Genomic DNA, 125128 nt, shown 5'->3' with positions numbered 1-125128 from the left:
GACTCTGCCCATGGGGGGGATTGGAATGATGTGATCTTTAAGGTCCCTTCCAACTCAAACCATTGTAGGATTCTGTGCTGGGTCAAGTTCAGCAAAAAGCACCAAGATGCTCAGGTTGCTGGGGCACAAGGAGTACAAGGACAGGCTGAGAAAGCTGGTGGTTCATCTGGAGAAGAGATGGCTCAGGGAGTGTCTAATTGCTCCCTGTAACTACCTAATAAATGATTATAGACAAAATGGAGCCAGACTCCTCTTGGGGGTGCACTGTGAAAGGCAAGGGGCAGTGAACCCCAGCAAGGTGGATCCCAGTTGGATATAAGGAGAAAAACTTCATGGTAAAGAAGATCTAGTGCTAGAATAAGTGCTCAGAGATGTTGTAAGCTCTCCATTCTTGGGATATACTCAAAACCTATCTGGATAAGGCCCTGAGTACCCCCACCTCACTTCAAAGCTGACCCTATTTTGAGCAGGAGTATGGACCAGACATGAAAGCTGCCTTCCAGTTTATTTTATGGGGAGTTTATAGCGAACACTTCTAGTGGATTTTGCACTTGGAAAACTACTCCTTTTATCTGTATTTTGGATATCTTTCATGTCACAGTAAATTTCACCAGAAAGGCATCCAAAGAATGGGAGTTTTGCCAAAGAAAATGAGTGCTGAGGCTAATTTGTGTCATGACAGTCTGGCTATGAATTTCTAATTGCATCGCTCTAAGCCCTGACTGGTTCCATACCTACGGCTCTCTGTAGCCGAACATTAATCACCAGCTTCCAGGGATGAGAACCTTCCTGAGCTTTCATCCCCAGCTTGTGGGGGATGCAAGCTGTGCCCTGCAGTGGGCAGCCACAGTGCCTGGCTGTGTGTTTGCAGCCTGCCTGCCTGCACTGAGCAGCCCCCACGGAGCTCTGGAGATCGGTGAGCGCTCTTCAGAGCAAGTCAGGAGCCAAACGTGCAGCTCGAGAGTCTCCCACATCAGCTGCATGTGGAGAACTGTGCAGAGAACTTCCCAGCTGTCCTGAGTGTTTGTCATCAGGAATTGTGCTGCTGACACAAATGACACCAAGATTTCACAGTTCCCTTCCCTTCAACATGTGCATTCAAATCCCAGACGCAATGTTTGACGCAAAAACAGGTTAAATAAGCAGGTTTGCACAAAACCACTGCCTTTTTTTTTTTTTTTTTTTGGTGCTTTTCTCTTTGAAATGTGAATGGGACTTTGCTTGCAAACTGAATTTAATTTTTTAGTCCTGATGATAAACCAGAAATAACTGCCTTGATGTGAGTTTGTTTCTGGAGGAACATGCTCTCCACTTTGCTCAGCCATTTCAGAGCACCTATTCTTCCAGTTCTCTGGCTGATGTGCTCAACAAAGCATACACAGAGAAGTGCTCCAAATTGTTTAAGAAGCTTTCATTCTAATCTGTTTGTATGGCAAACAAATATGTCAGAGGAATTAAACTAGTGGGTAACTGCATGTTACAAGATTTTTTAGCATTGCTCTATTAATGTGACTGATTGAGTACAAGATGTGTTGCTTGCCATTTCCTGGAATAAAAAAATGAGCTGTTGAGTCTTAATGTGCTATTCCAATTATGGTTATAAAATACTGAATCAAGTCTTTCTTTAAGGAAAAAAAAAAAAAGAAAAAAAAGAGAACCATTTGGAATTAAACAGTTCAACAGAATTAATAATGATTCCAGATGGGCCTGTATTTGGCACTAAGAAGTGTGTGAAAGGAAACATTTTCAACCAGAAGCTTGAATGATTTATAAGAGTTCTTGAGAGATTTTTCACTAGTAAAGATGCCCTTTCAGCCTCTGCACATTTGGAGCTAACAAAGGAAGTGACACTCAGTGAGTGAAAACCTTGGCATTGGTGAAAAACACACATATGTTCACAAGCAGAAGTGCCTGAAATAGCACAATTAGCAAAGCCAGGTTCTTGACACACTCTCAGCTCCTTGTTTCCCTATGAGTAAAAGAGGAAGAGTAGCAGTTCCTCACCTTGAAAAGGTACTGAAAATAGGAAATCTTTTGTGATTACTGTGGGGTAAATAGATACCATGATATTGATACCTGTAGCAATATGGGGAGGATAAAAGCGACTTCTGCAAGTTAAACCTTTTCTTAGGTTTGGGACAGACAAGACACTGGGCCAAAAAGAGAGAGGTCTGTGTTTGACAACAATTATTTTAGTATCCAGTGTTGGGCAGACTTGGGACTACTGGAAGCAGCACAAGGCAGAGTTACAAGATCTTATCCAAAAATGAACACTGTTTAATGAACTGACTAATTGTCTCCCTCTCCCATAGCATTCCTGTAATAACCACAAAGTATTTAGCTGCCATTTAACTCTCTTAAATGCAAGTCAATAGTTGGAATTAGCAAAAAAATCTTAGCATTGAGTGGTCAATCAGCCTCTTTACTGGTCACTATGATTCATGGATTATATTAAACAGAGAAACAAGGAAGCAGATTACTCACACTTCATGTATTACATTAAATCAATTATTAATAGACAGCTGAGTATCTGACTGCCTTTTCTCTGTTGTGAACTCGTGGGAATGATGAGCAGCAAAGTAGAAGTTAATAGACTGCCCCAAACCACTTTTTTACCAATTACAGTGTTAGCCTGGTGTCAGTTAATGGAAATTACTGAACTTTGCATCCTGCCTCTTCTGTGATTTACAGCCCAGTCCTTGATCAAGATTTTAGGGAGGATGTCTTTTGCAGGGGGACTGGAAATGACAACATATGGCTTCTATCTCATATTACATCCATTTGTAACCTGCAGATTTAACTTCTTTTCTTCCTATACAGGAGATATCCCCTCCTCCCTCTGCCTTGTTGCAGCCAGATCCCAGTGCCACAGAACCTGTCCTTGCCAAATTCCTCCCTTTTATTCCAATATCCCTTTCCTTTAGTTCACCACTTTAACACTTTCTGTCTGCTAGTGCCAGTCTTCCTTTGCACATTAGACTGCCCAATTATTCATCATTTCTGGGCCCAGGTTCAGCAAGTCTGTTTGAAGATGATAGTTGCTCTGCACTCACAACTTCCTTTTATATTGGTGGTCCTGAGGCTTGTATCAGGCTCCCAAAAAATTATCATTTTTAATGAATAAATGACATTTTTCTTTAACTGGTTTGAAAGGTTAAAAAAATAATATTCCACACACAAGTGATTGGATTCCATCTCTTCCTAGAGCCATCATGTGCTGACAGTCCCATGGCTTTATTCTGTGAGTATCATGATCATCATTAAAATTTAAAGGCAGATGCATTGTGATCAGAAATTTCATTCACTAATTCCAGTTGTTGAAAATAACCAAGAATTAGCCGTCAATGTTTCATTTTTAATTACATCTTAGTGGTTAAGCAGTGTATCTCTACCTTCTATTAATTCTGCACTTAAGAAATATTGAAACTGGTCCTTTCACTTCCTGAATTTCCCAGGCCTTCAGTTCTTTCCCCTTTACAGCTTATGGCCTTGGGGAAAAAAAAACAAAAACCAAAATAAACCCAAACCTTGCAGGCTGCCTGTTGGATGTAGAGAGTTTCCATGTTCTCCATGTACTCTGTAGGTTGTGCTCCCTGCTCTCTTCTGCTTCAGGTGCTGTGAGCACAGGCACAGCTTCTCCTTCATCCTCACCATGAATTTATCCCTTTTAAAGGGGTTCACAAGGTTGCTGAGGTTCTTCTTGTTCTTGCTTGTTTTGTGCTTTTGCTAAAAAGGTTGGTAGAGAATCTGATCATGTTTTTTTCTTCTCTCTGCCTTATTCATCAGCCTCTGTGGAGTGAAATGGATTGTGTTGTCCACAGCTCTGTAACTTTTCCATTCATCCAGTATGTTCAGATGAATCTGACTTTCTAGTGTTTAAACCAAAACTCATCCAAGCAGATGGAAAAATTTCTAATTCCCTCAGTTTCTGGACCTCATAAACTTGGCTTGTCTCTGCAAGTCCTTGCACCTTTTGTAGAATTATTTATAACTTTGCAAAGTCATTAGAAAGTTTTCTAAATGTTGCCCAAATGAAATATCAGGGCTTCACACCCCCTCTGTGGAGCTGTAGATGAGCTAGAAAACTCAGAATTTTTTTTTTTCTGCTGAATAAAATAATACTAAAGATTTGGAGATAATGTTGGGCTTAGGCAGGCAGAGCAAAGCACCAGCAACTGCCTGGGAAATATATAGAGAAAAGCCAAACCTCATAAACATTTCCTTTCAGGGAAAGGAAAATATGTTTTGAAACAATGTAAATAAAGACATTACAAAACCATGTTTTTCTTTTAGGACAGCACCATCCAGAAAGGATGGTTTTTTTCCATTTAGGAAATAAATCTGTGAAAAACTATCAAAATCGATCAGAAGCAAAGCAATCTGGACAAGAATAGGAACAATCAAATTAAAATTAACCTTTTTTTTTTGTTTGTTTTAGAATTATAGGAGCTGTCGGTGGGGTTTTGTTTTGTTGGTTTTTTGGTTTGGGTTTTTGCTTTAAAGATCTCATTTTCTGCCAAAAGATCAACTTCAACAGAATTTTCATCCTATGATTTTGTACACGTTTCCACAAAATAGCAGATGCTAATGCTAATATTTATTCACAAAAACAACTTCAGATATAATAAAACAACTTGAATAAACCACTAGGAAAAATACACCCTTGCTCCTTGCTAAGAGCCTTTTTGCCTTTTTCCTGCCCCAGCCCATGATAAAGGTACAAGTTGGGACTTGAATCCTGCAAGACCCTGTGGCAGGCTGGGTTATTCACTTACTGAATGCTGTGTTGCAGCAGTGTGACACAAGCTTCAGGTCTGCACCTGCATGGCATTACTTCATTTTTGGGATATGTCCTCCTTTCCTTAACAGCCCCTTTTAAAGCATGAGAGGCTTTCATCCACTCCCTGCTGATTGGGAAAGGAGAGGGCGGTTCCCAGCCCATTCCTTGGTCTCCAACATATCCTTGCTGCCCCAGTGGGAGGATCCCAGGGAGGAGAAATTAAAATGAGGGAAAAGGCTGTACTTCTAATGTAGATCCTGGGTCATTAAATAGCTACCCGGGCTTGCAGGCACACAACACCTGTGGGAAAGGAAAAGCTACAAACCCGAAGAGATTTTTTTGTAGGTAGGATTTTTCTTCTTAAAACACAATTTTGCAGCAGAACCACCCGTGTTTCTGCTGTGCCAGAAAAAGACATTTGAATGAACTGGCAGATTCTAAAGCCCTCTAGAAAGGGAAGCTCACTTCTGCTTTCCTAGTTGCCTAGGTGATTAACATGAGACAAACACAGTTCTTCCTATGGTTAGTCTTAAATCCATAAGACAAAGAGCTTTTTGGCTTGGTGTTGCAAGATGTGAAGGTGTTTCAACAGCAGGATTTCACAAGAGCTGTGCCCTCCTCCTGTCCCTTTGCTTGGATGGCATTTCTGCTGTGAAGGTCACCTTCCAGCCACCATCTGAGCACCCTCCAAGCTGTCTTGGGGCCAGGAGGGGACACTGTCCCTGGGAGCACCCAAGTTCAGGGGTATGTAAAGCTCCTGGTAGTTAAAAATACCGAGCCACCCGCAATTCTCTTTGGTGCCATTGACGCCCTGGCCAAGGCTGCTGGCCGTGAGCAAGAGCAGATTGCTGGGCTGGAAATCAGAACCCCAGGCTTCTGTCTCTCTGGGCTCTGATTTCAGCTGATTTCTAATCCTGCTGCTGCTATTCTTCCCCTGCCATGTCTGTTTGGAGAGCAGGTCCTTTGTGGCAGGGGTGGCTCTCCCTGGGTGTTTGCTCAGTGTTTGCACAATCGGCCCCGCTCCCCATGGATGGCTCCCAAACACAGAGCCTCTGGAGCAGGCTGCTGGGGCACAAATCATCCTGAAAAGCCAGTTCACAAAACGTGTGATGGCTCAGAAAAACTGCGGGTTTCCTTCTCCCCTCCAAGGATTTCAGGCTGCTCCTAAAGCAGCATCACCAGGAGACATGGAAATGCTGCTGCCCTTCTGTGACAGATCAGGAAAGAGAACCCCAAAAATGTGAAATGAGCTTCTCCACCTTATATAGCAAACAGGCTTTTGCTGCCCCTTTCTCCTCCCCCAGTTCAGTATCACAAAGAGACAAAACCTTTTTCAAGACAAAAAATTCCCTGCATGTCTTCAAGATTTTGCCTCCTGCTTCCTCTCCCTCTTCCTGGGCTGGCAGAAGCTGCCACATCTGCAGATCTGTGCTTCCTTTAACGTCTTCACTTTCTTCCATGATTGTCTGCTGACCTCTGGAAACTCTCCAGGGATTACTGGAGCAAATTTTAGCAAGGGAAAAATGGTCTCTTCTTTACAGAGGCAGCCACTGCACGTGTATGTTATGCCTAATCCATGTTGAGGTTATAAACACCTGCATCCACCTTAGCCCTATTTACCCACAAATTAGGATTTTTTTTGGTGAGACTTGAACATCCACACATTGATAGTAATTTAAATATTGATTTTTTTTTTAATTGGGAAGCAAAAGAACATTATCACCCTTCATTTAACCTCTCAGCTCCACCGTGGAAGAGACAAAATGGCACAGGATCTATTCTAAAGATGGGCAAATAGAGGTGAGGGATTACAGTACAATTTGTCTGGCTCCTAGAGAAGTCACAAATGAGGATGGAGGCATTAAGCTGGTGATGCTTGGGCTAAAGTAGCCCATCACCTGCTCGCTATCCAGGAGAGGAAACCATTCTCCTTCAGGCCAAAAACTTTCTATTACACTGCAGAGCAAAATGGAGAGCTGCCTTTTCCATCCTGTGTGTTGTGTATGAATTTGAAGCTGCTTCAAAAAAGGAGGGTTTAAAAAAAAGAAGAAAAAAAAAAAGAAAGAAGAAAGGAGAAGAAGTTATTTCAGACATGTTTCCTGGGTTGTTGTCTGTGTTTGATGTTTTCAGCTGACGCCAAGTGGAACGAAGCAAATACAGCCCTGGCTGCGGCGCTCTGTTTCCCTGGCTGGCAGGGACACCTAGTGGGTAGGACAACGTGTGCTGCTGAAGGCAGGGGAAAACACGCGGTCTTGACTTCCCACCAAGGGCAGTATTTCATTTTCTGAGTCATGGCAGGGCCTAATTGATGCTCATGTTACCCTTTGGAATTAGCGTGGAGTCGGGAGGAGTTTACAGCCAAACCTCCTTCAAGGAACAGAGTGTAATGTGAGAAGGTGATGTGAGCAGCGTTACCCAAACTGCTGCTAACAGGAATTCCAGCCTGGAATTTGTGCAATTGCCTCTTTTGAAGACTGCCACAGTCACAATAACACCTACACGGGCTCTGGGTGGGAGCTGACTCGGGGCTGGCGTGATTCATCTCTGTCTGCACTTACGCCTTTCATGGGCTGCTGCATTGGGGCCACTTTTATTCTCTTGCAGACACCTACAAAATGACATTTACTGCTGCTCTCAGTGGGACAGCTTCAGCAGGGAAAGCCAGCAGGAAGCTGAAAAAGAAGAGGAAGGCAGTGTGACCATCTGCCTCCCCCAAACCAGCAGGGCTGTTCGCAGGCAGCGCCCAAATCCCTCCTGCCTCCTGCAGTACAGGTCAGGCTTTGCTGGCCCTGTCCCTCAAGCTGTTTACCAGATTGGATCCTTGATTGCATTCCCTTAACACGTGTTTTTTATGGGAAGAGGTTGGTGAGTAATTTCTTTGTTTCCATTGTGGGGCTGTTTTTCCTGGCATCTTCCCAAGCACCTGTCTGAGAGGGGCTGGCATGCGGATGCTACGTTCCAGATCAGTGGCATCCCTAAAATCCTCCAGCCTGTGCCAGGAACAGAGACATTACATGTGAGGGATTTCTTGCAGGGAAAAATCCAAACCCCTTTATAAACCTTTATGAACCTTTATAAACATGGTATTTTTTTGTTTATTTGGTTTAGATACTTTTCCTCTGCAGAGGCTGGGAACGAACAAGCAGCCTCCTGCCATGCCACCACTCTGGGGACATAGGCCCCAAAAAGATTCTTACACTTAGAAATATGAGATGAACTGCAGCTTTTTATTCAGAAACAGATCATCTAAATAGCAAGAAGCAGTTATTCTCTGGACATTTTGAAATCATCTCCTTCTGATCTAATTATGTGCTAGCACTAAAACTGACACAGTTATGGTTATTAAGCACTTTTCCTTTTTTCCTCCTTTTACCAGGAATCCTATCTTAGGATTAATAGGCACTTGCATCATTTCAGTCCTATGTGCTGTACTAAGTAGCATCTACATCACCAGCAAATATTTTTATTGTGCTGACACTGCACACAAAGTGAAATGTGAAGGTACCGAGCTTTATTTTTTTTCCCCTCTGGACTCTCAACATAATTTGAATAGCTTATGCCTCATAAGTTCCTTCATTAAAGAAGGAAACCTAATTCTCATTTAATGAAATTAATAACTTTGAAGGAAGGGGTAAAAAATACTTCTGTCCAACATAGCTGCACAGTTTTGTAGCAGGTCCTGAATATTTGTATTCTAAGTACTGATGATGGGGAGAAACAGTAGGCAATATATTTAATAAGACTTTTGGCACTAATAACCTGAATTCATACATACAAGCAAGCAAAATGCAGTTTATATGAAATCATGATTATCAGTGTGTATACAAATAGATGAAAAAACTCTCAAAGCATTATTGCCAATGACTCAATGTCAAACTGGAAGGAAATTTCAAGAGAGCGTTCCAAGCAGATGTGCAGAGATCTTCAGAACTGATTTTAGTCAATATTTTTATTAGTGATTTTCAGGATAAATATAGAGTACACTTATAAAATTTGCTCAGTCTGGCAAGCAGGATCAGAATGCCAAATGCTAAATTGAAGAGATGGCCTCAGATCAACAAGATGAAGTTCACTAATGACAAGTATGAAGTGCTACACTGCAGAGGGAGATATCAAATGCATAAATATGAATTGGGAAATAATCAGCTCAGCGTCAATATGAGAAAATTATACTCTGTGTATAGTGGTTCATAAATTAAATATGACTCAACAATGTGATTATGCTGCAAAAATTGCTAATACCACCTGGAGTTCTGTTAATGGAAGTGTTGTATGTGGAAGAGGAGAGATTGTGCAGGCATCCTGCAGCTCCTTAATGACAATCTGGTCACCCAAGTCACCCATGCTGCCTGTCACCTCCCAGACCTTCCCTGTGCTCCCTCTCCATGCCCTGGCCTCAGCCACAGCTGCTCTCTGCTGCCTTCCCCTGTGAAGGATCCTTGACCTCTTCTTCTCTTTGGAAACCTGCCCGTGCTCCTGCTGCCTCACGTTGCTGCTCCTTATGAAAATAAGTTACAGGTGATGCCAGGGGTGGTCTCCATGTGAATCCTGTAGGCACATCCTCTATGGATCCCACATGGGGAATGTGTGCTGCTCAGAGGATGCTTGCAGGGACTCTGGCAAGGAGGGCATGTGCTGCTCCTGCAGAGGGGCTTGTGAAAAATGTGTATTTTATGATTGGCTTTTTGCAAATATTAAAATGAATATTATATGTGTTGTGTTAGAAAGTAATGCTGTATTAATTCTCTTAAGTAGTGTGCTAAATACAGTTTTAGGTTATAACAAAATGTTAAAATAGAAACCATACTGTGTACAATACTTTTTTTAAGATAGCAGCCACAGGACACCTAAATCTTTCAGAGAAAAAGAATTTATTGCTCTCTATCAGAAAAAATGAACTTCTTCCTGCCTCGCTCAGGCTTGAAGGCACCGTCAGGATTCAGAGGAAGAAGCTGACACTGACCAGACAGAATCCTGTGTTTGAATGGAATTTATGCATCATGTTTGAGGTGTATGAATATGCAACAGGCTGTTGCTTTTAAGGGTTAATCCTCTGTTAACGTGGGTCCTTTTTCGGGCTTATTTTGCCCAGAAAGAGGTACCCGGACGTCTGTAACTCCTTGTTTCTGTTGTCTCATATTGTCCTAAGCCAAATTATCCAAATTATTATTACTCTAATTATATTGCTATTTTTATAACCATTTTATTACTATTAAAATTTTAAAAATTTAAGAACAAGTGATTGGCGTTTTTCACGGGCTGCCTCCTGGCAGCTCTGCTCTGGCACACGGGAGCATCACCCAGAGCAGGGCACGGCTGTCGCTTCCAGGTCCAGCTCCTCCAACGGGAAACAAAACACTCGAAGGAAACAAAGGAGACTGTCCCTTGAGAGTTACCACGGTCCAAGGCAAGACAGGAACATGGAGGGAATTGACTGCATTTCATTGCATCGTTTTTTCATCCTAGCGAAATTTTTTAGAGGTGCTTGGCTGTGGGAGTTTTTTTAAACTGCTCAGGATTTAATGCTGCCCGGAGCCATCCCCATGGCACCGCGGGATGACCCCAGGGCTGTGACACTGCCACAGCCAGCAGCGACAGCGCTCCGAGCTCCTTCCACCGCTCCTGCAGGCACACCGCAGGATGATGGCGGCAGGCTCAGAGGGCGCTGGAAATCCTGTCCGGGTCAGAAATCATAAACAGATCGCCCTAAAACCTGCAGGGGGGCGCGGCTGCTCCCAGGAGCCCCAGGCTGCCGCTAGATGGCAAACGTTAATTTCCAAATCCTGGAGATGCCGGGATCCTGCCTGGGGGCGTGCGCTGCCAGGGATGGGATGGGATGGGATAGGATGGGATGGGGATGGGGATGGGGATGGGGATGGGGATGGGATGGGGATGGGGATGGGATGGGGATGGGGATTGGATGGGGATGGGATTGGATGGGGATGGGATTGGGATGGGGATGGGGATGGGGATGGGGATGGGGATGGGGATGGGGATGGGATGGGATGGGATGGGGATGGGGATGGGGATGGGGATGGGGATGGGGATTGGATGGGGATGGGGATTGGATGGGGATGGGATTGGATGGGGATGGGATTGGGATGGGGATGGGATTGGGATGGGGATGGGGATTGGATTGGGAATGGGGATGGGGATTGGATGGGGATGGGGATAGGGATGGGGATGGGGATAGGGATGGGATGGGATGGGATGGGATGGGATGGGGATGGGGATTGGATGGGGATGGGGATGGGATTAGGAATGGGGATGGGGATTGGATGGGGAGGGGGATGGGGATGGGGTTAGGGATGGGATGGGGATGGGGATTGGGATTGGGGATGGGGATTGGGATTGGGGATGGGGATGGGGATTGGATGGGGATGGGGATGGGGATGGGATTGGGATTGGATGGGGATGGGGATGGGGATGGGGATGGGGATGGGATGGAATGGAGATGGAAGCCAGGTCCCAGCCCTGCACACACCCAGGTGTCCCCTGGCTTTCTGACTGCCCCACTCCTTCTGGGCACCCATCCCAAAGCTGTGCCCGGGAGTTTGTGCACAGTAAAGAGCTGGGAGATGCTTTGCCAGGTGTCTCTCCCCCCGAAGCAGGGAGCCAGGGCTGTCCTGCACTGCTGTGTGGAGACTCCTGGTGATGCTCTGAGCAAGGCCAGGGGGGTCAGAGGTCCAGGAGATGGCTCAGTCAGGCTCGGGGCTCTGCAGGACAGGTCCCACCAGCAGCTGGACACTCTCCAAAGAGCCACTGCCCCTTCTCCTCCAGCTCCAGCTCTTCTCCCTCTCTTGGCCCCGGGCTGGCACTGGGTGTTCTGGAGAACAGGGGTGTTTTTCAAGGCTCGGGACATTGTATAGGATGGGAAAAAGCCTTTTGTGCACTTCCCTCCCTGATGGTTATCTCAGTAAGCATGACAAGGTAAGCTAAGAAAGCAGCTCTGCTGAACCTGGTCTTCTCCAGATGGCTATCAATCCCTGAGGAAATGGGCACAGACTGAAAATCAGAGTGGTGCCAGCATTGCAGCAACCTCACTCTTGCCATATTGTGAGATGTACACATAAAGTCTTAGATATATTTTAGGAAAGCCTAAAAATTGTCTAAATTAACCTTAATTTTCCTGTGAACTTAATGAAAATATTCATCTTCCCCATCAGTCACGGGAGTGGCCTTATTTTAATCAGTTAATTTATCTCAGTGTGAAGATACTGGGAAGCTCCAACCCAAGTGTGAGATATGTGCTCCCCTGTACAGAAATAAACTGATTGTGTTTCTCATAGCACAGGTTTTAGACCAAGAGCTGACCTTATGAACAACAGTGCTTCTAACATGGAATGTTAGATCCTTCCAGGGGATAAATCACATTTCCTCCACAAATACAGTTCACTATTCCATGTCACACTACCAGGAAAAGCATTTCTTCACCACAGCAGATAGTGCTTTTGTGGCAAAGCACAGTGGTTAACACAGCAAATTCTGTGATCCTGAGGGGTGTGTAGGGCTCCACATGGTTTTCCTTGCATCTGCCAGTGGTGGCAGTCCTTTTACTTCTTTTAAGATCTTACCTACAAAGTCATTCAATAGCCACCAGTTGTTCTCTGTACACTACAACTCTTGCAGAATTTTGCAATGTGTTATGAAAAATAGGGCTCACTTTTACTGACACTTTTAAATTGCATGCCATGTGAGCTGTATTCTTCATCATCTGTATTTTAATTCTTTTTCAGTTGCCTGGCCCTACATCCAGTGTTATTAGCTGAAAGCAAAATCAGAGCGAGCCATTCCAAGCCAGCTGACGAGGAGCTGTCTCCTCCCCATGGTATTCACTGTCTCCATTTTGAAGCCCAAACTTCCCAAAGTGGGTAAGGATCTCCCCTGACTCCACAGAGTGGGGTAATCACCTGATTTCAAAAGTAATGTCCTGAAAAACCACAGGTTTTTACCAACAAAAGCAAAATCTTCTGTCTAGAATTCAGATATTGCAACTAAGTGAGGAGCTCAAAATACCCCTGGGCTGGATAAAGGATTTCTGCCTGGAGCCTCTTGGTGAATCCTTTCCCCTGAGGCATGGGCTGGTGTTCAGAAGGCAGCCCCTGCCTCCTATTTGCTTTCTCTGGGTTTGGGATATATGGTTCCTTATCTTTTTCTGCCTGCCCAAACTCATGTTTTCTAGATCACAAATTACGAGGTCAAACTGAGCCCAGGCACCTCCTTCTCCTTTTCCTTCTCCCTCCTCCCATCTTGGGAACCATAAGCTTCTTCCTGAGTTTTTTCTTTCCTCTGCTGACATCTTGTCAGGACTGGGCAGAGAGACGTGAGGCCAATGATACTTATTAATGTGGAAATTGAGTTGTAGCTAACACAGAGCTCAGACAAATAATAAAGCATTTTTCAGAGTCTGGTTTCTCTGATGGATTCTTGCCTCAGTACCTTTCAGTAACAAGAATCACAGGTGAAAAGATCAATTTAGGGTCAAATAACAAATTAGTAATATATTGTTAGTTATTGTTTCCTCCAGGTGCAGGCTGAAAACTGTAAAGAAAGTTTTGTTATTAAAATGTGTGTTCACTTTAAGAGAGAAGAGCTAGGTTAGGGAAGGCTGAGGTTGTATATCCTTCGTTTTCTGAGTGGAGATAACACAGGTAGTTACAAAAGGGCAGGGGTTTGGTTTGGTTTTCTTTATGAAGGTCTCATTCCATGCTCTTGCCTGTAGTCAGGATGGACAGAAGGAGTCACCACCCACCTGCAGTAGCCCAGGACCTGGAGTAAACTGGGACACAATGCCCACACACTGTAACACCAGGGGAAAAAATTGTATTGGGATGCTGTTAACAGTCCTCTGGCATCAAAAAAGCATTCCCTGATCTCACCAACATGAGGGACATACCCAGTGACTCTGAGCAGTCAGAAATGCCAAAGGGGGAGAAACATTTCAGACTGTCCTCTAACACTTGAGGAAGGAAAGCAGATCACAAGCCAGTTTTCAAAACAACCTTCCATTTCAAAGTGAGCTGTGCTCACCTCCTGTGAGAGGAGAAGGCAGCTGAAATGCAATCTGGCCATGGGGAAGTGCAGCCTTGAAGGGAGCAGCTTGAACAGTGGAAAAGTGCCCAGGAAGGACTGGACCATGTAGGGGGATAGAATAGAAGAAAATAAAGATAGTGTAGAAAGTAATCTCAGCCCTAAGGAGTTGCAGCTGGGCCAATTATCAAAGACTAGGAGCAGGCCTGACTTTACCAGGCCACAGCTGTAACCAGTGAGACGAAGATGCTATAAAAGAGTGGCTGGGTGAGAAGGGCACTGGAGTCATTTGGCTGCTTTGTGAGGAGGAAAGAGTCAGAGCTCTGAGGAGCTGCCCATGAGAAACACCAGTAAGGTCTGGAACTTTTGGGACAAGGAGACAGCAGCATGGAGCACCTGCAATGAGATGGCAACAGGACCACGTTGTGCATTCAGCTGGATGTCTGACAGCCTGCTCATTACTGCTGTCACTTGTGAGGGACAGGCAGCCTCACAGGGGCTCTGGAGGAGTTTCCAGTAATCCCAGAGCTTCTGTGCTGGGTGCTGGTTACAGACTGCTCCCCACTGGATAAGCATGTGGGAGGCAGAATCTCCCCCAAAGGCACCAAGAGGTGTTAGCCAAGGGCTCAGTTAGTTGGTAGTGCTCAATTGAATGCTTGCATTCGTAGCTTCACAGAATTTTTTGAGCTCAAAATTATGTTGTTTACTCTTTTTTTCTTTAGTTTCTAAAAAATAACTGTTTTCTTGTGTGCAATGGTGCAGCCTGGTTTCCTGTTGTCCTACATATTATGCAAAGAAGTACCTAGGGTAATATAAACCCAGACATATTTTAAAAAAAATTAGTGAATACTGGATGGAGACAAGGGGAATAATTCCTTGAATTTTGCAAGTTTTTATTGTCCTTACTCAGAATAAAGCAATGTTTAAGCCTGCAAAATTGTTGTGAAAGGGATTTAATTTTTCCTTGTGTTTTTCCTGACACATCTTAGACATGTTTTGATTTTCATTAGCTATTTGATAGCAGATTCCTAAGGTAGTGGAGAAAAATCAAGAAAACAAAAGAGTAATATTGGTAATTGCTTTTCAAAGGGCTCTGTTATTGTTCCACCTGTTCCCTTTATGCAGCAGGGTAAATAAAATGAGTGAATGAAGAACTGGCTTTATTTAAAAGCATTAATTGCTGATGCAAAAGGTGGATAGAATTTAGTCTTAGTTGGAAAGGCAATGAAAATCCTTTACTGTTAATTTTTAACTTTCTATTTCCTCATCATGGGTCTGTAAAAATGCAACATCCTAATTTTTTTTTCATGTCCTAAGTACAATGGATGGTATTGAAGAAAATACAAAGGCTTTCTCTTTTTTCAGTAATATTGTCTAATTCTCCCTCTACCCCCAGGTAATAATTAAATATAGAGCATGCAACAGGGAAGGTCTGTTCATAGTCTCAGACTGGTATGAACTGGGAGCTAATCCATGGTTGTGTGACAATGTGAGAAAATGGTTGGGAGATCAGAGTAAAGGTTCCTGTTTCTAGGAAGATTCATTGAAAAGCATGTAGCTCTTTTCCTGGAGAGATGCTCTGGAGCCTTTCACATGCTTATTTTAATCATTTATGAAAAATACACTGAATAGGAAAAAAAAAAAGTTGAAAAAAAAAAAGATGTTTCTAATTCTAGTAATTCCAAGCGGTGTCTCAAGGTTGAGCACAAAACAAATCATACATAAATAGTAGAAAACAGTCTGCATCTTGTTGCCATGACAATGCCCTACTTATAGCACATTAAGCTGATTCATGTCTTTTCTCACCTCACTGTTAATAAATTATGGTGGCTGATGAGAATTAAGCCAGCTGGAAGAGCCAGTGAATGTAAGCAGCAAATTAATTTGCCACTTAAACGTGGTGTCCTTCAGGGGAATCGCCCTCTACATAGCAAATAGTATCTTACTGTATATGTAAAGCAGTAGGAATAAGTTGAAACAGCTGATCTTTGTTTTCTTTGTGATGTTGATGTATCACAGCTTATTGCTGTACCAGCAAGAGCTGGTGCAGCCCCTCTCCTGCTGTAGGCAGCAGCACCAACTGCATGTGGTGGCAGACAGGCTCCTGCACTCCATCAGCGAAGATTACAGGAATAAATCTTTAAACCTTGATTCCCCAGGTCTGAGTCATGTTTTCTCATGGAAAGTGTGGGACATTTGGCCAGCAGCTGCTGCAGGATGTCACCTGCAGTGCAGCACCTTTATGCTAAGCTGGTGCCCGGTGCCTGCACGTGCGGGGTTACAGTGGGGACAGTCATTTCCCAGCTGATGTGCCAGTGGGGTTTATATGCAGGTCACAGTGCAAGAATGCAGCTGAGAGCAGGCATTCATCAGCTGTGAGCAGAATTTAGGCTTCTTGATTAATGTATGTTCACACTGGAAAAGATTTTCCTTTTTTTCTTTAGGGAAAGGTTCAACAATGGCTATGGTAGAAGGGAATAAACTCTGTATAGCTCATAATGGCAGCCTTTAAATGAAATGAGCCACACTTCATTCAAACCTTTGTCTCTGCACTCACTTCAAGTCAATAAACTCTAACAGCTGGAGCTGGAGCTCCTGTATTGGAGGACTTTCCAAGTCACAAGTATAAATCCCCTTGAAAAATAGCAAATGCTTGCTCTTGGGGCCTGAAATCTGTGAAACCCTAACTGAATTCCAATAAATATTCTGCTAATAAATATTCTGTGATCTTCAAGCATTTGCTCAAGTGCAGGAGCACTTCCCTATATTTTTTCTTCACTTTCTTCTTGAATGGTTTCACTTCTCTCTCAGCTGTAAATCAAATGCAAATTTTCTTTGGCATTGTGCTTCAGTTCGAGTTAACCAAAGAAACCTGATCAGAATCACCTGAGGAAGCCAAATTAAACAGTTGTTCTGTATAGCTTGGCTAAGCTTAGTCCTCTTCCTTTTGATTCCTAATTTCATCTGCTCCTTTCAGTGAAAAATCACTGGAGGCTGGCACCTGCTCTGTTATCAAAAATGCCACTATGATGTATTCCACTTTTGCTGCTCCTTCTGGTTCTTCAGCCTCCCTTAGCAAGGCTCAGCCAAGAGGATGCCAAGCACTCCTACCCCTGCTCCTCCCCCACTGCATTAATTCTGACTGGGAGATAGCAAAGACCCCAAGCTCAGATCTTCTCAGCAAAATGATGTTTGGGACCACCTTGTTTCTTTCCCCTGCAGTGCTCAGAAGCAGAATCTCCCCTGCCCCATTTACACAATTACAGAATCTCACAGAATCACAGAATAATGAGGTTGGAAGAGACCTCTAAGATCATCGAGTCCAACCTATGCCCTAGCACCTCAATCAGTCTATAGCACCAAGTGCCATGTCCAGTCTTTTTTTAAACACATCCAGAGATGGTGATTCTACCACCTCCCTGGGAAGTGCATTCCAGTACTTTATTGTAGGGGGATAGAATAGAAGAAAATAAAGATAGTGTAGAAAGTAATCTCAGCCCTAAGGAGTTGCAGCTGGGCCAATTATCAAAGATTAGGAGCAGGCCTGACTTTACCAGGCCACAGCTGTAAGCAAGGAGAAGAAGATGCTATAAAAGAGTGGGGTGGCTGGGTGAGAAGGGCACTAGAGTCAGTTGGCTGCTTTGTGAAGAAGAAAGAGTCAGAGCTCTGAGGAGCTGCCCATGAGAAAACTCCAGTAAGGTCTGGAACTTTTGGAACAAGGAGACAGCAGTATGGAACCCCTGCAAGAAGATGACAACACTTTATTCCTCTTTTGGTGAAAAACTTTTTCCTGATATCCAACTTATATCTTCCCTGATGTAGTTTGAGACTGTGTCCTCTTGTTCTGCCAGTGCTGCCCGGTGGAAGAGACCAACCCCACCTGACTACAACCTCCTGTCCTTGGGTGATGTTGTGATGCTTGTATCCCCATCCGTGTGTTCTGCTTATGCTGGATATCATGTTCTGTGCCTTCAAGACCGGCTCTGAAGAGTGAAAGTTTTGTTTTGGTTTTGCTATCAGCCTGCTCCCCCACGGCTGGTGGGACACACAGACAGGGCAGTGCTGCTTTTGCTTTTTGCTTTGCTCTTGCTCCTGCTTCTGCTTTGCACCTGCTTTGCTCTTGCTTTTTTTGCTTCTGCTCATTAGTTAGTTTGGCTAAGCAGTCCAAATTTTTCCCTGGACTGTTTTTCCTTTCCCTTTTTTGGAACCACTCGAACCTGCTCTGGACTGGGACCTGGGAAACACCGGGAGTTTGCACTTTGTGGCCTGCAGCAGCTGCCCCAGCACCGGAGGGACTGATAACAGAGCAACCACCCCCAAGAGAGACTTTCTGAATTTGTCATCTTTTTTGGAGTGGTGAAAGAGTGGTGTCATCTGGTATTGTTCATTTTGTGTGCTGGGGGGGTGCTGTGCCTGTTAAATAAACAGGTTCTTTCCACTTCTCTCCAAGGAATTTTTCCCAAACAGGTTTAGGGGAGGGGCCATGTGGATTTGCTTTCTGGAGGGGCCCCCTTTGGAGGTTTTCTCCCAAATTTGCCCTAAACCAGGATACCTCCCTTCAGGAATTTGTAGAGAGGAATAAGGTCACCTCTGAATCTCCTCTTCTCCAGGCTAAGCAACCCCAATTCCTTCAAATGTTCCTTATGGCACTTGTGTTCCAAGCCCTCTTCTGGACACGCTCAAGCATCTCATTAAAGGGGGACTATTTGTTTTCCACACATTTCCTCATATTCTCCCAGAGAGGCTTTTGGAGAAGATCCTCTGCCTTGTGCTGGGGACCAGAAGAGGCGATTCTGCTCTGAAGAAGCTGAGTTCTCACTGCAATCTGCAAGCCACGCTGAGTTTTGGGCAGCAGCACTGCCAGCCCCTGTGGCGCAGCACAGCTGGAGAGCTGAGCCTGCAGCTGCAGAGCACATCTGGAGAGCCGAGCCTGCAGCTGGATGGATCCTGCCAGCAGCAGCATCGGCCCCACGGTGTCCCGACACTCCTGCCCATCCTTTCACAGCCGAAGTGATTCCATGGGTTTTGCACTTCAAAAGCGGGTCTGTGCACCTCATCCAGTGGCTTTGGAGCCATAAGAACGGGCACATGTTGGGAGCTGGTGCTTGATATTGCATGCAGCCCTAAACTCTCATTCCTCCCATTCCTGTAGTGCTCATCAGCTCCATAGCAGTGTTAAGGTTTCTTTCTTTTCATGTCCACACCAGCAGATTTGGATCTTGGTGAAGAAGATGGACTGTTCAAATGTTGCCACATTTCTCTTCACAGAGAAAAGCAAGGCAAAATCATTCCCAAGAATATTTCTGGGTTTCACCTTCTCTGAACCTCAGAGAAAAAAACCCACAATTCTTATCATTTGTTGTGCCTGTGTTTGTGCAAAAGGAGAATGCAGTATGGAGATTGTCTACCCAAAGTGATGGTGTTTTGTTTCCTTGCCTATCAGGGCCACGTGTGCGCGTGTGTGTGTGTTGGGACTGTTGGGTGGCAGTCATGACATTCTGGGCAGTTGTGTGCAGAGTTGAGTGCTTGGCAGATTCAGTTTAGATGCAATGTAATATACTATAGAATAACATGGTATATTATTATTATTATGGTATATAAGAGGGAGTCCTCCTCATCATTTTCTCCCCTTCATCATGGTTCCCTGCAAATACTATATTCTAAAATACCTTTTTTTTTTCTTTATAAGACAAGATATGAGCGCAGCTGAGAGATTTTCCTGAATGGATTCAGAAGTATCAGCAGCTTTCAATCCACAAAACTAAAATTCCTAGACTTCTTGCAATTTCAAGGAACAACACAAAATTTTATTTTACATGAGATTAATTTATTACCAATTAATTTAGATCCCTACTCTGAATTATGGAAAAATTCGCACATGTTAGCTAAATTGAAAAAAATTAGCTAATATGGAAAAATTAGCACATATTTTGGAAAAATTAGCTGCAGGAATTGTGCATTGAAACCTGCTTAAGACTTTCTGAAAATTGCAGGAACTGATGTGAAGCTGACTTCCAGCCTCTCATACAAGGAGCCTTTGGGAAACAATGAGTTAATCTGTACCCTACTTTGACTCTTCCCTCTCCTGTTTTGCCTGATGACCAAAGTATTAATGATCCAAATTGGCATCACACATGCAACCAATCCCCAAATCTCATGGAAGAGAAACGAGCACCACCTCCTCCCCTGAACAGCCATCACCCACCCTGCCCTGCCAGGGCATCAGCTGCTGCATAGTGGCTGGAAACCTCTCCCCTCCAGAGCAGCTGAGCACATTTACACCAGCTGAGCACGTTTACACCAGCTGACTGACCCTCTCTTGTAACTTGCCGTGTGTGTGGAGGCCTCTGGATTTCAGGGGCTGGAGCCACAGAAAGGTGACAAGGCTTTCCCATGTTTCCTTCTGATCGTTTTCCCTACTGGAAAAAGGGAGAGAGGAGATTTGGTTGCTTCTAAAGCAGATACTGGGCAGCCATGGAGAAAGAGGATGTGCTTTTAGAGGATGTCCATGCAGCTTCTGCTGGAGCCTTGCCATGGCTGGGTGCAAAAAGCAATGGCAGAGAGGGCTTTGTAATGAGAACAGTTGTGTTTCCTTCTGCATGTACTGAAAATCCCAAAATCTCAAATCAGCCCATGCATATGAAGGATCACAGCCTCCAAAATCTGCCATTACCTTCCTGCCCTCACCGAGAATGTTGTTGATTTGAATTAAGATATGTCCCATTTAATGCATCTTGGATGCCTGGGAAGTTTTTCCTATTTTCTCTGCTTGTACCTCTGAAAGAGGGAGGCATGGGGTGGAGAGCCTTTATAGATCAGCTTGCCATCTTCTCCATCTGTTCCAGTAAATAGTAGATAGAAACCATGAAAGGCAAAGCAAAAAATCAATGCATTCCTTTGCATGACACTTAGCACAAGGATGGCTGACTTACAGAGCTTACTTTAGCTCATTCTAAAAATCACTTTATAGATGAAAGATTTTTTTTTCTCTTCTCCCTGGGTTATTCTAGTTCATGTTCATCATAATGATTCTCTCCTTCAGTTTCCATTGTGTGGCACATGATGTGATTCTTGGGGCTGCCCCTGTGCAGGGCCAGGAGTTGGACTGTGATTCTGTGATTTTATGTATTGCTATTTTAAATTAAAGTGAAACAATTTTGTACTGTAAGACCACAGAAACAGATTCACAGCTGATATATTTTGCCTTTTCCTCATTTCCTCCAGCACAGCTATGTACAGTGATAGCCTGCAGTCTGACTTCTTCTGTGTGCTTTTCTTAAAGCATATTACATTAAAAAAAAATCCATCAAGTGTAAGTCTAAACACTGCAGCAAATTATTCACTAGGGAGTTTGGAGATAGGTAGCCTTCAACAACCTATGCTATTAATACAACTTAGAACCACCTTTGAGTAGTTGTGCTGTCAATAAAATGCAGAAGGAAAATCAGTCTCCAGTCAACTTTTCATATGCAGAAACACCTGAACTCAAAATTATGAAACTGTGACTTTATATATATAAATGCCAGTGGTTTTATCTGAAAGTGCCAATATTACATGCTAATATCAGGCTATAAATGACACTCTTACTTGCTAGCTTTGAAAGTATTAATGCTCCTGATGACTTTTTGTTTTCTGAGATACAGAACTGAGGGGGTTCAGTAGTAATTTTTCAGACATGAGCACTCTGGTTGAAGTTGATTAGTTCAGCACTTGGAATAAATGGTCTTAACATTGCCCTAATTTTGTGTGCACCTTGTGTCAGAGGCAGATGTTGCTGATCAGCAGCGGATAATGCAGGCACCATATCAGCGTGGCTGATCTTGCTTCCCCAGAAAATAAGTGGACATTTTTTATTTCAGTGGTTAGAAGCAGCCCAAATCTCCTGCCTTCCCACATTTCAATATCTTGTTCTGTGTGGTGGGGGGAGAAGGGGGGGAGAACCTCTTACCAGTGTGGCTCTTATGCTGTCTTAGAGTGTCTGAGCCTTTGGTTTCTCTTATTTACAGCCACATCTTGTGTATGTGGCAATTACAGCCATGACTTACTCTGCAGAAAGCATGCTGGGGAGGTGTGTAATTTCTGACACTGTAAATATGGGGAGAACTATTGCCAGATGATGATCAGCTCCTCGAGGGTTATGAGCCACCAGAGGGTTTAACAATTTTGGATCCATGTCACTTTGCAATGCTTTTGCCTGGGGACTGTATGAAAGCTTTATTTAATCTTTAAAGATATTTTACTTTGAAGTTAGTTACATTAAGATAGTGAATGTTAAAAGCTGTGCACAGTGAGCTGTGGCTTCACTTATTCCCTTTTTTTTTTTTTTTTTTTTGAGGGGGGTGGTGTCTTTCCCCTGCAGAACAGGGGAGCCTCAACATGAGGCAGAACCCAGGGAGAAATGCATAGCCAGAATAACTGTAACTAACACCAAGCTTAGCATTTTGCCTCTGCTGAACAACCCCTTTCTGTCTCAGGCTTCCTAAGCCAGACCTTGCCTGTTTCTGAGCCAGCAGCAGGGTTTGGACCCCTTGGACCCAAAGGATGGAGTGAAGAGGGGTGGCACAGGGGGTGACAGCAGCAGGTGACAGCCCCATGTCCCAGCAGCTTCCTGCCTCTGTTGATTTCTGCTCCTCTGGCCAGCTCCCAAATGGGTCAGCCCCAGCCCTGGGGTGGATTTCAGTAGCACTGTTACCTAGAAACTGGGTCTGTCTCTTCCTTCCACTGCTCACTGGCTGGAGGCTCAAGGGTGAAAGTTTTGCATGTGTTAGAAAACCTCAAAAAAAAAAAAAAAAAAGAAAGAGAGAGAGAGAGGAAGGGATCCAGCTTGGTTAGCATTTCTAGACCACTAATAGTGCTGTCAACTGCTCTGCAACCTGCAAGGGGCCCCAAAATCTCCACTGAGCAAACGTGGGCTGTGCAAGACACTGATAGCTGGTTTTTGAGTCAGCACTTCCCAGTGTGTCCTGCTTGTCCTCTCTTCCAATGAAACACATACTGAAATAGGAGCCCTAAATGTCTCCTTTCCTGATCTGAAGCAGTGGCAGAATACTGTCATTGACTTGCTTCTGTGACAAAATCTGCACGGTGGCTGACAGCCACGACACCAAATGCTATTTGCCTTTTTGTTGTTGTCAGCAGTGTTAACTCTTAACGAGCAGAAAAGAGACAAAAGTGTGTGTTCTCTTCCAGGGCACACATCCCTCTGCCTCACTGCTGTGGGGTGAGCTGTGGTACCTACTGCTATGAGCAATGCTGCCTGTGCTTCAGCTGCTTTTCAGCAGCAAAACCTTTAACAGGATGTTTTCTTTCAGAATTAAGGTGTTTGCTGCACTTCTTTCATCTTGAAGGTAGATGAGGAGCAGTAGTGCCTGTGGCTACTCTAAACAGTGCCATTTATAGGTCAGGTCTGGGGTGGCTTTGGTCACAGGCTGTCCTTTGGCAGCAATCTGGTTTTGTAAAGTGGGATAGGGTCACACAAATATTTTCAAATGATTGTTTACTAAATCTTGTGATCCAAGGTGTGTGTGTGTAAGAACTTTATTTCCAATAACCACATCAGTTTATCTGTGCTTTCTGAACAGCTTGGTATGCTTGGCACAGTTTAACATGGCTTAAGTCTGTCTACAGCTGGCCTGTTGTTCAATTCTTCCTTACACTAGAAAATATAAGGAAATTCTTTTCCTCTCTGTGACAGTGCATGTCTGTAATTATCCAGAAATCATCTGAGAAATCTGAACCCAGAGAAACACAGTTTGATATCTGTGTGCTTGAAACAACAGAGCTTCTGCAGAGACACTTAGCATTTATGGAAAATCCATTATGGTCAATACATATCCTTCTAATTATTTGATCAGGAGCCTGTGCAAAGTGAAAGTTCCCCATCTGGTTCAGTCAGAGATGCTTTTTCTATTTTAAATTTTTTTAACCTAGCTGCTATTTAATTTTCTGTTGATTTTCTCTCCCCACTGTTTCCCTCTGCTGCTCTGTTCCATGTCAGCTTGCTTCCCATCTTTTATTCCTCTCACAGTTACAAGAGGCTCTGTCCAGCAAGTCTTACACTGGGCTCTGCCATGTGCTGACACCAATGTCTGCTCCAGGAGCTCTTCCTTTCCTGACCCCTTCCTGTGCTCATGCCCTCAGCTGGCCTGTCTTAAAATTGTATATTGTTTTCCTGGGTTCATTTTTCCTTTTTTTTTTTTTCTTTTTCTTTCTTTTTTTTTTGGTTGACTCAGTCATGATGGAGTAATGAACCTTTGACTCAGTTAAAGGATGCAGCTCCAGAAGATACTTCTTGATTTCTTAATTTTTGCAAGTTTTAAATTATTTTTTTCCCCATGCTTTGGATTTTATGCCTGACAACAGAACTGAAACAAATGAAGTGTTATAAATTTTGCTAAGCCCTCACAGCATTTTGAGAGTAGCTCAGGAATCATGAGACTGTTTTTAAGAGATTAGAGCTCTTTTTATTTTGTCTGGGTTTTTAAGAAGTCCTTTGGCTATATTTGGGTCACATTTTCAAGCTTTGTTCTGCAACCATGAAGGCAAAAACTTTATATTTTATAATAAACCTGGAATTTAAGGGGGCATCGCTTCAAACAACCAAATACTGCAAGACACATAATTTGAGAGATGCCAGTTCTTCTGATCTTCTCCCAAAATGTGTTTTTACAGTGACCCCTTCACTACATTGGAGGTTTCTGGGTTTTTGTTTATTCAAGCCACTGTTTTTTATTTGTTTTCATCTATTGCTTTTGAACACAGCACATATGTGCAACCTGGGACAACTGTAAATTTCATAATGGATTGAGAATAAATACTTCCATACTTAGCAAGAGCTGTTTCTTGCACTGACACTTCACCTCCCGTCCCTGGGGCCATAGGCTCATTCCCAAATCCTCTCTGTGCAGCTGATCCAAGTAGTACCTAATCCTCTTGATGCAGTTTGGTTCACTCTGAATCAGCAGAGCATTCTGTGTGCTCTTAACCTCCACACTGCAGCCACACCTGTAGGGGGGCTGCTAATCTCATTTTGATCCGCAGTGGTGGCAACAAACAGGTCACTTAGGGAGTTAATGTCAGCTGCTCCTCTAATTACTGCAGGAAAGTGATCCCACCATCCCGGATGGAAACGTCTGACTCCAGCCTACAAGGCACTTTCAGTGCACTAATTCTGTTAGTGCTCCATTACTGCTTCACTGGAGCTGTATAGTCCATCTCCCAAAGTGAGGTAGTAAATCCCCAACCAATTCCAGAGCTGGGAAAATGTACAGACTAAAACATCACTGACATGATTGGGCATTGTTTTCTGTTGGGCTTGCTCTGTTTCTTGAGGTTTATCTGGACAGATCTTCCCTGCTAACTCTTAGCTTTAGTGGTTTTCATCCTCAACTTCACCTTGAAGGGAGTGGGATGCCAAAAAATACCCTGTGGATGTGGATCTGATCTCTCTGCTCCTTAGATACTGAAACATAAAATAAGAATATAAAGCTACACAATTGCAATGCCTTAAAGATTATCAGGGTCTCAGAAAACCTGACAGTGCCACGTTTATATATATCTTTAAACCAGGTGTATATATATAAACACAGAAGTCAAGAATGCCTTGAAACATCTGGGTAGGTATCCCTGGGCTTGAGATCTTGCTTCTCCTGGCATGAAAAGCACCACAGCAGCCCCAGTCCATGAGAAATAACCTGGGCTCTGTACAATAGCAAATGTTATAGGAATAACAGAGACAGGATTCCATGCTGCCCTTCACCCAAAGTCCCCACTAGCTATGTACAAAGGGGCTTATCTTCCTAAGTTTGGAAGGCTTTAATTTTTATGGTTTTTTTAAGGAAGTGGGGATCCTCAAACTGGCATCTTTAGAGATTCCTTGGATTTCTTCCAATCATCCTCACTGTCATTTCTTCTGAAGCCCACTGGTACGTCTCCTTTGAGATGCACAAATTGCTTTGGAATTTGTTGTCAGGCAAAGTGCTTTTGAAGAGCAGAAGAAAATGTGTTGTGCTGGGAGCTGCTGGCTGGCCTGGTTTTGAAAGGAGCTCTAAATGAGGTGTGCTCACTGTGACAGATCAATAAATATGCCCAGATGCCTGAGCTGCCTCTAGGCATTCCCTGTTCACTTCTCAGCTGAACTGCAAAGACTCTTGAAAACTTTCCTGGAAGTTGTAAATGGAAGGCAAAGTGAGAGCTGCTGAGCTCCTTTTAGCTCCTGGGATAGCAGGGGCTGGGTGATGGTGGCTCCTGCAGGCCCTGCTTGTCTGATACTCCCTGCATGCCCCGTGACTGGGATCTCTGTTAGCCAAAATTCCCTTGCACTGTGTCTTATGGAGTTCATGCCTCAAAAGTAACTCCAAGCTGCTTTTATATTTCTGTTCCTCTTGTTTTAAATGTATGAGCTGCATAAAAGTGTTATAAATTGTGATATCCTTACTTAACTGCATTGCACATCCTGCAGTGAACAGAACCTAATGCTCAGAGCTCACTAATTCTGGCTATAGAAAGAAATATTTCTTCAGCCCTTCAAGTTAAAAAAAAAACCAAAAAACCTTTATGGTTCGAAATAGAAGTCTAATATAAAAAATTGCTGTCTGAGAGGAACTTTTTTGTCAATGCTTAGGGACCAGTGAAGTGAATGGTTATAGATGAGGTTGGAATGTAGCCTTAATGACAGGATGTGCTGACACTGTGCATTATCCTGTGCATTATGCTGTGAAGTGGCTTTATTTGTACAGCCACAGTGGAAGCCCCTCATGTGAGAAGGTGAGGGAGTGTCAGAGTAAATCCTGTGATTTGGTTGAAGGTGTGACTGCATCTGGTTGGGCAGTGCCTGATTATCTATAACACAAGGTGTTCACTGTCTCCTGGGACTCGGACTGCGATTAACACCCCCTTGGAAAACTGCATCTCTGTTTCCATAGGGAAGGACCACCCTGACACAGGGAGGCACCAGCCCAGCAGATGACACACACCTTCAAGGAGCCAGGGCTGACATGGTGAGTGTGGCACGAAGCTGTGCCCCCTCCTGCTGGACACGGGCTCGTGCCCTCGTTCCCTAGCGCTTCCCAGGGCTCCTTGGCTCTGCTCTGCTGGCCGGGCTGCTGGCTCTGCCTTGGGCAGATGGCTGATTTCCACAAGGAGGGGCTGATATCCACAGGGAGGGGCTGATTTCCACAAGGAGGAGCTGATTTCCATAAGGAGGGGCTGGCTGTTGTGGCCCCTGTGTGACCACCCTGGCACCAGGCACAGCTCAGCTGTAGCGGAGCACATGAGAGCCACATTCGTCTTCCCACTGACGCCGGGTCTGACCTTTCCTGAGGAAAACTGGTGGTGTCACTTGGAGCAGATGGTGAACAGGAGCTTGGTGAAACATCTGTGGTGTCATTTTTAAAGAGTCCTGTCAGGCTGTTTGAGGGCTGGGGCTGTGGAACCAGGAGATGGCTGCTTCTCCTCATTCCAGAGGTGAGCTGCCACTGAGGGCAGCATGCAGCTGATATGGGATGGAAAATGTGACTGTGCCTCCATGCAAGAAATTGCCAGCATTCCTTTGTGATGTCCTGAGCTAGGTGAAATATAGACTCTCATCTTCCACAGTGTTGGACCTGGCCAAATTATCCAGCAAAAAATGTTCAAAGCCCAGTGGTCATGAGGGATCTGTTGGACACACTCAGGCAAGAGGCTGCACGTGTGGATTGCTCGCTGGCCATGGCACAGCTGCAGATGGAATTCTGACAAACCCACCCTTGTCAGCACTGCAGCCATTCTCAGGAGCCTTTAAAATCCATTGTGTAGCATTTAACTGGATATTTAGCAAATTCAGCCTGACTGAAGAATCCGTGTTGGCTGTTCTGTTTCATCTCCCAGAGGTAGGAGGTGAAGATGTCTAAAGAGAAAATGGGCACCACTCTGTGATGGGCTGGGGAATTTGGGAATCCCAGCTGATGGGGTTTTCACAGCCATTGCTGTGAAAACTGCTGTGTAAACCACTGTGTCACCCATACCTGTCCAAGGACATTTCTGTGCACATCTGAGGTGGGTCCTGGCTGTATCAAGGCTCACAAAAGTAATGGTGGCAAGGGCTGACCCAGGCAGGTAATGGGACCTTTCTCTGCTCCAGAGGGAAGGGGATGGGAGAGATCATGGACACAGATTGCCCAGAGCAGCTGATGTTGCCCTGTCTCTGGAAGTGGTCAAGGCCAGGTTGGATGGAGCTCTGAGCAACCTGGGCTAGTGAAAGGAGTTCCTGCCCATCACAGGGGGGTTGAAACGAGATATTCTTTAAGGCTCCTTCCAATACAAACCATTCTGTGAAACTTTGAGCAGCAGGAGTGACTGAGGGGAGTGTTTGGAGGGGTTATGGGAAAAGGCTAAAAGCAATGGGAAGTTTTCATCAGTGCAGAGTGTCTCACGTTGCTGAGATAACTGGGCCAGGTGAGAGAAAACAATCTCTGTGCTCAACATCCCTAGACCCTGTGAATTACCAGAGCCAACATGGCCTTAGATTTAGGGTGTTTGTGCTTCTGTTGGTGCTTTCTGAGCCTGCACTGATTTCCCAGCTGTGTGATCTGCTTTGTGTGCTGTTTGCACCTGACATACAGCTCCTGATGTGTCAAGCCTCTTTCAGGCAGCTCAGATGCTTTGGGTTATCACTTCTACCAATAATCTTACATCCTCCAATATTTCCTGGTAACCTGACAGATTCCTGGAAATCTTGGCTTCCAAAACAAGAGTGCCTCTTCATTTTGTGTGTGCTGAACCTGGCATGCTGAGGGTACAGGAGATGGGCAGTGCCCCATAGATGTAGGAGGTTTCTGTGCACATCCAGGGCCTGCTGCTTTTTTGTGTGCAGATTTTAAGAGCTGTGCCATAGGTGGCTGCCTGGAAGAGACCCCGTTTCAACTTCAGAGAATACTTTGGAACTGAACTATCTCTGTCTGAGGGAAGTGGTGACAGACAGACAGGCTTGTCACCAGCAAGTGTCCTGACAGGGACAGTGTTGGCAAGGGCAGGTATTCCTCCCAGCAAACCATGTGAACCATGTGAGAGGCTGAGGAGGAGCCAACAAAAAGGATGAGGTAGTTGCTATTCCTGTTAGCTGGTTTATTTCTCAGTGCAACCACCCCATGTTTACCTATGATATCTACACAGCACCTCTGTGTGTTTCATTGTGGCATCCAAAAAATGATACAGGGATGTGCCCATTTTTCCCTTCCCCTGGGCATAAAGGGAAATCCAAGCTGGCAAACAGGTCCCTAAGAGGTATTCCTTCCCTTCAAAGGCTCCTTGGGATTGGCCCAGGTCAAATAAACACGTAGCTGTACAAATGTGAATGAAAAGAAGGAAACGTGGTGACAGCAATTCAAACCCTGGATTGTCTCTGGGGGAGTAGGATAAATGTAGGGGGGATAGAATAGAAGAAAATAAAGATGATAGTATAGAAAGTAATCTCAGCCCTAAGGAGTTGCAGCTGGGCCAATTATCATCAAAGATTAGGAGCAGGCCTGACTTTACCAGGCCACAGGTGTAAGCAAGGAGAAGAAGATGCTATAAAAGAGTGGGGTGGCTGGGTGAGAAGGGCACTGGAGTCAGTGGCTGCTTTGTGAGGAGGAAAGAGTCAGAGCTCTGAGGAGCTGCCCATGAGAAAACTCCAGGAAGGTCTGGAACTTTTGCGATAAGGAGACAGCAGCATGGAGCACCTGCAATGAGATGACAACAGATAAAGGATGACTGCCTGGTTTGGGTGCAGTAGCAGCTGTCTGCAGCAGTGGGAACAGGATTGTAATGGAGTTAGTGTATTGAGTGAATCACACACCCCCAGAGCCCTGGGTGGATCCCCCCATGGATAGCGTGAGCATCCAGGACAGTTTATTCTCTTTGCAATCTCTGAGCACTGCTCTCATAGCAAAAGCTCCTTTCTCACACATTGGTGATGCTTCTGCTGCCTTCCTCAGTGGGGACTGGTTTGGGTACCCCAAGAGACAGCCACATGTGCCAAGGACTTTGCCTGTGCCCGAGTTCACACACCCCCAAGCCTGCACCCAAACTGCCGTGTTCCCTTTGCAGGGTCTGTCTGCCCCACGTGTGCTTCTCTCTTCTTTGTCTGGTGCCTCTTGGCTCCTCCACACTAAGGGGGTGTCTGCCCCTGAGAACACTGAGCCCTAAAAACCTGCTGGAACGGTTGAAATAAGCACTGGGACACCATGCTCAGCAGAGTCCCTGCTTTTGCCTGTTTGGTTCTTCATCCCCGGCTCTGCTGTGTGCCTTCAGGACAGAGCTGTTTGTGTCTCCAGCACTAACTGTGGCTGTTAAACACCATCCTCACGCTACTCAAATGACAAATTCTTGTCCTTAAGGTGAGTTGGCTGTAGCAGGGTCTGCCAGAGCACAAACCCACCAGCCACAGGCACTGCTGGGAGTGCTGCTGCTGCTGCTCCAGGTGCCGCAGGTACTGGACTGGAAGCGATCACTTTTGTTATCAAATACAAGGCATCCAGGCTGACTGTTAGGTTTCATCTGATCACAAGGCAGGCTTTTATTAATCCCTTATCAATGTAGTGCTTTTGATTGAAATCTGTCTCTCTCTTTCAGTCTCCTCCCCCCTTTTCCTTGCAGGACATAAAAGACAATGGAAGGGATAGGGCCAAACTGCTCTTCTGCAGACAAGAAGCCAATTGTCTAAAAACAACACTTCATTCAAGACCATGGGAGACTGAGGACAGTGGCAGGAGCATGAATATACAAAAGTGCCTACTGTTAAGGCCACAGCTTTAAGTGTTTAAATTCAAATCACATTTCCATTTGAGGTTTGAATTTATGGCAAGAACGTACACACAAGGGTTTCAGTGTTCTAAATAAATCTCATCTGACTTCTCAGGGTATTCCTCATGGCAACACATCAGAGCTGAGTGCAAGGGAGACTCGCTTTCCTTGCTCTATGAAGGAAAAACATTGAAGTAGGTTATTTTGGTTTGGGTTAGGTTTGTGTGCTCTGTGTTAGTAAATAACACAGCCTGTCATATCTAGGCTCTGGTTTTCTGATTGTGAGGTTAGTCCTTTGCTTGGACGCTGTTGTTCTTGGACCTTTGCCTTGAGCTGGAGGGCTTATATGTGTGGAGGAAGAGGAGGAACCGAGCTAAAAATAAAGTGGAACAAAACTCTGCTTATTGCCATGGAGTAGATAATGTTTTCCTAGATGTCTCAGCAGCCCTGTCCTTGCAGGCAGTGGGGACTGGCACAGCCTGCTTTCATCACATGCGAGCCGTGATTATCTGTGTCCCATATCGCCCTCCTCATATTCTGCTCTGTGCTCTATCTAATATTTTGCTCATGCTGGTCACAGCAACAGCAAGAGAAACAGGCTCCACTTTCCATTACACATCGAGCAAGGAGCATTTGCATTGCAGATGTAAGAAGCAGGTCACATTGCTTGGCTCCTTGGCTCCTCTGTGTCCCTCAGCATGACCCTGTGGTGTCTGCTCCTGCCACAGCCCCGAAATGATGGCAGATGCTGAGAGCTGCAGGGACTGCAGCACAAAAATACCTGTGTGCTCACAGGACCAAAAGCACTCTCTGTCTCTCTCTGTGGAGAAGCACTGAAGACAGGGAATGAGGGACTTCTGCACAGCACTCTCTGGGACAGGACTTGGCACACACAGGAGCTGAGCAGATGTTGGATTGCTTATGGGAGCAATGAGAATATTCCCAATTACATCAGGTCAGCTGCAAACCAGATGTGAGACTACTGCCCTTAGTCAGGATTTAGAAGAAAGCTTCTGTTGGACTGGACATTCACTCCTTGCCTGTTTTCATGGTTTGAATGCATGACCCTAAACCCTCACCTGTGAAACCCTGTTGGTGCTGGGTGTTTGGCTAAAAGCACAGGATTGACTCAGTGCACAAACAGCCCTGTTCAGTATAGATGCCAGAGAGGCAGATAAAATATTCAGATGTTCAAATATTTTCCATGAAAATCTCCCAGCTGAGGTTATCTTTGACCAGTATATCAACATCCACCATCACACAGATAAACAGTGACCAAGGAAAGATCACAGAGGTCACATCCTCTGCCTGCCCAGCCACGCTCCTCTTGCACTGATAAAACATTCCTGCAGCCTTACAAGTTCAAAGAAATGAGAAAAGGGCTTCTATCAGCAATGTGGTTTTAGTCAGGTTGTTGTGAATGGTTTATGCACAGTATCACAAGGTGCTCAGTTTCTGAAATATTGGTACAAGCAGAATATAATTTAGAGTTTGGGTTTAGTGTCTCTGTACTGAGGCAAGGTGTATTTTTAGGTGTTTTAGAAACCAAACCATAATAATATTTCTCTGTGTGAGTAGAGCACAGAGCACTGGTGATGCCTCTGGTGTCCTTTCCCAACATGTATTGCCTGTGCTCCCTGGGCCAGTGGCTATCTCCCAAGGATCAAACCAGGGTATCCTCACAGAAAATTCCCAGGTCTGGCATTCAAGTTTGATTATATTATTAGCACACCCTATTTCTTCTTTTAGGGCAGCTAATTGAGAAGCTGCAGCAGAGCTGTCTTTTCTGAATCCCCAAAACCACGGAGGTCCCTTTTCCTTCGCAGCAGTAATTGAGAACATGTAGTCAGATTGCCTCTGGGAGAGGTGAGTTATTAAAAATCAGGCACTTGAGTACTAATTTTGTGAGCTGGAATGATGGTAAAGGGCAGACAGGCAAATCCCTTGTGCAGAAACCTCAGGCAGGCCATGACCTCTTCCCAAATGCAGCTGTGTGGTGCTTCTTCAAGTGTTTTACTCTAAAGTCCTCTTCATGCCTAGGAAAGGGGTTTGTGCACCCAAAGGGGTGAATAATTTTCTTCCTGTGTGGTCACTTGCTTTATTAAAAGATGTAATCTCTTCTTACAAACTTTGTGTCATTTAGTGGGGAACAGTAATTTGATGTCATGTGGGTCGTGAAGGGCAGGAATTGTCCATCTGCATCCCAGTCCTGTGTCTGTGCCTTACCTCTCTAGGAAATGGGGGGTGAAAAGAGACCCTGAAGCACCCTCTACCATCACGTTTTTCCATAATTAAGGCATTCTCTTTTTTCTCTTCCTAGTACATTTGGTGCCTCACAGATTTCTAGCTCAGTAAATCACTTCCCTCCCCTTGGCTGCTGTGCATTTCGTCCGTGCTGGTTGCAGTAGGAGCAGGGTGGCCAGGTGGAGTTCCTATGTCAGCTCCATCCCTGCAGCCACTGGAAATTCAGGTTGTGTAGACAGTGTCATCATGGAATTATGGAATGTTCTGAGCTGGAAGTGACCTACAAGGACCATTGACTCCAACTCTGGCCCTGCCCAGAACAAACCCCAAGAGTCACACCATGTGCCTGTGAGCATTTTCCAAATGCTTCTTCAACTCTGTCAGGCTTGGGGCTGTGACCACTGCCCTGGGGAGCCTGTTCCAGTGCCCAGCCACCCTCTGGGTGAAGAAACTTTTCCTGATATCCAAACTAAAGCTCCCCTGGCACGGCTTCAGGCCATTCCTGCTCACCAGAGAGAAGAGATCAGTGCCTGCTCCACCTCTTCCCCTCATGAGGAAGTTGTGTTGTTTGCACATGACCTGGGACAACTCTCCCAAGACTCCTCTGGATGCAGGACAAGGATGAGGCTTGTGCCCCAGCCTTGCTCCCCACTGCAGTGAGGTTGAAGTGACTCACTCTTCCAACCCACCACTACAACAGAGCTGGGTTTTGGTTAGCCCTCACCTTGTCATTTGAGGGTTTTGGAATTAAAAAAAAAAGAAAGAAAACAGCAGCAAGGGAGCCTGGCAGTGCCATCTGTGCTGAACACTTGCCACCCCTCACCAGCTGGGATCTGCACTAGAATCTGCAGCCAGCATCTGCTGGGGAAGCTGGTGAGCTCCAGCTTCAGTATAAGGGGAGCAAATTGCTATTGGAAGGAAAAAATCCTATACCAAAGCAACCTCAAAACCAAAACAAGAAGCAGGGTGTCACCTGGAAGCACATCCTGAGCCTGAGTGGGCTGGACATGAACCATCCAAGGTGAATGGGTGGAAGCTGGAAACGCTGCCTTTTTTGTGCCAGCTGAAGGTCTCACCTTGACTCCTGAAAATTCAAATACTCAGCTCAAAGTCTCCAAGATGTGACTCTTAAAAAATAAAGACAGCAGGGTTTGTTCCTTCCATGAGGTAGCTCAGTGTCTTCATGGCACCTCTGGAGGTACAGCATGGGTGAAGTTGGCTATTTTGTTTGAAGTCTTCACCTTGCCATTAAGATTGTTCTAAATCTCAGGGCTAAATTATGTTGTGATACTCTTATTCTGATTTGGTCTCCTCCAATGGCTGTTAAGAAAAGAAAAGAAAAGAAAAGGAAAGAAAAGGAAAGAAAAGAAAAGAAAAGAAAAGAAAAGAAAAGAAAAGAAAAGAAAAGAAAAGAAAAGAAAAGAAAAGAAAAGAAAAGAAAAGGAAAGAAAAAAGAAAAGAAAAGAAAAGAAAAGAAAAGAAAAGAAAAGAAAAGAAAAGAAAAGAAAAGAAAAGAAAAGAAATGTGTTATAATTCTCCTTGCTCACCATTCTGACGTGAAATCAAATCCAGCTCTTTCCTCTGGTTTATTACTGAGCACCACTACAGGAGGTGGTTAAGGGTTTTTTAACTGGCTGCTACACAAGTATCACTTTAATTGCACAAAATGTGTGCTGGATATTGAGAATACTTTCAACCAGTTGTTTGCCTTGTTTGTGTGGCACCACTAATGTAATACCATCTTTACAAATTATGACTTCCCCTGTGTTATGGAAACAGAGTGGAGAGCTTTTTCAAAATTTAACAACCACACATTCTCATGTCCCATAATTTGCAATATTCAAACCAATTATCACATCAGTAAAAACATGAAAAACAGTTTCACTGTTACAGTCATTATTGAGAATACATGGCTGTAGTTGTTGAAAATGTGCTATCTACATCTACATACATCTTAGTGAGTGCCAAAAGACTTAAAAGAATCTTGTATCTTTCAAGCAACTACAGTGCTACAAATAACCACAGTGGTGACAAACAAGTGCACTTTCTTGTGTGGTCATGGCTCAAATTGTGCTTTCAAGATGAATGTCTAATACTATCAGACTGATACAGATTTTAAATCTCTGCTGTCAGAAGTGTGAATAAGGTTTGCTTTAGCAGCTGGGAAAACATATTTAAAGCTGGGAATAAATTAATATGAATAAGAGGATGTGTGGGGAGCTGTTTAATACTGCTGGGAGCAGAAAGACCAGCTTTTTTCAGTTAATACAAACAGAATATTTGCATCCACATCTTAAGATGTGCACCCAGGAGTGACTGAAGGCTGCTGTATAGATGTTTTTGTTGGTAGGATTTTGTCAGCAAAGACTGCAGTAGAGACAGCACTTGTAATGATAAAACTTACCTTCTTCCTAGAGAGACAAATATCCCCCAATCAATGTGATTAATACAGTAAAAGACTCTGCTGCTGATGTTGGTTCTGCCTGTGCTGGTGGCTTATTTTGCCACTGTTGCTTCCTCAGTGGGAGAGCATTTTTCTTTTCTTTGTGGTTCCACATTTGGTTTCAAAGTGACCATGGATGGAAGCCCTCACCTGAGCAGCGTGGAGGTGGCTGTGTGGAGTGCATGTATGGTCACATAACTTGGAGGAAAATATCCCTTCCCCGAGTCTGCAATATTATTTCAAATACAATAAAGCATTAAGCCTTGATTCAATTATAAAAGTTAATGAAACACTGCTACAGAGGTGTTTCAGGAGCCCTGCTGGCTTCCCTTGCTCTTCATAAAGTTGCTGAACAACCTTCTGCTGTGTTTTGGTTTAATTCTCATGGGAAAAGTTTACCCTTTTGTTTCTCTGTAGCTCACTAGATGCTGACAGCCAGCACAACATTGTGCAAGACATGGGAAAAGGGAAAGGAGGGCAGGGAAAACTCAGAAGAAACACAACAGAGGATGTACCCACCAAGGTAACCAGAAAGCAGCTCTAAGTAGCAAAACTGTGGGACTTGCACCAGCCTGATGTTCTGTGGATAAGTAAAATGAAGCTGATTTACACTGATGACTTCATTGGATTTCTGCAGAGCCCAACTGTAAAGTCCCCATTTGCCATTGAGTTCAGCATCCTGGATTTGCACATGTGGCATTCCCTGAAGAGAGAGACTCTCAGGGATGAGGCACAGCAAGGTCAGCCCTGTGAGCTGCCACTCTGTTTCCCTCACTCCCAGTGCTGCTGCTGAGGCTGTGGTGACTCAGGGAGCTGAAAGCAGACCCAACACACATCAATAGTGGCCATGTTATGCCTGGTTTGTCCCACACAAGTGACTCAGCATCAAAACAGTCACTTAGTGACATTCTGGGGCTCTTTTTCAGACCCCTCCATCCATGGAAGGAGTGAGCAAAGGAAGCTGGGAGACAGATGTGCAGCTGATGCAAACACAAATCCTCCTAATGAGCTCAGTGGAGCTGAACCAGTTCCATCAGCAGAAGAAATTTCCCTCTTTTCCCAGGTCTATAATGGTGGCCTGCAGCCTGGCTCACCCATGCCCAGCCTGAGCACTGTCACTTGCTCCCAGGAACGTTCCCTGTATTTTCAGGAAGGGACAGTGAAGGCCCAAGGGAGGAGATGAGGGCACAGAGCTGGAGCACCAGACAGTGTTTTTGGTTCACCACCTTGGCAGCTGCTGGGTTTCTTCTTGGGAGGCTCAGTTTGGCAGAGTGTGAGGCACTGAGCTGGTGTCCTTCTGCATGGCAAGGATGTATCAGTCAGCTGTAATCCTTTACAGCTCATCCACCCTCTCCTTAACAGACACTTTGACAGGGGGTAATAAATAAATAAATGTACATTTTTACATAATCAGCAACAACAAAGCTCTAGGGACTTCCTGAGAATCTGAAAATCTGGTTGCAAAAACAAGCAAAAAGATTTCTCCAGCAGTTAAAACTCAGGGCTCTGCTTTGAACTTTCGCCACGTTTTTTAAACAAAGTCATCAGCAGTGATTGCATCCAGTTTGAGATCATTGCCATAATTAATTTTAATTAAAGTGTACAGAACTTAAACCTTGTGAAGGTTTCTTTTGTGTCCTTGTGTTGCACCAATGTTCACGTATGATGGGACATCACTCACATGCAGTTTTGCAGTTCAATGTTGACTCACACAGCACCTGCCAGCTTAGCCATGCTTTGAAAATTCAAAATATGCTCCTGAAAGCAGGTTGTAGTGAATGCCAATACGATGATTACATAAACAGAGGAATCTACTGTCATGTGTAAATGCAATTTTGTAAATACCACATCGCACGTGTCCTTGCACATGCCCAGAGGTTTTTATGGCATTCAGGGGATTGATTTTGCTGTGCCCTCATCAATCTATTCCATGTGATGATCTCAGTTTGAGGTGATGATGCACCGTGGACAGGGATTTGATCCACGCTTCCCAAATCTCTGTAACTCTGGCTGTTTGACTGACAAATTAATCTCCTGCTCCCCCAAACTGGAGCCAGCCCCAGCTGCTGTGTCGTTCACTTTTGGGAAGCTGTGAAAAACAATGAGTGCAGCTACAACTGACTTGAGGGTGAGAAACATTTGGTATGGATATAAAAGTGTTCCTGGCACAGGACGAGAGGCCATCTTAATACCTAATTGGCTTTATTCTCACTATACTTTCCCTTGGCAACTGCCTGCAAGGTTCAAGCAAGTGATATTATTCCCTTCAGACATCATATAAAGAGATTCTGACACAGAAATCAGAAAACCAGCAAGTATATAAAGGTGTGATACAATTCATTTGCTTTTGAGAAAATAATTTGGATTTAGTAGAAAATTAAAGTATTTCTTTCCTATATTTGAAACAAATGTATGGAAAAAGTAAGTTATTTACCATACAAATCTCCATATAAGCAGGTCCCTGTGTATAGGAAAGGCTGGAAAAAAGTACTTGAAAAATGTTGGTTGAAAAATGCTTGTCTTCCTGAAATTTACTGCCACCTTGAATTAGTATTCCTCATGTTAAGTGCTTGTCAAGCACATGGCCAGTAAATAACGCGGGTGGTGTAAACAGAGCTGTGTGATCAGGAAGTTTAAAAAGGTTTGCTAATGCCTTTTGGGGGGTCTTCCTGTTTCCCAGATGAAGAGTTTTCCTGCCCAGAACACTCTCAGATATCTGTATGAGCCTGTGTTGGCTCAGCCAACAGTTCACCTCTGTTCTGCAGATTTGAGCCACAGGATTTGTTTCCAGTTCCGCTTCCCCATTGCCTCCCGTTCTCAAAGGGGAGCGGGCACGATCAGGAGTGCCCAGTGTCACTATTGTCATTGCTAAACCAAATGAGAATAAAGCTGGACAAGCTCTTGAATGGCCTCCTGGAAGCCAGTGTTTAACTCCTGGTGTTGGGATGAAAAACACAGGTTTTTCCCTGCCCTGGGAAGCGTCCAACACTAGTCTGCATCAGAATTGCTGAACAGACTGGACTTTGAGATCGAGCCAGGAGATTAATTCCTACTTTCCTGTCACAGCCTCCTTCCTCTTGAAGGTGGAAAACAAGCCAAAAACCCCTAGAGCAGCGTGTCTGGCCTTTGCTGCTGGCTGCCAGGGCCCTAAGTGCACCCGTTGCCTGGCTCCTGGGATCCCCAGGCACCCCATTCCCACCCCTGGCTGCTCCTCACGTGCCTGCTGGATGCCCCCATCTGGTCATGGACCCAGTGTTAGGTCACCAAGCTGCTCCTTGACATGGCCACCACCCTTCACCTCTTGAGCAATCCGTCCATCTACCCTAGCTCCCCTTTGTTAAAGGGCAAAAATTTGTCCTGGACCAAAATACTTTACTGTCAATATGCTTGGGGAGCTGGGCTTTACGAAGAGAGATGTTGGAATTTCCTACAGGGAATTGGGAGACCTCTCCTTGACTGCTACCAAATTACAGGGAGGCAAACAAGTAAACCAGGGACAAAAGTAGGTGGTGCTCCATGGAAGCAGCGGTGGAGCTTAGGAGCTCAGGAAGTCTTTTCCAGAGGGTGGTGTTTGGATGGTGTTTCATGAGTTCAAAGGGAAGATGGCAAAGTGCCAGGAGGAGAGGCCCTTTGATTACTGAATGACAAAGTGCAGCAGGCTCTGGGAGCCCCTGAGCTGAACATAAGGAGAGGTTGGGAGAATATTAGGGACAGAAGGATCATGTTACACTTGTGCTGCTCCTGCCCTCCCCTCGCTGTCCACCTCTGGCCATGGCTGGGCACAGAATGATGGGCCTGAAGGGTCCTTGCCTGGAGTGGCCACCTTGTCACCTCATCAGTGCCTTTCAGGAACAAAACACAGCCTCTGAATGATGGTTCACAGAGATCACCTCTCCCTGAAGTCCTGCCTCTGCATAATTAATGACTCAGTCTTCAGAACAGGAGGGTTTGGGGCAACACTGCTGCCTTCTTGTGTGGATCCTTGGCATGTAGTGCTTTTTTTGGTGACCAATTTGAATGGATTACCTTACCTTATGGTATCTCAAACCTGTGGGCATAGGAACAGTGAATAACACCAAATATAAGTTTTAACATTATTTGACTGACTTTTTTTCCTCAAACATTAAGTAAATTCATCATCTTAATTTAACAGATGTGATCTTTCAAAGTTAACAGAGCACAATTGCTTATTGCTGGCAGATTTATTTATAGATCTGTGACCAATGTTCTACATGAAAGCCTAGCCCAACATTAATTTTAATTGTACTTGTGCAATGTTTCTCTAGGTTAGAAGCTATAGACTATAAACTTGGTTTGCCTAACTTACCTTTCATGAGTTCCTACAATAATCAAATGAACTCTCAAGTAAGGAGTAGCAGTTTCTATGCTTCACTCTGATCCATTGAAGCTCCAAAATCCAAGCTGCAGTAAAGAGGAAAAACAACAGCATGGTTCCATACCACCTCAGACATGCCAGTGGAATAATTAATTTGGTCTTCTTGATGATCTTCTTCTATGTTTCCAAGTCAAAACTGATTTGAGTAAGACATCAATTCAGAGAGAATTAAATTCAGTTTTTGCTCATTGTGATAATTAAAAAAAACTTTGTTTTTCTCTTAGTCCCCTGAGTTTGTCTGATGTTTTTCTCTCAGACAAAGGGGTCAGTGCCAGAACGGATGTCAAACAACGTAACATGAAACGTTAACGGTGATTTGCATTTTATTTTGTTTCTCATCAGGTTCCCATCTCCCCACTGACTCTCTCAGGATGAGTGTGTGCTTTCCACGTGGGTTGGAGGCTTTCCTCCCCCCTCAGGTTTTGGCCAAGGCCTTGTCTGGAGGCCTTGGGCTCTCTCAAGAAAGACAAACAATGTAATCTTGTTAACACAAGGTCCTTTGTGTGGATTAAACAGAAATAGATGGATCCTCAGCTATGGCAGAGGCTATCCCCACGCAGATGCCAGAATGTATGAGTCCACTGGACAGCTGTAATCAGGTCCAGGCAGTAATCCCTGCCAGCTGTTGCACAGATGTGCAGGTCAGAAGCGTTTCTATTTTGGGAAGGCTAACAGGCACCATCTAAGTCCTCCTCTCTTTGCCCACAGCACAGCCCTTCCAGTGGAATGTAGTACCAAGGCCTGTTGGTTTCTAAATAACTCTCCAAATCATTTGAATGTAAAGATTTCTGGTGATAAAGTGTAATGGTCTATGGAAGTGAATAGCTGGTGCACACCTCGGAGCCTGATTTTGATCTAACCCTGTCCAAATCAGATTGCTGTAAATCAGGAGTGCCTTTCAGAAGAGAGATACAACAGAGAAATGAGGCAGGAAACAATGCTCTGAAGAGGCAGAGCTTGCAGGTTTGCCAGCAGGATTGCCAGGAAGTGCAGGTGCTCTGCAGAGTGGGGTCACAGTGGCAGCTGCTTCTCTGCAGATGAGTTACAATGGGTTTCATAGCAACTGCTCCAGTCCCAGGGGAGAAAGCCCTCCAAAAGGCTCTCCAAGTAACCATCCTGGGACCACAAGCATAGGCTGACTGGGAGAAAAGGTGCTGGAGCCTGACCTCTGGTCTCTTCTGCCTCCTTGGAAGGGGCAGGGAAAGCCCCTCGTGTTGCATTGGCAGAGGCAGTGCCTATTAAATATGGGAAATAGGTGTGCAGAAGGTGCCTTTGACTTTGTGCACCCAACTGGAGAGGTTCTCACAGACTCCAGAAAGGAAAGAAATTGCTCTGAGGCAGATTCTGTCATCCTAAACCAAGCAAAATGCCCAGGAAAATACCAGGAAATTTACTCAAATGAGGATTGCTGTGCTTGAGCCTAGCCATTTTTCACTACCTTTCTTCACCTTGTTGTGACCTCAGATATTCTAACTTGAACATAATCTATTCTTTTGCTGAACTTCCATGCACACCTAAAACAAAGTGAATTTATATTGAATGTTTATTATAATCTTACAGTTCAATTATACATATACATTTAAATTATGTGTATACAAAATACACATATATTCACACAGATAAAGGAAATACATATATATATATATACACACATATAGACAATAATCTCAGCTTCAAAAGACAAAGAAAATGTAGAGGTAGAATACCACCAGTAACTCATAGTGTTTCTGAAAGCCTTTTATGAGGGTAACCCTGAATAAGTTAAACAGTCCAGTTCAGGAACACCAGCTTGGATATTTTCAGGGGCATATGGAGAAAATTCCTTGCAATGATTACAGAGCTGTAAACTGCTGCTGAGTGGTAACCAATGCTACATGCAAATGTGGAAATTGCTTGTTAAGTGTAATGTTCAATGATAAGTGTTTTGATTACAGTCGTTTTAGGGAAATCTGATATATGGCAGCAGCGAGATTGAAGGAATATTAATTCCACCTTGGATCATCTCAAGGCTTGGGACTGGCAGAAGACAGAGATAACTTTTCTCTCCTGGACAGCGTTAAGTTATAGATGGTTGTGAATTATTTGGGTTTTTACAGGTGAAAGAAAGAGCAGGACATTATAGCCTGTCAGAGTGCAGAACCACCCCACTGGCATCCCCAGGTACAGAACATACACTGCCAGCTCTTCAAAACTCAGCAGGCAGCTTCATTGGCCAAAACCATAATCTTGCACTGGAAAAAGAAAAGGAAATCCTGGTCATAAGCCCACAACTTTTTCCCAAGGATGTAGGAGCAATATTTCTCATGAAGCTATTTTTTTTTCTGAAGACATTGGAGATAAGATGTGGAGAAATGCCTTCTGGTGAGGGGCTCCATAGCTCAGAGACTGAGCTCACTGGGATGTGGTGTTGGGTCTTCCTCCCCAGCACCAACTCCATGCAAAGTGGCCTCTTAAAACTGGTTCTGCTTACAGGTTATGCCCTGGAGGACCCCATATGTATCTTCCCACCCTGTTCCCTCTCTCACCTTGGATTTGGGAGCCCCTCATCAGGCATATCTAAGTTATCAGATGCATTTGCATCTGAGCTCTGATTTTTTTATTTGTCTCTGATCTCTGATTCAATCCTCTTATTTTTTCCCCTGATGGATTAATATGAGGGCAAAACACATCATTTTTGAAAAATACAAATGAAAAGTAAGTAACAGAATGTGGGGAATGTACACTGCTAATTCCTGACATTTTAATGAACTCTGTGGTCTCATTCTGGCACCGAGGATGTCTGGTCAAAGCAGACCCCTTAGGGCAATGACAGGCTCATAAATTAATCTCAGACAGTATTTTTGTGGATTTTCCCCATTGCATATTCAGCACAGACTTGTGCTTGGTGAATAAAACAAAGAGTTTAAGGACTATCTTTAACTGGACACCAAAATTTTGTTTGTCCCAAAAGAGAGCCAACAACAATAATCTGGGGAAGGAGAAGGAGGATGACTGTCCTTTGGTTCCTGACTAAAACCAGCCTCAGATGGGGATCAGGACATTTTCTATACATACATGTGCAGACACATGATTTTGCACAGAATTGCTTTTTGTCCTTCCAGCATTCAGCCTATCCTCTATTTTATCTGATTTTTATCAGTTTGTAAATTCCCATTCACAAACGGACACATCCCTGAGGAGCTTCCATCATCCGCTTGCAGCTGGATGCCATGGTGATATGAGTCTGAGAGGTGCTATGCTGCACATTCCTGGGCTGAGAGGGACCTGCCAGCCCTCCTTGGGCTGTGGCAGCTGCCAAAGCCACCCAGCTGAAGGGCTGGAGATGCCACTTGAGCATCTCAAGGGCCATTCCCCAGCAGGATGTGTCAGCTTGTGTAGAGGTCTACACCCCCAGTCATTATTGACACAACTACCTCAGATACCTGGCACATCCATGATCCACAGGCTCAACACTGGCAAGCCAGCTGTCGGCACTTTGATAGTGAAGTGGATTAAAACCTTGATAATCTGTGAGTGATGGGTATTGTGAAGGTGCCTAAAAGGACTGGCTTGCAGAGAAAAGGCTTCCCACACTCAGCCAGAACCATTAGTGGCATATGGTTTGCTGGCTGCAGTAAGCACAGGAATATGTCAACCAAACAAAATGCTGCATGATCATTATGCTGCCCTTAATCAACTGGAAGGCACCTTCCTGAATGCCAGAGAGAAATGCACCAGCTGCTGTTGAATAGGCTTCCTTGCCTCCAAATATGAACATAACCAACAGGACATCTGAGTCCAGATTGTTTTCCAACACCTCATCCATCTCCAGCTCTGACTCATGAGATTACACCCAGTATCAGTGCACTGAACAGGACAAATCTTATTCCATAGCCAGTAGTTCCAACACAGTTGATCCTTCTGCCCAGCATATCCTGCCCAGGCAATGAGAATGAAATAGTATTTTTTGTCTCCAGAATAAAGAAGCTATTTCAATCACCCTTCTCTCCTGTGCCTTTTGTACTCTGAGTGATGGAAATGTCACAGGTCAATATCTTTATCTACTTGGTATGCCTTCATTCCATTTCTCCAAGTCAGCCCCTCAGAAACAAGCAGCAGGAGCCATATCAGCCCCCAGCATGTGGGGATAAGGGATTCAGTGTTCATCCCCTGAAAAAGAATGTTTAACAAAAGTGTAGTTCTGACTGTCAGAGACTGTGCAGCAGCCAGGCTCAAGGTCCTTGACCATTATCTTTCTAACATTTCCAGACAGGGAGCCTGTCTGAAACCATTGACTGGAACAGGCTGTGACTTTTCACTTCATGATGGAATATCATCCATGTGAGAGTGAATTTCTTAGCTTGCTTGAAAAATTCATTGGGAATTGGTTTGTATCAAACCAGCCATTGCTATTTGCCTCATACAAGGACCATATTTCCCAAGTTTCTCTTTTATGTAGAAATGATCAAGCAACTTCAGGAATGGGGGGAGATTCAGACAAAGGGTAAATTCTCTCCTGAACCAGGCTGCAAACCCACAATTTTCAATGTACCTGGAATCTGAAACCATGTTGGCCATAGACAGGAAGGACCAGAACTCCACACTGCTCTTCTTAGGAGCTCATATCATATCCTGAAGTCACTGGAACTGGTAGCTTGTGCTGCCTGAATCAACACTTTGATACCAGTGATGGCATAACTCTATAGCAATCTCTTGACATAAAAGCTTTGGTTGTGGATTAAGCCCAGCTGGACATTAAGCCACTCTTACACAGCTGCTCTCTCAACCCCCTTCTCTCCCCCCTCCTCACTCCACTGGAATGGGAAGGAGAATCAAAGTAACCCTCATAGGTTAGAGAGATAGAGAACAGTTTAATAGAGAGATAGGAACAGTTTAATAATGGAAAATAAAGTAAAAATTCAGTAATTATGGTGAATAATAATGATAATTAAAAGGGAAAAAACAAGTGATGTGCTCAACACAATTGCTCCCTACCTGCTGACAGATGCCAGACCCTCCCCTTCCTGAACCCAGACCGTCCCCTCTTCCAGGTAACTCCCCCCAGTTTATAGATGGGAATAATGTTCCCTGGTGTGGAATATCCCTTTGGTCAGTTCAGGTCACCTGTCCCAGCTATGCTCCCTCTCAGGTTTTTTGGGTACCTCCTCGCTGGCAGAATGTGAGACAAGGAAAAAGTCCTTGCCTTAGGATGAAGACGACTTAGCAAAACCCAAAACATCAGTGTGCCTATCAACACCATTCTTATTCCAAATCCAAAACACAGCACTGCAACAGCTACTGAGAAGAAATTAACTCTCTCCTGGCTGAAACCATTGCACAAAGTACCCAGGAAGACACAAGGAGTTGGTAGGCTGATCATTGCCTTGCTTTAAACCAAGGTGCTCCTTGGTTTATAAGTGCCATGTGCAAAGGGGACATTCAGAGTGCATGTCCCAGACCTGTCCTCCCAGCCCTGGAAAGTGTGTGCATTCCTCTTGCTGAACATGAGGATGGCATCACCTGTAACATGAGCCCAAAACCATCCAACAGCACAGTTGCTGTCCTAATTCAGCCAAAACACATCCTGATGGCAGGATGAAAGCAAATCTCTCTGGGGATTATTTCAGAGATGCTGAACCCCAGCCCATCACTGTAGAATGATGAGGTGCTGCTCCCCTCCCTGCCCCCTCCCTGTATGAACTCATCTGTATTAGAGGAGATTATAATAACCAGCTGCCTCAGTTGGTGTTTTGAAGCTAAGCGCTTGTAAATGCTTGAAGATATTTGTATTAAAGATAGGCTGAGCAAAAGCTGGTATGAGAAGTAAAGCTTATAATGTGCAGAAAGATTGGGGGGTAGCTTTCAGGTTTTTCTTTGGGCTTTAAATCGTACCTTTTCTTTTGAATAATAATGTAAAACTATAAAACTTTGTTACTGAGAGGCACCATAATGAATATTTTGCATTGAAATCAAAATCGTTTCTTTTAAAAGTACTCAAGCTCTCTTCAAGGTACCGAGTCCTTAGTCAGATATTTAACATCAAATCAGAATTTGAACTACTGCCATTTGTCTCAAAATTTAAAGCATCAGGATAATAATGAACCACAAGTAAATTCATTTCAAGTACTGCCGAATACAAGTTGAAAGCCAATTGTTAAACAAGCAACTACTCTCCTAATCACAACAAAAAGAGAGTGCCATAACACAAGGTGAAAATAAGCAGAAAGCAAACAGAACACACCATTGATTGAGTCCTTCATTATCTAGGATAGCTTTTAATGGAGGAACCTGCCTGTGTGTCACTGCTCTTATCTCTCCAAAGGCAGTATGCACACACTGTAAAAATCAGTCTCTTCATTTTCTGCTTGAAAAGATCATTGTGAAAAAAAGGTGTCAGGGACTGTAGGTCATGCTGATTTATTGGCAATTAAACCTGCAGGATTTCTGCACTCTTTTCAAAACAAAGTATCTCTGGGTAATTCAGCCTGGCACATTACATAGTGGGCTGGATACTAAAAGGCATGAATCTTTTTGTTTGTGCACAACAAAAACAATTGACTTGGTCTTATTTAGGAAATTGCTACTTTTTTTCTGTCAGGTATTTGTATTACCCACAAGGAGAGGGAGGTAAGTTACCTCTCAGCAATGCATGATTCTTTCCAATAATAAAGATGCTGATTTTATTCCCCATCTTTTGTTGAGGATAGCAAGTCTACAGACAAACTTCTCCTGCTTAAGAGTAAATAGATGACAGTGCTAAATATATGATGTCTTGCTAAGGTAAACCACATTTGCTTTGCTCCATGATTGATTTGTCCATTCTTCAATAAGTTCTTCTGCAAAAGCTTTCAAATGAGACTGCATCCTGCCTGGTCTCCTTGTGTGTATTTTCCAGCTGTATTATTTAGAAGATAAAAACAACAACAAAAAAATCACCCTCAAGTTACACAGCTAAACTGGAAAAAAAATTACTATTCTGTTTTTGCAAAACCATTTCATGCAAGTTTAGGCTTACATCATTTGCTGAGCTAGCATAAGCTATACCACACAAACAGGTGCAATTAGAATTGATATTCCCAAAGTGTTTCCCAGAGTTGAAATATTCTCAGATTCTTTCTGATAAAGGTAACTTCTTAGCTCTGCAAACATTTTTGGAGATTTGATATTGAAAAGTCCTAGTATTTTGATGGTAATTCAATATGTTTAATTCAGTTCTTGGACATATGACATACTGCAACCAACACTGCACATTTTTCCCATCAGTGGTTGTATGGCTAAGAAATCATCTAAATATTAGTTTTTACAGGTAACATTCCTCCTACAGCTTCCTTTATAGTTTACCTGCTTGTCTGAGGTCTGGATTTACACTGGTGAGATGCGCATAGAAAGGTGGGTCTCGGCAGATGTTAACAGACCCTCAGTCCTAGCAGGAGCTGCTAAGAGGAAAAGGAAAAAGCTGAGGGCATATTCAGTCCCTAAAATGAGTGGCTTTGGACCTGTCTGTATATAGCTACAACAAGAACAAGAACTTCAGCACTGACTCCCACTCAGGACATCGAGTTGAGAGAGAGCAAACGTGGCAGGCAGCAGGGTGGTGGAAGAAGAAATGCTGTGAACCACAAACTGCACAATGTCCCTTGTGGCTTTGCCTAGGGCCAGGGAAGAGATCAAATGCTAAACTAGGCTGGTGGTAGGAGACAGCAAAGCAGGAGCCAGATAGAAACCGCAAGCAGAAAGTTACAGTGTGGGAGCTGAATAGGCAGACACACCAACCTGGAGTCATAGGAAGTCCCTTTGAAGTTATTTCTTCAAACAGGGCTGTCAATGCAAATCAGGGATGCCACTTGCAACAAGAATTCCTAGAAGAAGCAGGTGTCCAACCAGTGCTGGGCCAGCATTTCTCTCACAGCATCCCTGGGCAGAAAGAAAAGTTAGCCAGAGCTGTGAACAGCAGCCTGGTGTGCTCCCGTGGAAGAGACAATGCTGCTCCCAGATGGATTAACCTGTTAACTCTTGTGCCAGCTTTTTACAGGGTAATACACCAGGTGCAGGTCACCAGGATCAAAGGGCTTGTGGTTTCATGAGGAGAAGTGCTGAGACACTATGAAGCCTGGTTGACTGCTCACACGTGGCAAAAATCCCAGCACAGTATCTGGGGCTCGCTGGCTCTCGGAGCACACACCCATGGCATTGCACCTCCAGCACTGCCCTTCTGCTTTGCAGCAGTTCCCTTCCTGCCCTTCTCTGCTCTCCACACTCTTGGAGCAGCCTGGGAGCACTGAACATGCACTGAGCTTTAGATGACAGCTCGGGAGAGGAGGTGCCTTTGTGGTGCTGGGTGGCATAAGTCAGCTAATGTATCCCTTGGAGGATCCCTGCTGCACCCTCTCCTCTCAGGAGAAGGAAATTGCAGCTGCCAGGAGGCAGGGGTAATCTTCCCAGTGGGCTTGTCCTCCACATGACAGGTTTGGATGGCTGTGCTCCATCAAGGCTCAGAGAGCCTTCTCCCAGGATGCCCCTTCTCCATCCATATCTTGCATTGAAATGAGAGGAAATCTGAGAATATTGACCCTGACATGGGAGAGGTGTAAGGCCTGACTTGCTGCCCACAGCAGAAAACAACCCAAACAAGAAAAACACTTCATGTTTTTCTAAGCTTTTTCCAGCATTCAACCACCTGTGGTGATGGCAAATCACCCAGAACCATGGCTGTGCCCTGAAGGGGAGAGGACAGCCAGAGGCTGGTAGAAGCCAGGCAGGAGGCAGGAAGGAGGGCTGCAGTGATGACAGCTGCCTTGGCAAAGCAGGCACGGCTGTCCTTCAGTGGGCAGGACATTCAAGGACAGCCTGGAGCTGGGCCAGGAGGCACCAGCAGCCTCTGAGTCTGTCTTGGCTCAAAGCAGGAGGTGACAAGGGCAGGGTGGAGGGCATCTCCTGCCACCTCCTCAGCACCTGCCTCAGCCTCTGCAGCCCATCTTCCCCACACCTCCTCCTTCAGGGGGCTGCAGGAGGTGATGCAGGACATGCTGGAGAACTGTGCAGGGACCCACACGGAGCACCATGACTAATGTCTGTCCCACCTATTTTAAAGGTCTGTGCTGGAAAATAGCACCATGTCCTCGTCATTATTTATTGGATGAGTTTTGCTTTTGCTTTGTGTGGCTGCTGTTCCCCTGTAGGTTTCTCTCCGTAGCTCTGAGTAGAAAACTAAGATGGCACAAGAGGGAGACCAAGGCGGTGTGTGGGCTCAGACTGCCAGAAGCCATCCTGGGACAGGGGACACTGCAGGAAAAAATTAATTAATGCCTTCAGGCTGAAATGTGGGAGCAAGCAGCTTTCAGCTTCATGGAGGTGATATAATGCATGGCAGGATGACACTGTGGCCTTGGCTCTCTGTCAGATGCCCTCCATCCCCTGCTCCCTCCTGTTCTCACTAATCACATGCAGATTTCAGCAGGGAAAATGGTTCATGGTGAGGAAGCAGGGATCAAATGTGGTGTAGACACTGAGCAGAGACAAATACAGTTCCCTTGATCATCTGCCTGCTGCCTGGGCACTAACTGAGGCATCCTGATGCTGACTGAGGTTGCCAGTCAGGAAATCAGTATAGGCAGGGACAAACATCAGGAGAGGTGTGAGTGTAGCCCTGATGACCCAAAAATTCTCTGCACCCCACTAGGCCAGGCCAGCTACAGTTCCTCTAGCCCGGCACAGACAGGCTGTTGCAGCACTGCAACTGTCCATGCATATAGCAGGGAGGCTTAGCTCTGCCTGCTGAGCCTTAGGGGGATGAGCAGGACATGAGGCAGAGAGTTTAAGCCTCTCTAAGAGGCTGGACTTTCTTTTGTCCCCTGTCTGAGATGCACTGCTGCAGCCACCAGTGAGTCCACAGGCTGCCAAAGAGTGAAGGTGACTGTGGTTGGAGCTGGAGATGAGGGGGAGATGCAGAGGGTGCTCCAGAAAACCTCAAATCTTGGTTATTGTCTTCGTTGAGGAAAAATTGGTAGATTTGGAAAAACGTAGTACGGCTTAAAGCCAAAAAGACCTAGCATGGATATGTTGAGGAATAGAGAGGACTGAGGAAAATAAAGGTGACAATGTTTTTCAGGAGGTATAGAAACACTTTATTTGAAGTGTTGTGCTCCAAGCTGGTTTAAATAAAATGCCAGTTCAAAGGCCAAGTTTTATTTTTGTTTCTTTGAGGGGGCGTCGACTTCAGGGCACTTATAGCTTTTATCTTTTCTTTTTTGGTTTTGTGGTGTTTTTTCCCGCTAAAGGGGGAGAGAGTGTGCATTCCTACTGAACTCAGATTGCATTTTTAAGGGGTAAGTGGAAAGAACCTGTGAGCAGACCCACTTTCAATGCCAGGGTGTAAATGCAATCAAATGTTGAGAACAGACACCACCTTTGCTGGCCCAAACTCGACCTTCCACCTAATAAATTGAAGCTGGAGGGATCCTGGAGTCAAACGTCTCTCTTTCAGGTTGCCGCCCAGCAGGGCAAAAGTCAGAGCAACACACCCTGATCCCAACGGGCAAACAGTGCTGGGCCCTGCTCCTGCCTCTGCCAAGGCAGCTGAGGTGTGCAGGGCACTCAAGGCACGCTGATGTGCACCTTCAGAGGGACAGGAATTCAGGCAAAAGAGCCTCTTACGGGCAAAGCGTTGCTGGTACCAGCAGTGCTAGGTCTATTTTTAATGATTTGGGAATGGAAGATGCTTTCAGCAATACATAATTAATACAAGTGCACTTCTGTTGTCTGCCGAGAGGGTAGGAAGGCCCTGGTTAACTTCTGAGTCTGTGAAAGGAAAAAGAAAAGGATAAAAGAATCATAATGCAATCAATCAGTGGAAATTAGGTAGGAGCTAAATGAAAGTTGCTGAGAATAATTTATTCTGATCAGAACTCTGTGGCTGGGCTCTGTTTCTGAAGCTGGCCATGCTTCATGGTGCAGTGCAAGGAACCTCCCTGTCACTGGATTCAATACTCTGCCCTTGGGAGAGTATTCCCCCGGCTATAACCCTGAGCCTGATATATCCTTACTCTTAAAAAATCCAAGGGATTGTTGTCTGAAACTGTTTCAAATAAAAAAAAGAAACAACCCAACCAGTAGTTCCTCCTAAGGTGGAGTGGAGGAATTTCCTTGAGACGCATTCCCATCCTTCCTTAGAAATAAAATTACCACAAGTCATCACGAGGCAAGCTTCAGCTGTATTCTTCAGAAGGTGAAGAAACCTTGGGAAAGTGATTAAACATTTTTTTTTTTTCAGTGTAAGATCAGCTCCGAAAGAAGACAAGGAACTTCCTCTTTATGATGTTGTAAAACTGCAAGTGCGTGCAGGGCTGTCCAAGCCCGGGGAGCGAACAGCAGAGCTCTTGCCCTGGAAAGCCGAAAGCACAAGCGGACGGCAATGCGCTGCAAGGCAGGGCAAACACGGCGGCGGCGGCCGGCGGCTTCGTTTTCGTCAAGAAGATTTAAAAAAAAAAAAAAAAAGTATATATATGTATAAATAAAGAAGGGAAGTGAAACTAAAAGGAAGGTTTCTGCACTTCTATTTTAAAATTTTTAAAATTTAGAAAGGGTGGTATTTCTGGGCGGGGGGGGGGGGGGGGAAGGGGAACTTTTTGAGGCGGGGCGCGGAGCCCCTCAGCCGCTCCCAGCCCTCACGGCCCCGGCCCCGGCGGCGGTGCCAGAAGCGGTGCCGGCGGCGGGGGAGGGCGGGAGCGAGGGAAGGCGGCCGGGAAGGAGGAGGCGGTGGCGGCGGCGGCGGGGGGGCCGTGCTTGCTCGCGGTTGCCATGGGGAGCGGGAGGGCGGCGCCGCCGCCGCTGCGCAGGGAGCAGCTGCTCCCTGACACATCCCCCCGCTGCCATATTGTGTCCGCCGCCGGCCGCGCGGCTTCATGACCGCGGTGAGTGCCGCCCGCGCCCGCCGCCCCCGCGGCCCCACGCCTGCCCGCCCTGCCCCCGCGCCTCCCTCGGGTTTAGCTCTCGGCTTTCCCCTGGGTTTGGGGGGTGAGTTTTTTTTGTTCCCGACGCTCCGCGAGGGTTTCGTGGGGGAAGGGGGAAAGCGCGGGGAGTGTGGCGGCGGGTCCCGCTGGTGCCGGGGAAGCGGCGGGGGCGGGGGGGGCGGTGTGGCCGGTGTCCTCTCATTCCCCGCGTGGGGACAACGCGCGGAGGCGGCGCTTCCCCTCTCCAGCCGCTCCCGGTGCCGGTGCGTGGGAACGGGGGGGTCCCCGTGCACCCGCAGCTCCTCCTCCTCCCGGCGCGGCCCCGCGGAGGTTCCGCCCGCCCTCCCGCGGGGTGTACGCGGGTGACCCCCCCCCCCTCCTTCAGCGCTCCCGGAGTGGGGCCAGCCCGCGCTCCTTGCGCGCTTCCAGCTGCGGGGATGGAAAACGCGGCCGGCACCTGGGAGCGCGGCCCCGCCGTGCCCCTCGCCGCCGGGTCACCCCCGTCAGACCCAGGCGCTTCCTTCGGTGAAATAAAGACGCGTTCGGCCTCGTTCCGCCGCGCCCCGTTGTCCCCGGAGCGGCGGGAAGCCCCCAGGGATGTGCGGAGCGTCCGTGGCTTGCGGAGCTGAGGGCAGTGTGGGAGAGGAGCTCCGGGGTTCCCGCGTTTTGGGGTAAAATCCAGGAAACTGCTGGCGGAGTGCTCGGGGTCAGGCTGGGATCTGCACGTGGCCCTTCGGAGTTTTCCCATCTTTTTCGGGGTTTTTTGGTGAAGTTGGGCGATGAGTTGGTGGCGGCAGCAGCGGAGCAGCATCCCACTGCCTTCCTGCCTTGCTCCTGCTTGGACACACCGGCGGGCTTGCTGCTCAGGTTCTGTGGGAGCGGAAACTGCCTTTTGTTGGTGAGGGTTTGGATTATGACAGGGCCCAAACAAAGAGTAAAAGGAACAAAGAAATAAAATAAACCTTGAAGAGGAACTGATAAACTCATGTTCCTGCCGAGGTGCCTGCCTGTGGATGGATGCTGTGTTCTAAATGTGGAGTTAAACGTGCTGAATTATGGTAGACTTAAATGCTGAGAAAGCATTTTGATTAGCTTTGTGCCTAATCTATGAAATCAAGATAACTTTATATATAATTCACCACGTTTATATGCACACAGGCACTCTCCAGTTCTTGTTATTGGCGGGCTTACATTCAGATAAATTTAGTAATAGGTGGGTTGTAATATATTGACATATGAATCATTTAACTTCAGTTGTGTTTCTTGGATTGGGGTCTTTTTACCCCTCCTTAAAGTCTGGTGTGGTGCTACATCTATGCAAGAAAAATTCAGCTGCAGTTATCTTACGTCAGGAAACTTGAAGTAGTTTGAAGGTTGCTTGTTTTTTTTTTTTTTCCTTTCCTTGGCAGGTGCCTACTCACATTTCCCAAGCTCTGCAGAAGGCAGTCGGAGCTCTGTAGTAGCAATTAGTGCAGCCCAGGGCTCGACCTGATGAACTTAGCCGGGTGCCAGGGTGTGTTATCTCTGAGCTCAGCCACACTGCTGCAGCAGATCAGCTTCTGCTGGGGGCTCACTCGTGTCCAGCTGTGCCACTTAACTTTTGTAGAAATAGAGAGGAGGTGGTGATTCTCACTTTGTGTGTTTGAGTTGCCTGAAATACGTATAGGGCTTTTCTGTGCTTTCAGTATTTTTTGTTTGTTATCAGATGTGCCCATGAACTGAGCAGTGCTGCTGTGCACAGTGTCTACACTTGCAGACTGTGGTGGAGATGCTCTGTTGGCTGCACTGCAGGTCCTGAAGGGAGCTGGAAGCACTGGCCCTGTATCAATCCAGGCATGTGGATTACTGGAATAAAACTTGGTTGATGTCTTTGTTGGGAGTGTCTGGACCAGAGGATGAAATTGTGACCTGCTTTGGGGGTACTGCTGCTGGGGCTGTGCTGAAGGACCTCCTCAGGGATTTTTCAGCCCAGAAGTAAGGTATTTTTTGTCTAAAGGGGGCACTAGTTAAGGAGTGTGCTGCCTCAACAGCTCCAGCCCCCACAGAATTTCTGCTCGAGGAGCCTTTCAGTCTCCTCTAGAGAGCTTGGGATTGAGGGCACCAGCATTGCCAGCAACTCTCTGTGTCAGGACATGCCAGTCCAGTAAGTAATGGAGCAGCTAGAGGGGTGTGTAATGGTCCTGCTGAAGGAGAAGTACTGCCTGGCAAGTGAGTGGAGTGCCTTGGAAACAAGACAGAGGCTTAGGGACATATCAGGCTGATTTTTGCCATCTCTATTAACCACAGGCTGTGTTCCACTCAGTGCAATAGATTTGAAAACCTGACACGTTGAGCAAAAGCAAACCTTCCTGGTGAATGAGATAGTTTGGCATCTGAAGATGCTCTACATGGGTATGGTTCAAACTGGTGAGAAAGCCATGTGGTTCTCATGCAGAGCTGTTGGTTCCCATAACAGCAGCAGAATTTTTCATGTTGGTTTCTCTGGGGCTGTAATTCCCCCTTCCTGCTCTGTCAATTCCACCTTGCCTACTCATTGCTGGGGTTAAAAGGAGCTGGTATTTACGAGAGGAAGTACCCCAGGCTCTCAGAAGACTTTTTCCATGTGCAGGTTTGTGATACCTTATCAGAAAGAGCTGCACAGAGGGATTACAGCCAGCGAGGTGGCAGAAAGGATGGGCGCTGGGAGGAGTGATGGTGTGCCCACAGCCACTGCTGCCATGCATCTCTTGATGCTGTTCCCTGCTCTGGGATATTCTTACTGCACTGCTGTGGTGCAAAACAAGCTATGTGAAACACAGCTTTTCTTGCCTGGATGGATGGAAATGGATGGAAAGCAGGCTCTATTCTCCATAAGTAAATGGCTGTCAGCAGTCTCGATGAACACTCACAACCTTTTAGCAACTTCTGGGTTATTCCCTTTGGCTCCTTGAGCATTTGCTGTTCCTCCCCTCCTGCTAAACGAGTGCATTTTGTGTAAGGATGTCACTGCACTGCTGGTAACTTTTCCTGAGGGAAGTGGATGGAGGCAGTGAGTGCCTCATCCTGGTGTGCGTGTGCTGCCACTCCACCACTGAAATGGTGTTGGGCAACTTCCTGCAGCTTGGCGTGACTCACGGCAGAGCCCTGCTCTGCTCTTGACAAGTGCTTGCTTGCAAACCCTGTCCACATGAGGAGGCTCCCTGTGGCTGCATCTGGGGTGTCTCTTTCCAGATCCAATGGCTGCCTTGCCTTGCAGAGAGGACACAAGAGACCTTTGGGATGCTGCTTCACATTTTTCCTGGCTCGATCTTTATGTGTGATAGGTGTGTGTTTGTTCCCTGTCACATTGCACCCGCTGATTTGGTGATGGTGCTGGGTGATGGTGAGCTCTCCATCTCATCCTCACCACAGTGGGTATAGGCACCAGTTCCATGAGCTCTCCATCTCATCCTCACCATGCTGGGTAAAGGCACCAGTTCTGTGAGCTCTCCATCTCATCCTCACCGTGCTGGGTACAGGCACCAGTTCCGTGAGCTCTCCATCTCATCCTCACCGTGCTGGGTACAGGCACCAGTTCCATGAGCTCTCCATCTCATCCTCACCATGCTGGGTACAGGCACCAGTTCCATGAGCTCTCCATCTCATCCTCACCATGCTGGGTACAGGCACCAGTTCCATGAGCTCTCCATCTCATCCTCACCATGCTGGGTAAAGGCACCAGTTCCATGAGCTCTCCATCTCATCCTCACCATGCTGGGTAAAGGCACATAGTGATGTTCCATGGTGCTTCCAAAATGCAATTTAGGTCAGCAAGAAGAGACATCTCACAGTGCTTGGGTAATAAATCACATGGAATGGAAGAAGTACTGCCTGATGCCAGCCAGCATCTTTATGACCCTTGGTACTCTGCCTGCTCCCTGTAAAACACTATGGCTGTGGGAGCACGAGGTTGGGTCACTCCAGGCTGGGAGGGTGCTGTTGAGTGCTCAGTGCTGGCCTGTATGGTCAGCAGCTGGGAAACATGGCAGCTGTGTTTGGGGCAGGAATGCCCATTTTACTGAGTGGTTGCTCAGGGGCACCAGGACCATTTTAAGAGAAGCCTGTAATTTGTGCAGATAGGAATACTTACACTGAAAGTCAATGGTGTGGATTTTGACTTTTTTTTTTTTTTTGCTGAGTGCATTTAAATTGTTTTCCGGTTATGTTCAGACTAGACTTAGTGCTCCCTACATTTCCTCAAGGGTTGGAGAATGTTAGGGATTCCATTAAATTGACTACTGCAGGCATCAACACCCACCCCTACTCTTCTGCACACTCAGTCTTGGTGTCTTCTCTAAGGTTATATTCAGTGCATTCCTATCTTGCAGTTTGTCACTACTTTTAGTTTCCCAGTTTAAGTGTGGTCCCGTGCTTGCTTTCTTTTCAGCAGTGTCACTGGGTTTTTTGTGCTTAGATTTTGGGGCAAGTACATGGCTGCCTAAAAGCTGAGTACTGGATATGAAGAGAGCTCAGCACCTGGAAAAGTTTCATGAAGTAGAGCTGAAGGAGTGGGAGCTGGGAAGATGACTGGAAGAGTTTCATGAAGTAGAGCTGGAGGAGTGGGAGCTGAGAAGCTTCCTCCTAAGCAGCATCCACTCATTGTCCCTTGTCCTGTGGTGTGTGAGGATCATCCCCAGACCAGTTATCAGCCAGTTTGGTTTGGTTTAGGGATGTCAAGTAGTCAAAAGTAGGAGGGTTTTTTGTTTGCTTTCTTCTTTGTTTAAACAGAAAGCCAAATTCCACACTGGTGGGATAAAATTAAAAGCAAGTTGGCCAGGGAGGTCAGCACAGTGAAGAGCATTGCTTTGCCTTCCCTGGGCTCTGGAGGAAATCTTGCACTTTGTGAGCAGGAGCTGGGAAGCAGCAAGTGGGGACAGCTTTGCAGTCACCAAGTTGTACTGGTAATGTGGTTTTGTGATACAGCTCCAGTGGGGCTTTCCAGTTAAATCTTGCAAAAGGGTCACTTGGGGTGAAGCTTCAAGTTGTTGGTTTTCCACTGGAAATCAGGAGTTTTGGTACTTTAAAGGCAGAAAAGCTGTGTGGAAAAGATAGCTTTATGTTTTCTAGCATTGGTAAATTGGTACTGACACCAGCTGAAATGTAGCTATGTTCACTTCTGTTTCAAGAGGATGGTAGGGAAACACACAGAAAGGTTACCCTGGAAAGGGAATTAGCATCAGAATTATTTTGCAAGTCATTTGCTCAAATGGCTCACTTGTGAACATATCAGTGGTTTACATTTTCTTGCATTTTAGTCCACTTAGCAAGCACAGTATTGAATTTGAGGAGAATGACCTGTAAGCATCTCTTGAAAAGCTATTGGCTGTAAATAATTTTTCTTGAAAGCACTTATTTCCCTCCCCTCTCCTATTTGTGCCTTACCAAAGGTTTTTCTTAATAGTTAAATTTCACTGCTTGTTTGGCTTTCTTATTTTTTTAATATTATTTTCATGTCCCAATTTCTCTTTTAGACTGTTATTATGTGCATGTTTTAAATCTGAGGCACGGGGAGCCAGGTCCAACAGTGACTGCAGCCTTTGGAAAAGCTTCACATTTGCAAAGTCTCTGAAGACAGCAGTGGAATAAATGTTCCAGAGGCTCTGGGTCGTGTACAGGGTCTGGATGGGGTCAGGGCATGTCTGAGCTCACATATAATTTTCCTTTCAGATATTTGTAAACCCACTTATGTGTGTGCATATGTATGCATTCAATTAAAAAATGCAAACTTTAATGAAAAAAAGTTAGATGAAATCTTCCTCTTGCTCCCTGCCCCTTCCTGGGCTATGATAAGGGTTTGTTAATCCCTTCCCTATTGCAGGATTTCTTAAATTTTCTTTATATTGGACCTTTGAATTGGTTTTTGTTACTTTTTCCCCCACCCTGCCTTTAATTATATCACGTGGTGTGGGAGAACATTGACATGAGAGTTTTGGAAGTATTTCTGCAAATTCTGGAAAAGCTCTCTTCCTCTTTGAGCCCACTGATGCCAAGGTTCAAATGAAGCCCCTGAGCTTCTGGCTGGTCCAGAAGTTCTTTGGTTGATGGGTTTTATTTTCAGTCTGGATTTGAGAAGGTGTTAAGTGCCCTTTCTAATGTTTTTTTAAACCCATTATTTTTAATTTTCCTCAGCTTTGCAAGCCAGGAAGAGCAGGAAGGGCCCTGCCTGCTGCAGGTGCTGCCCCTGGGAGCATCTCTGTGTGTCCTTTGTCACCCAGGGGTTCATCTCTTCCACAGACACTGGGTCCCAGCTTGCTGAAGTCTGTGGCTGAGAGGTGCTTTTATCCTCAGAAGACTGTAATGCCTTTAGTTGTCTTGGATACGTGACATCATGTAGTGTTATAATCAAATATAGGCCTTTCTCAGGGCTGGGGGAGGGTCTCAGCTGACCTCCAGCAGGGCTGGGAGGTGTGCAGGGCATGGGCAGCCCCACACAAGGGAGATGATGGGGGGAAAGGTTGAATTAGTGGAGGGCAAAATGGTTTGGTGTCATCCTTTTAATGCTCCTGGTCAGGCAGATGGGTGCTTTTTATTGATGGGTTTGCATTAGTCGTGCCAGGGGTTTTTTGTTTGTTTGTTGGGGTTATTTTGTTTGTTGTTTTTGTTGGTTTTCTGTTGCTCTTCCCTCCAACATGCAAAGACTTGTAGCTGGTCCTGTGCTATGTGCCCAATGACTTGGAAGTTTATCCTCAGCTTGGGTAGGCGAGCAGTGCCAGTCATTTATCTGTCTAATTCTTGGGCTGTTTTGACAACACATATTGATGTATTTGAGTCAGGACAAGCCCTGATGCGTGTTGTAGATGCAAGGGAATATGAAAAATCAATAGAGGAGTTTGCTACTGGAGTAGTTGTTTGCATGCAAAAGCAGATACCAATTGTCTTAAATCCTCTCACAGAGCCTGTTTGTGTTGGGACAGAAGTTGGGTGTAAAGCACAACTGCCTGGCTCTGTAACTAAGGGTGCACACCCCGAGCTTGGTGTGCAAAGAGTGGGTGCAGAGCTGCTGTCATTAAGTGTGATATGGCTGAAAATCTTTTTTCCTGGATTAAAATTATGTTCCACTCTTCAGACTTGGGCAATGCACGGTAAGATTTTATTTTTATTTTTATTTTTATTTTTATTTTTATTTTTATTTTTATTTTTATTTTTATTTTTATTTTTAAACCTGGAGGGAAATCACTGCACTGTTGGCAGGCTCCAGGTCTTCCCACTATTAGCAGAGGTGACCTAGTTGCTTGGCTGGTCCTGCAGAAACAAAAAGGTGCATTTAGTTGTGGAGAAGGTTGTCCTAACCTGGGGCACTGATGCTGTGCAGGTGCCAAAAGGGCACCTTTCATCTGATGCCACTGTAAAGAAGGATCAAGCAGCAAGAGCAGCTCTGTTTTCATGCTAACTTGGTGTGGACAGGGCTGTGGCACCCTCTGACAAAAAGGCTGAATTCTTTTTTGCCAGTTCAGTGAGTCCAAGTGTGGTGGCCACTGAAATGATACCTGCACACTTACACCTGCAATGCTGCTGAGTTTGGAGGAGGTCACCTTTGGTGGGATGGTGTCATCTGCCATAGCTTTGTCCTTTTGGCCTGGATTCTGCTGGAGCTGAGACTTCTCCCAAGAAGGGCTGCTGCAAAGTAAACATGCTTCCCTGCTTTCCTGAGGATCTGCTCAAGTGGACTTCCAGTTTCATTACATGGTTGGCCTTTATTAAAGCAGCTTTGTCTTCATTAAGTGCTCACACATCAAAGCTTTTGCTCCTGTGGCAGAACATAGCAATGCTGAAGTTCTTCCATCAAAATTCAGTCATAGCTGGGGTCTTTGTGGGAGCACACAAACCTGGTTTAACCCAGGTGTGCTCTGCTAGGCTGAGGACCTGTCAGTGCTCATCACCTTTCCCAAACTTAGCTCTCCAGTGAGTTTGAGAGAAGGCTGCAAAGAATATTACCTTTTCTTGAGGTATGGAGTCTCCTCTCATCTGTTTGTGCTTCTCTGGGCTGCTGCCTTGGTACACTGCAGCCTTAGTCAGCCTCTTCAGACCTGGGCTCTGCTGCTTGGGTCATGAGTGCTCTGGAGGAGCAGGTCTTCACTGGGCTCTGGGTGCTGGACTGGCATGGATTAGCAGGGAGGTCTGCTCCTGGCTTTTATGTGATGCCAAAAATCAGACTGCTGGAAGAAGGTTGTGTCTCTCACCTCTTTTCTGATGCATCCTAACTTTTATTTGAGCAGCCTCAGTTGACTTGGCAGCCTTTTAATCTTCTTACCCTGGAATCATAGTCCTCTGTCTGTAATTACCAATGCAAGATGATGTGCACCTCCATTGTGAGGAGCATTTGAGAAGTGAATGCTTTGTTTGGCCTTTCTTTTCAAGGTACCAACAGGAGATAGATCCTTGAGTTCCTTAGGATTGGGATGCATGAGGCTCTGCTTCCAGCTGGAAGTGTTAGTACCAGTGAAGAGCAGTGTGCTGTGTCACTCTGTACTCACTGGTAGGGTAAAGCACATGGGCAGAGCACAAACTCTTGCATGTTTTTCAGAGGTGTGCTTAAATCATATTGATTTTGCATTTGCCTGGCTGGAGGTTGCCTTCTTGGCTCTGCTTACAGGGCTGGGGCTGTCCCCATGGGAATTATCAAAACATCTGCACTGGAGAGCTGCTGCTGTGCTCTTTCCTTCTCACACTTTGCTCTCCTTGCTCTTACTGTGGTTTTTCTGCAGGGCCATCCCTGAGCACAAAGCTCTGCCAGCTTACAGCAGAGATGGTTTGGTGGATTCCATGACCCATGTAAACCATTAGACCCCAAATATTGGAAGTAATCTTGAAAATGGCATCTTGGAAGCTGTGTTCTCACAGTTGTGCCTGTTTATAGGCAGTCAGAACACACATGGAGAAAAAAATTGTGGATTTTGGATGTCAATTAAGGGTCTCTGTGAATGAAGAGGGGTTTTGGACTTGTGTGCCTTCAGGTATGCTCCAGTGGCATTAGTGTTGCTCCTGTGATTTTATTTTTTCTTATTTATTAGTTGATAATAGTCTAATATGGCCTTTATGCCATTCTAGAAAAAAGAAATTAATTTATGATATGTTCATGTAGGAGGTGTGTGAGGTGGTGAACTAGGGAAAGAAGGTAATGAGATGTGGATTTTTGTAATGCATCTAAGAAATGTGACACTAACCTATATTATTTACTTTTTATAATATTTATAACTTTATAATATTTAATAATATTATTTATGTTACCTGCAAATAATTTTTATTTTCATGTAGGGCATTAGATATGCTAATGATTCTCTTCTATAATACAGTAGCATGCAAACAAATAGCGCATTGACACCACAAAGTCTTCCTGGTTATAAGTGCCAGTTTCATCAGTTGTTCTATTTTTTCCCTTATATTTTTGAGAAGACTGAGTGTGCCCAGGCCATTTTTGTGTTGAAAGCAGACTTCACTGCCCCCTTTCCCCTAAGAAAAGAATACAGTGACCTCAGACTTGCATGTGTGTGTCAGCATGTGTGTGCTCTTGATCTGCCACGCTGACGGAAGATTTGTAAAGGGAGATTTCGTGCAACATGAACCGGGAGCTAAAATTACCAAAACACGGCTGGGAGGTGTAAGCTCCTGTGTAGCTGCCTAAAGAGGTGCTCAACCAGGGGGCAAAGTTAATGATTAGAAAGAGAACAGAGCAGCTCACGTTGCAGCAGAGTTGGGGTTTGTCTCACTGTATGAATTTTATCACTAGCTCTTTGTTTGGCTTGTTGTTTTTTTTTAATTTAAGAAAGGATGAAGAAGTGACATGAGCATATGTATATATGGCTGTGTTTAAAGGCAGCCATCTCTGACTGCCAATATGAATCTGCTCTGGTGCCTTGGGGGAGAAGTAAATCATAGGGAGAGCAAAGCTATTTTTGACCAGCTATTTGAGCAGCTCACTTTGCTTTAATTTTTTTTCTTTTTATAATACTGACTGAGCTGGTAGTTAATCATACCCATCCGTGCACTTAATAGAAATAAGAAACATAAGGTGAAAAATTTATGCATGTTTTCCAACACTGCTACTGGTAAGCATCAGTCCAGGTGCTGTTGTCAACACAGCTTTGCAATAGCTGGTGCAAGAGTGCATGAGCAGATGAAGAGAGAAACAAAAATTGCTGGTGGAAACACTGTGTGTTTCCTGGGGGAGATACAAATTCTGCACCTCATGACTGCCTGGCACCAGGCAGGGGCTGGCAGGGTTGGGATGGATTATCCTGTTGCCTTTCTGTGTCACTCCTCCATTGCAGATATTGCTCCCCTTCTCCAAAACAAGGGGGCTGGGCAGTGTTCTGCCAGGGACATGGTGAGGCTCCAGGCTGGAGCTGGCTGGGCCTGGGGCTGGCACAGCCAGGCAGTGGGCCCTTGGTAGGAGGAGATGCAAGAGCAAGGAGACAAGTGTTTACTGCAAACTGGGGTAAGAAAACGTGCAGTAACTGTGTAGAGCTGTCTGGTGAGATGTGATATGGAAACTGTCCTCATCTTGAGCTCTGGCACTGGGAGCTGGAGCATGAAGCCAGAATGATAGTGCTTACAGGGACAGGGAACTGGAATGGGGTTTGGGTTTTTCTTTGCTTGTTTTGTTGGATCTTTTTACAGTTAATACAAACCTCAGCTTTGCGCTGTGCTATTTACAACTATGAGCTGCATCCATGGTTGGAGTGTCTTATGTCTGTAGGGTACATGTGTGTGTGCAAGTACACCCCCCAAATCTGTACAGTGCTCACATCAGCAGGAAGAAAACTGCTGTTCCCATAACACAGTTTGCTAGAAGACCCCTTTTGAAACTCTACAGGCAAGGTGGTGTCTGTTGATGTAATGCCTCCAAAGCATGGGTGGCCTGTTAGACCTTGCATTGAGTGGCAGTGTTTTAAAGATAATAATGTTATGATTAGGGTTTTAGTGTTTTGTTGTTCTAGGACTTTTTTATCTAAGTGGTGAGCCATTGCTCCTGCAGATCTGAGCTGCCACCCCCAGTGGTTGGTCCCTTCCTCTTGAGAATTGGTCCCAGCACTCTCTGCTCTGCAGGGAAGCCCAGGTTAGGGCAGCAAGCCCTTGCAGGAGGGCAGAAAGGTCTTGTGGACCCAGGCAGCTCTGTGGGACACAAGTGATGAACAGATAGGCTGGCCAGATCTTCCCCTGGTAGAAACAGGCAGCAGCACTTGAGAATGACTGTGAGTTGTAGGGGTTATAAAGATTTCATTGGCACTGAGACCACAAATAGACTTTTTCTGATTTAAGTTTTGCAATTCCTTTTTCACTATTTGGACACCAAAGGCAAACGCTTCTAATCAGGGTCAGTTTACAATATAATGGGTAACTTAAGAGTTAGTGTGACATCTGAATGGATTAGATCCTACCTGTTAAGGTTTTTTCCAGGTTTCAGGTGTTGACATGAAAATAGCTATTATTTCTGTGTCTGAATTGGTGTTTCTAGATAGATACAGCCGTTTCCAAGTGCTACTCATAAGCTCTGCTTATAAACCAAGGGGAGTTTATGCTCATGAATTTACTGGGAGGCTCCTGTTGGGCCCTGGCTCTCACCAGTGGCTTCAGCGTTCGTGCACAGCATGGGGATGGTGCAGCCCCGTGCTTGGGTTTGGTGGGCTCCTGCTGAGCGTGCCTGTGGTAGTTTGCAATGATTTCTGACCACCTCCTTTGTTGCAGACCAATCAAGCTAAATGGGTCCAGTCACTGGGATGACTCCGGATAAGAAAGCTGAAACGCCGGGAGCAGAAAAAGCCGCGGGACTACGGCAGTGCCATGGGATGGGCAGCCTGCCCGACACGGGCCACGCCGGCAAGCCAAAGGCCACCGTGGTGGACAGAGATTCAGCAGACGATGAGCTCACAAATTTGAACTGGCTGCACGAAAGTACTAACCTGCTAACAAACTTCAGCCTCGGCAGCGAGGGCCTTCCCATTGTTAGCCCCTTGTACGACATCGAGGGGGACAGCGTGCCATCCTTCTCACCATCCTGCTACCAGAACCCTGAGAAAAAATCCTCCACTTCCAAACCCCCTTACTCTTTCAGCCTTCTCATTTACATGGCAATTGAGCAGTCCCCCAACAAGAGCTTGCCAGTCAAGGAAATCTACAGCTGGATCCTGGAGCGCTTCCCCTACTTTGCCACGGCCCCCACTGGCTGGAAGAACTCGGTCCGACACAACCTCTCCTTGAACAAGTGTTTCCGAAAGGTGGAGAAAAGCCATGGCAAGGTGAGACCCGGCAGGAGGGAGGTGGAGCAGGTTGGAAAATCAGGGAGAAATGGAGAAGGTTCTGTTGTTCTTGAGCACAGTTTAGTTTGGGTTGTTTCCACCCCACCGTGTCCTCTTTACACTTTATTTGCAGATGGGGGTGCTTTGGAAATGCTGCTTCTGTGGAATCACAGGATGACAAAAGGCACTGGGTTTTGTTATTTATTGTTCACCTAGGTACACCCAGCTGTGGTGCATCCTTTTAAAATGTGGCACACATACAATTGCAAAGGACTCTTGTTTCCATTTACTTAAAATTTTATTAGCCTGCAATAACCAGCCTGAAATTTCAGATAACTCTCTGAGGATTTCTTCTTGAGGAGGCCTCTTAAAGTAGTGCTTTCTCTATTTCCCAGTGCTGAAATTCTGGGGTATGTTCTTCCTTCCCTGCTTTTCCAGCATGGCCATGGCTACAGTTGCACTGGCAAGCAGAGCAGATTATGGGATGCCAACCAGCTTCCCTGCTTGGCTAGCAGGGATGTTGCCCCTCTGGGTGCAGATGCGGTCCCCTGCAAGGTGCCCTTGCTTGTGGGCACACTGGATGTGCATGGTTGAGTGTTCCTCAGTCCAACAGCTTTCTCAGATATTAAATTGACTCTTCCACTTGTGATCTCCTGTTACACTTAGCACAGCTCTAGCTTTCCAATAACTATATTAATTCCTGCATTTAATGGACTGTAATGCTTTAACATCTGTCATAAGATAAGATGTGCATCTCTGTGTGGTGCACACACGCACTTTTTAAAGTCAAGGATGCTCTTTTCTGTACAAGGTCTTTCTTCTGATTTATATGATTTTACTAGTGACTTTCTTCCTCCCTCTCTCATTCCCCATTGTGTTCCTCAAAGAGCTGGCTGTGACTTAAATAAACTAACAAACCACATACTGACAGTCAACAAACAAGTCCTGTGCTTGGAGGTCAGGCTCGGTGGTAGCAGGCTTGCAGAAATGCCTGCAATGCTTGGAGTGCTTGACAGTTTCTCACTGTAGAGAGGGGTCCTGGAGCTGAGTGGGCACTGGGGAGGACTGCCTTGTACCCCACTGCTTCTCAATATTCCTGCTTCTGCATTAAATTGTTAGGGTGTTGTCACAAGCAGCAGCTTTGCCCTGAAAAAAAAGTGACTTTTTATTACAATGTGGCAAGTCCATTAACTACCCCAGTGCTGAATCCTGCTGAGTGTTAGGATGGGCTCTTAACGTGGCTCAAGGTGCTGTAATGGGGTAACTGAGATGCTCAAGTGTGCCTGTGTAGAGGACTGGATCTGAGCAGGGACCACACACTGCTTTAGGTGCCAGAAGTGCTGTTAAAGGCCTGGGTGGCTCTGTCCAAGGAGGGTGGCATGAGTTTCAGAAAAATTAGGGCAGGAAAGGGCAATCTAAACTTGTACGAGTTCCTTCTGTCTGTGGATCTGCCCTTAAATGCTCTGATGTTTTCATGGGTTAGGGAGCTACCAGTCAGACTTGTTGTCTTGGCATTTGGGTGGCAGGAGCTTGACACTGCCTGGTCCCCTGCTTACCCTGGCATCTCCATGGGTATTGCTGGGCTCAGAGGATGGCTTGCTGCTAGATGTGACATCTCTAGTAGGAAGAGCAAAATGCAGACTATCTCCCTCTGCTACCAGCAAGGTGATGCTGATGTGCTCTGTCAGTGGTTTCCCAGGGCTCCAGAAACTGCACAGCTCTGTAATTCTAAAGAACAGAAACTGTGCTTACCAAAAAATACCACCCCAGAAAAGCCCCTCCTGAAACTTTGCTGAAGCTTCCTCATTTCCAGCAAACAGCAGTTCAGTCTTTACCCTCTGCCCCCCTAGAAAAGGACCAGATGAGGGTACTGCTCCAAATTCTTCCTGCAAAATAACTCTATGGCACACAGCAGCATGCCTGGACCTCGTGGGAGTTGATCTGGCAGGTAAAGGAAATGCTGCAGACCCCTTTGGATGAGCTCCTCAGGTGTCACTTCTTGGAGCAAGCAGCAGCTGCTCACAAGCTCATTGTGCTGATCCTGTTGCATGTAACCATGTGCTAGCCATGCCTCTGGGTGCTTCCCTGGAAGGGCAAGATAATTTTGTATTTTTTCCATTTTTTTTCTTTGTTGATGGCATTTTGTACTTCAAAGGGAGCAGACAATCAGCTTCCTTCTATGCCAAGTGCCTATGGAAGCAGAAAAGTCCATGGCATGTTGTATCAGAGGAGCCTGGTTTATTTGCTAACATCAGGAATGAAGGGTTTTACAGCCTTTCAAATGAACCTGAGCTCTAAGATGTCTGACAGTAGGGGATGGATGCTCTGTGCCCCTGCATCCCAGGGCAGGCTCTACTCTCTGACACCTCCCTGGCTATTGCTGCTGGCTGTCAGCTGTGAAATCATCTCTTTGAGGTCAGGTGGCAAAAGAAGGATGAGTCCATCCTCATCTTTGCCATAATGCTGATATTTTGTTTTGGATTGGAAGTGCATATTGAAGGACAGCTGTTTTTTTTCCCCACTTCCCCCCCTGAGCTGGCGCTGCAGGGCAATTTCAGGACTCTTGCCCTGGACTCATTTTGGCTGGTGCTGAGCTGGAAGGGTTGCTGCAGGAGCCTGCTTGCTGTGCCCTGATGGCTCTGGGCATCGTCCACAAGGCCCTGCTGGAGCAGATCTGAGCAGACCACCCAAGGTACAAAGAGGTGACCCCTCAGCACCAGCTCCCTTGTTCTGCAGAGCTCTTCCCACCAGACTGTGCCCCATCATGTTGCAGCTGTAGCTCTGGATGGCCATAGCTGTGGTTGTGATTGTTCTGTGTGTGCATTTGCATCAGCCAGCTAAATACCTGCAGCCTGCAGGGCTTCAGGGGTCCAGGACAGCATCCAACAGAGACTGGGGGAAGACTGTCCTTGCTTGGACCACTGGAAAAAATTACATGTTGTGTTTTTCTTTTAATGAGTGGTGCTGAAGGGAAAGTGCCTTGAGATGCCTCATGAGCCAGTGTTGCAGTCAACAGGAGGAACTTCTCATGCCATGGGATCAGGATGAATGGATATCATCACCCTGCAAAATAACATTGCCTGTTCTGTGTGCACATAGCACACTGCTGCTGTACCTAAGTGGTGTGTCAAGGTGACAGACCCATGAGCTGCAACACCTTTTCTTTTAGAGCTGCAGTAGAGAAGATTTGTGCCATCAGCCAGGCAGATGAGATTCCCAGTGGGTCTCTGGTAATGGGGATGATGAACATCAAGGGGGTGATGCTGGAGCAGTCCCAGGGACACCTTCTTGCCTTGCAGTGTTGCTGCTGTGGCCCTGGTGCCCCTGAAGATGGGGAGGTGTGATTGTGAGTCAGTGATGCTCAGAAGATACAGCTGAAGCTCCTTGCATCTTAAGCACTGTCGTGCTGCCTTGGGCTTGGGAGAAAGGCGCCTACGCTGTGACGTTGCTTTTTTTGAGGGAGCAGCATCTGATCTACAGCACAGGAGGACCTCAAGTGAAAAGGGGTTTGGGGCTGAAAGCCATGGAGAGTCTCCTTGCTCTTTGCTTAGATTTGTTTTTATGATTATGGCATTGGGAGTTATTAATTAATTGATGCTGAGGAGAAAAGGTGTGAGGAGGCAGGATCAGCATCCACATCAAACATTAATTTGGCAGGCCCCTGCTTGCATGGATGTGGCCCTGTCACTGTTTTTTTCTAGAGGCTGGGGGTTACAGGGCTTGAATATCTTCAACAGACATCCTTTTCTTGGTAAATATCTGGTTTAGGCATTTGTGGTAGGCTATTTTTTTTGTCAAGAGATGGTGATAAACAACCTGTAGCTTTTCAAGTATTTGGGCAAGGAGCAGGGCAGGTCCCATCCATAAGCCTGTGAAGACAGGAGAGAGATGCCTTTTCTGTGATAAACCTTTTGGTGGATGTATTTTATACCTCCTTGCACACAGACATTATTTTCCAGTGGTTCACCTTGCTCAGGTGTGGATGCAGCTGGTGACCACTGTCCATCCCTGATGGAGCTAGGACTGCTCCCAGGTGTGAAGCTGATGGAGAGCTCTCTGCAGCATGGGGACATGGGCCTGCAGGGAGCCTGAGCCACCGGCACCAGCTGAGCTGCTCTGCTTTGGTCGTTCCTCAGAGTGGTGGGGTGGTGGTAAAGGATAAGGCTGGATCATGGGAGGCATTTTGTCTCCAGCCCACATTTCTGTAATCCAGCTCTGAAATGCTGGGGGCTGGAAACTTACTGTCTTTACAAAATAGCTCCAATACTTTAAAATGCAGGAATTCTTTTCTTTCCTTTATTTTTGCCTAGATAAAATCCTGCAAGTCAAATTAGAAACATTAGAAAGATGCAGAAGAGGTGATAGACCAAAAACTAATCTCAGAACTATATGATTGCCCCTGTTTTGAGTTGCAGAGTAAGAAGAGCCTGGTGGCCTCTTTCCACTGACTCTGGAGGGATTTTTCTCTAGATCTTAAGTACAAGTTACACCTACATTTCATTCCAACACTTGCCTCACTGTTGAAGTGAAATACTAACCTCCAAAGGCAGTTTAGCATTTTAGAGTGTCCTGAATTAGTCCTTGCTAGAAATGGCACAGTCTGTTCTGGCTTGTTTTGAAGCTGGATATTGGTTCTGTGGCATTTCCAGCTCCAGCTGTGGCAGGCTGTTCCCTGGCATGTGACACTTGATTTGAGACCTGGGCTGGACTTCTGCCCCTGTCTTTGCTAAGCAGAGGGTGCAAGCAAAGCACAGGAACATCTCCATCATCTCTTCAGCTCAATGTCTACTTTTAGCATCTCCAAAGGTGGGTGGAAGTGTGGTTTCACATTACACATGACCCAAAGGAGGAGTCACCCTGTTTACTGCCTGTTGCATTGGATCTGTCAGTATCTGGATGGCTTCAGGGTGTGCCCAGGTTCAGCTTGCTGTTGCAATACCCACCCAAAATCCTTGTGTTATGTTGTCAGGGCAGCAAACTGGAGGAGTACCTTGCTGGAAAGATCAAAGAGGGAAACTAACCCCCAGCAGCTGAACTGAATGAGGCATGAAGCAAAAGTGCTCACCTAAAGTAGCAGATAAGGTAGCAGATAAACAGTGTAGAGAAGTGGTTTGCTGCTTAGGGGACATCCTGCTGCTCCCTGGGGGCAACAACCTCCAAACTGTGAAAGGGAGGGGGGGAAAAAAAAAGCCAGTTGGGCATGGTTGTGGTACTGGGGAAAAAAAGGGGTCTGGGAGAAGTAAAAAATCAGGATGTAAGTCTGTCAGTGAGATGATGGATAGGGCCAGTTGGGAAGATGCCTCCTGTTAGTATCTAGGTGGTTAAATCATCCTGCCAGCCACCATGGCTGTTTGTTAATTATAAGTAAGCTTCTTGATAAGTATCTTACAGGCTGTGCTCAGTTTTAGCATGAAAAGGTAAGTATAAGGAAGAGTCAGATTAAAAAAAATAACTTGGAGATGCAGCAGCTCAGAGATCTTTGTTAAAGGCAGTGGCTTTAGCTGCAATTGCAGTTGCATCTCTTTCTTAGCTGGGGCTCTGCCTGGCTTGATTTTTCTCTCTTGATAGCAAGGTATTTCCTCCTCTCAGAAAACCCCTGTAACTTAAATAGAACCACAGCCTTACATACTTTGTAAGTCCTTTTTAGTCTGGGGTAAATCATGGGGCATCCATCCATAAATTGGAATTATTGTCCCCCATGAGTCTGGCAGGAGGAGGCCAGCTGGCCACTGTGGGCTCACAGGAGCTTCTCCATGAAGTTTGGGTTTCTGCTCTGAAATTTAGCCCCCAAAAATCCTTTAGAAGGATCTTACTATTCAGGTGTACAGCTGCTCCATCCTTCAGCCATGTACATTTCCATTTCTGTAGCATCTGTTTTCCCCAAAAAATGTGGCGCTGCTACGTGCAGAGCTTCTAGCTCATCTGTCAGGTCAGTGATTATAGAATTTCTATTTTAGAATAGAACTATTTAATTAAGTTGCAAGAAGTAGCAGGCTCAAAAAAATAGGTTCTTTATTTAGTAAATTCGTGAAGAAAGCTTTGGGACAAGCAAGAGGTGCTTTATCTTCCTTAAGTTTCAATATACCAAATTTAATATCAAGAATGACTAGCACAGGGGTGCTTACATTGTGCATCAAAAATATATTCATTAGGTGTTCAGATTCTGAGAAAGTGAAAATAATCTATTTTGTAGCTGGACATTGAGCAAGATCCTTTTCCAGGGTGGTGTAAAGTTTCATGAGTATGTGTCTATATCTAAACCAAGGGGAAGGTGCTTTGGTTTCTTACCTAGAAAACTGTTAAAGAAAAGATTTCTGATGCCTGGACAGGTTCCTAAACTCACAGCTGTGTTTATTAAGTGTTAAAATAAAGTTTACAACATTTAGGGGACAAATGGGAAAGGGACTTTAGAGAAGGGGTTTTGGAGATGCTATCATGACCTGCAAGATGAGTGTTTCCATAGTGTATAATGAGGGTCTCAGGGCCATTTTCTCAATTTTGGGACCATCCAGGATGGAACTGCCTGTGGATGTTGTGTGTGCCTACATACAGTCATTGCACTGTGCTGCAGCTTGGGGATATTAAATCAGAAAGGACTGTACCAGCCTGGTCCTGGATTTTCTAATTTGCTGTGTTTCTTCATTGCAGGTGAATGGAAAAGGGTCCTTGTGGTGCGTTGACCCAAAATACAAACCTAATCTTGTCCAAGCACTGAAAAAACAGCCTTTTTCCTCAGCACTTGCATTTTATACTCCACCAGCGTCGCCACCCAGGTAGGTGGAGTTCTCATCCAAGCAGGACACACTGCTCCAGGTGGCACAGGGTGTTGAAGTGCTGTTATCTGCTGCCACCCGAGAGCAGAGTTTGAGTGGGCCTTAGGTGGGACCAGCTGGGTGAGGTGGGGAGATGCAGTGAGCTCAGGATTCCCAGACAGCACATCTGACAGAAAAAGGTCAGGGGTATGCTGGCTGCTTTCTGGAGAGCCCAATTTCTGCAAAGAGGGCAGGCAGTCCTGAGAACTGGAGCAAAATCCTCTTTCGAGCACAGTCCATCAGGACTCCTGCTGTGGAGGAGGTGGGTGTCTTCTCCTGTAAGTCACTTGTCTGGATATAAAATGTATCTATCCTGTGCTTTTGTCAAAAACAAGCAACTTTTCCACAGTCTGAAGTGCTGAGATGCTGCCCTGAGAGGGTTGTTTTTCTCTGAGGCTGTTTGAAAGCATTTTGCAGCAGGGATGGAAAAGACAGCCTTTGCCATAAATGTAGTTTGAGGTGGGGCATGCAAGACTTCTGAACCCAGGACTTCCTTACCAACACAGCTGAAGATTAGGCACTAGAATTTAGAGAATTTGCAGTCAAAGTCATGTAGAGTTTGACTCAGAGTTCCTGAGCAGAGGAAGAGGAGCAGCAGCTGGGTCAGCCTGTGGAGGCAGGAGGACGGAACGCAGCGCAGCATGTTGGGTGAACTCGGTTCTGAGGAAGGCATGTGGCTGGTTTGTCAAGTCCAGGAAAGAATTTGGGTGAGATAAGAGGTCATTAAGGTGTTTGTACATTGCCCTATGCCTTAACCTTACTGCAAGGAGTTTCCTTAACAAGCAGGAGGAGCTGGGATTGCTGGAGCAGGATGTAAGACTGATAGCACTGAGCAGACATTTCTCAGGGTGCAACAGGACACTGGCCCTGGGAGATGGCACCCCTGTGCAAGCCTTAGATTTTTGTGTGGCATGGGCTTGTCCAGTGGGGTTTGTAACCCACAAGATAGAACCAGTTGTCTCTGGTCTCCCACCCAGGGCCATCCTGGGCTGGAACAAGCCAGGCAGAAGTGTCCTGTTTTCCAGCTTTCTCTTGGAATTGGGAGCACTACTAAAATAACCCTGAAACATTGCAGTATTAAGAAATAGATTAGAAACAATGAGATGACTGGTGGTATTGCTTGGGGTTTATGGGAATAAAGATTATTGAAATGTCTGTAATTGGGCTCTAGAGGATAATGCTTTTACAGGTTGTAATGTCTCTGTGTAAGGGTATGGACCTCTGGTTTTGGGTACAACTCAAGTGGAGGTTTGGTCCTTGAAAGCTTTAAAGTCTGGCTCTGCTCAGCCAGACTTTAAAATTTAGAGAATAATACAGATGGGAAGTTGCCTGTCCTGCCAGAGGTGCAGAGGATTGACACACTCAGCCTAGGGCAGGGTGTTCAGAGCCTTGACCAGTTAAGCTTTTAAAATCTCCAGGGTCTCCAAGATCAGTGCAGCTAAAGTTGTGTTAAGTGTGGTTTACTTAGCTTGGATAAATGCAGCATACCAAAATTAGGTGTGAGGAAGGAGACATTTCATCTGCATGCTTAAGTACTTGGAAGAGCAGGACTTTAATTTGAAGCTGTTGTTTTTGGTAACTTTTTTTTTTTCCCTTTACTGAAGGACTAGTCACACTTGCCAACAATTACAAGGAAATCCTGGATCTAATGAAGCCACATGGCAAAATTCCCACTGACTTCAACACGAGAAGAGTTTTGCAGTGCTTGTATTTATGAGTACAAGAAAATAAGAAACAACATATTAAGATACCAAACTGCTCCCTAATGAAAGCTGGTTTATTTTCCTTCAATAATAAAAAACATGTATGTGACTTTCCGTCACACCCAGAAAAACAGATTTATTGTTTCCCCTTCCGTGCTTAGATTTGATTTAAATTTTGGCCTAATTTTGGGGAAGGGCCCCCAAGGATCTGATTTGTTGTAGAGAGGGAGGAAGCCCGGAGGTTTAAGTGGAGAGAGGCTGAAATACTGTGCAAATTTATCTTCAGAGTGATCCTAAAATTCCGCTGTGGCAGTCTCTGAATTTTCCAGTGGGAAGACTGGTGTTCCTGATTATTTTACAGTGTGTTTGTGGGGAGTCTGCCTATCATTCAGCACAATTTTAAAATAAAATTTAGGCTGTTGCTTTGAGCAGAAGCTTTCCAAAACTGTAATCTGTGTCTAGTGACACTGAAATTTGTATTATCATAGATGATTGGCATGCCTGATGCATTTTATTTCTGCACAGCTTGTTCAACAAGTCCCTGTGAAGCCCCTGGCTGCATTCTGGTTCTAGTGCTGCACGAGTGACAGCCCTGGGGACAGCCACAGTCCTCATCTTGCTCATACCTTATGCATGGCTTGTCTTAATCAACACCAGGCATTAATTTGATTTGGGGGAGCACTGTGTGGACATGATTTTTGAAGGGTGTGATCTTAGACAAAAGGATGATGATGTTTAGCATCTCTTTGTACAAAGGGTCTGAGGGCTGCAAAGCCAGCCATTTTGGGCCACACCATCGCTTTCCTTTATTTTAAATTTTTTTTCCCCCTCCATCCATTTTTGGATCTGTTCCCTTTGCACTCTGTGGCTGCTACAAGAAAAGATACCAGACAGTGAACCCTATTTTTGCACACTTTTCCCATTCAGCTGAGGTTTCTCTTGCACGTTGGGCTTGAAAATTCTGTCATCACCCTTCAGATTGTTCTAGCAGCACTGTAAAAGATGCACATTGCTACATTTCATGCAATTTTAATAGTGTGTACTATTTTTGTTGTGGTTACTTCTAACTGCTCACTTATATATTTATAATAAACTGAATAATTAGGGCTGGGTGTGTAGCAGAAATAAAAAAAAAAAAACAACATGTGAAAGCTTTAACTTGCCCTTTATTTTGTGAGGGATTTAAGGGTACTTTGGGGCAAAGCTAGTCTGATTATGAAAAACTACCCTGGATAGCATCAACTTTAAAATCAGCAGTTGTCTTGATTTGGTTTTTAATTCAGTATTACTTTTTGTTAATTGCCCATCACTGCTTGGAAAAGCAAATGATCACAACTGGTCCTTTACCTGTCCTCTGAATATCCCTGTATGAGGGATGTTTTGTTGACATGTAGGTTTTATGTACTAAAAAATACATATCTTAGTTTAAATCCAGCCTCTAGGCAGGTATAGAAAATCTGTAGAAGTCAGTGACTGTTGCCAACAGTATTTTTGCTCAGTGTGTGTATTTGGAGGTGTTTTCCACGTGCTGGTGGTGGCTTAAATAGTGCTACACAACTACAAACCAGTGCTGAGCCATCTACTGAGGGCAGCAGAAATCACTTGCCTTCCTGTGGTGAATAGGGTTGGTTTTGTTCTTAGCCTTCTATGATCATAATATTGTGTCTGCTGTACTTTGTACAAATCATTTGCCTGATCAGGGCTTGGCTTTGAGCTGTTGAATTTCTTTTTCAGTCGGTCGTCATCCCCTCACTACCTGACTTCAGTCCTTCAGCAGAACCACGGCCGAGCTCTCAAAGGTAAACTTGGAATTTCCTTTCACCCTTCTCCCCTGGTTTTGGTCACAATCATGGACTAGAATCCAGCTGATGTTGTCTCTGTCCCTGCTCTGAAGGGTTTACTAGATGACAAAAGAGCCCAGATGTAGTACAATGTGTGTGTTATATTAGCTACTTGTGTGTTAATTTTAAATCAATGAGGTGAAGTTCAAGGTGTAATTGGGGCCGTCTTGTTCTGACAGCAAAATATTCAGCACATGCATCACTTCCAAGTATGACCTACTTAATGAATAGTTCAGTAGAAAATAAATCTGAACAACTGAGAACCAAAGGTAGCAAATGTTAGTGTATAAAACCTGTGGTACCAAGAGGGAGCCAGAAAGTGTGCTGGGGCTTGCAGCATTTCTTTTGAAGAAGCCAGTTGGGCACAGCTCTTGCACCTCGCTAATAAAACTTAATTAGGCTTGTCCTAGACAAAAATAATAATAATAATTTTGGTTTTTAAGTGCTGAAAAGTGAACAATACTCATTTTTGAAGGGTTGAGTCTTACAAAATGTGTTGCAGAGGAGTGTTGTTACAGCTCTTTCAGCAGGATAGTGAAAGGCACTGCCTAGGTGGGACCTGAGCAGACACCAGCTCCCTGATTTGCTGGCTCAGTAGGCTTAGAGGTGAGAAGGTTGCTTTTAGTTTTTGGCCACAAACCAGGAGCTTGGTTAGGCAGCAAAGCCAAGTCTTTTTGGAGACCAAGCAGCAGCCTGGCCCACAGGTGATGATGGCCATGAACCCCAGAGGTGGCAGCTGGGTGCCAAGGAAACATCCCTTGGCTGACGGGCTGCTGCAGGGCTGCTGGACCTGGGGTTCTCAGGGCTTGTTGGAGAACACAGGAAATACCTCTCCTCCTAAGGATTTTGCTGATGTGTCCTGTGACAGGTTTGGAGGTTGCCAGTCTGATGTTGCCTCATCCATTTAGCTACACCAGAGGTGCCAAAATAATGACAGCTATCTGATATCATTTGGTTTCTGCTTGTGGGGGAGCACGTTCAGCATTTCTCTGGCACTAGAGGCAAGCCATTCATGTTCCTAGGGTCCCACAGGACAGCTCTTGTGCAGATGAACAGAATTCCTTGTAATAAGGTGCTTCCTCAGCCATTCTGCTGGAGAAGTGTAAATTTGGGAAATACTGCACTGTTGAGAAGAGCAATCACAAATGAAGCCAAAGCACATTGTCAGTGACACAGAGCACTGCTAAGAAGCCACTGCAGAAGTGCCTCTCCTCATTCTTTGAGAGTGTTAAGATGCAGAAATACTCTTTGTAGGTAGTAATTCTGCATTGCATTAATGCCTCTGATTGCTTGCCATTTTAATGAGGTGGTGCTCATATACCAACATCAGATGATAAAATAAAATATTTGGCATAGCAAGTGAGGAATGGGAATATTTCACTTCCTGATTACACTAGTGGAGCAAAGTAATTCTTCATGCTTTATTTTTCTACTTCTTTTTGTTAGTTGAGTGCATATAACCTATGAATTCAGGGGCTCTGTTTCTGCCAAAGAAAGCCAAAGCAGAAGGACAAAAAAAAGTCATATGAGTACAGTGGGGTAGAGCCTAGAGTATGCTGGATTTAAAATGAAAGGCATGGAAAATAAGGAGGGAAATGTGTATGTTTTATAACCTGTATTGGGAACAGCAGCTCAGTCCCCTTACCATCTTGGTACAACGTTCCCAAGGTGTCATGTTCTTCAGATTTCTCCTTGACCAGGGGTGAAGTTAGGGAGAATTATCAAGATAAGGAAGCCACACTGACAAACTCTGCACTCCCCCTCCCAGTACTACCCTCTCCTTAAATTCAGTAATACAGTTAATGCCTGTAATGTGGGGAAGAAAGCAAATGCTATCAGAAATGACACTGCTGATGTTGTGCTTTAACAGTTCCCCCCTGAGTTCCAGTTCAGCAGAGCTGAGAGCCTGTTCTGCTTGCTGCTGGTCCCCTCCAGCCCTGTTCTCCACTCACTGCTCATGCATATGTACATACCTACCTACACCTCAGATGTGATCTTCTGCTCTCAGACACCCAGGCTCTTGTGAGAGCTCACTGTCTCTGTGCTCCTGTTTTGCCTGGCTAGTCCCCCATATCTGTTTCTGTTCTGTATAAGGAGTGTTCATCCTCCATTGCAGAAGTGAGCCAGAGAACGGATTGGATTTCCTGTTCTTTAAAGGGCACGAGCGTGTCCTGAAATGAGCGGGAAAGGCGTGCTTGTTTCTTTTCCCTTTCACCTTGTTCTGGTTAGAAATGTCACTCTCTGCCCTGTTACCCTCAAGGTGCCTTTCAGAAATGTAAGCAATCTACTCTGCAAGGGATGGCATTTTGCAGCAGTGCTTCTCACTGCAGGTGACAGTGCCACAATTCACCTCAACCTTTCCTATGTGCCTATTTATTATTTAGATCTCCCTGCTCTCTAGATTGAGCAGTTCAGTGCCCTTTTCCCCCTTGTAGTCTCAATTTCTTCCATTTGACTTATTAGTGTGGGAAATTCTGCTGGAGGAGGGAGGTGTGCTGAATTAGTGCTGCATTAATGGGCCCTGCACATTTACACAGCCAGGGTATGGAGCTGCTGAGGTGCTTTGCTGTGCCATGGGTCTAATCTTTCTCTCCCAACTGGTACAAACAAAAGGCACTTGTTAAGTATAGCAACAGCATTGTCACATGAAAGTCTAATTGTGTCACTGATTCTTGGCTTCAGTGAGTGCAACGTGAGAGCTCGGCCTTTGAATGTCATAGTTAAGGTATGAGGCTGATCTGGAACAGTATTGAGCTGTACAAGGGTCATGCTTTGTCTGAGTTTGTACATTCCCCCCACACTTGCTCTTAGGTGTAGGTCAGTACAGGCAAATATGTATATATATATTTGTATTCTTTGTATATTTTAGAGGCCTCATCTTGTCAGGCTTACCTGAGTTCTAACATTTTGCTGCTTCTGCTTCACAGAATCTGATATTGATGCTGCTACTGCAATGATGCTGTTAAATACTTCCATTCAGCAAGGAATGCTGGACTGTAAGCATTTTACTCTTGTTTTTCTTCTCTGCTCACTAACTAAATACTTTCTCTATAAAATTTCAGGAAACAAGTATGGTCTAGTTTCCAAACAGTGAGAGTAGTCAGGAAGCAATTCTGGTGTAATTACTCTTTCAGGTAGCATTGCAAGAGTTTTATTAAAAGCAGCCTTTTTTTTCTTTTCCCCATTAATTTTGATGTTTTTCTGTAAAGTTCTATCCCTGCCCTCTCTGTACTAGATAGTAAGAAGAGTTTCTTGGCTATGTTGATGCCTTGTGAAGGCTGACCTAGAGACTAGATGGAGTTAAAGAATAAAGTAGGTATTTATTAGAAGGCCTCAATGGATACAATGGGCAGCACAAGAGCCCAGCCAGGGCTACACCCCAGATGAACCAAAATGGTCACAAAATGGACAACCAACCATGGAGTCTCTCACTTTTATAAGTTTTGGTCCATTAGTGTTTTGGAATTAATTGTCCAATTACAGCTTTAGCTTATGAAGTCCCATTCTTCTTGTTTTCTGTCTTCGGTCCACTCTTGTTTATGCTTTTGGGCCTGAGATTTGGATCATTTGTCCTTGGTACCCAGCTAGAGAAGGAATTAATTTGTCTAAATACTTTGTGAAGAGAGCTTACTGTCCCCTAATATGAGGCTCAGAACTACACACCAAAGCAGTGCAGAATCTGAAAAATATATAAAAGCTAAAACCAGAGGCATAATTTTCCCCTCTGCCCTTCTAGCTCTTAGCTGAGATTAGATGGTGACAGTAAACGGGCACGTTGTGACTTTAAGTGCTGGAATTCAGTGTCCCTTGCAGCCAGCCAGGCACAGGTGATCTCGCTGGGGCATTTGCCCACTGACACATCTCGTTTCTCACAGGTGAGAAACCTCAGCCTCTGAAGACACCCAAGAAGAGGAGCTACGGCAGCGCCTTCGATCCCCCCAGCTCCATCAACCTGCCCGAGAGTGATTCCGCGGCCGCCAACATCGACCCGAGCGAGGACCACAACTACAGCGCCAGCTCCGTGGGCTCCATGGGCTCCCAGCGCTGCGCCTCCCGCTCCAGCGTGTCCTCCCTGTCCTCCCTGGACGAGGTCTACGAGTTCATCTCCAAGGCCAGCCACGAGGGCAGCGACGGCAGCGAGGGCTTCCACAGCGAGGTGGACACGGACGGCGACTACGAGGACGATCCCCTCGGGGACAGTGGCTATGCATCCCAGCCTTGTGGAGATGGCTCCAAGGAGAGCCAGCCCAGCCAGAAAGTACTCGAGGAGCTGTGTCAGGAGATCGACGAGGAGCTGAAGGAAGCAGCGGGGTCTCTGCTCCACCTTGCTGGCATCCAAACGTGCTTGAGTTCCTTAATAAGTACTGCAAAGACCCACTGTCACAAGCAGAGGAAAAAATAATATGTTTGTCAGTGTTGAATATATACATATATTTTTTTTAATTGTGGCAATACTCTTCTACTTTTGCCCTTCACAAGGGAGATCAAAGCCATAAGAGGACTCACTGCTTTTTTTTAATTTTTGGCGCAAACTATAATTTAGCCATTTATTTTTAAATCACCACCTAAAAAGAAAATATTTAATCTTCTCAAATTAGAAGATATGCATGACTTGTGAAAACCCAAAAGCATACTTCTTAATGATCACTTCTTAATTTTTTTTCTTTTCAATAGTTGACTTTTTTTTTTTCAGAGATGTGTTTGTTCAGATGCACACTGTGGATCATATTTACATCTCTGCTGGCCCCATCTGCAGAGGTGAATTTTGTTCTGTCTAAGGGCTCTGACTTCCATGTAAAGGATTCAAATTCATTTTGCAATAAGAGAATCTCTTTATAGTTCCTAGATATCCTTCAGCCAAAAAATGGGTTTTTTTGTGGTATGTTGAACTTTATCCCTATTTTTCTTTTAAAATCAGTGGTGATTACTTACATCTTCCTGTAGATTATGCCTTTTTTTTTTTTAATTTTTGTTCAAAAATGGGTAAGCAGTTCTGTTGGAGTGGGTTTTAACAGTACTGTACATACAAGGATGCCTTAAGTATGTTGCAGAATTGTATACAGCTATCCAAGGTCATCTTTCCTGTTGCTGAAAGGTAGCATGATGTGCCATAAACGTTCTCACCAACGTGAAGCTACTGCTTCCACCAGGTGTTGGGCAAGCTGGGTGAAAATTAGGAGCAGAGCCACTTAGGAAGCCAATGTCCACTGTTGAAAACAGTGCTGGATTCAGCCAAAAGTTAACCTTTCCCTAAGGGAGTATTTTCTAAGAATGCCTTTCTTAGACTAGTGTGGGTTTTTTGCCCCTTTTTTCTTTCTTTTTTTTTCCTTATTTGTCAGTCTCTTCACAAATCCTGTTCTGAGCTGTCTACTTCCAGTGCAAACACAGCCATGCTGCTGAAGGTCTGTTGCTCTGAGGGCCCCTTCCAGTGCCTCTTGAAGACAACGGTGGTGCTCCTGCTGACTCAATGGCTGTTGGATCAAGCCTGAAATATTTGAGGTTCTTGGTGTTTTGGAATTTAAAGCACAAACACTAGGAGAGGAAAAAAAGGTTTTTGCGGGTTTTTTTGTTTTGTTTTGTTTTTTTTCTTTTTCCAATTCAGTTTTAAGAATGATTTGTTTTATTTTTTGAAAGGGAAGGAAAATACTCTGCTTCATTCCTGTTAGCCTACACCTGTAACAGGGCAATGTGTGTGCAGACGTGTGTGTTCTGGCTATCACAAGTGCTGCATTAGCCATTAGATCTGGTATTGGATGTAATACTGATGGGTAGTAGGAGTAAAAGTCGCCATTTAAAGGAAAATTAAGTACCAGCAGCAGTGGTTCTTAGGATTTCAGGAGCTGAAGATGTGAGTGCTTGGTGGAACTGCTTCTTCTTGCTCATGGGTTGCTTTTGAACTCTCATGGAAAACTGTGAAGGGCAGAGCTTGTGTCAGTGTGAAGAGGAGGGTTCAGATACACAGAAATACTGTGAGCAGCCTGAGGTTTTGCTCGGTGCCATGATTTCAGTGTCACACTGTTGAAGAGGGGTGCTGCTGCCTGGCTCCTGCTGAAGTGGTTGCAGCCTTCTGTAGCTTCCAGTGAAAGATGGACCAAGGTGCAGGTATTGTGGAAGCTGTGTTCATAGTCAGATCCATGGTTTGATTTGGTTCTGAATTATTTTTTGCCTCAGATAAACTTGGAGCATGTTAGTACTTACTGGGAGTGTGGCTGAGCTGCTGTTAACCCTGAAGTTGGTGACAATGACTTCAGCGTATCTGAAGGATTGGGATGCTAGATTTAATCACCATATGCAATGACCAGTGAGAAGCAGTTCCTGATCAGCAGTTAGCAGCAGAAGCTGCATCCCCTCCATCCTTACAGCTGGGAGAACTGGAATGGTGGAAGGGGGGAGCAGTGGCAGCCCTTTCCTGGGACACAGAGCCGTGCAGCGGGGCCGTGCTCTTCCTGCCCTTCCTGCTTTGCTGTCTTCCCTCTCTGCTTCCAAAGGGGAAGGCAGAGGAGCTGTGCCCCTGCCCTGTCCCACACATTGTCCCAGGCCTCTGCCCACGTGTTTGGCAGCTCAGTTGTGGAACACCTCTCTTGGCAGTGGGAGAAGAGCTGCCCTTCCTTTCTCTTACATATCTGTTGGGTTCGGGTTTGTTTGCCACCTCAGTTAAAGACCCTGGTGTATATAGTATAAATGGAGTATAATTAAAAGTTATTTTGATTGTTGGGCTTTGGGTTTTTTTTAGTGACATACGTAAAATGTTGATGCCAATGGTTGACTTGGATACATTTTGGCAAGACAAGTATTAATGAGCCACATTCAGTTCTTTAAATGCAGTGAAGAAGTGTATGAGACCTGTGTTCATGGGAGGTTGCTCTGTTCAGGGTAAATCTGATGTGATTACTGTGCAGACCTATACTGGCTTTTCAGATTCCAATCCTAAATTACTGATCTGCAGAAGTCACATCAAACGTTTTTAAATCCAACTGCAAAATGGAAGTTGTGTGGTTTGCAACTTTTCAACAACCTGAAAAGTACAAGCTTTAATTAAAGCAAAGTATACTCATACACGTTAATAATGGTGTGGTCAAAATATTTATTGAAAAGAAAAGGTAAAATATTTTAAATGTTGCACCTGCTATTTTATCTTAAAGCACATTCTTCACACCTAACTGCCAGTGCCATTATCAAGTCAGTTTTATAAATGTACATTTCTTCAAACTAAAAAGTGCATAATTAAAAGTATTATGTTACTGCCATATAGTGATATAAAACATTTTATAATTGCCAATTCATTGTGACTATTATTTATTTAAAAGTGAATTGTAAGAATGCTTTCTGATCAAATGAACCAGAGTTGTTTTAAAACCATTCCCGTTAGCTTGTTTCTAATGTAGCATAAGCAGTGTCCTTGGGTTTGTTTAGAATAATTTTGCCAGTAGGTGACCAATTCTAACCCTTTTTCCTCTGGTTTAGTCCTTTACCCGTTTTAAAGACGATTTACAAAAGTTTAGTTTTTGTATGCTAATCTCTGTTAATTAAAATGTTTATAAATTTTATTTTTACCAAAGAGATGCAATTCATTATGACAAAATATTGCAGAATAAACTTTGTTTTATAACATTTGTGACTTTTCTGCCCACATTTTTCATTCAGATGATCAAAGGGGCTTTTCTAAAATAAACAGCATTGCAAACAGAGAAAGCGCTGTGTTCTCTCTTTGTCTGCAGACCCTGCCTCTGGTCTCAGATGGTGCTGAACATTCCACCTTCCCATTTAAACTTCTTCCACGAGACTGGACCAGTGTGAAAAGCCCAGTGTGTGATTCATTGTGGGTTGGGGAAGATGTTTGCAGGCATCTGGAAGTCATCTGTGCAACACCTATCAGTCCATAGCAGGATTTGCTTACAGCCACATTTGTCCATAGCTGGCCCCTTATGTTTGAAGAGCATCTCATTAAGGTTTCACCCTTTAACCTAAGGAATGTTTTGACATCTTGGAAATAGCTGAAAACGCTACTGCCTGACTTCTGCCCTCCTGTGCAAAGCACTTGTTTAAGCAGAACTAGCTTGAATCTTTTGCTGATTAAACATCTGTGATTATTTGCTGTTCTGTGCCTGTATTGCTTTGGCCAAGTTGCTTGGATGAGACTCAAAGATCAACAGCCTAGTACAGGACAGGTAGTTTAAAAAATGAGTCCCTGGATAAAGCAGCATAGGTCTTGCTTGTTTTTTTTTTTCAGTGTTTACTTTCTCTAGATAATGATTTATGATGTCTGTTGGTTCTTTATACAGAAGGCCTTATGGAAAGCACACAGATGGGAAACACCCCTCTTACAGCAGAAATAATATTCCCCATCCCATTTGTACCTCAGCTTGCTGCTCCTGGGCCAGCTTTTCTCTCAAATGCACACACATGGTGTGTGCCCTTGCAGTGCCCGAGAGGAAGGTTTCCACCAGAGCGGGAAAAGGAGATGTGACATGATGTTTATCTCTATTAAAAACAGACATTGGTCCATCTCCTGTATTTTTGTTTGTTTAACCCACTGATATCTCTGAGTTAAGCTTGCTCTCTAGGATCTGATGACAATACAACCTTCTCAGTACTTCAGTGATAACAGTAGATGATAACAGAGACTTGTTTTATTGCCATATCTAACAAAATTTAAATCACTATTAATATATTTGATTTAGTGTTCATTTTAATAGATTAATAAGAGAACAACTGCACTAATTAGTTTGGACAAAATCGCAGCCATGTATCATATGTTAATGATACCTTTCTAATTGTTATTTCACTATATTATTCTGAGAACCTTGAGCTTGTTGTTAAATTTCCCAGGAGTGCTTTCCTCTGTTATGACTTTGCTGAAAATTATCCTCTGTATGGAGCCACAACTCTCAAAATAAAGCATTAACTGCAGCAATTATGCACTTACACCAGCTGTCTTTTAAGGACAGTTGTTGAAGAAATACCTAATAGATTAGATATATTTGGAAAAAATGGTTGTCTAAATTTGACACAGATGACTATGGTTATTCTTACACGTGTGTTGAGGTTACAGGTAGCTGTAAATACTCTTATTTTGAGTAGTCTGAGTGAATACATGTAGCTTAGAGTTAATTACATAGTAGTCCAGCAGTGCTGTTACTGTGAACTTTCCCAGCATATTTTGCCATAAAAATCTTCCCTGTTTTTACCCGTGAGGGTGGTTCTCACATCTGGGAAGGTGGAGCAATATCACCTCTGCTTGAATTTTCAATCTTCAGATGGGTTGGGAATTTTTTTCTCCCCTTTCTTCCAGAAGCTGCCTGCTCTTACTGCTGTAAACTCCTTAGAGCTGACATAAAATCACCACCTACCCTCTGCCAGGCTTCGTTTAAACAGCTCTCCGTTAAACAGCAGCCTGTTTATTTTCCTATTGCATCACTACAAAAGCAATCATTTCCCTCCTTAGACTCTTGACTTGTTAAACAAACCAGAATTATTTGTTTTCCCTTTGGAAGACATGATCTTCATTCCTCTTAACCACTTTTCTGTATACCTCAGTTCCAGACTGAAGTCAGCCTGCTGGCACATGCACGAGGAGGAGAGTGAAAACCACTCTTCTGGAGTGCTTTTTTCTGAAACCTGGCCTTAATATTTCCCTGCTTTTGCAGCACTCTTGCCTGCATGGCCTTCACCTGCTCACATGCAATTGACTAATCCTATTATCAGCTAGTATGTCCCTATCTTTGTTCTCCTCCATCACTGCCAAATGGTGAGGCCCCAGTCAGCAGGAAATTTGGTAGTTCATGACCTGCAAGTTGATTTAATGAGATCTGTCATGATCTTTGTGATCCCTCCTGGTGACATTCCTGCTCACCAGGAGCAGCCTTTTGGCACAGCTTGCCCAAAATAAAGAAAGAAGGACCTGTCTGTTCTCTTTCAATGTTCAGAGAAGGACATCCAGTGTCCTAAATCTAGCTATGTCTACCTGAGTGTTGCTTTTATGCTGGTTTCCATAATTTCCATTTCCTTGAAGTCTTGACTCTCCAGGCCCTAATGGCCTAATGGGTACAACCTAGTACTAATGGTACTAGGTTGGACTGAATTCCCAATTTCTGTATCCATTCCGGAGGTGCTGATAGCAGTTCACAATCTGGGTATTTTCATTCTTGGAAATGCAAGATGGGTCCTTTCAGACTAACCTCAGCTGCTCTGATGTGCTTATGTGCTTTAGAGTTGCCAGGCAGATGTTCAGAAATATCTCTGTAGGTGCCTGTACCAACCTTAACACAGGACTGCTTTGAAAAACAGATTTTGTGACTCAATGGCTTTTTAAAAAATTTAATTAACTTGGTATCTTGATTCCTTACTAAAATCCAGTAGGATCCCAGTTGTTACAAATGCTAAAATTAGCTCAGCAAACTGAATTTTTGGTTATTTTCAGTAAGGGTACATTTTATTCTGTCTCGCTGGCTTTGGAGGTTTCCATGCTCTGAACACAGTCAGGCCTCCACAAATAGCAGGCATTTTGCTTTTTTTTTTTTTTTTTTTTGGCTCTGAGTAATTTAAAAGATGAAAACTCCACCTGTTGAGTTTGGCTGTGATGTGCTGGCCGACACGTCCCGCTGTTCTGCGCAGGCTCTTCCCTGGGGTCAGGTGAGGTGTGGGCAGAGCTGAGCCATTCCAAAAGGGAAGATGTTTCCTTAAATCTCTGGGTATTAACTGGAGTGCAATCGTGTTGGCTGCTGCCTTAAAATATGATGTCACCTTGCCCCAATCACAGCCCATTTTCTGGGAGCGTGATGTGAACTCCCCAGAGAAGCATCCTCTGAGTGACAGCAGCATCCCGTGCAGCCGTTGCTAAGCGACAAGATTCGGCTTTCAGCAGGATCTAATTTTAAAGTATTTAACCCTAGATCTGTCAAGGTTCATTATTTCCAGTGTGCTGGTTAATCCCTACTTGTTGGTGCCCAACTTCACAAATGCCCTGCTCCTCACAGTGGTGCTGTTTTATTTGCCACAGATAACGTCTCAGAAGGAGGAGAAGCAAAACCGCCCCAGGTAGAGCTCGATACCAAATTTCATTTTAGCTCTGATCTATACACAGAAATATGGGACACAATTAGAGGTGAAAATCCTGCATTGCTGTTCTGGGAATCTTCCTTTCTTTGCTGGCTTGTGCAAGTGGCTCACCTCTGCTTTCCTTCTAAGGAAGGGTGGATTTCAAGTGAATGAGTGCTGGTGGCAATAGCAATTGAGCTTCAATTTTTAGTAATATTATGTGTCCTCTTGTTTCTTGCTGTATTTCATTTAGGTTAAGAAGCTTGTCATCTTACCTAAAGGCATTTGGGGAAAAAAAGGATGTAATTTTGAAATTTGAGGGGTTTTAATACAGGAAAACTTTAGTTCTTTTAAATCATTACAAATAATGATGAAGATAATTACAGATAATTCTACAGATAATTTTTGTTGGTGTTTTTTGTGGGGGTGTGGTTGATGTGGCTTTTTTTTATAGTTATCTGCATTTAGTTTCTTTCTAAAATGTAGACGTCTGGAATGCTACTGAGGTATTTTACAAAAAAAAAAAAAAGAGAAAAAAAACCAATAAAAAAATCTGACCAGCTGTGTCATTCTTTGATTAATTACTACACATCCCTGTAAGCGCACTCAAGTCCACTGCTACCTTCTTAATGTAATATCTCATTTAGCTGAGATAATGCTGCTATAACTGGTCAGTATCATAACAACAACAAAAGAAAAAACACTGAGAACTGCACAAGCCCTTCCTCCCCCCCAGATGCAGCAAAATTCAAAAAAAATTAGATTATTCACATTTTAAATGCTAATAGTTCATCTCAGGCTCATAATCCCACCTAAGATTCTTCCTCCTCCTGTTGTTAGGGTTTGAAACTGACACCACCTTGCTCCTTGTGCTGTATCTCCATCCTAGTTCACACTAATGCACAAAGAGAAGCCTGTCCCTGCCAAGGTACTTTTCACAGCAGTTGATTTGATCAGGATGCTCTCCTGCTGCCTTTTAATCCTCCCTTCCACTGCTGCAAGCTCCCATTCCCATCTCTGGGCTCATGCTGCCCAAAAAACTGTTTATGGCTTTCTCCTCCTGTGTGGTGTGTTGTGCCTTCTCCCTGTGCTGTCAGTGAGGAGCCCTGCCCCACATCTCCTCCGTCCCCCTCTTCTTGTGCATCCTGGTCTTTACACATCAAAGACCTGGCTTTAGCTCATTCCAAAAGTCCAAATTATTCCCAGAGGCACCACAGTCCTTTTAAAAAATAATCATAAAAAGTAGATCATGAACGGGAATAATTCTGATCAAAGTGTTCCCTAAACTTCTGGTAGACCTCCCAGCTCTCTCCTCTCTCTGCTCATGTGTCTGTCTCTGGAGAGAAGACAAAGCCACGACATCTTTGCTGTGGTAACAGCTCCAGGTTTGTGGATGTTCCTTGCATGGGTAAGTCAGGACTTCTTCCCAAGGCTTGCAAATCTGTATCACAACTGAGGTACATGAGAGCGCATCCACTTCTCACTCCATAATCTTCACAGTGCTCCTCTTCCATTATTTCTTTCTCTGTAAAATCAGGCAATTTCTCTCCTGGGATTTAATGTATATTGCTTTTATTTTTCTTTCACCAGCAAACCTGCAAGACTCTGGAATCTGTGTGGGCAGTTCTAGCCAGGCTGAGGTTTCTCAGCTATGGCTCCTGCAAGTGTGAAGAAGAGCAAGAAACGAGGCTGTAGAAGATGCACAGACCTTCAACAAAAGACGGCAGAGCTAGGGAAGAGGTTTCACTTCCCAGAAGGGGAAGTGGCAGAAGGGGAATTCCACATTCAAAACCCAAACTTTTTGAGCTGTTACTAAGTTCTGCTGGTTTCTGGAGCGAGTATCAGTAAGGATTTGCTGTGGAGGGACAGCAGTTCCTGCTGCTGCACGCAGGGCTGGTATGTGTTGTACCCACGTGGAATGTGAGCTGCAAAGTTCAGCTCTGACTTATCACAGGCAGCTGCCTGCTCACTTTTTCCATCTTCTCGTCCTCAGCAATTTCTTTCTGTACAAAGGCACCGCTCCCCTGGCCATGCACACACCCTGTAGATGACTCAAGCTATTTAACCTATGGGCTGGGAAGGGACATGAGAGAGAGAGAGAGAGAGAGAGAGAGTGACTTGTTCCCATTTCTATTTTTAAATGCTGTGGAAACACTAAAATCAAGATAATGAATAATAACTAAACCGGTCTGTGAGCTGCACTATCTGTACATACATATACCTTCTTTTTTCTTTTTCTTTTTTTTTCTTTTTTTTTTTTTTTTACTACTTGCCTTTTTTTTTTTTTATCAGAGCAATTGGGTTTTGACGAGGTGAAAGGTTATTCTTAACGAGCAGAGTGTTACAGTCACCATGAGAAATAACGAGCGTGCATTGTGAGCACACATCCTGCTGTTCAGACTTGCCGTTGCTACGATAACAGAAACAAAACACCAGTTTCGGGTGCTCGCAGCTTCCGAGGATGTGGTTTATTTGCTGCTTGTGATAGTCTGATGACTGAAGATGGCTCTCTTCCAATCATTTTTGAATTTTTCCTGTCTCTTAGAAACCCTTTTGTTGTGAGTACTTTTGAGGACATAAGTGATGACAATGAAGTTTATTTTCTCAAAGCACAGAAAACATCTTGGATAAGCTGAAATGCGTTCTTTGTTTATTTCTTTATCTGCACCTATTCCCAGGGTCTGTGAGTAAAAGTTTTGACAAATAAGACAGAGGGGAAGACACGGTTTGAGCAGGAAGGGAGGAGAAACGAGCCTGAAAATAGGATGATTTTGAAACAATCACTGTAATTCTTAAATAAATTCGTTGTCTTGAGACTGCACCTAGAATTCAACACCCATGGTAGCAGCTGCAGAGCACAGACACGAGGGAAGGACAGCCTCTGTTACACTGTCTGTCCTTTGCTGTCTGTTCTCCCCATGGAAACAAAACTGCCAGGGGTGTTGGGAGGGATTCCTTTGCTCCACACGTCACCTCTGAGCTTGCATGAAGCCCTGCTGCCATAACCTGTATTTATTCCCGTGGGTGTGGCACAGAAGGCCGTACTTTGGGGGTCCTGTGCCAACCACCCCACACTGCTTGGCATTCCACTGCCATGAGCTCTCTCACTCCAAGCCCCTGCCAAGAGGAGCAATCCCTTGCAATTACTGAGTCAGTGCTGTGGGAGCCTTAGGACACCACGCTGTGGTCCCTGGGCTGCAGTGCTGGGACAGCCTTGCTCTCCAGGGAGAGGTGAGAATTAAGGATGTGCTTGAGAGGAAACAGAACAAGGAAGACATTTTTTGTACGGCTGACGTTTGGGGAAGTTGCACTCACAGCTGCCACGGCAAACCAAATGGATGAATCTGAGAATTTCCTGCGAGAGAGGGGGAAAAAAACTAAATAAACAAACAAGCTAACTTCAGTCACCTGTGTTTTCAGGAAAATTTGCTGAAGCTGTTTGCCAAGAGCCACCATGGGATAATTGATAAATTACAATGTTGTATGTTCCTGACATTATAGGGACTCTGGGATCTGTGAGAAACTGGGCAAGAGACAGAACCACTGTAAAACACAAGAGGCTGGCCTGATTCTTGGATACACTGCAGTAGGGCTGCTCTGGTGAGCCTAAAAATCCTGCAGCCAGCTCTCAGCCTTAAAGCAGTAAGAGCACCCAGCTTTCATTTGCTCCTTTCACTTGTTCCAAGCAACTGCCATTGCCTCCTGTGATAAATGCCATACATGAGGTACACTTGGGTCTTGTCACTCTGGGTGGATGCAGGAGAATAAATTCTGTGCTCTTCCACTCCGAGTGCTCTCTGCCCAGTCAGGAGCACTGCTGCTGTCAGTGGGGAAGCAATTCATTCTGCCACAACCAGGCAGTGTAATTCCCTGAGCTCCTCTCCCAGCTTTCAACTGTGAAACCTCTCTGCCAGCATTCGCTGCACCAGAGGTGAGGGGAGAACTGCATCACAAAAGCATCTCTGGAGGCAGCACAACCTCGGGAGTGCTTGCAGAGTGTGTTCAAAGTATTTCAGTGCAACATTTCAATGAAAGACACATCCTAGAAAATGCAAACTTAAAAGTACAGGTTGGAGTCAAATGTAAAGGCTTTAAATAATTTTCTCATACAAAATTTACTGCACTGACATATAAGGATATACCATGGAAGGCGTGCTGCTCTTAACCCTGATCTGTTTGCAGCAGTTGCAAACCCCATTGGCTTTGCTAGAAAACTTCTGTAGGGGATGCAAAATGCAGTGGAAACAGAAGTGTATCTGCTCTAATAGTTAAAAACTCGAGCTTCCTTATTTCTTATTCCAGGATTGCTGTTTAAGCTCTTCTAGTCAAGCAGAACAGCAGCAAGATCATTTGGATGAATGATGACAGTGTGTGTTTTGCCTATCTCCCCTTTTATACTTCCTAAAAATGCACAGTGCTGTTGCTGGCAATAGGGATCAGCAACATGTCCTCCAACACTAAGGCTTCCTGTGGAGACACAAACATGTTTACTAATCTGGCCCCCATGTCATATTTAGGGCTTGCCAACTTCACTACTGTGATAAGCAAAAGAACAGCACACACCATCAAAGCCTCAAGACTAAGTAAAAAATCAGCTTCCATTATGGGCACCTTCTATCCACTCCTACTTGAGGGGAACAAAGACAAAAGGAGGTAACAAAACGATGATTTATCACCTCGAGCACTACCCACTACTGAGGAACAGCTATGAAGACACCGTGCTGAAATCAAGTGGAAAAAAATGATACCATGGAAACGGAACAAAAATAATAATTTGCTGCTACATCTCTGTCCTAGACCAGGAAGCCCTTAACCTGCAAATCACCAGATGCTCAGCATATACTGGTGAAGTCTCATCACATTTTGCCTTATTACTCTTTTCCTTAAATATCTGTTCAGAAACAAAATTCTGCATTGACTGGCAGTACCAAATACACCTTTTATGATGTTTTTATTTTCTGCTTGAAGTGTGCTGATGGTGTATACACGTTTAAATGTTTGGCCAGTCTGAGGATAAAGAAGCAAATGTGAGGTAAGTAGCAGAGCTCAGCAGTCTCAAAAGGATGGCTGAATGCTGGAGAAGCTCAAAGGTGGCTCTGAAACAGAGACCTACATGCTGGAGAGAAGGGAGCAGAGAAGGGCCCCTCTAGGACAACACTGGGTGTAGAAAGCCAGAATCACAAAATCACAGATTTGTTAGAGTTGGAAGGGATCTGAGGAAATCATCCATTCCAACCCCTCTGCCAGGGCAGGGTCACCTGGAGCAGGTGACACAGGAGCGTGTCCAGGTGGGCTCTGAATGTCTGCAGGGAGGGAGACTCCACAGCCCCCCTGGGCAGCTGTGCCAGGGCTCTGACACCCCCAGTGTAAAGAAATTCCTCCCCACACTGAGGAGGAACTTCTTGTATTTCAGTTTACAGACATTGCTCCTCATCCTCTGGGCACCACTGAACAGAGCCTGGCACCATCCCCTGGGCACCTTGAGATATTTACATGCATCGATGAGATCCCCTCTCAGTGATACCCCAGACTGTGGAATTCAGGTTTCTGCACGGCTGGGGATCTACCCGTGCTCTCCTTCACCGGGATATAATGGATACGCTCAGCATCTCCTTGAGAAAAATGCATATTTTATGATTGGCTTTTCGCAAATATTAAAACGAATATGATATGTGTTGTGTTAGAAAGTTATGCTGTATTTTTTTTTAGTAGTGTGTTAAATATAGTTTTAAGTTATAACATAATGTTAAAATAGAAACTATGCTATGTAAGATACTTTTTAAAGAAAAAGAAATAGCAGCCACAGGACACCAAAATCTTTCAGAAAAAAAGAATTTATTGTTCTCTTATCAGAAGAGACGAACTTCTTCCTGCCTCTCTCAGCTCTGAAGGCGCCGTCAGGATTCAGAGGAAGAAGCTGACACTGACCAGAGAGAATCTTGTGTTTGAATGGAATTTATGCATCATGTATGAGGTGTATGAATATGCAACAGGCTGTTGTTCTTAAGGGTTAATCCTCTGTTAACGTGTGTCCTTTTTCGGGCTTGTGCTGCCCAGAAAAAGGTACCCGGACGTCCGCAACTCTTTGTTTCTATTGTCTCATATTGTCCTAATCCAAATTGCCCAAGTTATTATTACTCTAATTATATCGTTATTTTTATCACCATTTTATTATCATTAAACTTTTAAAATTTTAAAAACAAGTGGCTGGCGTTTCCCACATCCTTCCGTAAGGGCTGGAGGCTGTGGGGAGAGCCGGGCGCGGGCACTGACCCGCACTGGGCGCTGAGGGAAGTGTCGGACCCGCCTTTTGTCTCACGGATCCGTCATGGGCCCGCGAATACCCGCGGCTCCTTCAGCGTCTGTGCGAGTCCCGGGGCTCCCCCTGCCGACAGCGCTGCCCGGCCGGGGAGCCGCGGGACCGGCACGGTGCCAGGCAGGGATGGCTCCGGGACACCGGAGCATCGCGATTATCGCGACATGACCCCCAGCCCCGTTCGCGGGCGAAGCTTTTTGGGCGGGGCGGCGCCCCGTAGCCCGTTGCCGAGGCAACGTTGCGAGCGCCTCGTCCGTGTCACGTGATCAGACCCGCTCCACCCCCGCAGCCACGCCCCCCTCTCGCCGCCATCTTGGAAGTTGCGTCAAGATGGCGGCGCCGGCGGCTTAAAGCTCCGCCCCCGCCGCCTCGCGCACGGCGCGGTTACGTCACCGCGTTCCCGCCGCCCTGAACCCGGAAGTGCGTCTTGCCATTCGCGGGCGTGCGGGGCCGCCGGCAGCGCCCGAGTCCGGCCGAACTGAGCCGAGCCGGCGGGGCGGAGATGGCGGCGGCGGCGGAGCTGCAGGGGAAGTACCAGAAGCTGGCCCAGGAGTACTCCAAGGTACCGGGCTCCAGCGGGGCCCGCAGTGCCGGCGCCGCTCGGGGCTGCAGCGCTCCTTTCCGCGGGAGCGCGGGGTGCCGGGCGTTGAGGCGGGAGGTGCGGGTTCGCGGGTGCCGGGGGAGCGCGGCTGAACGGCCCCGTGTGCAGGACGTGCTGCCGTGCCCACACCGGGCTCGGCTGTGCCGGGGGACTGACACTGGCCGTGTTTCCCTTGCTCCCCACTTCCAGGCGGGCTCGGGCCCTGGTTTTGCCTGGTGAACATTTGCCCCGGTGCCGGCCGTGCTCCCCCCGTGTGAGCTCCCGGGTGCGGGAGCTCGGCGGTGTCAGTGGCGCTTGGGAGCGAGCAGGACATTTGCTTCCACGTTTGCCTCCTGTCTGTCCCCCTTCTTCTGCCCTAGCTGACTTTGCATCCCCTCTGTGGTGCTGCTTGGCACGGGGTTTGCAGAGATGTGTTTAAAAGTTGCCCGTAGCGGAGAATGCCTTTCTTTCCATGGTGCCTGAGGTGACTTGTGAAATAGTGGAGCCTTGCTTAGCACAGATCCCTTCATTCTTTCTTCTTCACTCAAAGGAAGAGGAGACTCTTGGTCTTGAGTGGCAGCGTCCTCCAGCAGCCTTGGGGAAGAAAAGCAGCACTTTTTGTGCAGCCCCACATCAGCAAATGTTACAAGGCACTTGTCTGTGTTTGACACTTCTCCACTTCTCCCAGCTTACAGAACCATGTCTTTAAATACTCTTCTCCCTGGAACCGTTGCAAAAACACCATGTGTATCATCTAAATAGTTTACAGATAGATAGCCTTTTACTGATGCCACAAAATAGCTTTAAGAACATTTAATTTGTTTTGCAGCTTTGTAGGTCACAGAATTCACATGCCTTGTTTTATACAGAGGCTCTGTTATTCCTTGGAGATCAGTAGTGGCTGAGGATGAGATAATGGAGGGATTTTGGTGCTTGATTCCTGAATGAGCATTGGAAATGTGGACTTCTGACTATAGCTTCCCAAAGTTCCTGCTGCTGGATCCTTTCTTTTAGCATCATGGTGCCCAGGAGCTTTCTCTGAGCTTCACCATGCACTTCTCAGCCTGTGCCATTGCTCCTTTTCTGGAACTATTTTTTTTCATCTCATGCCATTTCTCGTGCAGTGCAGCTCATTGTGGGACTCCCCTGTGCAGAGCCCTATTCACTTTGTTGTTGGCTGCTTGTTGTGTGCAGGTGGAAATGGAGAGTAGCCCTGGAGTAGCCTGCTCACCTAAAGGTGCTCTGAAAGCCATGGAAAGAGGTGGACAAGAGTCTGACAGGCTCAAGCAGTGCTGGGGGAAGTCCCTGCCAAAGGATTGCTTTTCCTCTTGGTTCACAGACCAGTCCAGAAGAAGGATGAGGAGAAGAAGAGACTCTGAAAACACAAAAGTTGCAGCTGCTTGCTCTCTCCTGAAGCAGCTTTGTGGCAGCTTTGTGGCAGCCTGTGTGGGTCCCACTTCAGCTGGGTCTGTGTGTGCAGCAGGACTGAGCTGCTTCATTCTCTGCTCCTCACATGTCCCTGCAGTGGTAGCTGTGGCACAGAGACAGCTGTGGAAAACTGCACTGCTCCTTCTTGCTAGGGAAACCCTGTGCTTGGAAGTTTTTCTGTTTGCATTGGGAGGTTTCTTGTCTTGCCTTTGTGATGCCTGAGCAGCACAGTGGGAACATGGCAGGGGAAACAGCTGTGCTTAGCAGTGACTTCTGACCTTTCATTTATACTCAGTCATCACACTGAAACAATGAGCCACTGCTGTTTTACACTGAGTCTTGCCTTTTATGCACCTGCCAGATACCTGCACAAACCCTTTTAATTTATATCTGCAACAGCTGGACTCACACATGTCTAATGAAAGCAAACTGCCTTTGAAGAAACCAGGATCCAAGCAATTTTCAAGGAATGGGACAATGGAACTGTCAGTATCCTCATTGCTGCAGGGTGGAGGTACTCTGTGGAGTGACTCTGTGGGAAATAGATTTCTTGAGTATCACTTTTCACTGCAGTGATTTTAGCTCAGATTTTGGGTACTGTGTAAGTAAGGCTTAGAGGGCTTTTCTTTGTATGCTTTTTATGTCACTCTGTTCTCTCTGGATCATCTGCTGCCACTGGTAATAAGTAATTGTGCATTAAACTCCTCTTGAATTAATACAGATTTTGACTTTGAGTCCTGCTTGTGTTCCAGAACTGGTTATAAACAGTTTTGGGAAGAAGAGGGGAGAGACAGAAATAGCCCTGAATATGGCCAGGAACTTCATTAGTCAAGAAAGAGGTTGCAACTTTTCCATATTTGTTCCTAGTTCTTCAGATCTTAATTATATTTAAGTAACTGGTCTCCAAGGATATTTATTAAGAATTCTGTTGTATTTGACCAAAATGTCCAGGTGGTAAAGTTACTTCTTGTTCTTTGGCAAGTCAGGATGTGAATTGGATGCCTTTTCAACCTGATACCACTGCTGTCTGTCTGAAGAGAACACTTGAAAAGGCATTCACACCTGGCACTCCTGAGAGAATGTGATGCTTTCTGCACTTTCTCATGGATGGGTTTTGTTCATTCTGCTGCCTTGCATGGTTACTGGCATCTCTTGTTTTTCAGCTTCGTGCTCAGAACCAAGTCTTGAAAAAAGGAGTTGTAGATGAGCAAGCAAACTCTGCCTCACTGAAGGTAATCTCTAAAAACTGCTCATGTCAGGTGGACTAAGCTGTGACAAAATAAATGTATAGGGGTACTTTTTTACAAAAAAGTAATGTCAATAAAAAAATGAGGAGGGAACTTGATTTTAGTAAAAGAATTTCTGTTTTGCTGCTAGCCTGTTGTTCTCTGTAAGTGCTGAGTTTGTAAAAGGGGAAGTTTGATTCTTGATAATTATAGAATTAAATAGCTACTTGGGTATGATCTGTGACCAGCTCAAGGAAGTGAAATACATTTTTTTTAGTTCAGAAATGATACTTTGTCTCTTCAGTCTTTCAAAAGTGTAGCAATTTTCTAAGTTGTACTTGTTTTTAATGTGTAAAAATAAATGTGAAGATTTTAAAATGAATTTATTTTTTTTCTATCATTCAGGAACAACTGAAGATGAAGGATCAGTCCCTGAGAAAACTGCAACAAGAAATGGACAGCTTGACCTTTCGAAATCAGCAACTTGCCAAGCGGGTGGAGCTGCTTCAGGATGAACTTGCATTAAGTGAAGCTCGAGGCAAAAAGAACAAGGTATGTGCTGAAGGCAAAGAAAACTTGCTTAGCAGATGTCTGCTCCTCACCTGTCAAAGCCTTATCCTGAGTTTTAGCAGCAGGTATTTTGTGTCAAGGGTTGAGCTGAATGTTCTTGTCAGAACTTGTGTTATTTTACCTGATGTGAGTGAAAACACCCATAAAACAGATATTGATATATATATATATAATGCATGCTGTGTAGTTCTCTACTCTTCTAGTCTGTCAGCTGACTGATGCTGAATTGCTGTCTTCCTTTATGGGTATTTATTAAGTGTTCAAAAAAGTGGGAAATACTTTGGAGCTCTGTGATTAGTCAGCTGCTTTGCAGAAAGCTGATCACTCCTCATTTCCCATCCCCACCTCTTGGCTTTGTAATTTGGATGTTGGTAGTTAACTCTTCAGCCTGTGATCATAGCTTTTCTATGTGAATCTTGTCAAATGCTTTGAAATCTAAATTTTTAGCTTGTATTCTTTATGTTATTTCAAAATGACAGAATGATTTCAACACTGATCTTTTCTGCCAGAATGCTTGCTGATTAAACCTTGTGATGTCATATTCTAAGACCAGCTGTGCCTTCTGTAGGCAACATCACAATTCCAGGGGTGGTGTGCTTGGACTTCAGTAATTCTCAAGCATTTCTTGCTACTTTCCTCATGAAGAAACCCCTCTTAATTACTGCTGTCTTTTCTTTTTGGTGCTGTCTTTTCTCAATGTGCTGTAGTTATCGAGATTGGCTTTAGATAGATCATTCAATTGATTAGTAATAAGATAATCTTTCTTACTTTTCCCCTAAACTCTTGCCCATTTTTCTGTTTTCCAATTCCTTGACAAGCACAGTGCTTCTCTCTACATTATTCATGCACCACATTGGATTGTTCTTTCAAATGCAGCTTGACCCTTCTGTTCTTTTATTTCAAACTGTGTTAGTTACTGTTTTGCTAGCTGTGTTTCCAAGTTTTCAAGGACATCAGCCTGTCTTTAGGAGCTTTGCAAACAATTGCCACTGAGTTTCTTTCCTGTTAAAATGCACAGCTTTAGTTCCCTGGTCTGTGTGCAATCCCTTTAGAAGGAGTAGAACATGTGCCCATATCTCAGGTGGAGTTCACAGGCTGGCATCAAACACAGAGGTGACTTATCTGCCCTACATATCCCTAGTTCTTGAGGTTTGGTGTTGAGTTTAAATGCATAGAATCTTCCCTGTGTTGGAGATAATACCTTTCTTCAGCAGTGTGGTGTGTGGCATTCAGTGATCTGAGTCTTTTGGATTAAATGAGTGGAAAATGAGGAAGCAGGCAGAGGGATGTGTGTGGCTGATGGAAGACCCTGTGCTTCCATGGCACCTTGTGCTGCAGCCTGCTGAGAGCAACCTGCCTTACACCTGGGCACAGATGTGCCTTACACACAGCTAGCAAAGCAGCTGAGCCTGGGTATGGAGAGTTTGGGATTGCTGACTGCATGGGATCGTGCAGGATTCCAGTGAATTCAGGTGGGCTGCTGCCCGTCCAAGTGATGGATTGATTCCCTGGGAGTGTGGGTGGGACCCCTGAGTGGAGGCTTTCTCCAGGCAGGGTCACAGGGGGGTGAAGGAAAGGAAAGTGTGCTGCCTTGAGGCTGGTGCTGAGTGCCATATTCCCACTTCTGATGTGTCAGTCAGTGTCAGCAGGACGTCTGCTGGTGTGCCCCTCTGGGAATAACCTGTGGGAGCTGTTCTCACAAACCTGGGACTTGGACATAATGAGTGCATTTTGACTCTTTTAGAAAAGTGTGGAATCCTCATCTCAGCTGAGTCAAGAACAGAAAAGTGTCTTCAATGAAGATCTTCAGAAGAAAATAGAAGAAAATGAACGACTGCATATACTTGTGAGTGAAATTGTGTTTTGCCTTTATTGTTGGTTCAGAGAACTGGTGTTAGAACCAAAGATATGGAAAGTAAAGTGCTGTCTGAAAACTGGTGGGTCTAGAAGCTTAGTTGTATGCAAAGCAGTAGATTAGATCAGATTGTTTATAAAGATGTTCACTAGGAAAATCAAGTATTTTGACTTTTGATTCCTAAGACAGTGTGTGGAATCACATAATACATGTTTTCTCATTCAGATTTTTAACTTCTGGTGACAGCTGCCCTACTGAAAATAGCCTGGTACTGATAGGAAATTTCTTACTAGTTCATTAACTGTTTCAGAATTGCTTTAAAGTTTAAAATATTTTCTGCAAGTTGCCTTAATTAGGAGCTACTTCACCAGAGTGGAATGCATTTCACTTTAGAAAACTTGAGAAAAACCTTTTGGCTCAAGTTCAGTTTTTTGTGTGCCTGCTATTAGTCAGCAATATATTTAAAAATTATTAGTGCTACAAAAGTTTCCTGAATCTTTTCTCTGTAAATAAAATAAAATTTCTATTTTTCTGAGAACTGGTAATTGCTGTTAACCTGATCTGCCTAATGAAATTGGAGTAACTTAAAGGACTGGAGTAACTTAAAGGACTGGATTCAGTAGTAAAATGAAGCTTTTTAAAATAGCTTTTCTTTCCTTCCTGTAGTTCTTTGAAGCAGATGAGCAGCACAAACGTTTAGAAGCAGAGCTGAGGAGCAAACTGGAGGTTTTGGAAACAGATGCTGCCCAGCACCAGGCTGTGGTGGACAGCTTAACAAAGAAATACACAGAGACCATAGAAAAGCTGCAGAATGATAAAGCCAAACTAGAAGTAAGGAGTTTTTCCTCTTGCTTGCAAGTTTGAAAAGTTTTGAAATGCAATGTCTTGCTGTGTCAGCACTTACATTGTGAGATTATCTTCTTGCATAAAGATCAAGTCTCAGACACTAGAAAGAGAAGCTAAGGACTGTAGGCTTCGAACTGAAGAATGGTAAGTGGCTTTATTTCATTGATGTAAAGAAATAATTGCTGTGAAACATTGACTGGATTGTTTTTTAAGAATATAATTTTAAAAAGGGGGTTAATTGAAAGACTTTGATAAAACTCAATTTGTATTATCATGAGGACAAATGTGATTAGTGCAGGTCAAGCCCCCTTTTCCTTTGCTATGTATGGAACCAGACAATTCCACTAGACAATTTCTGCTTTCAGTAAGAGCAGTTTTGTCTCCAAGCTTTTTCAGTACCAGCAATGTTGATGAAAGTTGGAAGAATTTATTTATAATGCAAAACCATAGGAAGTAAAATTTGGTATGAAACAAAGATATGTGAGTTTGTAAAAACTGCTTCTAAGAACAGTTTGAGTAACATATGCTGAGAGAACTGATGGAAAAGAGTTTTAGAAATTCCCTTCCATTGCAAAAGCTTCTTGAACCATTTTTTTTTCTTCAGCTATAATGTTCACAGCTAGAATATTTGAAAGTTTTTATCAGGGAATTATATTGTTAGTTTTGGAATATTTTCATTGTCTTGAAGACAAGTTGTGGAAGTTGAGGACTGTGGCCCAAATGAAATTAGGGCCACAGTCCTCAACTGGGCCTCAATTAGGCCAAATTTCTCTGAAGTTCATTAAACTGCATTTTTTTAGAAGATACACGTGCAGTATAGATCTTTAATGCAATGAATAAGATGTGTAGTGAATGATCAGATGCAGAGTTCCTTCTTTGACATGGTAACCCTCAAGTGGGTATTTTAATGATGTTGATAGATGTGAAGATACTTGTATCCAATAACTCCACTAATACAAGTCAGGGTTTCACTAAAAATGACTTGCAAAAGAGGAGGAAAGCTGTGTTTGGCTGTTCTTTGCTTTTTTTGTGGTGTTTGAAAAGCTGTAGTTTTAATCTGCTACTAGTCAGTTCAGGCTTTGTCTATCATGTTCCATGGTGGCTGGGTAATTGATGTTATTGTAAAAAGGTATCCCTACTATTTTAAGTGATACTGTATTAAGTTTTTAAAAGTAATAAAGCCTGACACTTCATGTTAAACACTGAAATCACTGTCTGTTGAGCACATGGCAGGATGTGTCCCTGAGAATACTGCCCTTCTGTTTTCCCTGCTTTGTCAAGGGAAGGGATCCATTTGCCTCTGACACCCACACTTTACTCAGAAAAGCCAGAGGATATGGGACTTGACAGCCTGCATGCCTTGAAAATTAAAGGGCAGAATGTAAGGCAAAACATGTCAAACTACTTGTTTGTCATTCCTGTAAGTCTGAATAGGAACTATCAGTACATTTGCAGTTTGTCTTGGAATTAATTTTCTATCATGCTCAGTGCTGCTGCAGTACCTGCTGTATAGTTTCTATGCAATTATGGAGCTGCTCTCCAAGAAAAACCTTTGTAAATGTGCATAAGCTACCTATTGGCCAGTTTCTTCATATCTCCCTTGTCTATTTTGGATTATTTTGCTTTGTTAGAGTTGCTAAGTTTCTGTGTATCAAATACTGTAAGAAAGGAAAAAAAACCCTGTCACTTTGACACCTTCCCCCCAGCCTCCATTATATGTGCAGGAGTTCTAGATGTCAAACAGGAAGCAAAACAGTGAAGAATTTGGGGGCTTAAGTTGGGTAAGGTGTGGAATTTGGTCTGAATCAATAATGGAGTGTTCTTTGTAGATATATGTATATGCTGGAATATGTTACTGTTCATCTCAGCAATCTATTCTTATTATATTAGTAATCTTAATTACTTAGGTTCACATGTACATGCACAGTCAAATGCAAATGAAGAAAATTTATAGAAAAATCGCTTGGGAATGCATCAGGAACATAATTGTCAAGTCTTGTCAGAACAGGCAGTATCATAGCAGTGTTTAAAAATATGGGTTTTGAAAAGCCTTTGTGGTATCTCAAATAGTGATGTGACATAGTAAATTGAATTATTGACAACTCATTGCCTGCTTATTGGAATACTGCATTGGATGCATAATAACTCATTTGGAGGCCCTTTTATCTTCCCATCCAAATTCTAGTAGAAAAGAATGCCTTCATGTAGCTTATATAATAATTGCACTATAGGAAAATAAGGTGAATTTTTGAAGTAAAATGAGCTGAAGTAAATGGAGCTTCTCAGGAATGGAATTTAGGATTTACAAGTTTATGGTAACTTTCAATGCTTTTGTTTGGGATCAGGATTCAATATTGGGTTAAATATGAGATAAAGGAGGACAAATGACTCCCACTGTATTTATTTTATCTAGCTTCTAGAAGGAGACAGATACCTGTACACTCAAGGGATGCCTATAGTGAGATATGGTGTTGGTGATACAGATGAAATTTTAAAGGTTTACAATGTGTGTGTGTGTGTGTGTGGTTTTTCGTTTGTCTCTTTGTTATTTAGCCAGCAACAGCTAAAGAATCTTCAAGCAGCTTTGGGCAGTAGACTGGAAGAATCTCTATGCATAATTAATGAAAAAGTACCTTTTAATGACACAAGTACGTATTGCCTTGGTCTGGGTATCTTGTTTGATTTTTTTTTTTTGGGGTATCCATCTGGAGGGAGAACTCTTTATGAATTAAAATGTATTAGCTGTAAGAAATGTTGGACATCTGAACAGACACTTGGAGGTAACTGTAGTAAGTATTCCTGATACTTGTCATGGTCTTCTTCAGTAATTCTAAAATACCAAGTTTTTATATGTATAATGAAAATTGAAACTTTTGAAGGCTTTTGAGTGATTTGCCACTTGTCTTATTTAGTGTTGACAGAATATTGTAAATAATGAAGGAACACTGTCAATTTAATGGCTGCTCCATAAAGATTGGATACTCATCTCAAAGAATATTATTTTTGGCAGGGTATATTCAAGAGGTGCAGTAAGTTAAGGTGGGGGAAAACTGGTGGCTGCAGAGATATTGCATCATTATTGATGCACTTATTTCTAGTGGGGAATTTCTGTCTCACTGATCAGAAAACACACAGAGTAGTTCTTACCTGAAGGCTGCTTAGACTTGTTTGTCCCTTCATGGGGAAAAAAGCCCTTTGGACCTGGAGACTTTTACCTGAAGCAATATTTTTCTGCTTCCTTTCCAACTGCTGCTAGATCAGCTGAAGTGCAGAGGATCCCCTGGAGTTAGGAGTGCTCAGCCTTTGCATGGCTTTGGTACAAGCATGGGTTAGTATGTGCTGCTGTGCACTGTGTGCTTTCCTAAACAGTTGAACACAAGGCTGGGCAGGCACTGCCTGCACTCTTCTGGACCCTACAAGACAAGGAGGACCTGGAATAGTGAAAAAGCTGAAAGTAGTGAAGAAGGAGCAGAGAAGTGAAAACAGGCTTTTGAATTTTTTGTGTATTTCATTGGTGGCTTTTTGCATTTTTCATTCAGTTTAAAACCTGCTGACAGTGTTTTAAGTAGCCTTAGGTTCTCTAAAAGCTGATCTGGCAGGTGTTGCAGGGGTGAGTGTGCCAAGCTCTCCACTGGTTTGGCAATCCAGTGAGTCTTGGCTTAGGAACACCAGATCATCATCTCTGCAGGAAATGTTGACTCCCATACAGCACATCCCACTGAGGTGTTGGTGCCTGGAGTTGGGATCCTTTTCACTTCTCTCTCTTTGCCTGGCATCTGCTGCCTATTTCTACTTCTCTGGCTTCTTTAGCTTGCATTGTTTTTAGGTGCTTATCATTGTAGCAAGAACTTTGCTAAAGTAATTTTTCTGCTCACTCAGCTGCCATAGCATAATGCCTTGCTTGTGTAGTAGAAAACACTGCAAATAGAGAACTTTTCTTTAGTGATAGGATCAGTGGAAGTCAGGAAGTGTTTGTTTGCTGTGGATTCCAGCTGTCTTTCTAGAGACCCTGTAGTTGGCTTCAAGTGTAACTAGCAGCTAATTTCAGTAACAATCAAATGACTGCTAAGAATGATTTACAGAGAGAAAAAGTTTCTTGAAGCATTTAGTTAGAAGTAGGATTCAATAATTTTGAACAGGGTTATTTTCCTCTAAATTGTAATTACCTCTTCCCATGTCTTAATAGCCAAATGTGAATGACAAAAAAGGAGTAAGAAACTGTAAATTTCCTTTGTGAGCAAATTTTAAACTAAGCTGGTTGTTGTTCAACTGAATTGAGAATGGATGTGACCCCTTTTAAATCTGTAAGGCTTTGTAAGCTGTTCTCTATGTACAAATAGCCCTCTGCCCCTCCAATTGTGGCTGCTTGTAACTGAATAATCATTCTGGTTACTTCATGACTAGAGAAGAATGCTGAAATACATGGAGAGTACATCTTAGTCTAAATTATCATCATATTAAATGTATACAAGAGCTTTAAAAAACAAGGAAACCATTCAAAAATATATTAATCTTACTTGGCCCCTCCTTGGCATGTAATTGAAATTTGAAGATAATCTTGAATTCTTTAAGTGTGTTTTCTTTTACAAGATTTTTTTCACCCTTGTTTGTGATGAATATTTTTCTTTGGGCAAAAGGAGTCTGCTCTTATTTTTCAAATTCAGGGTCTTCAGATGATTAAATTTGGCTTACAATCTGAGGCAAGTATTGAACTAATTTCCCTTCCACTTAATCCCAGAAACCCTTAAGTGAGGATATTTAGGCCTACTTTGTTTGAGTCAATTGTTTGCATCTCTTTAGTTAATATTGCTCACATAACCTGTAATATCCCTGCAATGAATTTTCTTTTTTAAATCAGTATTTACCAAAAAATGTCTCTCCCCCACAATTTAACAAGTGCATAAAACTCAATTTTTGTCCTGTAGGATCTGCTCGATACAATGCTCTGAATGTACCATTGCACAACAGAAGGAATCAGGTAAGAGCTTCTTGTGCTTTCCTGTGGCTCTGCACAGTTTTGTACACAGATGCTGAAATACAACCAGTCATTTTAGTACCTCAAATAGCAGAAGATAGCCTGCCTTACTACTGTCATGATATTCTGAGAGCATTTCTGCCCACAGAGCCTCTGCACTTTTCAAGAGCTTGTGTATATTGTTGTTAGATCAAGGAGTCTTATTAAAGTTATATGAAATATTCTTTTATTGTGTCAACCTTCAGTGAGCTAGAAGGTGGAACATTTCATTTTTAAAGTTGATTAAAACTACAGTAGTTCAGAGGCCTTTTGTTGGAAAAAGGTAGGTTTGGTATCCTAAATTCCTTTTCCCTTAAACTGAGCTTCTTCAGTCACATCACTTGAGCTTTAGAGAATGTGTGCAGTTGTAAACTGCGCAGTGGTGTGTGCACTAAAATGCTGTATTAGGTAACTTTACTTGTCACCAATCACAACCCTTTCAAGGAATAAATCATGTCACTTGGAGATCTCTGCATGGTTCATTTACATTTTGTGGGATACTTCGTGCCAAAGCACCTCTTGCTTGCAGCAGAATAACTCTTATATATTGAAATGTTTTTAGAAAACAGTTTCTGTTCACTGCTGTAATTTAATGAGATTCCTTGTGAATGTTGTTTATTCAGTATTCAAAAATGAGCATTCTGTGAATGGCTGAATATTTTAAGGGTTTTTACAATAGCAGATCAGAAACCTGTATGCAGTCAAAATTTTCCTGTGTTGCTACCATTGAGGATGGACTCTTCAGCAGTGTGGGGTTTTTCTGTTTCCTTGTGTCTCAAGTCTTCAAGTTAGTGCATTCAGATGCTACTGCAGGAAGATTTAAAATAACTGCTTTCTCCATTCTTCAGAAGTGCCTGTAAAGAGACCTTTTTCCCAATAATGTCTGCTGTGAGAACAGGTGACTTGCTGTTCAGCTTTGTGATGGAAATAACCTTAAATTTCAGGTTGCTGCTGCTGAGTTCCAAGAAAAATCTGAATAACTGCATGGAAACTCTCCTTTTGCTATTTTCTGCCAGCACTATGTCAGGCAGCCTCATGCTTCAAGATCTGCAATCTTGAAAATACTCTAGGACAGATTTTTATGACTGGCTTTGCCAGTGGAGGCAAAATATTGGTGTATTAGCACAGGCTGTGGTGTAAAGGACAGCAAAACAGCAATGTGTGTGTTTCCCTTCCTTACATGACTAATTAACATACACAAGCTGAGTATAATGACTTCTTTAATTACTTGCCACCATCCCAGATCCATAATCAAGACTGACCTGATTTAGCAGTCCATTGAAGCATTAAGAGTCTCTGAAGGATAAGTTATTCTTGGTTGAAATGTCACTATAACATTATTCTCTTCCCATAAATCCCAACAGGGAATAGTTTTCTTCTCTCTTGAATTTATGTTCCATTCTGGATTAATTTCTTTGATACCTTCCTGCTGTACTGAAGCCACAGAACAGCCTTACTCATGAGCAGCAGCTCAGCTCTGTCCAGGAGAATAAGAATTGAGTGCTCTTGGTTAGAGAAGCAGACACCTTTAATTCTGGGAGAAAACATCATTGTTTTTACTAATTAAATTGAGGTTTCCTTGCAACCTGGTGTTGAGCTGTTGTCAGCAATTAGTCTGTTGTTCTTTGGAAATTTCAGGCATGGTTTCTGTAATTGTGCTGACCTCTCAGTGTTTTTGTGGCTTGCAAGTTTGAAAAATGCAGCAGAGGCAAACCATCACCAGTTGTGTGAAATAAAGAGATACTTTGTTGTCACAGAACAATATGCCCTTCTGTAGTTTGTGAATAAAAATTAAGTTTAAAATAATTGCTGTTGTGTATTTTAGGCTGAAATAACAACAAGAAAGAAATTGCTGATAATGATTTTTTGTATCCAGACAGTTTTTTTTCTCATATGTAAATAGTTCCATTCAAACACAATCATTTTATAACTTTCTTTCCAGCTGAAGCTGCGAGACCTTGCTGGCCAGGCTCTGGCTTTTGTCCAGGAACTTGTAACAGCTCTCCTGAACTTCCACACATACACTGAGCAGAAGGTACAGATCTTCCCCATTGATTCTGCAACAGACACAATATCACCCTTGAATCAGAAGGTAAAGTTTACACACTTCAGCTACAAATGTATTCAATTAGTTGGACTTCAGTGAGTGATTGATCTTAGTCAGGGAAAATTGCACCACCTTTACTGGAATGCTGTGAGTGTGTTCCTGAGAGCCAGCCCCTCCTGCATGAGACATCTTTTCTGCTCCATGAATTCTCTGAATGTGGATGAGGTGTAGCTGCAGAGAATTCTTTTCCCCTGTGCCTCTGCTAGAAGAGAAATATGATAATCAAATCAAAGCTTTGCTTTTTTAATTGCTGAATTGAAGTGCATCTGTTGAAAGTTCAGCTGACTTGTTTTAAAATAATAATTCACAAATATTGCACTGCTGAATAGAGCTTGTTTTATTTAATGCACTGGGGCATAGGAGATGTTGAGACAGAATCTGGTCTTGTGTTTAAAGTGTTTAGCTGTAATATTAAATAAAGGATAAAAGGTAGACTTATATGAGGGAGAGAACCTGGATTCTGTTCCCTTGTCAAAAAACAGCTTTATAGTCTGATTTTGGGCTGCTTGTGTGAAGATGTTTCCTGTAAGTGTTTTGAAGCTTCAAGTTTGTAAACCATGTTGAAATTAGTATGAGAAATCTGACTCATCTCTTTTGACACAATTCTATGGAAAGATTTTCTGAGAGTGTCATCCAGAGCTGTAGAGCTGCATGTTTTGACTTTGTTTTCCTATGCTGTGAACTAGAGAAAATAACTATGCACAAGGATTTGTGTGGGGATATATACATGTATGCTTTGGAACAAATTGCATTAAGATCAGAGTTGACTTTGTAGTTTAAGGGGATCTGTGAGTATTTAAGCTGCAGGGAGTATTTTGTGATTCAGTCTCTTAATTTCAGTTTAGTAGCTGCCAGGGCTCAGATTTAAGGTGCTGAGGTGAATTGTAGTTTGCATTGATCAAGTGGCTGCAGTGCATGTGGTGTCAATGTTAACTATGACAAAACTTTCTTGTTCTTTGGAAAACCTCCTATAACCTCTTTTCAGGTAACAAATATGTTTATGGAGGTGGTTATCCACTAGAGAATCCCTTTCTGTTTGCGTTCTCAGTTGTTTCAACTGTTTTAGTCTAGAACACCTTCTGCAGAGATTCAGCATAGTTTGAGAACATTTTCTTGCTGCTGCCACCAAATGCACTCAGAATGGCATGTCCTTCCTGTGAAAATGATGGGGTTTAGTCATCTTTAAGATTTTTTTGGGGCAGGAGTGGTCTCTTTTTTTTTTTTTTTAATGTGGTCCAGTGTGGTGACTGCTTTCTCAGATACTACTGCAGTTTACACTAAAGCAATAAAATCAGATTTCCTAGACATCTCTCCTCACAGATTTTTTCCCTGACCTCCTAGTTAACACTTCTTTATTGTTTTTCAGCACAGCTGAAACAGGCAACTTAATCAGAACCATAATTTCATTTTCCTTTTCTTATAATTGAGTCTGATTCAGTAGTTCAGGCTTTGTTTTCATAATTATGTCTCTTGTACTCTGCCCCGTTGTGTATTCATGGCCTAATTCCCTCAATGCATGCTACTTCTCAGGGCTTTTGCTGTGACTTTCCAGTCCTGAAGCATCTTTTATTGCTCACTGAAGCTGTAGTTGCTCCTGTATTTTTTATTAATTTATCTATTTGCTTGGCAAGTGTTCTCAGGGTGATTTTTTTTAAATTTTATTTTTAGCTACTCCACCAAGTTGGTCAAAAATGTCCCCTTAATATGGTAGAGAAGATGAAACAAGTGTCAGGTAGTGGCTTAGCAGACTTGCACTGATTTATTTTTCCCCAACTCCAGGTCTTGTCTGGTGCTTTCAAGCTATTTTCCCCACCAAACACTCAAAGTAGATGTGGACAATTCCCTGCCAGGTTCAAGTATTCCTTTTCTCTTTGAGGGTTGGATTGCTGGGTTCTGCTGGGTCTACAGCATCATGCTGGATAATTCAAGTCCTCTCTCTTGCAACACAAGCCAGGAGCATTCTGCATGTGTTATTTCTTCCTCTTTAGATTTAGGAATTTTCCCTAATTCCACCCAGGTTTGTGCATGCATGGATCAGAGCTTAGCATCTCACTCTTCTTGTTAACACTGTGTTACCACACTGTAATAACACAAGGAACAATTAAAATCTCTTGGACTCTGTTTGCCTGGGATCTTTAGCTGCTCTTGTGGTGTAAATAATCAAAGGTGAAGGTATCTTTCTGTGGGGTAAAATAAAAGCCAGGATTGCTTTTGCCTACCTGTATTAATTTGTGGAAGAAGCTTTTTTGTGATACTGAGGTACCAAAATGAAAAGCTGATGGTGGTGTTACATTTGATGTGTAAGAGTACACCTTATGTTCTCAGGTCTGCTTTTTTAAAGGCAAAATTTACTGTAGGATTTAATTAAGCATTTTTTAGCAAAGTCAGGCAGGTCCATGAAATAAGAATTCTTCTGTGATCAGTTGATGCTCCATGCTTTGCATTAGCATTAGCATGCTTTGACTCTTGTTGAAAACTGGGCTGGACACAGATGAAAAGACAAAAGAGATACATCTCTTGCTCTTGGTTTGACTTGGGTTTAATTCTTCAGTACTTTGCACAGCACAGCTTTGCAAATGTTTGTGCTGTTGGACAAGGCTGGGAGGGAGACTATTTTGGGAGGAAGGTGGGATAGTTTATTCTGTGGCTAAATGGTGCATGGATCTAGCCTTAACTGGATGGAGTTGAGGAAGGAATGCAGGAATGTTTAAAACTAAAAAGCAAGGGTTTGGTGTGCTGTGCATGGTAGTTGAAATGAGACTGGATGCCCTGGCCAAGCTCTAGGTGTGGTTTTCCCTGGACTTCCAGTGCTTCTCACTTTCCCTCAAGGTGTGTTTTTGACTGTAGAAGAGGTTGCTGTACATCACTGGACTGTTGTCTCTCATTAGTGACATCTTAGGCATCGTTGAGGGGGACAGGGCTTGGCCAAAATGTCCCGTTCAGGTGTTACCTTGGCAGAGTTGACAGGAGCTGTCAGCAAGCACCATTTTAAAACCTCTGTGTCCTCAGTTCTCACAGTATCTCCATGAAAACGCTTCCTATGTTCGCCCTCTGGAGGAAGGAATGCTGCACTTGTTTGAGAGCATCACGGAGGATACTGTGACAGTCCTGGTAAGATTTCCTCCTTTCAGTACCCAAAAAAGGATTTTTACAGAGCAAAAACACTTACCTGTTGTTTTTTCCTTTCAGGAAACAACTGTGAAATTGAAGGCCTTCTCAGAACAACTAGCTTCCTACTTAGGCTTTTTAAGAAAGATTCTTCCTTATCAGTTAAAAAGGTACCTTTCATTTGATAGATCCAATTTAAAGGCACTGTGCTAGGCATGCAGCACTGTCAACACCTACAACTCAAATATTAAATCAAACCTTAAAATACTCTGGCCTCTGCTGTCTTAAAAGGCTGAACTCTTTTTTTTTTTTTTGTTTTTTTCTTTTTTTTTTTTTTTTGCATGTTGTTTTCTAAACCTTGAGACTAGGCACAGCTTTTTTGAGGCATTAGGACTAAAACCATGTATTTTAAAGCTCCTCCACGCACACCCTCCCTCACAGATGAGACTTTAAAAATAATGAAGCTTTCATTAATGTTTCTTAGTGTTATTCAGTAGCATTGATACTATTCAGGTGTAACTGTTAATGCCTTGACCTTTTCTGAGGGTTATTCATCAATCAGTAAATGTAACAATGTTGTAAAACTTGGCTAGGTCTACATCCCTTCTGCTGGAAAATCTTTGTTCCTGAGTTGATTGAAGGAGATGAATTATAAGTGCAAAGAGCTGCTTTAAGAGAGGTTTGGACTAAGGAAGAAAAACCCCCTTGATTTGTCTCCTTTATTCCTGTTCTCGTGCTCCTTAGGAAGCAAAAAGAATTTATGTAGTAGAGGGAAAAGTCTTCAAACTTAAATTGCTGCAATCAGTTCCTTGCTGTGAGAGTAAATCATTCCTGGCTTGTGACAGAAACACCTGGGAGTGGCCATGCACACAGTAATTTTCATGTATTGCTAAGTTCCTCTGCTGTGTTAGCCTTTCTAAAATCAATTCCTGGTCTGCTGTTGCTTTGCACTGGGGAGGTAGAGAACACCTATGTGCTCTAAAACTCGTGAGCTTGTTATTTTTAAGACAATTGCTTGCTTTTAAAAAAAATAATTCATATATTCCTAGTTTGGAAGAAGAGTGTGAGTCTTCTCTTTGCACAGCTGCTTTAAGAACTAGAAATATGGAGCTGCACAGAGACATGAAAAGGTTGACTGCAGTCTTTGAGAAGCTCCACACATATGTCAGTCTTCTGGCCTTACCAAGTAAGTGTCAGTTCTGGCTTGGCTGGCTACCCTGTGCCTGCTTTTCTGTGGGTTTTTATGGGATGATTGACAGTCTGTATTTGTCACCTCCTAATTATGAAATGGTTAATAAACTACATTTTCTTACTAATCATCGCTTCCAGCCCTCGTTTTCATAAGGTTATTACAACTGTCATGCTAATAAATAATAAAATTAATAAAATGAGGTAAAGCCTTTGTGTGTATGTGTGGGGAAACTATCTCCAAATGCATCCTGTAAATAGCAGTAAAAAATGGTTATTTCATAGCTTGAGGTTATTTGAGTCTTCACTCTTTCTAAAGGCCCTGATTGTTTTTCCTACAGCTGTGATTGTGTCTTTCTGTATGTGTGGTTTTTGAGACCAACACAATTGATATTTATGAAATCTGAATAAAAACTAGGGGACTTGAAAGTCTTTCACCTGCCTGCTCTGCCAGAACTGGGGATATGTATATTTGATATTGAAGGGAAAATTTAAGTAAATTAATCTATTGTGACTCATCCTCCATGCAAATGGTTCTAGTAGGTGGAAACTGAATTATTTTCAAAGCTAACTTTTTTAATTCATGGTCAAATCTTAGTTTTGTGGTTTTCCTTCTTATGTGTTACTCTTAGGTACAAGACCAGAAGGACTCCTTAGGACAAATTACAACTTTGTGTTTACAAACATTGCTGCAAGTCTTCATGGATTCCATGACATTTTAAAAGGTGAGAGTTGGGAATGTTGTCTTGTTTCAGCTTTGCTGCTTTCTTGTTTAGCATAGCACACATGCAGTCTCTATAACAGTGCTGAATGTATTGTATGTGATAAATCTGGTTTGTTTTACCTTTACAAGCTAAGAAACTAAACCTACTAACCACTTGTTTAGACATTCATGCATGGTTTTCATTCTTCCATTCTCTTATCTTTGTTCCTCAGAGTTGCTGGATTATTTAGTTGTGGCTCTCCAGATTTTCCTGAGCAGCATCACTTTACTTTCTGAGCTTCATTGCCCTCCTGAAACTAGCACACAGAATGGAATGCTGTGAAATGTACATATTTTCCCTGCATATGTAGCATTGACCTAGTACCTGCCTGCAAAGTGGAATTCTTCCTTCCTATTTTTAGGGTGATGACTATTTTTAATATGAATATGTAACCAAAGGTTACAAAGAAGTCCAAATGCTTTTTTGAAACTTGGCTTCTTCTGGAAAATGGTTTACCTTGCTTTTATCAGAACAACAGGGATATGTTATGTTTTCAGTGAAGGGGTATTTGGTTAAAACTTAGAATTTTGAATCTGATGTTCCTGCATGTCCTAGAATTTCAGTACTATGTAGCTGTTTCTGGGGAGAAAAATGATCCATAGAGATGAACTGGATTTTTTTACTATTCAGCTATTTAAACATTAAGCTTTCATAATTTTAAGCAAAATTGGGGTTTTTTCCTAATAGCATGAGTAGTCTGGCCCCATTTTGCAGAGTCCTTGTTTTAAAGAAAAATAGAAGATATTAAAGATTGTACCTCACACAAAATGAGACCCTAAATCATGAGTTTTGTAGCATAGATAAGTTTAGAATACTTTCTACCTCTTAATCTGGTCACTATAATATAAAGTCAATGCAATTTATACTTTAAAGGAAATACAGAAAATAGAAGCAGTCAAGAAAACTGTCAGTAGAATTCATTAACTATCAACAGAACAGAAATGCTCTTCTTAATATCTCACACTCCCATACTCCAGAATGTTTAATTTCTCTCTACTTTCTCAATCCCAACTAATTTTGAACTTCTTAAGATTATTTCAGTTTACAATTTGTGGTGGTGATGAGCTGGAATTTCTCCATTCTGTAGCAATAGTACTCTGTTTTAAAGTGTTCACTTGTCACTTTTATATTGTTCAATATTAATATTGTTCACTTGTCAATTAATTTTTTTTTTTTTTAATTAGGCCACCTTGAGAATGTTCTTACATGATAAATACTTGATTCTTTTTAAATTTTGGTGTTGTTGAAATTAATATATTTAGGCTAAGATGCTTTTGTGAGTGACTTTCAAAAAGTTTTTTATTCTTAATTTGGCATAATGTTCTTTTCATTTTCCAGATATTTCCAAGCACTATAGTCAGAAAGCTGCTTTAGAACAGGAAGTTCCAACTGCCACACAGAAACTCATAACTACAAATGACTGTATTTTATCCTCTGTTGCTGCTTTAACAAATGGAGCAGGCAAGGTAATGGATATTTTTGTTTCAAACAATTCCTTAACTTGTGCAGATTTTTAAGAAACAAAAATAATTTTAGCTGAACAATTTAAAAAATCTGTGTGCCTCTGATATTAATAATCTGTAGTGTCATGTTGATTCTTGAGTTATTCTCAGGCTATGAGTTAAAAACAACTGAGTGATAGAAGTAGATCCTGTGATGAGGATGCTTTGTGTTAGGAAGGTCTGAGTTACATGGAAGAACCTGCAGCTTGTTTCAAAGTCCTGTTAAGAACTCCAGCTTCACTAAATACTTGTCTTTTCAAAGACTAATTGCTCCATTGACTCCTCCTGGTTAATTCAGAGAGCCACTTCTCTTGATGTGTTTAGATGGCCTCGTTCTTCAGCAGCAACCTGGAGCACTTCAGCACCTCGCTGAGCTACGGCCCCAAGGGAGGGGCAGAGTTCATCAGCCCTCTCTCAGCTGAGTGCATGCTGCAGTACAAGAAGAAGGCAGCTGCTTATGTGAAGTCCTTGAAGAAGGTTTGTTCAGCCAGTGTGCTTGCACAGAGGGAGCTCAGTTCTGTTGGTGGTTATGCCAAGCAGAACACAAACTAAGGGTTTGCAGGGTTTGGAATGGTAGAGATGGTCTGAACAACAGGTTTTGGCTGAGGATATTGCAGTAATGCTGAGGATAGCATTGCAATATGCTACTGAAAGCTTTGGAGTGTAGTTGCCCTCACAGCTGAGGGTATGTGCCACTTCTGCCATTACCCATTTCCACTAATTATTTCTGTGCCAAGACTCCCAAGGAGAAGAGGGTGGCTGCTTATGTAAATTTCCTCCTGTATTCACCAGGAATATGGAGTGAATGAAAACATGTTCTTACACTTGCATTCACTGGAAGACATAGGGGGGAAAAAAAAGGAGGTACCCTGGAGAAAATGTGCTGAGCCAAAGGATTAAATGCTGTCAGATCTTCCTGTTGCCTTCACGAAAATTAACAATTAAGTGATGTGCTTAGCAGTTGTTACTAAATCACTTTACTGCAATGTTTGTAAAGAGGACCTTAAGATGCCTTTGATCATTAATTAACACTCAGTTTTCTGAGCACTTTTTAATCAACTGTACCTTTTGGGGCAGTATTTCTTAAGAGCTCGAACCATTTTTTCCTTATACCTGGTAAGCACTTGGAACATGGGTTTTTTTCCTTTACTAAAGTAAGGAAAGTAGTAAGAAAATAAAAGCAGAATGCATGTTCTGATCTAGTGTGTAACATGTTTTGAGAGGGGTTTTTTGATTTTTCTGCAGCCTTGTGCAGATTCAGTGCCTTATGAAGAGGCTTTAGCCAATCGCAGAGTTCTCCTGAGTTCTACAGAAAGCAGGGAAGGGCTTGCACAACAGGTATTGTACTAACATGTAAGGCAGTGTATTTTTTAAGGGTAAACTTGTATCAAAGTCTCCAATTTATGTCTGTGGTCATTTGTAGATATATATGAATATGCTGAACCTTAAAATTAAACTGTAGATGTCTTGTAGAGTTTTGAAAGTAAAAACCTTGCCAGGCTGGGTTATCTGCAGGATGTACATGTAGGTAGATATAGGAGCCAGGATTATGTCATTGATACCTTCATTTAGAAATACAAGAAGTCACCTTAAAATAAATGCAAAATAAAGACAGGAATAAGGCATACTAAAGGGTTAATTTTTAATGTTGTGTACTGATTTGAGTCCTCTTTTGGACTATGCAGGAATTATTTGCACTGGTTAAGAGCACTGATTTTTCATTTCAGTTAGAGTAATAAATTAGAGTTTCTATCTGCCAGTATGTATATATTTTTTTTTTTTGGAAGGTGAAGAAGGATGGGTAACATGGTATTTAAAAGGCCTACACAGTTTGTCTGTTGCTTCATGTGAATAACTAATTAATACTGACACTTCTTTATTAGCTTGTATACTCAGCCTATGCTTGACTCATTGTTATTGAACTGTTACAGAAACAAATACTTTGGTGATTTTTTTTGTAGTTACCAATATTCTAGGTGTATTAGTAGGAGTGAAATGAATTTCAGCAGAAATGTGCAGTGATAGATGTGTTCTGTTCCATAGTTGTTTTCTTACCTGGACAAAGTGGGTGGTTCTGTCTGTGTGAGGTGGGACAGCGGGGAGGGGACAGTTTGTCTTTCTAGCATAGGAAGAGCTAGTGATATTGCCAGGTACACATCTTTCAGGTTTTTATAAAATTCTTCCCTGCTTTGGTTTTTCACCTAGTACAATGTTGCCATTTTTATGAGCTGTGCATGTTTCAAACTAATTAAATAATGTGGCCATTTTTGACAAAGAGCCACAGCTAAGCACACATCTCAGAACAGTGGTTGTTTACCTGCTGCACTTTGTTAGCTCACTTATGTAATGGTTTAAAATAATACTGTCCTCAGACATTTCCTGTGTGTGGGATTTTCCTCCCTGGGTTCAATAACCTGGACTGTAAACTTTCCCTCCTAAAGGTCCAGCAGAGTTTGGAGAAAATTGCAAAACTTGAACAAGAAAAAGAACACTGGATGTTGGAGGCTCAGCTAGCTAAAATTAAGCTAGAGAAAGAAAACCAAAAACTGAAGAACTCCCTTAGTGGACATTTAACTGAAACTATGCAGGAGCATTCAGTTCTGCCAAATATAGCAGAACAAAAGAAGGAAACCACAGAAAAGAGTCTGAGGGAACCTATTAAGAGCACCAGTCTGGTGAGTGACCTTTCCCTTCAATAGAGAAAAATCCACTTTCTTTAGTAGCAGTGCTGTTTGATCAGTGGAACACTAAAAATGAAAGCCTTTTGACTGTATTGGAAAGCATTCACTCTTGGGGTCCTTGTCTTTGCAAAGCTGCTTGCAAATTCTTTCTGCAGAGTTGGGCACTTCTTGGATTTTGAGACTTTGTTTGCTGTCTTTAGTATTGTGAAGATATTTTTGTAGTTCTGTCCATGTATAACTGAGGGGGAAATAATGGGTGTTTAATCTCCTGAGTTGTCTGTACTTATGGAACTTTGCAAGTGGTGTGTATCTCAGGTTGGGCCTGTGTTTCCAATACTTTTATTCATCTCTAGGTGTGTTAAAGCAAATGGAAGTAGGTAGGTAGTGATTGTAAATGGATTTGAAGACTTATTGGGGTCAGTTTGGGTTCAGCAATTGCTTTTGGATGTAGCATGCATTCTTTCCTTGCTCTTCTGTGCTGGTAAATGGCTTTTTCCTGTTTACTAACATATTTTAAATGAATTGGCCTTTCCCCTGAATTCCATTTCTGAAGTGGCATAGTGGAATTAACAGGAATGTCATCTGTAAGAAATAATAAATCCACTCAGCATTCAATAGAATTTTTTTTTTGTCCTCCCTGCTTTCCTGCTCCAAGATAAAAGTAACCAATGGATTGTTTTGAAAGCTCCAATTCTGAAGTACACTGGCATCTTAAGTTTTTGATCCTCTATTTGATTCCTTAGGAGTTTGATGAGAATGTTACTCATGGGTCAACATATTGTATGAATGTTCCCCATAAGCATGAATCTCTAGTCCTGTTGAGATAAGGGGGAAAAAGCCCCTTAGATCCTCTGGGAAGATATCCTTTCATGAAACCAGGTATTGGCTTACACTGCTCCTGTAGAGTTTTGTCAGTGCTTGCTAGTCAGAGAGGAAAGGAAGGAATTTGGAAGGTATTCAAGAAATCCAGGTTGACTTTCCTTCCTCTTAGACATGACAAGTAATGTTCCAGTGTGCTAACGTGGCTCTGAATTAGTTTCATATGATCAAGCAGTTGCATAACCATAGGAGCCCAGCTGCATCTTGTTGCTTTTATTGCCTTTTCCCTGTGTACCTCCTAAGACAAGAGGGATACTTCTGAGAGTTCTTGTCAGGTTTAATTCTGTTCAAGGCGCTCATGTAACCACTCTTGTTTATGTTACAGGTGGAAGTACTTAAATTCGATTTCAGTTTGAATGATTGCAAGATTGTTTAAATCCAAAGTCCTTCTAAGATTGAAACCAAAATGCAGCTATGGTATCTATTTTTTTTGCAGTTTCTCATTAAGTGTATTTTCTTCCTTGTTCTAGATTGGAATGTTGACTGTAACTACTGATAATGAAAAGGTAATCTGTTTTAAATATTATTAAAGTCCATCTGTTAAATACTTCAATTCTGATTCTGCTAAACTTATTCCACAGGTCGAATTACTAAGAATATTCCTGTATAATGGCATGAGTTGACCACATAGTCTTTATATACTAAATAGTCAAATTTCTGAAATCCATGTGTTCTTTAATTTTCTTCTTCTGTTAGTGAACTATTATTTGGCCCTTGTGAGACTTTTGGAGCATAGTGAACTGGAGTCAGGGTCTGCTTTCTATAATTTGAGGAAGGCACTGGTCATTGTGGGAATCTATAAAATCAGAGGGTTTTGGGAAAGCTGCAAAAGGCAGGCCTCAGAGATAGCAGAACTGTGATTGGAGCTAAGCAGTAGCCATGAGATAGGTCAGCAGAAAAAATATGTAAGAAGTAAAAAAGTAAGGACAAATAGAACAATGGTCTGTGTATTAACCTTGGCTAGAATAACTCCCTAAGCTGCAGAAAAGTATATCTAGTGAGATATTAGGGAGTTCTAAGCTTAATAATGGAGCTCTGTGCATTGTGTTTGAAGGCTTACAAGCAGGTATTGTATTTGAAATAAGCAGGCATTGTTTTAACCAAAGGAATGTATGCTTATAGTGGTTGGATAGAACTACTGTCAATGTGCTTTTGCTTTGTGTGATTGGTCAAAAAACTTACTTTATAAGTTGTAACATTAAGTTCTTGGTCTGCTGCCTGGGATGTGAGCTGCTGGCATCTTCCATTGTCATAACCATGTAATGAGACTGATGCTGGAAAATACAGCAGCTCAAGGCACATTCCTGGCAGTCCCATCCTGTTGGTGATGATTACAGGGACCCTGGCTGATGATGGTCTGGCTGTGCCTCAGGAGCCCAAACTGTATCCCAAGCCTCCATTCTTAACCCTGGAGGAAGGGCTCAAGCTGCCAAAAACGTCCCTATCTGCAGTGCCTGGGTTACAACGGGTAGCACTGAAACAAACCTTGAGCCAGCCCTCAGAATAAATGTTAACACTTCATTTAGCCCTGCTATAATGTAACACTTGCTCCAGCAGGAACTTCTGAGAGTAAGGTTCACTGCTTTCCCTTTTCTGATATCACAGAGAACTGATGTGTAGCTTAGTGCACTCGTCCTTCTAGAAGTGTGATTGAAAAGGGGTAGGGGGCTGGATAGTAACTGATACAAGTCCTTAGAGGCTTCTGCACAGTGCTGAACTTGAAGGTAGTGAGAGATCATGTGAAAGCTGACTCCAGTGGGTTAGCCTGTAAACTACTGATTTGTTGGGGTTTTTTATTTTTTATTTGTTAATTTCAAATGTCTAAAGAAGTTTCTGGAATATGCAACATTAGTAATGGTTATGACTTTTGTACGCTTCTGAAATACAGTTATGTGAAGGAATTCTTCCTTGTTGGGAAGAAACAGTAAATTTTCATGTAGGTGAAAGCTGTTCACTTCTGGATTTTCATCTTCATCAGACACTTGCTATATTAAAGCAAGTTAAATTCTTACCTTGTCAGTCAGCTCCTTGTCCTGTAAGGAAATCTTGAGTCCCCATCAGAGTGATAAAATTGCAGTGTGGCCTGCTGTAATTAATCTGTTGTGTTTGGGGAATTTGATACTTTTTGATAGAGCAGCCAGGGCTCAGAAGGAAAGAAGAAAAAAAGTCTGTATAGAGGCAATGTTGTGATTTGGGTATTCAGTCTAGTAAACATAAATGTTGTTTGGTTAAACTTTTCTTTGCCAGGCTCCAGATGTTGAGTCTCGTGAAGACCTGATAAAAACTCACTACATGGCCAGGATAGCAGAGCTGACCTCTCACCTGCAGCTTGCTGACAGCAAATCAGTGCACTTCCATGCTGAGGTGAGCATGCAGGCAAGGACAGTAAATCTCTTTTTGAACTCCCCACAGGCAAGTGCTATGATAGTAAGTTTCAATATATGGAGCATAATGTTTTATGAAAATCTGTTCCTGGAATATTTTTGATTGCGGTCTGGCACGCATAAAAACACATACTGTAAAAGGACTTTTTATGTTTAATAAATCCTTTGGTAGCCTTGTCTTGGCTGTATTAAGAAGTATAATGTGTGTCATGTATAGATTTGTTCACATAAGCTGAAGCAGCTGGCTTGAGTTACCAAGGAAGTTTTGACTTAATTTTATAGTGATGCTGATGTCATTCAAAAATATTTGAGTGTATTATGAAGTGATGGAAACAGCTCTCCTGAGAAAATTGGCTCTTAGGCATAAGTTATACTGCAAGAAGGAACAAGATGATTCATTGTATCTATGGTTTCCTTTTCATTTCAAGTCATGAGGGAACTTTTCTTGAAAGTAGTGGCTGTTTTGGTTTGTGTAATAAATGATGTGGAATATACTAGGTTAACAGAGCAAATCCTCTTAAATATTATTTTTTTAATTGAAGATGACATAGTATGGAGGAACCATCTTTTCTGTGATATTTGAGCCTTGTATGAAGTGAGTTGTTTGCATTGCTTTTTATTTATGAGAAGTTTTGTAGCAGTTACATGAAAAATACAATATTTAGAGGATTGGCAATATGGTAGCTCTGTTAAATGAAACATTTCATGTTAACTATTCCATTACCTCTGCATTTAAAAATGTGCACAAGCTCTGAGTTTCTTGAAATCCAAGTATCACAGATGGAAAAGTCCAAAGCAAGCACTTAAGGATGCCACAAGACAATACTGAGGAAGTGACTTTTGTCCCTTGTACCCTCCCTGTCCTGTTCTTGGTAGTGTCGAGCACTTGCCAAAAGACTTTCTCTGGCAGAGAAGTCCAAGGAATCACTCACAGAAGAGTTGAAGCTCGCCAGTCAAAACATCACCAGATTACAGGCAAGTAAATTTTTCTGTAATCATGTAGAGCAGAAAAATGACAACCATCTAGCCTGGCCATGCTATTCCTAGGTCCTGTGTTGTGGAATATAAAAACTCCAGTGGTATGTGGAGAAGAGCCTTGAATAATACACTTTAAATCCCAGGTATAAAGTTGAAGTGGAACATGTTTCCAAGAGAAGGTTATATTGGCCAAACCTGTGTGTTTTAGCTCATTTGATGTCATGGATTTTCATGAAAATCACATAGTTGTAATGCCAAAAGGGGTAGGTGGTTTGACTGATTCCAGATGAAATAAGGAATTCTTAATCCTTTCTTGCACCTGGGTCTGAAAGTTTTAAAAAATGCCAAGTTGATTTGGATTCTTAAATATGGATAGCTTAATACTAAGCAAAGATAGTTTTGAGGTAATCTTTAAGAAGGTGTTGTTAACAAAAATCAACTCTCATGCCATCCTGTGAGTGTCCTGTCCCTTTGTCTTTCTCCTCCACACAGCTGAGAAAGAAGCCAGTAGTACAATAAAGTATAAATAAATACACAATTCATAAATTCCTTCATGTTTTCTTTACACTTAGTTCATATCATTATTGCTCATCTGTCTGTGATGGTGAGTACCAAAATTGCTCCATACAGGCTGTGAATATAATGTTAGAAGCTTTGAGCTATTGTGCTCATGGACAGTCCTTTTAAAACACTTCCTTGATTTGTGCCTTTAAGAAATTCCACAATAGATGTTGAACTCTGCATGAGATGTTAACTTCCAACTGCATTTTAAACTTCCTAGGAAAAGATAGCAGGCACACACCATTTGTATGTTTAGTAGTCTGCATAATACTGAGTAATAGACTTGTTGAGGTTGGAAGGGTCCTCTGAAGGTGATTTGTCCCCTCCTTTGGTCAGAGCAGAGAGTTCAGATCAAGCTGTGGAACTGGATATTTCCTATACAGCCATGCTGGTCTTCTGCCACAGTCACTCCATGTCTTAGGCATTGGGTTGTTCCTTGTTCTGTCCTTGATCATTCAGCTTTCCTGGGCCCCTGTAACTTCCAGGGCAGATTTACCTGGGACCTTTCCAAGCAGAAAGAAGCCAGAATCTACTCCTCTTGAATCTAGGGTTGCTGTAATTCTATTACTCATCTTGCTTCCCTCAGGATCCTGAATGCCACTAACTCATGGTAGCTGCAGCTAAGGCTGCCATTGGCTTTCACATCCCTGACCAGCTTTTCCTTATTTGTGAGTAAAAAGTCCAGCAGAGAGCATCTCTTGGTCCCACTGATCACTGGTATCAAGAAGTTCTATGCAACACTCAAGACAACTCCTCAGTTGCTTGTGTTCCACCTTACTGCCCTTCCAGGATATGTCAGAGTAGTTAAAATCCCTAATGAGGATCAGGGTCTGTCAGTGGGAGATTTTTACCTGCTTGCAGCAGATGCCTGTCACCCTATTGTTCTCCTACTGATGAGATTTATTAGTCTTCAAGCCACCTCTTCACACAGAGCATGATTTCTTCCCTTCTGTCCTCCCTAAAGTGTGTTTATCCCTTCATTGCTGTGTTCTAGCCATGCACACTATCCCCCCATGTCTCTGTGATCCCAGAGAGATCATAGCTCTCTCTAGCTCTATGTGGAGTGGTGCTTCCTTCAGCTTTGGATGCCTTGTGTGTTCTTGTGCAGGCCATGCTTTAACCCCATAAACTTTACTTGTTTCCTGGCTGGAAGCAGTGGTGGAAAACTTAGCTGTTACTCTTTTATGTAAGCCATAAAAAGTGGAGGAAAAAATCTAAAGGAAACAACAAAAATAAAGGGAACAAACCATGCATAGGACTTCAGGTAAAAGAAAAGTGGCTGCTGACTTCCTTTCATAAAACAGGGGTTTTTTAGCTGAATTGCACACACTCAGCATCAAAAGTGGAGCTGACTCAGTGGAGGTGGAAGTGTGCTGCTTTGCCAGGTATCACTAATACTGAGCCAGGGCTTCTGGTTGTTTAATTTTTCCTTTAGGATGAATTGATGACAACAAAGAGGAGCTATGAGGACCAGTTGAGCATGATGAGTGACCACCTGTGCAGCATGAATGAAACCTTGACCAAGCAAAGGGAAGAGATTGATACCCTAAAGATGACCAGTAAGGTGAGCTGGCAGTGCAGCTGGGGATGGCAGGGTTACATTTGCTGTTCCTGCAGCACTGCCCTTGGACAAACCAGATCACAAGGTGTAATTCTTGCTCTGAACCATTTGGAAAGAAAACTCCAAACTTGTTCCTTCAAGTTTCAGTGAAGAAAAAAATTCTTGCTAAACACACATGTGGGAAAGAACAAGCTCTTCATGTCACTGCTTCACATTAGGTTCTCAAAGTGTACCCTCTGATGGCAGACCACATAATTTTTTTTGTTTTAATCTGGTGAAGATGGAGCTATTTGTAAACTCAGCTGTTGAGGCTGGGTGGTTAGGATGAAGTTCTGGGTAGAAGTGTCCCTTCTGCACTCCTTTTGGTTGCAGCATACTCTGTCCATGACAGCTGGTCTCTTTCTCTGTTTTATTTCCACATTCTAGCTCATCTGTCCCTTGTGTAGGAATGAAAAAGTTGCCACTTGTATTCTTCTGTGAGCTTGAAATGCACACTTAAATTCTTTACCAGGCAAGGAGTCTACCCACTTGTAAAAAAATCAGAAACAGATTTTTTTTTTACTTACCTAATGATGAAAAATACAGAAGTCTGCTTTTTTGAGCAACCAGTGATTAAACCATGGTATATCCTATTCTGATGCTTCTAGGGAGGAACAGATATTGTGAAGGCCTTTGCCCTTTACTTGTCTGACTGTGAAACAAATAAATTATCATTATTCTCCTTATTTCTGGGATGCATGAAAGCAGGTAGCACTGAAGGATTAAAAAAGTAAAAATAATAAATAAATTCCATGTTCTGAATCAAGATCCCATGATGGTGATTTTTATTTTTTAGAGTAAACTCTTCCCTTGCTTTTCTTCAGATTTCTGAGTGTTTTAATTTGGCATTGTATTCTTTAAAATTACTTTGTGGTGTATAATCCTTTGTGTTTCCAGAAGGAAGCTCTTGACTGCATACTGACTGTGGCACTTAATGTTTTTATAAAATGTTTTCTGGAATTTCTCACTTGCCATACTTGTAAGACTTGAAGTGGTACTCTGTCTGTAAGGACCTCAGAACCTCACAACAGAAGCCACACAGGTTTTCAGATGTTAACAAATGTAGAAGGGAATCCACTTGGAATCCAGTTGGAATCCAAATGATGCAGTTAAAGCCCTTATCAGTTGGAGCGAGTTGTTGGTTAGATTCAAAACAAATGTTATCTTCAGGAAATAGGAAGACTGAGAATTGCCAGCAAGTAACTATTGCACAAAACTTTATTTTAAGCTCCACATTTCCTTTGTGGAATTACTGAAGGTCAAATGTGAGTTGGCTAACTGTGGAACAAATTCTGAACTAGGAATAATCTGTACAACCTGAATTAAAATAAAATTCATTTTGGAAAAAAACCCAGTATGGTGGGGGATTGGTTTTTAATTTGATACAGTTATTCTATAAGAAGTTATTTGGAGTAGCACATAAAGGTGGATTATGATTTCACTTGCCTTCACTGCCCTTACAGTATTCGTGGTATTAATACAATTGAATGTCTTGGGATGTCCCTCAAATGTCTTTCCCAGGTTTCAGTTGTAGTAAGGCACTGTTGTGCTTGTTTGAGATATCTGGTACTTGCCTCTCTTGTGCTTATAGAAACAGAGGAATTTTCAGAGCAAATGGTTGCAATCTGTCAAACTTAGAAGTCTGTGGAGTGTTTCTTTTCAGTCTGACTGTACCTTGTTTGCTGTAGGCATAAATTATTAGACATCAGATTTTGTATGTTACCTGTCTAGATTTCCTTACCTGAATGATAATGTTCTCTTTGCTTCTTTCTTCTTGCAGGGAAATTCTAAAAAGAACAAGAATCGATAGTTTACAGCTGAGTCTTTGGAAGCTGCTGCTGCACAGGATGCAGACAGTGACCATTCATTATCCAGTTCCTGTTTGTTCCAGGAAGCTGAGGCTGGTTTTGGGTCAAGTAAAAACTGAATTGGTGCTGTAAATGGCTTGAAAATATTTAGAACTTGTGACAGATAAAACAGAACTTAGTGTTGGCTCTAAACCAGGAAATACACACTCTGTGGATAATTTATATAGTAATTACCTTCAGTTTTTACTGTGCACTTTTTAAAACCAGGTTTTGATTTCACGTAACAACTTCAGATTTTGTATATTTTCAAATATGTTTCTGCATTAACAAATTTGGATTGGTGCAGTAGGTGTCTGTTTTTGAGTTCTCCATTTAATGGTCAGCACATGTACATTCCATTACTTGTTAATAACAGTTTAAAAATGAGTTTGGAGACTTTTTTTGGCCATGCAAGCTGTGCAGTTACTGTAAATGTATTACTCCTGTTCTCAGCCCTCTAGAATTAATTGGAATTGTGGCTTGAAATGATTTTTACAAATTCACCAAGTAAATGGGATCATTGTTAGACTGCAACAGTGGAAACCTTTCCTGCTTGTATTTGGCACTTTGGATTTGGAGGTGAAGAGCACAAATGGCTGAATTGGGCTACTTCAGTGAAATTGCTTTAAGGCATTTCTGTAACATTTTGTTTACAAATGTATGTATATATATATATATATTGGTTGAAATAGCTGTTTAAGGCTAGAGGAAACTGTGATTGTCATTTGCCCCAAAAGAGTGAAACAATGTGTGTAGAATAGATCAGTTTACTGTGCTCTCTTACAGTAAAGAAGAATATGAAATATGTAGAAGATTTAAGCACTGAACTTGCAAAAGGTCTTCATGGAATTGAGTTGTGATGGATTCACTGGGGGGATGCACATGGCTTTTCCTGTGTTTTCAGAAGTTTGTGAACTTTGGGCCTCTCCTAAATTGGTTTTTTTTAAATTTTTTTTCCAAGTGAAGTTTAATATCACAAGTTTTCACAGCATTGATTTGTTGTTGGGGGTGGGGTTTGTTTGTTTTGGGCTGGGTTTTTGTTTGGTTGTTTTTTTGGCTGTGTTTTTTTTTGGGTTTGTTTGTTTGGTTGGTTTGTTTTTTGTTTTGTTTTTTTTTTTAAATCAGATGCTGTGCTGCTCCACACTTTTTACACCAGTCTTCTGTTCCATAATTTCCATTATGGCACTTATTTGTCCCATGGGGGTTTACTCTGATATCAGTATGTGCTGAAATGTATTATCAGTATGTAATAATAAAATCAACCACATGAAACCAGCTTGACTTTTTCCTTCCTTCTGGCTGTGCCCAGGCTGCAGAGTGTGACATTTTGGTGGGGGGGTCCAGATGTTGCTGGTGGGATACTTACCCCAGTCTAGGTGTTCTCAGTGCATCTCTTTGTTCTGATAGCTTTTCCTTTCAGAAATGCAAAATAGAAGTGGTTGAGATGGGGAGAGCCTGCAGGGTTTCTTATTGATGTTGAATGAAGAACTCTGTGCTGGTGCTAATGAGGATTGGGAAATGTTGGCTTTCTCTCCAGCTGTTTTATGGAAGCAAATACAGCTTCAACTGTTTCATTTAGGCTTGGGAAGCTAATTGCTTTCTTCTGATTCTTTTGAAGCTGCCTTTTCTGAGAACTTCCATCTTGCACTGAAGGTACTAATCCAGTTATTTTAATTCTCTGAATCAAATGAATAAACTGACACTACTTTTACTGATACTACTTTTCATAGGTTGTTGCCTTTAGAAAAAGATTTTGCTTAGGCCATTTTTTACATGTCTGAATAAAAATAGTGTGTCTTTAGAATTTTCATTAAAAACCTCAAATGCATATTCAGAGTATACCCCAGTATCCAAGCTGGAATTCATGTAGAGTGTACAGGCATTTAGGTACAATTCCAATGTACATCAGTTTATCAGCATTTTTTCTTTGCAGTGTTGTTTGGGGATGTATTTGGGTGTCCCCCTCACCAAGCCATAACCATGCTCAAGAAGAGACAATTCTGATCACTTCAGCTGCCTTCAGTTTTTCAAGGAAACCTTTTGAGTAAGTTCTAGACAACTGTAAACTATCAATACCCAAAAGTAAAATCTGGCAACAAATTTAAATCAGCGTTTTGGATACTGCTGTAGTAGTGTTTTTAAGGGGCCACAGGATATTACATTGAACTCAGTGGCCTTAGAAACTGGATCAAGTGGAAATTCAAACTCCTTGTGCTTATTATCTGCTTAACCAGGTGATGCTGAATCTTTCTCAATGTCTCAAATGCTGTTAAATGCCAAAATGGCTACTGCACAAGGCTTTGCTATTAAAAAAACCTGAAGACTTGTTTCAACATTGCAGCCAAAAATTCATCTTTGAGGCAAAGTTTTCCAGAAAAATTATTTTGAACTACTTTGTTTGCAATGGTATATGCAGAGTATCATGGAATGTGCAAAATCTGGGCAAGGAAATTTTACTAATGGAAT

At 43.5% G+C, this 125128-nt stretch overlaps 2 protein-coding genes and 1 long non-coding RNA gene across 6 annotated transcripts; all 3 read left to right on the top strand.

The window, feature by feature from the left end:
* Window positions 1-10093: 10093 nt before the first annotated feature.
* Window positions 10094-16354, top strand: LOC136555200 (uncharacterized). 3 transcript variants are annotated; one of them, XR_010783438.1, is made up of 3 exons: window positions 10094-10187; window positions 12517-12651; window positions 16255-16354. It is a non-coding gene; the product is annotated as an uncharacterized lncRNA (long non-coding RNA). The 3 variants fall into 3 exon arrangements; XR_010783439.1 differs by lacking the exon at window positions 16255-16354 and adding an exon at window positions 12759-13174; XR_010783440.1 differs by lacking the exon at window positions 10094-10187 and adding an exon at window positions 10367-10462.
* Window positions 16355-51523: 35169 nt separating this feature from the next.
* Window positions 51524-81802, top strand: FOXN2 (forkhead box N2). The gene is made up of 6 exons (XM_066546291.1): window positions 51524-51542; window positions 63285-63835; window positions 70484-70608; window positions 74085-74149; window positions 77119-77187; window positions 78067-81802. The coding sequence occupies exons 2-6, from the start codon at window positions 63299-63301 to the stop codon at window positions 78591-78593; spliced, it is 1323 nt and encodes a 440-aa protein (XP_066402388.1). The 5' UTR covers window positions 51524-51542; window positions 63285-63298; the 3' UTR covers window positions 78594-81802.
* A 10168-nt stretch (window positions 81803-91970) lies between these two features.
* PPP1R21 (protein phosphatase 1 regulatory subunit 21) lies at window positions 91971-123937 on the top strand. 2 transcript variants are annotated; one of them, XM_066546288.1, is made up of 23 exons: window positions 91971-92106; window positions 94716-94784; window positions 95184-95330; window positions 97093-97194; window positions 97870-98034; window positions 98135-98193; window positions 100603-100697; window positions 101306-101377; window positions 102975-103027; window positions 105006-105155; window positions 108180-108281; window positions 108360-108448; window positions 109328-109464; window positions 110099-110191; window positions 111569-111696; window positions 112057-112209; window positions 112978-113070; window positions 114174-114407; window positions 115763-115798; window positions 117540-117656; window positions 118553-118651; window positions 120651-120779; window positions 122596-123937. In XM_066546288.1, exons 1-23 carry the CDS (start codon window positions 92047-92049, stop codon window positions 122623-122625), a joined length of 2412 nt encoding a protein of 803 aa, XP_066402385.1. In that variant the 5' UTR covers window positions 91971-92046; the 3' UTR covers window positions 122626-123937. The 2 variants fall into 2 exon arrangements, with proteins under 2 accessions (XP_066402385.1, XP_066402387.1); XM_066546290.1 differs by lacking the exon at window positions 101306-101377.
* The last annotated feature ends 1191 nt before the right edge of the window (window positions 123938-125128 follow it).

This window comes from Molothrus aeneus, chromosome 3, assembly GCF_037042795.1.
Source record: "Molothrus aeneus isolate 106 chromosome 3, BPBGC_Maene_1.0, whole genome shotgun sequence".
NCBI lineage: Eukaryota > Metazoa > Chordata > Aves > Passeriformes > Icteridae > Molothrus > Molothrus aeneus.
The sequence above is the reverse complement of the archived record's forward strand: the minus strand, read 5'-3'. Positions and strand labels throughout refer to the sequence as shown.

What these genes read in the sequence shown, in the direction of transcription:
- FOXN2 (XM_066546291.1), top strand. Translation starts at nt 63,299, where the DNA reads ATGGGTCCAGTCACTGGGATGACTCCGGATAAGAAAGCTGAAACGCCG. An exon ending in TGGAGAAAAGCCATGGCAAG is followed by an intron (nt 63,836 to 70,483) that starts GTGAGACCCGGC and finishes TCTTCATTGCAG; the next exon opens with GTGAATGGAAAAGGGTCCTT. An exon ending in CCACCAGCGTCGCCACCCAG is followed by an intron (nt 70,609 to 74,084) that starts GTAGGTGGAGTT and finishes TTTCTTTTTCAG; the next exon opens with TCGGTCGTCATCCCCTCACT.
- PPP1R21 (XM_066546288.1), top strand. Translation starts at nt 92,047, where the DNA reads ATGGCGGCGGCGGCGGAGCTGCAGGGGAAGTACCAGAAGCTGGCCCAG. An exon ending in AGGATACTGTGACAGTCCTG is followed by an intron (nt 108,282 to 108,359) that starts GTAAGATTTCCT and finishes TTTTCCTTTCAG; the next exon opens with GAAACAACTGTGAAATTGAA. An exon ending in ATGTGAAGTCCTTGAAGAAG is followed by an intron (nt 112,210 to 112,977) that starts GTTTGTTCAGCC and finishes ATTTTTCTGCAG; the next exon opens with CCTTGTGCAGATTCAGTGCC.